Source organism: Corvus brachyrhynchos, unplaced genomic scaffold (genome assembly GCF_000691975.1).
Source record: "Corvus brachyrhynchos isolate BGI_N302 unplaced genomic scaffold, ASM69197v1 scaffold116, whole genome shotgun sequence".
Taxonomy (NCBI): Eukaryota; Metazoa; Chordata; class Aves; order Passeriformes; family Corvidae; genus Corvus; species Corvus brachyrhynchos.
The window spans coordinates 12445488-12546823 of NW_008240221.1; the positions used below are offsets into that span (position 1 = coordinate 12445488).

The 101336-nt window shown below is 42.1% G+C and overlaps 1 protein-coding gene across 2 annotated transcripts; it reads left to right on the forward strand.

The window, feature by feature from the left end:
- Positions 1-20909: 20909 nt before the first annotated feature.
- Positions 20910-92222, forward strand: LOC103622804 (kelch-like protein 29). 2 transcript variants are annotated; one of them, XM_008641808.2, is made up of 9 exons: positions 20910-21277; positions 36131-36330; positions 42852-43111; positions 55651-55849; positions 58516-58698; positions 61480-61660; positions 70183-70376; positions 78493-78637; positions 89898-92222. In XM_008641808.2, exons 1-9 carry the CDS (start codon positions 21141-21143, stop codon positions 90079-90081), a joined length of 1683 nt encoding a protein of 560 aa, XP_008640030.1. In that variant the 5' UTR covers positions 20910-21140; the 3' UTR covers positions 90082-92222. The 2 variants fall into 2 exon arrangements, with proteins under 2 accessions (XP_008640030.1, XP_017600526.1); XM_017745037.1 differs by lacking the exon at positions 78493-78637.
- Positions 92223-101336: the final 9114 nt, after the last annotated feature.

A 101336-nucleotide genomic window follows, 5' to 3' on the forward strand; every position in this document is an offset into this window, starting at 1 on the left:
AAGAAGTTGTTCCTTCCTGAGGTATATGGAGGGCACACAAAGTCTCTGTACTGCAAGGGAGGTTCCCCAGAATGTAGCCATGTGTAGGACGCAGCTGTGTATCACTAACTGCTCATCCTCTGGGAGGTGCATTTGCTGTTCTTGTCACTGGCGCCATTCCTGATACTGATGCTTCTCAGTTTGGTCTGCACCCGGGCACTGATGTGGGGTGTTATCAGCACCTCCTGTGCAGAAAGAGCTTAACCCTCACTTTTTGAAGGTATTGGCTTCATCCTGGGAACGGACAAATCTTGACTCCAGAACCAATAGAGGAAAGAAATATTCTAAATCTTCCGTGTGGAAAGGCACCAGTCACTACAAATTATCTAACTCTGAGAAGCAAACCCCAAAATCACTGATAGTCCTGTGACTCAGTCTCAATCTCTTGTTACAGTCAAGCCCTTCCTAGTCTCCTGCTGATGAAGGCTTCTTGCAGTACAGTGAGGTTCACAAACAGCCTCTCCAATGCTCTTGCCTCATATCCATGCCCTAGTCTCACTCTCCTCATCAATAAATATTCAAATCTTCTCAGAATTATCCCAGATGAGTTGACTGATAGAGCACAGGGGAGAAATTAAAAAATTGATAGCCATATGGTGAGCTGGAAGAGCAGCAAGTCCCTTCAAAGAGGGTGGTGGTATTCATGCATTTGTTTTTAAACAGAAGAGACATGATATCAATAAATTAGAATGATGAGTCGTCTGAAATGCTGACAATATTCAAGTTACAACAGCCTCTGGATGGAGAAGAAGCAGGGAGGAAGGAGAGCTAGGCTGTGATTCTAAGGACCTGTGTTTGAGTATGTATCTTACAATGCTGTAACAGACTGCAGAGAATAGACCAAGCGCAACTGATCCAATGTTCAAAGATGTAAAGTGATGGAAATTTATCTTTTTTATTTAAAGCATAAATAGTAAAGCACCGAAGCATTTCCAGTACTGTGTCCCCCCAAAATAAACCACAGAACCGCTGCATATTTTCCCTTGAGAAAAGGGAGAGAGTACTTGCTTATGATGGCAACACACTTCCTAACATGAGGTTTTGCAAGAAAAATATATCATGTCAAGATACTTTAGAGCTGTCTTGCCTCCTCAATTAAAATAAAAAAAAACCCTGCTTATCATTATACCTATATTCAATCTGTGGGGAAACAGTCCAGAAGGAAGTTTGTATCGCTTCAGCTGGGTACTGAAATCTCTGTAAGCAGCTCCTTACCTCTTTGACATCTCCTCTTAGATGTCTTGTCAGAGCCTCTGCCTCTGACATCTCTTTTCGATGTCTTTTGTAGTTGCTTTAAATGGAACATGGCCAAAAATTAAGTTCTCATCCTTCCATATGTCCCTTTTATTGTTATCAACAGTGCTATTATCATCTCCGTCTCTCAGCAGTCAGCATGTTCATAGTTACACTTCTGAATGTTTTATTTGCCAGAATTTGTCTGGTCAGATCAACAAGGTTTTTGTCACTGCTCTAGAAGTAATTAGGAAGGACAGATTTCTCAGCAAGAGAGAGGCACACAAGTAAATCTAGACCCATGTTAGGATCCGTGAAGGTTACTGCTTAAAGGGATAAGATTTTTAGTAGGGCAGTAGAGCCCAACAGAGGGGAAAACAATATTTCTCTTTGTGCTGTTCTGATTTGCACTGAAACTATTAATAGGCCAGGCTTTTCTCATTTCCTGTATTTTTCCCAGTGTGTTGTCCCTTTCTTCTTCTGCTCCCACCAGATTGAAAGAAAGAGTTATTTGTTGTCTTTAGAAATGTCATTTGTCCTGTATCACAGTATTTGATTTCCTGGCACCTTTTGCTCAGCTCCGTGGTTCACAGTGGGGATAATGTTGTGTCTCAGTGACCCCATCATATTATAGTACAACACTGAAATTCTTTCAGGTGTGCAGGAGAGGGAGAACTGCTAAGAGTTCAATGTTGCACTCTCCCACAAAGAGCACTCTCTATTTCAGCCCATCATCTATTTAACATTTGACAGCCTCCAAAAGGAAGGGAGGGTTATCCATGCACTTAAATGCATCCTGGAAAGGTGAGATTCAGCCTGTATTACCATCAGACAATCTGCAGATCCACCTCATTTGACTAATTTTTGCTAGTATTTTAATAATTTCAAAAACAACCCTTGCAGAAGTCCTACTTTCAACCTGTCCCGTGTTTGAACACAGGCTCCAATATTCAGCCAGAAATCAATCATTCATTGTCTTTAGAGAAGGTTTCGTCCTGACTTTGCTCCTCTGGCCCTGGGACTGGGCTGATGCCATACTGTTTGGGTTTGAGCAGGGACTTGGGACTGAGAGCCGAAGGGATGGTGTCCAGGGAGCTGCAGCCTCAAAAGCAAAATTCCCAGTGAGTTTTTGGGTGCTCCATTCTCAGGTAGTGCTGATGCACTCACTTTCTATGTTACACTAGGGCTTGTGTCCACCTGAGTCCTCAGGCAACTTGAATCTTGTCCTTGGCGATGACACTTCTGCTTGTCCTGGCTGAACTCAGGTATCCTGTTTCTTTTATCTATACCAAGATCACTTGAAGCTCAGCTGCCATTCTCTATTTCATATCTGGAGGGCAACTACCAATGTGATATTTCCAGCTGACTAGTGCAAAATAAGGTTCTTTTCTGCTTTTTTAGAGTCAGAAGCTTCTAAATTACCATCTCTTCCAAACTGCTGCCTCTGCCATGGATTACCTCTCTGACCTTACTTTATTTTAATAATTGCATCAAAAACAAATTCAAATAGCTGTGTCAAGTTTTTCATCAGGACCCCATAGTGCTGTTCTTACTATACTAAGATCATTATAGAGAGACTAAATATTTTTCTTCCATATAACTCCTGTGCACTGATTTGAGAATTTTCATAATTTTACATGTTTCTGCTTTTGAGTTCTTGTGAGTGATATGAGATTAATTATTAAAACCAAATATGAATATAGCATAATTTCAGATGTTTGATAGCTGAAGAAATAATAGCCCAATTTCATTGAAGATACACAATTTTCAAGAAAGTAGCTTAAAATATATTTCTTTATTGACATTTATATTAAAATATGGTAGTTAATTTCTGTTTGTTTCAATTTCTATTAAAAATGCTAATTCAAATAAATTTGAGCTGAGAAAACAGTTTTGAAAACTAGCAGTTAAAAAGAGATCCAGAACCATCACTGAATAGGATATGGGAGAATTAATGCCATCATTCTTAAAGCAGGTCAAAAATGAAAGCCTGAATGAGTATTAGCACCATTCTTTAAAAACATGCAATACAATGTTCATTAAGTTTTGATCAAATGTTTTACAAATGGAGGACGATTCAGATCTTTTTTATAAACTGATTTTATTGTAGGAGCATATTACTATTAGATGATTTGTCTTGCTAGGAAAATACTCTCCTCTTAGTACATGCAGATTAGACTGAGACGTAGCTGAGGAGATTTTGGTTTTCAGTTTCTTAGAGCTATCCAGGATAACTCTCCTCCTGGTTTCACGGGAACAAATGCTAGATGGAGTGTTTGCCATGGAAAGTTTGAGAAGGCTATTATCAAACTCTGAAAAAAAAGATCCTGAACTTCTGCTTTGTAATAACTTTTTAATACAGTATCAGAAAGATGCAAAAGATCTGCCTGGCGACTGACATTTAGCTATTGTGCTCTTTTAAATTAAATGACAGCTCGTACAGGCGTTCCAGGGCTAGGTGTAGAATCCTGTTATTTAAACATTGTCAAAGCTTGGGTTTAATTAACTCTAATTCAGTGTAGTTTCCCCATCCTTGCATATTCTTTCTGTCTTTCTTTCAGTCCCTCTCTGTCTTTTCTTTCTGCTGGCCTTGAAAGGCTTCAGAGCACCTGTCAGGGTTACAGTGGGATTTCAAATGCCTTCATGCCGGTTGCTGGGTGGAAGGGAAAATTATGTCCTGGCAGAGCAGCAGCAAAGCATTTCTTTGTCAGCTGGGAGATTCAGGTTGCAGGGTAAAGCTGGAGTGCTAAGTCCCGAGCTGGCTGGGCCTCTTAGTGTTCCAAATGATGTATAGGTGGTTTCTGAGGCAAACAGAGCCACCCTGCTTTGCTGACCAAAAACGTGGAGACCGCATTTGGACTTTCAGAGCCAGAGTGAACAGGTCATTTGTCAACTTCACCATCAAATGAGGTGGCAGAAGTTGCCCTGTGCCTATCCTAGAAATCACAGAGTCATAGAATGGTTTGGGTTGGAAGGGACCTTAAAGATCATCTCCTTCCAGTGCTCTGCCATGGACAGGGAACCTTCCACTAGACCAGGTTGCTCCAAGCCCCATCCAACCTGTCCTTGGACACTTCCAGGTGTCAACAACCTCCCTGGGCAAGCTGTGCCAGTAAATAATTTTACCAACCTCACCAACCTTCACAGTAAATAATTTCTTCCTAATATCCGATCTAAATCTATCCTCTTTCATCTTAAAGTCATTCTACTTGTCCTAAATGTTGCAGGAAGGGCTGTGGTGCCAGCACGGTCGCAGCTCTGGGATAGCAACATACTGAGGATCACAGCCCAACTGTGACAGCGATGAGTAGCAGCTCCTAAGATAATCAGCCAGTAGCATGTGTGAGGGGGTGGAAAAGCCATCAAGGAGTGGGGTGGCACAAACACATAGACAGATGAAAGTCTTGAGTTGCCTTTTGTTCAGCAGTCATTCAGATTATTATTTTTTGGTAGAAGTAGCTCAGATTGAAGACAACCATTCCTGAATGCTTTTAAAGAAATAAATGGCCTTCTATGCATACCTAGCTCTTGCCTCTTCTTGAAATGCTGCTGCAGTTCCTCGGTCTCTATGGATATATGAATTATTAGTCTATTTCTCCAATGTGATTTTGGATGACAAATATTCCTAGGCCCTGAATGGCAATTTTGTAATGAAAGTTACACTAGAATAGTCCAGGAACCCAAGAGTACCCATTAAGGATTGCTTTTATGTAACCACCATTCAAAAGCAGTCATCCAGCCTTTGGGTGATAACAGTTTTCCACCTCAGTTATGCCCATTTCAACAGCTTAGTTGTCTAAAATAAACCCTAAATTTCCTCCTCTTTCTATTTGAATCCCATTTCCCTCTTTGCATTCAGTTCACATTCATTTTCTTTCATAGCTTTTATGGCTTCAGAAGCCTCTTCAATTTCTCCTGGTGACCTCCCAAATTGTGAAAAGTCACCTGCTGATTTTCCCCCAAACCAGGAGACCTCTTTTTGTCCTAATCAGTTGCCAGCATGTGCGCGTTGTCTTTCATGTCAGTGGCTCCTGTCCCAGATGCTCCCCAGCCACTGGGAGCAATGGGGGCAGCCCTCAGTAATGTCTGCCTTTCAGTAGATGAGCATCAGCCCAGCTGGATCAAAGGAGCTGAAGAATGTGGACAGCTAATCAAAGCTCATCAGCTCCCCTTCGTTTGTACTTAGTAGTGAGAGATGGACAATCCTGGGGAAACCCAGCTGTGCTGAAACAGATGTCCAAGGAAGTGAGAAGACTCCCACACTGGAGCTGCCTGTTTCTGTGTGCAGAAGGAGCCTAGAGATCAAAATTAAGGCCAAATGCCTTTTACACAGCTAAATGTAGATTTGATAAATTTCAGCCCAAAATATGTACCCTCTGCAAAAATATGCAAGTGTGTTTATCACAATTCAACTTTAATTTTGCTGAGGGCTCTCCTGTCCTCTACCTGAGGGACTGGTGAGGAAAGCAATTGCATCCTCAGCCGTCTGCTGCAGTGCTAACAGAGATGGACTGAAATAACTGTCAAAGCTGACACATCAAAGATCTTTCTAGCTTTTCACAGCCTTGAGAAAAAACAACCTGTTCAGATGTTTTCCTTAATTTTTTCCAGATTTTCCAAGAATAGCCCCTTTTTCATTTAAAAAAAAAGAAAAAAATATTTTAATAAAGATAATGCCCTTATTTTTCCATCACTCAAGGACCAGTGTTATTCTTCTTATTAAAAACATTGATCCACGTGGGATACCATTAATACTGGAAAAAAGACAGACTTAACAATATATATTGCCAGTGCATGTATAGTGTATCTGTGAAGTTACAAACTTGAAAATGGGTGTACAAAATACATGTGAAATTGATAAAAGGGCAAAAGATGTGTTACTTTCCAGTCTAGTAGAAATGAGTAGAACATTGTTCTCCTTTGCTGGCTTTTAAGGCACAAAAAGCAATTTGAGATGTGGTCTTGCTTTAGTGCAATTTTAATTCCTCCCACAGTAATGTCAGTGCCTTCTGCATGTATGTGGATGTATACATAACATTTCTATAAAAGAAACTTCATTCAGTTCTGGTTAAAAATGTTTTGTTGCTGCTATTCATGTAAACTCTAAATTTTCTATAGCTTCATGAAAAAAAAGCGTTTAAGGTTTATTGGAGAAGTTTCTACCCAACCCATCATGGCCAATGCTTTGGGCCATGTGTGGTGCTTGGCTATAGGTGCCAGAAAGGTGTCTTAGTGCAGTTGAGTTCAAGGACACTGAAGATAATGGGTCAAACTGTGCTGTACTGTGCCATGAGGCCTTTGTTGTTACAGGTCCTAGTGTAAGCTAGTTACCCCTGTGATCTGCTGGAAGTCATTCCCAGAGGGATGAGTTCCCTTGGGTAAGCTCAAGCACAGCCCCACCAGACAAGCCAGAGCTCGGCCCTGAGCTAGCAATGCCCACACACCACCACGCTGTGTTGGGCTGTGGTTCTGGCATGCCCTGGCTCCTTTGGAAACCCAGTGCTGCTGCCCTGCTCTCCCTTCCGAGGTCTGGAGGTACCCCATGAGGTGATACAGGCCTGTAGAGCACCCCAAGAGGGTGATACAGGCACGAGCTCTGGGGCTGAGTACCTCAAGCATCACATCATTCAGAGTATGAACCACATCCATCTCGGAGGAGGTGAGGGGGCAGTTTGTTTTGTGAACTCAGTGCTTTGATTAATCTATTCAAATATTAACATGCCTGGTGAGGTAGACCAAAATATCCTCTGGATTTATAAATATTCATATACTAACATCTGCCACATCTGCATAGTTATAACTCTGTTTTCATGGGAGGAAAAGTGTCTCTTTGAGGAAGGTCCAAAGTAGCAGAGGGTTTCTCTTGTCATACCTGTCACTTAGCAAGTTGTATAACTTTTAAAGATCTCTTACACTTGCATTATTTTAGAGTTTGCCTGCTCTACGAGGATTTAACTCCAGAATGACTACTATTAATGTTCCTGGATCCCTTTTACTGTGTGTATGTGAGGTAGTATATGTTTTTTACAACATAAAACAGCTTCTTTGATCATTTGCAGGCTGATTTTTGCCACTGGCACGGTGCTGAAACAGCCATGCTTTGCACAGTTAATAGAGTCAGATTTTCCTTGTAGTCTTGACCTCTACCTTTGGCACTTAAAAGCATGCCTTCCATTTTTTTATGGCTTGGCACAAGCCCTCAAAACTCTGTGTCCTTTCTTTTTCTTTTTTTTTTTTTTTCCCTTGCTTTACAGTTTTACTTTGTTTATGGTTATTCTGCTCCAAGATGTCTTTTCTCTAGGTTTAGTCCTGTCTTTGTTCATCTGAATTTTGCCTCTAAGTCTACTTGGCCTTCTTCTTCCAAGAAAAAAAAGAAAATAACCCAAAAATATGATCAGCAGCCTTGTTTGTCAGTAGATTCCATACAAGTCACAGCAGCTGGCTTGCTAGTTATTAAAAAAAAAATTACTTTTCTTTAAAGTTCAGCATACTGGAAATCTTTGTTGCTTCCTAATTTTTTGGCATAGGGAAGGCATTGTTTTGGTGCACCACCAAATAAGTGGGTGCACAGCAGCCATGTTCTCTTTTTGCTTTCAAAAAGAACTTGAAAAGATTGTTTCTCAAGTAGATTCAAACTGAGACATTTATTGAATGTCTTTTTTTCCTTCCAGAAGCTCTATTCAATACTGCACTCCTTTTTAAGGAGTTACATTAATTTTTCTCATTTATAGAATGAATACTAAGAACCACAAAAGAATGGTTTGGGCTGTTTCTTGGGTCCATCAACTACAGAGGAAAGAAAACATAAGAATGACTAGAGTTTGCATTTCCAAACTTCCAAAGTTCTGAACTTTGACTTCTTTTACTTGAATCAGTATTAAAGATTGGTGTGAAAATGATGTTAAATTTGCGTGATTAAGGCAAGAATGGTATAGTCCCCTAAAAAAGGGGACGTCTTGTTTTTATGTGAAGTTGTTGCAGACTATTCCCTGGAGAACAAGCAGAGATTTGAAGCTCTGATGAATGGCTGTTTTACAGAGTAGGTTCTTGTCTTCCTGCTCTATCTTTTTAACCTTTGACATTACTTTGGTTAGTCAAAAGCAGTTTAACACTATTATTTCAAGAGAAATCATTGTTTGTCTCTATGAAAAATTACAGATAGGTTAAATTTTCAAGAGCTGTTAAATCCCAGGCTCAGAAGTTATTTAGGCATTTTGAAAAAAATTAATCTACATTTTCTGGGGATTTTTTGGGTTTTTTTCATTTCTGTGAGTTCTTGCAGACAAGGACCCCAGAGCTGCTGCTTCACCTTCAGTTTTATTTTACATTTGCAGCATTTATGAATCTTTAAATATAAAGTTGCAGCCTACCCAAATTACACTTCAGTTGAGCAATTTGGTGTCCTTAGGAATGCACTGAATTATCTCAATCACATTCTCAATGACATATTACTACCTTTAAAAATTATTGCTAGGAGAAAATCACCAGTGTATAAGAAGGAGCTGAATAAAAGTGTAACAGCTAAAGGAAAAAAGGAAGACTAAACAAAAGCCAAGACAGAAGTTAAGCTGACTAGAAAATTAACATTAAAAATCAGGAAATCAAGAAACAGTGTTTCTTTTGTGGTATTGCACGTGTGTGTCTCTATAACTGTAATTATTATACTGTACAGCCATGGGGACCAAATTCTGCTCTCAGCTGACCAGGTGTGTTGGTTAGAACTGGGAAATACTCAGTGTCACTTAAAAGGGCTTTGTGTCGGTTTAACTCCACAAGACACTGCACAGCCACACAGCTAAAGCAGGCTCTGATTATGGCTAAGTAGGTACCGCCTGATGGAGTATTGACAGTGTCTTCAGTGAAATAAATTGGCCTTGAAACTATTTTTTCCTATAAAATGCCATTTCAATCAGTTTTTTCCAAACCACACTAATTAGAAAAGTCATTTAACCATCATTAAAAAGGTACATATTTCCAGAATTTGTTATGAGAGATGATGTTGTTTCAAAATGTATTTTATATTTGCTATCCAGTTTAATGAAATTTAAATAGCAAGTTGATATGATAGTTCATTAAGATTTAAAATGGTCAAATACACTATTTTCATTTTAGAATGTCATGCTTTAATTATGTTGTTGCTATTTAGTACCATAAAAACGTCCTATTTTCTAGGTCAGTGTTTCATATTTGTGTTATGATTAAAACAGTTTGACATTTTGAATAAAAATATACTAATTCGTTGTATTAATTAAAAATAATGACCTAGAAAAACATTTCCAAACTAACCTAAAGACGTCAGCACACTGAGATGTGACAGTTGTGCCATATTGTCACTATTAATGACATTTTCTACAGCAAAGTAAAAATGTACATACAAATGAAAAAAAAATAAATTAAGAACTATTTTCATTTTTAAAACTCTGTCCGTGAAATCTTTGGTCCACTGAAAGGGTCACAGGTACTTAGAAAGACAAAACCAGCTTTTGAAATATTGACATTTCATGTGAAACATAAAGGGCAGCTTTTGCACAGGTAGATGTTTGTTCTTCTTCAATACATTTTGGCCTTCTGCTGTCAGAGCGGAGAGGGCAAGTACACGAGAGGTGAAACCACAAAGCCCTTGAAGTTTAGCCATAGATTTTTAATGAGTTTGTTCCCAGGGTTGTTAATTTGTACACATGAACTGCTATTGCCATATACTTAATTAGAAGTACCACCATTTTCATTATATATTTATATGTGTGTGTGTGTGTGTGTGTGTGTGAAAATTTATGGTTTGGAGACCTGAGAAAAAATGAATGAAATTATAATAATTACCTCTCCTGAAACTGGTTCAGACACACAGCACACGCTGATTAGAGACACCAGATTCTACTCTGTGTCATAGGGCAAAATATCATCGAAGACAAAGTAAATGATTACTAACTGTTTTGTTCCTGGGGAATGCAAAATGAAAATTCAAAAGGCCACTGACAATAAATGGTGGTCATTTCATTTCCAGTTCTGTATGTTCCTTTTCAGAGCTTTCGTCACTAAGTTTAAGGCTGCCCTTTGTGAGGACCTCAGAGGCTGTCCTCCTCGAACTTGGTTGTAAGTCCTGGTTTTGTGTGTCACAGATCAGTGAAGTAGCTTATGGATGAACATCTATCAATTCCCATCAAGAATCTTCTATCTAAATTAAATCCTGTTATTTTCTGTTTGCCTAAAGCTTTAACGTGTCCCCTCTCCAGAATCCTCATGGTTTCAACAATAGTTTTCAAAGATACCTCCCAGCCCTCCACATTTCTTACATTTAGCTATCTTTAATGCCCGGATTCAAAAGGGGAAACAGTTTATGCTTGCTTGTGTATGTGGCTTTTCAAATCAGTGCAAGTGGCTTTATGGACCCCTGCAAACCTGCAAACTACTCTTGGGCAGCTGTGTTCTAGATATTTCTGTCATTAGCAAGAGAAGCTGCAAGTACCTTAAATTAAAATAGATCTTTGATTTCCCAGAGATGTCCTAGTGGGAAATCTTCAATTCTTTTGTGAAACTTTACAACTTCGTCTTCCCAGTGCAGGCTGGAGCCCTGGTGAGGTTGTCATTTGAACTGGAGCTGTGTTGCAGCCTCTTTTGTTCTCTGCTCGCCTCAGATGCCGGCTCGCTGCCTGGCGTGCCAGAGCGAGCGGGATGACTTGTGGTGACAGCTGTAAAGTTGCGGATGGGAGCAGAGAGAGGAAAAAAGCCCTTGTTCAGTTAGGAGGGGTTTTATATCTCTCTGTTGCCATAACTACACAGAAGGAGAAAAACATGCTTCTTTCATGCTTGTCTAGATTCAAAATTGCCTGTTGTCATCCTTTCATAGGTTCAGCACCTTTGTGGGTTGGTTGTAGTAGCATTTTTGGATTATGAAATGATTGTGAAATTTGTATATTGCCTTCACTGTTGAAATTTTGACTTAATCACCATGTTTTCTGAGGTGTTCCTTTGTTTTCGTTTGTATTTGAAATGTTTTAGCCAAGTCTTATCAACCATCTTCATTATGTGAAAGCCATTCAGCTCTCAAATAGTCTTTACAAGCTTGCTTAATTCTTAGCCCATAAATTTTAATACTCATTAAATAAATCTTTGTCCTTTAATCTCAACAGACTTCTTAAAAGTGCCTCTTTTTTTTTTTTTTTTTTTTTTTTTTTTAAATTCTGAGTTTGGTAAGGCAGCTACTTAAGCACATCCTGATAACTTAATTCTGTATGAATAGAAACAACATTTGCAGTTAAATGGTTTCTTTCATTATCAGCTAGTTATGGCTCATATTCTCTTGCCCTACTGTACAAACCCCCTGCTCAGGGAACATGGATACTAGGAAGTGACTTTACTAGAATTTTTACAAAAATACTTAATAATAACGGAAATACCTTCCAAAAATTTTGCTTAAAAATAAAGGTTTAAAAATCAAGGTCTTACTCTATTACAGGGAAATATGAGTTAGGCAGAAATGAGACGGAAGTTTTCCAAAATATTTCCTGAACGGCTACAACACTGTTAGACTTTGAAAACTTTACAGTGCTTAAAAATGTAGGAAAAAACCCCAAACAATTATAAAGTCTTTCACATCTTCAGGACAGATAGAATCTAGAGATTTGAAATTATTATATGTAGGAAGATGTTCAAAGGAAATCTTGACACAAATTATGGCTTTTTTAACTTAAAATACCATGTTCTTAAAGCTCAGGGGGCCCAAAAAATAGCTTATTTATAATTCTTTCCAAACCTGTAGTCGTTTATGATTCTTAGTTAAATACAGCCCTGTATTGAAGTACTACAATAACTTCTGTAGTCATGAATAGTCATGATTGCAGCCCTCCACACCTGGTGAAGCTACGGAGCAGGGAACCAGTTGCTAACGTGGAGTTGTTGGGTTGCAGAATACCCCAGGGAGGGCCTAGATTTGACAGAGAGCTTTTTCTTTTTCTTTTTTTCTTTTTTTTTTTTTTAATTTTGCGGTATTTGATTACACTTATCTGTTCTGATAGTGTAATGAATCACTAAGACTCATTGTGGGGACACAGTCCATAGCAAAAAGCAGTTCTCTATGATATGAAATGTCCAGTGGACCAAGAAATGCTGTCACAACCATTTAACCCAGTGCATCACACATGCCTGGTACTAAACCATCCATGGAGTACACAGGCCTAAATACTGAGATTTAATACTTTATTGTTTATAGATGATGTATATTATCTTCTGCAAGGGTGAGATTTCAGTGCCCAAGATTTGAGTTGGTTTTATTTGCTTTCATTAGGCATCATGTATGCAGTCTGTGAATGCTAGAAAATATGTGCATTACCACTGGCCAGTAAAAAATGTATTTATTTCAAAGAATTGTGTTAATTACACTTTAATACATTTTATGAAAAACCTAAGCCCTGCCCCTGTAGAAGCTGGGCAGCACTACTTCGTTTACAGTGGGCAGAGGAGCAGCCTCGTTCTTGCTAATTAATGTATGTTAAGTGCTTTGAAGTCTTTGATTGCCAGGTGTTACCCCTTAGAGTTGTGATGTTTGGGGTTTTTCTTTTTGCTGTAATAGATGCAATTTACTCTGGGTACATCACTGATTTATTTTCAGAAACCTGTCTTTTTATATTTTCTTCTTTTGAAACACAAGTCTTTTGTTTGCTGGCTGGTGGTGCAGATGTGCCTGTGGCTGCTGCTGACATACAACTGGCACCAAAACTGGCCAGTGTTTCACCTGTGCTGCCGTGTCAGGAACCTGTTGGTGATCACACCATCAGTTTCACAGATGGGTGCTGCTTGTTCAAAGCCTTCAAAACCCAAAAACATTTAGCTAATGCCTCCCACTACATAAAGAGATCCAAAAGGTCCAAAAGCTGTCTCCTAGTTTTCTGCTACAAGCAATTAGGGTAATACTGAATCCATCCCAAACCACGTAGTAGTAAATATTTTAGCCTTCCCATAAGAGTGGATTGATATTCAGGGCTGCCTGCTGGTAAATAAAACAATCAGAACTAAATTTCCCTTTGAATCTGGGCTATTCTGCATTTCCAGTGCTCACCGATTTTTTTTCTTTTCTCTTTTCTTTCTGCCTGTCTCTTTCATTTTGTCTCCAGAGAAAATTATTGTCTGCCTGGAAATCAAGTTACAGTGCTAACTGACACAGTGGCATGTTATATGTGGAGAGGGGACCAGACTGGCAGTTTGCTGGGATCTCCTGGGCTTTGTTTGCCTTGGCCAACGTAGAACAGGCTGCAGCCAACTTTGTATTTAATCAGGGGTGAATCCTGAAAAAACCCGGATCCTGATATAGAAAGCTACATCTTTATCTCAACATCTCAGTGTGTATTTTTATGTTAGGTCCTTTGGTCTTGCTGCCTGTCCTTACATGGATCACAGTGTGTGTTGGAAAATAAAAGAGACAAAATTGTCACTGTATTCTTTTCTCTTTCTTTGCATCCATATATGTAATATAAACGCAGTTCATTTTCAAACCTGGTCACATATGCTCACTGTGCATTTGTAACCCTGTTTGATTATAAATTAGCAGGCATGGATACCATTGAAGACTTTACCTCATAAATCAAAGCAGCAAAGGCATTCTAGCCCCCAGATTCCCTTTTTTATTATTTTAATGCATAACTGTGGTACCAAAATCTCTCTAAAGTTGCATTTAAAGCATTTTTTTTCTAGAGATTAAGGGTATAGTTAGTCTCTGAATATAATCAGAAAATATGTTGAAATAGTTCTGTGGCCTAATACAGGGAAATATCAACTCTGTAATGTGTGAAGGCAGCCTTGAGGTGCCTCCTAATGTCAGTTCCAGTGATGATAATAGCCTGAAAATTAGTTTCAAAACATGATATAGTGACTTCCCTGAGTTTTTAGTATATTTAGAAAGGTTCCATTTACACATGGAGTTGCAGTTGTCTTCCTCAAATGAGTAATCACCACAGCTAAATTTGTTGATCCTTTCTCATCATAAGGTGAGAAGAATTTGTCTATGTGAACAACAAAAAATTATTTAGCACAACAGGACATCTCATTGCCAACAATCCTTTGAGTAGAATTATCATATACAGCCACATACATGTTATTCAGCATGATTTAAAAATATTTTCCAACTCTCCAGCATCTGTTACTGTTTTCTTTAGCAGCACAGGTGTCTAACAGTGTCAACACAACAAAGATCTAGACAGGTTGGTCTGCACTACAAAGTCCTACTGCCGTGGCTGTATCAGCTTGGAGTATGACAACTTCACACCTTGCATTTCACATTGCTGTGCTGACAAAACCCAGCAGAAGATGACTCTCGTTGCCTTTTGTTCAGGGGCTGGTGTAGCTGTGCCAGTAGTGATACCTCTCCATCAGCATATGCTCCATCTTCGCCAGGGTGTGTAGCTGGGTAGCACAGGCTCGGCAGGGCGCGGCCTCACGGTGCTCCTGCAGTCAGTATTGAGCTTTTCTCAGCTCATTTTATCTGGCTTAATGGCTTAGGAAAGCAAAATATGCAGGAGGTAGCCAGAACCAGTCAAGCATTTTCACATGTGTTTGGTGCGGGATGGTGTCCTGTATGAATAGAGACTGTGAGAGGAGGACTGGGCACACCAGTATCATGCAGACAGTATTTTGCACCTCCATCCCAAGCCTTGAGCAGCCTTGGCTCTTTGCAGTACAGTACAGAGTGAGAGCGCTTCACCATTTGTCTGCCTCCCCCACCTCTCCAATAAAGGATCCTTGCATAGGCAGTCCCTGCTTTCTTACACCCCCTTCTCCTTCTGCTCTTGATAAAGAAGTTCAACTAAAATTGAGATCCAATAAGAAAAAAGAGGTGAAAGTATTTATCTGCAACCGATTAGTTCTCACCTTCTGCAAAAAGAAATGACTGTCTGGTCCCAACTAATTATTTAATCTCCCTTGGAAATCCCTGGGGAGAGACACTACATCCTACCTGTCTAAGCACACAGAACAGGTTGTGTTGTGCCTGAGATGGGCTCCGTCTCTATTCGATTGCAGAGACAGTCCAGGTAACTGAATGTATAATCTTCAGGGTCCAGGAAGGAAACTGAAGATCCCAGGGTAGTATTGGGTATTAAGAAAAAGTTCTTCACCTAGAGGGTGGTCAGGCACTGGAACAGGCTTCCCAGGGCAGTGGTCACAGCATCAAGCCTGACAGAGCTCAAGTGTTCAGACAACACTCTCAGGTACATGGTGTGATTCTTGGGGCTGTCCTGTGCAGGGCTGGGAGCTGGACTCAATGATCTTTGTGGGTCCCTTCCTGAAACATCCTCATCTGTTAATGAATCTCACCAGGCTTCACTCATTTCCCTTTCCCTCTTCCTTTCAGGCCAAAAGAGGTTAAAAGACGTATTTCTTATCCTCAGTCCCAAGTAGAAAGCTGTTCTCCAGAGGTGTGCGCTTGTCTTCACACCACATGGAATATGCTGTAGCTGATTTTTGTATTTGTCCACTGGGAAATAACTAACCCCCATCCTGAACATCATGGGAGACCCTAAGGGATGGATGATGTTCATCCTGGTCTGCCAGGTCAGGGTGTTTGGAGGAGTAGAGAACAGCATCAGCCACTGCAGTGCCGAGTGTGGCTGCTTAACTTCATCAGCCTGGCCTAATGAGGCAGCTGGATATTGAGTTGTTGCCTCTCTGCAGCTGCTTCAAGCCATGTATCAACAGCACAAGGGAACATTCAGCAGGTTCTTGGGGTACTCTCCAGGCTTGGGGGTTCTCTGTGTGTCTGTGGATGTTGTGGTGAGGAGAAGGAGAGACTTGTCAAAGTGGGAAAAATCCTGAGTTCTTGTGTGGTTCACATAGGAAGGGTTCACCATGGTAAACTCCTTCCTGTCATTCACAGCTCTAGTTTGACTCCTACATCTTCTGCCTCATGATTTAGTTTCTTGTATCTACACATGCTCTACCACTATCAAAATAAGCAAGTGTGGGCAGTGCTGGCACTTAATGGTTAAAATTATTGTTTTGCATAACTAGAGCATAACCTTGGGAATTAATCTCCATACCTATTAAGGGAAGAAGGTAATTGGATTTTCCTCCTAGTAACTTTTCTTGGCTTTCCCACATTTTCTGTCCCAATCATGAAAGCATGAGCCTGTGTGAGCAAGCATTGGTCTCTTGCACATTCTTCACAAGAATAATTAGTGATGTTTCATGAGTTACCCTTTGCAGTTTTATAAGAGGTTAGTTTTCCCAAGTAAATTTTTTAAAATACTGTTTGCAAAAATTCTTCTTCTATAATTTATGGCTCATTATATTTTAGCTGTTGCTGCCCCCTTTTAAAGCTTTATCTATTCAGTTTTAAGTAAAGAGTTCTTTACTAAAAATGGAAAGAAACCTGAGAGCTTCCATTGTGCCAGGGGAATGTGCATTAGAGAGGGTCTTTAAGTATCCAGTCTCCACTGTGCTTAAAATACAGAATAAATAAACTTTGGGAATAAGTTCCTTGTTCGTTTTTATTTCTGATCATAAGTAATTTCAAAAAAAATACTCACTATATAATTTCTTTTCCCTTTACTTGATCTACACTATTACAGAGTTGTGCTTGATCCTGTATTGTTCCAAGGCTTGTGGGCTCTTTAGTTTAATTTGTAATTTGTCCATTAATTAAGAGGGAGAAAAAGTGGTGTGATCACTGGAGCTGGGGACCAAGAATCAAAGCTTCTGAGTTCATCCTGGCTCTGTTCCTGACCTGAGGAAAGTCACTTATACCTTCTGACCTATATTATCTCTGGGACTCTCAACATAATTACATTAAATGCCCCCAAGCAATGATACCAATGATGCTGATAATGGCAAGACAGAAAGTGCTGCCTTTCACAAGCTCCACAGAGATGTTCATGTTCAGTTGCAGGTTTCAGGTCAAGTCCCCTTTAGGTTCAGCCACTGCATAGCTCATGTAATTTTGGGGTGTCTATTGTGCAGTTCTTTATGAAGAAAGTACTCAACCAGTCTTTCACTGAGAATGACTTAGCATCAGTAGTGATGAAGGAGACAGAAAGGACTGGCTTGGTTTCTGTCATTCCAGTGTGTGTGTGCACCTGTGGCAAGAAGGGAAAATCCCTTGCACTAGGGTAGAGCACTGGCTGTAATTCACTGAGGAGAAGGAACATCAGTGCTCACACTGCTGAAACCTTGCACTTTAACTGTCCTTGCACTTCATTTTTACTTGGATCTCTTAAAAAAACAAAAAGTCAAATGAGGGGGAAAAAAAAACCCCAAAGAAAATAAAGTCTGCTAGAACAAAGAAACGAGAGGGATAAATAACCAGTAGGAAATTCCCAGCACATCCCTTTTTGAAGGCTTCAGGAAATTCCATTTGTTGGAGGAAATGCTGAAAATTAGGAAGAGCCCAGAAGAGGGACTAGCAGGAGACAGCTGAGGTCATTTTTCACTGCCAGGACTGCACTGTGTTGTTTCTTCTTTTACAACTCATCGGCAGGCATTATTACCTGGTGAAAAAATTTGTTTTGCAACTCATCCTGAGTCCTCATAAATCATTAATGCCTGGCTAAGCACAGTGTGAGCATTACAAATACTCTGAGAATGAGGGCCCTTTCTGATATAACCTTGTGTCCAATACTAATGCCTGCTAGTTATTTAGTAATACAAAGGAGCCTGAGAGAGGAAGATCGATGAATCAATGCAGTCTCCTGACTTCCTTCTCCTCTCCACCTGCCTCTCCTTCTAGTTCAGATACTGAACTGCAAAAATTCAGAACTGTTCATAGTCATCTCTCTGTAGACAGCACTATAACAATTTAAGGGAACAAGGAGGGAATCACGGCCTCCAAATGTCTGTAGGAAAAAGAGGAGTTTCAGTTTCTGATTAGAACTTGTTCTCATTTCTGGGTTTTTATGAGCCAAATTGCACCACTGCTCCAGACCTGTTTTCTGGTTTGCATCCCTTAATGAATGCATGCAGCATAAAGCACATTCAAGTGTGTAAGGAGCATAGATAGAAGCTGTGCCCAGGACTGAGTGTAAATAAAGGGTGCTCAGCAAGTCCAAATAATGAGCCCATTAGCTGGGGGAGCTGTCTGGGGACTTAAGGTTCTCAAACCAGCTCTCACAGTGCTGGAGGCAGCACAGAGAGCACAACATCAACAGGTGCAGTGGCTGAGCTTTGTTTCCTGCTTTTCAGTAATCTTGGCCACAGTCAGGAGTTCAAGGATGGTCTGTACTGTCCTGCTTACCCTGAGCTCACTTCCCAACACCTCCAGCCCATTCAAGAGTATAACTAAAATCTGTTTCCTCTCCTCTCCTCTCCTCTTCTCTCCTCTCCTCTCCTCTCCTCTCCTCTCCTTTCCTGTTCTAAAGCACAGGATTCATCTGTGCAGTTGTTATTCATACAGTTGTGCCCTTTGAACACCATAATAATTGATCATGAGCTCTAAAAGAGGGAGATGGAATGAGGTGAGGTGGAGATTGACCCTTTGTGTAAGCGTAATCTTAGACTTGTATGACTTAGTCATGGATGGAGCCCTTGCCCTGAAAGGCTTCTGCAAGGAAGGTTGTAAAGTCACAGATACAAGAGAAATGGAACTTCAATAGGAACTTAGGAAGAGTGCAGATGGGGGTGAAGGACAGTGGTTGGGTAAGTTTGAAAAGGGGAGAGAGTATCAGAAAGTTTAGAGGAAAGAGTAACAGTCTTTAAGACATGAAATGATAGAAAATTGGTGTGAGGAAAATGGCGTTGCTGTAAATGAAAGTGGGGAAATGGACCAAGACAGAAAAAGGAAAAGATTTGTTCATGTGTGAAAAAGGACAGAAAAATGCTTCCTCCACAAATACATGCAACTGATAAAGCACCTGGTGCTATTCCTGTGAAACCAGAGACCTCAGTCACTTTGGCCCCCAGTCAAGTAGAACACCCCTTTTTCCCAAACCATCCTCCGTCTTTAGCTGAGGCCCGAAGTGTTCATTGTGCAGTGAGACCCCAGGCATCACACCTCCAGCAAAAGCCTGAGACTTCCCTGCACAGGAGTGAACATTCAGATCCCATTTTGGGTTTTTCTCAAAATGTATCATTGTGCTTTACCTCAGCTGAATTTGTTAAAAATAGTCCCTGCTATAGCACCCACAGGACAGAGTGGTTTATTTTCCCCTATTATAGATCTGACAAAAGCCTGCTGTTATTTCTGTGCCCTCTTTAATGATCTGCTTGCTCTCTGGAGAGCACTGACCCATTTCAGCACAGAATAATTAGCCTTTCAGACACTACTGTGTTTCCATTAAATAGACATAAATGTGCAAGGTGACATTTATTTACTTAGGCCTGAAAAATACGCACCACAGATGTTGGGGCTTGGGAGAGCTTCAGTTTCTTTTCATGAAACAGTTGCATATTTGCATGCTTTTGTGTCATTAAACACTAGTGCTTTGCTGAAATGATTCCTGTTGAGCTTCCTTGGGGAATCAGGAGAACCCAGGGATTATTTGGGTCTGTGTTTCACAATAAGACCCTTTGGCAGTGCTTTGGCAGCTCTTGCTCAAGCCTGACAGTAGCTTTGAGCACAGTTAGAGTTACACACCCTTGAGGTCCCTTTTGCTTCATGTAAGGACTCGATGTAAGGAACTGTTGTTGATTTACAGATCTGTCTGAAGAGAAATGTGTTCAGGGTGTTACACTGAGGAAATGAGAACCTTGACCTATTGCAAACATAAAATAAACCCTAAGTCCTTTAGTATTTAAAATCAGGTCTTCTGTCATCTTGATCACCAGCTTCTGAACTGCCAGGCTATTGCCCAGGTGAAAAGTATATTATTCATCTTGATAGCCACTTTGGTCTGCAAAGTTGGAGGGAAGTCTTAGCCTTAAAAGTCCAGGCAGCATATAAAACACATAGGTTGCTTAGTAGTTCGCATCCCCACATGGAGACGTGGCACACTCTCATTTCATACTGTTAGCACCAATAGGCTCTATAAAAGGAGGCATCATGCAAGGTAGGTGCTTTATTGCAGGATGGAAACACTTTCATAGGTTATTTTAATCATTATGATTCTTTCATGATGTGTGAAAGTTGATTGTTGCTGTAAATGAAGCCGTTGAAGGCTAAAAAATAAAAATGCTGTGATGGTAAAAATCCTTGGAGTGCGAAAAATGGGAATTGCTATAAAAGGCAGTAATTTATTCTCTGCATGAGATTCTTCTTTATCATAAGGATGCTTTTAAGCTAATTCTGAAACATATACAATTGTAGTCTATATAGCTGAGGTATATGGCAAGGTGCATTGATAATTTAGCTAATTTTTTATGCACTGTAATTTATATATTATTTTGAACTGCTATTTTATTCTGTTACCAGAGAGGCTTAACACATTTTTACTATGTTAAGGATAAGTTATTTTTGCAGGTCTTGTGGTTTTATTATTTTGACCCATATCCAATTCATATTGCATCATAATACCATTTTTACTAATATTATTCTAGTATGTTCAAAACTTATTTCCATTTGGATAGAAATTCATTAGCTCTTGATTTTGATTATAACAAATTATTTTAACTTTTCTGTGATAATGCATTCTCTGTGTTTCTGATTTGCTAATGCTGAAATATTTTATTTTCATTTTTAACCCTTCCAAATTTAGGAATTGTTTTTGCTTTTTTTTCTATGTATATATATTTCAGTTGTTTAGACCTACTGGTTCCTGCTTTTTTCTTTTTCTTTTTTTTAATATGTTACGTTTGTAACTTCTGACTGTCTGTGTTGAGCCAATCTTACCAACAAAAATATAAATTGTTTCCTGTTTCTCTACTTCTTTACAAAAAAAAAATGAAAAGTAAAAAGTAAAAATAAAAAAACTCTTAATGGGAACCCTGGCACTGTCTGTCTTCTCTGTTCTGCAGAAATGTTGAAGGAGTTGAACCAGCAACGCAGAGCGAAAGAGTTTACAGACCTGAAAATTATTGTTGAAGGCAAAGAGTTTGAAGTCCACCAAAATGTTCTAGCTTCCTGCAGCTTGTATTTCAAGGACCTGATTAAAAGGTTTGCCTTCCTTCCAGCTGTGATCTGCTCTGTTCTTTTGTAGGGCGCATTTGTGTCGCTTTTTTTTCCTCCCCTCTCTTGCAGGTTTATGAAGATTGAATCTCCTGTCACAGAGCCAGTAGCCATTCTTTCCACCTCCTCTGAATGTATTTCCAAACTGAGACTCAGATCCATTTGTTACACATCTGACTCGTACAGTGTAATTATTTCTGATGAGTAGAGGCTGGTTTTGGCCGAAGAAAGTGTTCCACCACTGAGAGATCTAAGATTTAAACTCCACTGCTAATGGTGATTCAGTCCACAACTAAAAACTGCTGCTGTCGATGTTTGCAAGGGACTCTGTCACACACAACAAAAGTCTGTGCTTCAGGCTGCAAAAAGCCATCAGCATTCAGGTGAATGGTGCTGAGACATCATGCAAATAAAGCATTTGGAGTATTGTAATCCCTTCACCCTGAAATCTTTGTTACATGCTTTTGTGTGGCTTTTATGGGCAAAGGGATTGATATTTTTATTATTTGGGGACTTTAAAAAGAAGAAAAGACAACTGATTAATTTCTCTAGAAAAGATTGGAAATAAGATGATTTTCTGGTCAAAATGTAGCTCGGTCTGCATGTTGGACTAACAGTAGCTTTTTCATACAAACACTCCAGCTTAGGGTAGGTACAGGATGTACATTTTCTAAACATCATGTCTCCACCTTCGCATTTTCCCCCCTGTTTCTAGCTGATTGATTCTAAACAGTGCATGATAATCTTTTTTTTTCCATTACATTGATTTTTCAATTTGTATGCTTCATATACTTGTATAGGAGTAAATTGGTACTCTTGTATTATTACTAAGTTAGAGTAGCAAGTAGGGAGAAAAAAACCATGAGGATAACTTTCATTTTTCCCTCAATCATCAGCAAATTAATGCAGCTGCTGATTTTGCCTTGCAGTATTTTCCTGAGCAGACTGAGCCTGGACTGTGCTAAAAAATGGGATTAAAGAACATTTTGCTTGCTTCAAATCCTGTATTTAAATTTTGCCAACTAACACAATAGTGACTGTATTTTATTTCAGGATGGCATATTGGCTGGTATCTCCTTTCAGTGTATTGTGTCCTTTTGCACAAAGCTGGTTCTATAATTATGGATATATATTACATTTCTATGATATAACTGTACTGACTGCCTTATCAATTATTCATAAAAAATATGTTGGCCTAGGAAGCATGTCTTTTCCCCTCTGTAAATCTAATGATAGCTAGCAGTAGCTATGCCAGATCTCTCCTGTCCTTTCTCTTCTGTCTGCTCATTATTATTTAATTGTTAAGGCTACAGTATATGCTTTTCAGGGTGATAAAGAATAGGAAATTTCCTCTACAGGAAAAGAAAAATCTTAGAACCAACTTACAGAAATAAATCACTGACTGTCCAAAGACTGTCATTTGAATTTTGCTGTGAAGACATCTGCTTGTGTGCAGAAGTCACCAGGTAGCATCTATTTCTAGAAGCACACACACTGATGAATCTTGCTGCTTTATTATTTAGTTGTCAAATGCAGATATACTTTAGGTTGAGTACTGCTCTGTTATGAACTTAGTTAAAGCAATAAAAAAAATTAAAACCCTAGATCTTGTGAAAGAAAAAGCCTAGGTTTCAGCATGTATTGGCTTTCAGCTGCCCACATAAGGCTTGAATGCATTACAAGAAAAAAATAGTGCAAGGTTTAGCCTGTTTGCTAAACTCACCACTTTTTGCCTTCTTTCACATCAGCAGCAGCAATAAATAGTCCAGAGGTCGATTTGTGTCCACCATCAGGTCTCTCCATCCCAGTCGTCTTCCATATATAACCTCAATTGCACACATGTAACCTTGATGGAGGCTAATGGAGTTGCACAGGTGTATCCAAGGCAAAAATACCTTTATTACTGATGATGATGCTTGAATAAGAAAAAATTCAGCTTGATGTCAAGTTGAGTTTGCAAAACTGTCAGGTGAGAAAAATAAATATTCACCTGTAAACTGAGCAAATGTGTCTTTGCAAAACAATAAACTCAGGGCTATGGGGTGGAATTTCTAAAGACTTGCTTTTTGTAGGATATTTGCAGTGTAAAGCCTTGTCCTTTCTCAAATCCCGTGGAAGTCAAGGGCTCAGGTTGCAAGAGGCACTCAATTTTTTGTGGGATTGTGCCCTTAATAATACAGAATCATTATAGTTCATAGAGTTAGACTGTTTATAGATACGATACATCTAGAATCCTCTATGATATTTGTTAGCAGCTCCTTTGAGACAGCGCTTAAAGCTTTATGTGATTTATATTGTACTCCTTGTGTTATTACAGAAATCAAAACAAGAAATGGCAGTTTTTCTTAAAGAACAAAAGAGATCTCTTTATATTAAATATAATAGAAAGGCCATTTCAATCACTGCAAGCCGGGGTTAAACCCTAGTGTCATTCCAACCAAAGGCACCAATGTGTCACCAGAAACATCAATAAGAAGATCTATTCATGAAGGTGCTATGTACATCTATTGAACCATGCAGAAATAGAATCTTTCAGAGTATTTACTTTGGTTTATTATTTGCCACAGGCTGGTTATTATTAACCTCATATTCTGCCATTGATTCCACTATGTGTTCAAGTTGGTATCTGATGGTAGAATAGCAAGTAGTGTCTCAAAAGAATAAAAGAGAAATGTTCAAAATCAAATAAGATCAATTATTTCCTTTTCAAAATAAAACCAAAATACAGATAAAAAACATAATAGGACAAGAGTTATTGCTCATCTTGAGGAAGGCTATTTGATGAGAATTAGTCATAGCAGAGAAGAAAATATGTTGTTTTTATTGCACTGATAAAAAGATGATAAGCAGGTTTGATTGTCCAAAACAATTCTAAAGTTATTTACTAAACAAATTTGGTAATGAGAGTGCACTTTGAAATCCCTTTAGTTTCTCAGAAAATGGCTAATCCTGTGCTGAGCATTCTGCTCCTCATCCAGAAAATTCTTCATTCCATGTGTTTTATCTTTCAAATATATGATCCCTTTTGAGCTTGGGTAGTCCAGTCCTGAGCCTGAGCTCAGCACCGTACCAAGCACCTGTTTTGGAAACAAGTTATCCCCATCAGAAGCTGCACAGCACTCAAGCCTAAGCCAGGACTTGGTGTTCATCTCCCTTCCAACAGCAACTGACCACGGAAAAAAATCTCAGCCCTTTTCAGTGCAAAATCATCTGTAAGGGATTGGGTGTATTAGGAACGGCAGGTGTGAAATGTTCCTCATACATACAGGACTGCTGCAGTGTAGGGCTTCAGGAGAACATGGATGATAACAGCAGCTGAACTGGGGCTCTGTTCCCCTAATGGCCACCTTGTATGTTTTGAGTGCACTGCCAACCACATTGACTTCAGCCTGCTCAACTTGGCTACTTATGGAATCAACCATTTCAAAACAAGGGCTTAATTTATGGTACAAACAATGAAGATAAGAACCTTGAAGGCTTCTTGAAGGATCTTTTTCTCCTAATTCAGGTTCCTGTGTGTAGGCAGGTCCCCATGACCAATGAGAGGTGCTTATCTCTCGCATTAGGTAACCAACATTTAGGTCCAAGGTTGGCATCTAAGACGGGCTAGGTCTAACCTCACCTTCTCAACTGTTGCTACAGTCTGCAGAGAGGGAGACAGACCTGTCAAAGAGGCAACTCCTGTCCCCACAAAATAGGTGTCTAAGAGATAAGGTGAAGGAGGAGCCATCCCCCTATACTATAAAAGAGAGGGTGATTTGCATAGACAGTGAACTTATGATGGGTGTTCCATTCCTTCCCTTAGGAGTCCAGCCTAAGCTGGCTGTCTAGACTTCTCTGCAGTTGGGAGGAAAGACAGGAGTTGTCTGCAGGACGATACATCCCACCTTACGATAAATAGCATGAATTGCCTTCTGGAAGTGCTCATTTTTCATGACCCAGAGAAAAAGACCAACCTGAATCATAGTTGACTAAAAGGACATGAATGATTTCTTATGGAAACTAGTGTTTTTCTTAATGGCACATACTTATGCTTATATGTGTACACAGAAAAAAAAGAGACAGATCCAGATCCATCAAAAAACCCATCTCCAAAATGTGCCTCTTGCAGAGCACAGATTTTCTGATTTAAAACATTCTTGGTTTTTGGGGAGGAAAGAAATGAGCTCTGGTTTTGTATCTGCCCTAGAAGAAATGGTGGAAGGCAGGTGGGTGTGGGTGTGTATGTTCTGGGAGGAAGGAACGAATGGAAAATCTCATGAAGAGCCATCTTTTTTATTCCCAGCTGTATTTGGGATAGACAAATGCAGCTGCTGAATAAATGGAATTTCTGATATTTCCGTAACAAAGAAATGTTTCACCAGAACATTTTAATTTGCTGCTTTCTTCTTCTTAACCCAGAGTACTGGAATCTCTACTAAATATGACATTATTAAAAGGAAGCACTTGACATAAAAGTCTCTTCTTGGCCAAAATGCTTGCTTTTATAAGCAAGCTTTTACAAGTAGACTTCTCTCTGGTCATTTACTAAAGATACACAGATCTTGTCCTCCAGCTTTTATCTTTTCAAGATTAGATTTTAATGATGCTTTCTAATCTTTTAAGTCATCTTGGGTGCCTGATTCCACTGGCACAGAGCAGTAAGTCACATGTACAAAGAGATTCTGTCACAAGAAGTAGTATTTTGGATGCATTGTAATCTGGCCGTGCTATGTTCATCCTTCTTTTCCTGCAAAGCAGAGCAAGTGACTTCATGGCCAAATTGCTTTTCCACCATACCTTGCCTTTTTTTCAAGTCTTCAGAGTTTTTGTTTGTTTTGTTGGGTTTTTTTTCTAGAGTGGGGCTGTATATACACTCTGAGGGCTTGAAGGCAGGGCAGGACAAGTAAAGCATTTAGGGTGAGAAGACCAAATTCCTCTTGCTTTACACCTACGCAGAAGACGAGGATGTCATTCTGCGTTTTACACCATTGTGTGGAAAGGGAGCATTTGGATGCACAACAGAGAAACCTGCCACTATCCATCTGAAACAGCCTGACAAAACTGCAAAAGCATTTAGGTGTCTGGAAAACAGACTGTCTGGTTTGTGTTTACGTTCTTAAAAACCCAAAATGAGAAATAGCAGATGAAAGAAAACTCCACTCTTGGTGACCCCTTCATGTTTTCTTGCTTATTAAGAATCCTGCTTTTAACTCTGCGAGAGGAGCAGGCAGCATTTCCACATCTGCACACTTCAGCTCCATTGTAGAACAGAAAGAATGTGGAAACAAACTATAATGTGTAGTTGAAAACAGAGAAACAGAGAGTTAAAGATACGATGTTTGTTTCAGTGCCAGGAGAGCTGCATTGTGCCTAGAGAGAGAGCACCAGGAGTTTCTGTGAAACCATTTAAACCATGAGAACAGGAGGTCGCCTGGGAGTGTAAAATATCCTTCACCCTTTACTGCCAGGGGACAGGTGTAAATTGTGCTGTGGACAAGGTTTCTCTCTTAAACGAGGCAGTGAAAATTGCTATGTGTTGGGCACCAGATCTTGGCATAGGACACAGCTCCCTGCTCTGGGTGGCCCATTTCCGTGAGCGCTACGCTCGCTCTGCCTGCCCCGGCAGCCGTCCGCCCGCCCCTCAGAGCTCCCTGCTGGGCTTCAGATTTCGCAGCTGCCAGACCTTGGAAAACATGTTTTCATCAAGCAAAAATGTATGGTCTTCTACATAAATGAATGGCAGCTTACAAATATTCAGTGGTGTTCTGCACTGCCACAAAACCCACTGCAGGTGTCACAGCCTGGCTGTTTCCAGCCCTGAAGCGTGGCTCTGGATTAGGAGGGTGAGTGGCTTGGGCTGGATGCTGCTCTGAAAGGAGGGGCAGAGCAATGTGCCCTACTCTGAAGAGAAACCCTGGCAAGGAGGACAGAAAAGCTCCTTCTCAAGCCTCAAGGTGCAGCACAGAAATTAAACTGCTGCTGTGTAATGGCAGCAGTTCACAGAGGCACCAAGCAGATCCCTGAACCTCTCACTCTTCTCTCTCATTGACAGCATCTCTCTGTTTACTGTAGCTGGGGCTTCTTGCTCCTGTAATTTCTAGACTCAACCACAAATTCTGCAAATCTTACCCAAGGAATGACAGACTAATCACCTCTCTTGCTCCAGCTGTACCCATCCACAAGCCACGCAGCTGTCATGCAACATCTCATGAAATGCTGGTGCAGGTGACCTATCTGTACCTACTTACATCTCACATCCCTGCCTAGGCTTAACTCTGTTAAATTTAGGGATGAAAGGGAACAGTTACCTAACAAGGTGCAGTTCGAGATAAATGAATCAAAAACAACAGATAAAAAAAACTTCCATGGCATAGAAACAGGAGCCATGTTCTTGAAAACTGTCTTTTTTGGGCCAATTCCAAAAGCCAGTCTTGCTCTAAAACAAGGGTAATCAAATCTCCAACTCCAACTTGCTTGTAGATAGCTCCAGGGATCAATAGTTCACTCCTTTCATTTATATCATCAAGGATTAGCCATTGCTGGATTGGGATAATGAATTTGAATTAATATGACCAGGTTATGATCATATCTGACCGCAGTGCCTCTTTTTGCTTGCACAGTGCTGAGCTTTGCTGTCTGAAATACTCAGAACAGTTCTCTGCAGTGTGGGTGGGCAGGGACTGATGGGGTGAGAAGAGCCACGTGCCCTTTCCTGCCTATACTGTGGCCATAGGTGATGTGCTGTTGTGCCTTTCACTGATGTCTCTGAATCTAAAAATACTGTAGAAAAGCACTAGCAACACCCTGTAGCTGCAGGAGAAAGAACCAGTGCCTGACAGAATTCATTCTAATTACTGAAATGCTGATTGGGATCTTCGGGCACTGCCATAATCATAGTAGTAATAATAAATAATAATCGTGGTTATCATTATTTTATTATTGTTTTCCCTCTAGACATTGCAATGATGAGAAAGAGTCTTGGATAGACTACCTAGATAATTACTTGTATAAATTTCACCACATTCCTAAGAAATAGATTTATTAGCTGCATGCCAGCTCTGTGCTAAGCTGGTTTTTGATAGTGTAATAAATATCATTAAAAGAAATCAGATAGGAGTTGGGTAAGGGTTTGGGCTTTAAGTTTGATGAGAATAAATTTTTTATTCTGTCAACTTACTTTTAATCTTCCTTCCTATACAATCCCCTAGAACCTGCTTGCATTTTTTATTTACCTTTAACAAATAGTAGCTCTCACCCAGGTTGTTTTGCCACTGAATTAGGCTGCCAGAGATACTTGGAACAAGTTAGATCCCACACTATTAATAAGTTGGCCCAGTTTTTTTGCTTCTCCACTAGTACCTTGCGAGATGCAGTTTATTCTCAGTCCCTAGCAAAAGTCTAGGTCATGAAACACTGTTCTTCCAAGGGCACTTGCTATTCACTTCTTCATTCACTTGCCAGTCGTTTAAGCCAGCATCTTCAAACTCGTCATCTTCTTTCTTAAATCTCAGCAGGGAGCCAGATTTGCGCCTCCGACTGTGATCTCCGACACTGTAGCGTTACAGGCTGCCGCTGATCCCGCCTTTAGAAATGGTCCTGGCTGAGCATTTAGATTGTGTTCCATCAGTGAATGGCATTAAGGGTATATAGGAAACGTGGCTCTTTTGTTTGCTTTATTTTATTCTGGCCATGTTGTCCATGAACAAAAGCATTTGCTCTTAATCCCATTGCTCGTCTTGGTTTGTAATGATCATTTCTGTGATGGTGAATTAGCAGGAGCTGCTGGTGCGTGCCCGAGCACACAGCCATTAATTTTCCTGATTTTCTTCTGATAGAGCAGGTGCAAACCAGCATCATTTGACTCTAATAAGTTACACTAGTCTTGCCAGATTTTGTTTGCCTGGAACAAGGAACATTATTTGTATCAACATCCTGATAAAAAGTGAGCAAATGGATTTGTTGGTCAGGTAAATTTTCCTGATGAATTTGCAAGCCTGTGTTTAAACAATGTAATTTATTTAATCTTGTGATTTTACTAGTTCTTTATTGTAATCATACAACAGCACCAATAGAGTACATGTTTTCTTCTCTCATGAGACAGATGGATAGTGACTGAGGCTCAAAGATAATGTTTATCTGCAAGATAGAATAACGAAGGCAGAGATTTGCAAGTTAATACATTTTGAGCTGATAAAACAATTCCAAAGGAGAAGGGATGCTGGGTAGTAATTTTTTTTTTTTTAAATCCTGTTTAATAAAACATTCAGTGCCTTATGACATACGTATTGCAATGATGTTGCTCTACAAATGTCCCTTCCTGTCATCATTTACATGATTGATTACCTTGAAGCTGCATAAACTTGTATAACTCAGTAAATAACCTATTACCTCAGTATGCACGTGTTTCTTGGTGCGTGTCATGGAAATATGTTTTGTATGTTTGGGCATCTATGCTTTTATATCTCATGAACATGTAATTACGATAAATCAAGATATTCAGTACGAAATACGACTTTTCATGTAGAATGCTGTGTCTGATCTGTACGTAGCTGAAGGTTGGCTATAATTTATCAAAGTTTCTTTTTTGCTTCTCCCAAGATGCATAGACATATGGGTTTTGAACCATTAATGACTCTGAAGACCATAAAAAATCAAATAGTGGACAGTTAAGATGCAGCATCATTGCACTCTCTTCTTTGCCTGGAGTTTCAGTGCTTTAAGGATTAAAGTATAAAGTTCCACAATAAACAAGATGTTCAGTCTAAATTGTGTCGACTTGAACAGCAGTTTCTAATGAGCACACAGCTAACAGACTCTTAAGCCTCATGAGAAGCTGTCTACCCCAGTCTGGAGTCCTTTCTTTGGTAATCAAAATAATTTGACAGAGATAAAAAGAGGTAGCTTTTCTTCAGTTAAGTGCTTCATCTTACATGAAAATCTTGGATTTCCTGTTTTCTGGAGTCCTAAATACTGTCCAGGGAACAAAGCAATTTAATTTGATTTTTTTTATTATCCTGTCTATCTTGGTAGAAAATATATTGCTCTCTTATTATGGGAACACAATTACTGTAGGGTAAACATTTATATTCCTAATTATGAAAACAAGCCAGCAAGATCAGGATGTTGAGCTGATAGAGCAAATCCTGGGAGGGTGTTGTGGTGGAGAGGCTAGAAGGCATCTGGGTGACAGGACAGGCCATTGCTTTGGTCCATGCAGGGAGGGACCAGCTCCAAAACAGGGGCTTCAGTTTCCTCAGTCCAGGGTGGAGCTGGAGATCCTGCCTGCTGCTAGCAATCCTGCAGCCTCCCATCAGCTCAAACGTGTGCTATTAGTGGATGAGATTCAGATCCCTGAGTTGTGTGAGACCCTGAGCCATAAATAGTCAAAGACAACAATTTTTTTTTATTACACTACCAAAATGAGCGTGTTTTCCTGTTTCTTAAAGATAGATTCTGAGTGAAATATGAAGAAAATTGAGGTCATATTATGGAGCTAGCTCTTTGCTGCTGTCTTCTGCTGGGGGAAGCAGGTAGTGGCAGTAGGCTCACAGAGGGACCTTGGAGAGGCAAAAGGAAAAAGATGTACTCCAAGTCCCACTTGCCCAGGGAAATATCACAAATAACAATTCTTAATGTGTCTTTATTTTAAAAGATAATCATTTGTTTCAGTGCCCTTTTGGAGCACAAAGCTTAAATATACGTCATACCTCTGAGTCTACGGCACAGTGAGTCATATGGCATCGAATGTAAATGGGTGTCACAAACTGTGTCAGTCCTCCTGTTCCCAACCAGGCAGCCTGGGTGGAAGCTGAACCAACTGTTCCTAGGCAGTAATGTACATTTACATAAAATGTTTCACATTTTTCATGTTTATTCCGTGCAGATGGCTCCATTTTGAACATCCAGAATTTGTTTTGACTTTGCGACTGTAGCTTGTAAACAGAGCATTGGCTGGCATCTGCACCGGGTATAGGTAGCTTTTCGTATTTGATCTAAAATTGAGTGAAGCTGTAGCCAAACCATTAGTCAGTCAAAATAATGTTGCAAGCCAGTTAAAGGCAGCATATCCAAACCATGAGGGAAGGCTGAATGAGAGGCGGTAGCGCTGTCCATAAATTGACAAATTGATGCGCTCGCGGTGTTTCACTTACACAGCTACTTTAGCCAGACTCTAAATGTGGCTTTGCAAATCAAGGCATCTCACTATTAAATGTTTGAACAGAATCACACAGACGTTCTGTTATGGGAATGTGTTGATACAAATAATGCAGGAAAAACACATAGATACACATCTATTTATAACTCAAGATGCAGAAAACTTCAGTTGCATCACTATTAAGCATGAAAGCACTATGGCTGATTCTTGTCTATGTGTATTACATGTTTGGAAATGATTTTCAAGGACAAATGAATACCAAAAAATGTAAATTCCTCTACTTTTTCTTTTGTCAGTTCCACTACTAGATCTTGCAGATGAGGTATTAGGGTTATTTTTCTTGCTATCAGGTATTTAAACATTGTTTCTCTTTCCTATATATTAGCTAACAGAAAGGGACACTGATTCTGATTTGTTATTTGAGAGTGTAATCAAGCCATCTTTTGCTTTAAAGGGTTCCCTGTGCCTTTGTCTTCTCCAGTTGAAGCAATTAAATTGAAGGATAAGTAGCCAGACTGTTCAAAGGCATTGGCTTGATTTCGTTAGACTTAATTATTCCAGACAATGCAGAATATTTTTCAGTAACTCCCCCCTTACCCATTCAGAGTATATCTGTGCTTCCTGCTTATCTGCAGGTTCAGTTCTGCTTGTACATTGCTCAGGTCTATCACCTTGCTGAGAAATACATGATTTGTAAATCTGAAAGAATTCCCCAACAGCTACCATAAAATTAAGCTGTTAAAGAGCTCTTGGAGCTTGTTTAAATGTAGACCTAAACAAATCTCTTTGCTGTTTAGCTCAAGATAAATCTTTTTAAAAGTCCTGTTCTAAATCACTTCCCAATTTTAATGAGTTTATATATCAGCCTTTGCCAGATTTTTACTGTAGCTTTTCTCCAAGATTATAGCCATGATAAAGTAAGGACTAAAATTGTTTATTATATATTACTCTTCAGAAGCAAAACTTTTTCCCCCAGAGGCTATTGGGAGAGCCATTGATTTTCTGCCACAATGTGAAATGTGTGACCTTTATAATATGAGCAATGATTACAAGGCCAATAAAATGACATCATTCTGTTTAAACTTTAGAGTTCGCCAGGCGAATAGCAGAATGTGCCACATTTAATGATGTCCATGGATGATAAGAGTGCATTGGCTGGCTTCAGGTGAGACTGAAACATGAAGGAGGCAGGTTCTCAATCCCCAAAACACCTGATGTTTGTGCCAGGAGTTGGGGAACAGGAGTGTATGTACCAGGTAGAGCTGTGACTTTTCCCAGCCCTTAAGGCAGGAAGTCGGGGCTTTTCTGGTAACAGACTTCTCTAAATGTTTGCATTTACTGATGTCACCAACAAAACTCCTCCTGTTGAGACACAGGATGAGCTATTTGGGGAACAACTCTATATATTGCTACAGATTTTCCCAAATCCACTGCATATGCATTTACAAGACTAAATTCTATTCTTGTAATACAGCTTTAGCCACTTCCTTGCAGTTCCTCTAGAGGAGCCGAGAGAAGACTCTGTCCCAAATAGATGAATTATGCACATCATTATGCACAGGGCATATGATATTCTAATATGTGTGAAAACAAGGAACACAGAAACCTTTAGTCAGGCTTTGAGGGGGATGCTACAACCAAATTCACTGAAATAATTTCATAAAGAAGTCTATGGAATTTCCCTTTTCAGTCACATCAGTCTGTTTCCCCACATTATGGTCTTCTCTTCCTTCAAATGCTTATTTTTGATCCATTAGGACCTGCTTCAGCCAATTCCCTGCCCATTCTCCAGCCTATACCAAGCCAGATCCCTGGTGTGGAAGCCAGGGTAGCTGTGATTTCCCTGTGCAGGCTGTATCCAGGCTGTACTCAGTATTTGATCCAGCCAAACGTGGAGCCAAAGGGCTCGCTGCGTAGAAAGCACAAGCAAAACAGCACAACACATTCAAGGCATTGCAGAGGCAGGAATAGGGATAATTTTCTTTCCCATTTCTGGCTCATTGTGTAATATCAATAATCTCTGTAGCTTTGTATTATACTTGCCGTAAGTGGCTCTAGTGATTGATTAAACACCTTAGCTTTTCTTTGGCATTTAATCAATTGCAGCAGCAGTTTATTGCTCGGTGTATTACAAAGTAAAAGAGATTATTACTTAATTATTGTGAAAAATAGCAGCTTGCAGTTGTTGCTAGCATGGGTACATGTCTGCGCTGACACTGGTGTCACATCATCCTTTCCTTTGTGCCTCCTGGTCTCCGCGCTGGGTGCGATTGTGTGATTCCCAGCGGATCACACGCAGTCCTTCCCGCAGCCAGTGCCAACACAGTGCAATTAGTGGCGTTAAATAAATAATTGCTTGTGGTAGGGCTTCCCACAGTGCAAAGAGCTCGACTCTGTCGCTTGCTGAGTACCTCCTGAGTACGCCTGAAATTTTAGGTGGTGTGTTTATTACCCAGCCCATGTGAAAATGAGCTTACTGTCAGGTACAAACCACTTCTGGGAGCAGTTCAGCAAGAATTGCATCAGTGCCAACAGGTATTTTGACAGCCCAGAGTGCAGCACCAGATGTATGTACAACTGGAGATAAACCAGATACGGGGCATATTATTGGGGTGGGAGTGTGAGAAAGGAAAAAACCCAACATTTTGTCACATCCTCTTGAGGATCTAGGAAATGGCAACTCTTCTGTTTTGCCACCAGAGATTTTCTGCCTCGGATGCAGAATTGAATCCACATGCAAGAGTTCAGAAAGAATACTGTGGTGTGATAAAGCATAAGGATTCAGGGTAGCATACACCTCTGTGCTTGTAGGCGTACAACAAGTGTCATGATCAGTATGTGTTCTTAGCATCTGCATGTGGGATAGGGTCTAACACACCTGTGTTGCTATGCAAAGGGACAGTTCAGTATTCAGAATTTTAAAAATGGGGTTTAATTCCTTGGTTTGCTCCTGACTCTGTGATCATAGGCAAATGATTTTGTCTCCTTGTGCCTCAGTTTCCTCCTGTGAATGGGAATAACCATTGTTCACTACCTTAGAGAAGACTGTGAAATTAGGGACTGCTAGCTGATCCTCCATTGAAGATGAAACCTCTTTAAAGCCTTGATCCTGCAGAGATTCGTATGAATTAAAGCTGTGCCCTTGACTTGACCAGGGCTGGTCAATGGAAGACCAGTGACAAAGCATCCACTGCAAATTTTAAGCATTTTCCCAAATAACTTCAGATGTTGTTGGGGCATGTGGTTGGGGTGTTGTGTGGGAAGAAAACTGAACCTCGTATGTTGTTTATTTTTCTTCTGTGATGGTAGTAGAGGTCTGACCATCGCCTTTGTAGGCAGCTGTGTGAACCCAAGAGGTTGGTAGTGCTCATGGTAGCTTTCACTCACGCTTCAAGCTGGTGTTGCCTGTGAATAGTGATGCTTTGGCCAGTCCTTATCTGTCACGCTGCATTGTGTGCCAGTTTTGTGTCACTCGTGCGATGGCTTTTGCAAGTACTCGAGCAGAATTGGAGCGAGCAGACGTTGACTGTCCAGTGGCAGACACAAAGCTCATGTTTCTTTGAGAAGGTGCTGGATGGTCCTAACCATTAAAAGAGTTTATTTTCTTACTCCAACAGATTTCCCCTCCCCTCCTTGATGTTACCAAATTTATCATCACTTTTGTCTTTCAGGTGTAACCTGTGTTTAGTGTTGCAGACACATCAGCCATGCATTAAGAACTGGGCCCTTACTTTAATTCAGTATTACTTTCTTTTTGTCCAATAATTTCACAAGCACTAATGCACACTTCAAATGCAGGAGATACTTTGATCCCCAAATTGTTCAGCACTTCATGCAGGAAAAACCGTAGGCCACAGTCATGAAACTCCTAGAGGATGGCTGCTGGCTTCCTGTGGCAGAGCTGGTTGTTGTTTTCCCCCCTCTCCCTTCTTTGCTCTAACCATTTTGTCTGTCTAGCTTGTCTTGTATTCAGTTTTCAAAGCAATTGCCATGAAGGGCTTCCTTTTTTTAGTGCCTAAAAGGGAACAATAGATTTTTAGAATAAGCATATATTATATTATATATGGCCATCTGTATACCACAGATATCGAATTGATCATATCTATAATTTAATATAACATACTGAGAAGTTCAGGCTAAATAGGAATTTGTATTTTTTTTTTACTATTTTTTAATGAAAAGGTCTTTAAATGTATCCTTAAGTGCACATGACATCTAAAATTATTCCAGTGCTGGATTCTTGAAAAAGTGGATGACCTTTTCTCTTGAAATTGGAGAGTGGTTTTTCCTTCACGGTTATATTATTCACAGAATATGACATGTTAACCAAGATGTTAAAATGTATTGTTTCCCTTTGAAAGCTAAGCCCATTCCTCATTTTCATTAATGTTGGATCACTCATTTTCCTTTTTCTTTTTTTCCTTTCTTTTCCTTTCCTTTTCTTTTGCAACTGTTTTTGCATGAAAATGCAAAGTAGCAATAAACAGATTTTTTGTAAGACTTGCTTTAAGACTCTTCTCTTTCAGATCCAGTTAAAGTTTTTAAGTTCAGTTATTTTAAATTCATATTCTTCAGTTCCGTAAACAAAAATAATGGAGAAATGTAATGAGGTGCAAAGCGATTTTCTAGCCCTCACTAATCAATAAAAGCCAAAAAAATGGGGATGGTGTAATGTCCATAATTTAATTGTCTGCTGTTACCAGGTCACCACGAGACAGCAGCAGAAGCGGGGAGAAGCTGGAATTGGCCATGTCCAACCTCACTGCGGATGTCCTGGAGTTACTCCTGGAGTTTGTTTATACAGGTTCTTTGATAATAGATTCAGCCAATGCAAAAACCCTACTGGAAGCTGCCAGCAAGTTCCAGTTTCATACTTTCTGTAAAGTCTGCGTTTCATTTCTAGGTAAGAATCACTGCATCTAGTGAGGCTTTAAGATCTTGTGTTAATGTTTGTAAACCTTTGAACAATTCTTAAAAGACAAGGAAGAAACCCAAGATGAAACAGAGTAAAATAAAGTAAAGCATCATTAATTTGATTTGTGATTTGATTTTCAAATGCTGACGTGATGGCCAGTGGAAAATGGTCTAGAGAAGTGTAGCCTGTTGCTTGAGTGGCAACAGCTTTCGTATCTTGGATAACCTGTTTTGTTGAATCTTGTTCTGTACTTGCAATCTTGGTGACATTTTGTTTCCCAGAGGATATACCTGCATAGATACCAGCCTGTAACACACAGGTTGCTTATAACTGTGACAGCATATTTGGGGTTCTACACCAGGCCAGCTTGGTCATACACCAAAAAGAGTTTGGAGGTGGGCTCCAATGGATGAAGAACTCCTGCAAATCTGCAAAAAAATGAAGGACTGCATTGCAATATCTGCAATTTTCTTGCATTTGTGAGAAAGTCCTTTACATGTCCAGTGTTCCAGGTTCAATGTTCATGGGGTTTGTTACTGCATACAGAGCTATGCCCTGATGTCATCCCAAAGGTGGGTGGAAGGAAAGGTTGCTGTGCCCACCCCTGGTAACTGGCATGCCCTGTGTGCATGGGGAGCATTTGTCTCAGTGAGGGTCTACAGAGCAACATCTTCATCAGTGCCTCGGTCCATCCTCTCGTGGCTATGAGAACTTCATTCTTCTTGCCAGAAGCACCGTATCATCCTGCTCCTTTCACTTTCCCTCTGCTTTCCAGCAGGGAGTATTTCAAAACAGTCCAAGATTTCCAGCTCAGCTAAGCTTTACTGGCCTGAACTGGAACCAGACAGACCAGGCACAGCAGAAGAGGAGCCAGAACTGGAGCTCAGCTGAAACACACTGGTTCAAATTCCTGTCTGTACCACAAGCCACTCCTTCACTGTCATAGCTGTAATATCAGTTTATGAGACAGTAATAATTTTAGAATTATTAACACAAATTTATTTAAAAAAAAAAAAACTGATCTTGATATTATATGAGTTACTTCCCAGGTATAAGTACCAGATAACCTTTTTTTGACATCTGATTTCTGCTTGGGCTTCCTCAACTCCCAGCTTGGTGAGGGAGACATCATTTCCTCTGAAGCCCAGATGAGCTGTTCTTCCTGGGAAGTTCTCATTTAAAATTGACATCTACTATTACAGAACGTGGAAGATGAGAGTTTACAAAATGTTGCACTCAAAAAACAAGAACAACAAAAAACCCTCAAATGAGTCCAGTTTACTGCTGTGTTAATTTTCAGTGCTAAGCCAGCCTGCTGGCAAGATGAGTGGTGTGACTAGGCTGGTACAATGCAGGCATCAGTAAAGAATCTCTGGCATTGTATTCTTTCCAACTTTTTATATGCCCCTTATTTCAAAGTCTGTTCTCAAATGGGTGGGTACTGGTGATGTGAAATTTATGCTTTGCAATCCTACCATGTAAACTGTGCGATTTGAATGAGGCTTTGGCTCTGGCATTGCTTGCTCCCAGCTTCCCTTCACTACCTTTTTACAGTGATTAGAACTTGCAGCCTCTCCAGAAACACAGGATGTGTTTAAGTTGTGCTATCACTGAAGATTCAGCCACAAAACCAAAATACACTTATTTCATTGTATCAGTGTGAGAGTTCTCTTTTCTGATAGTTAATATTTTAATTCAGTGAACCATGTTATGATATGAAATAGTAGAGTTGGTTATAAGTTCAGTGATATATGGAGAGTCACTGGAACTTTGTATTCTCATTTGGAGAATTCACGGAGTGTAATTGCTTATTTTTATTTATAACTGTGACTCGATTACGTTACAGAGACAGCAGAGCATTTGCCATCTGAAAAGTTTAAGGAAAAGCATTTTGTCTTCTCTGTGGCTGTGTTTTTATTTTTCACCTCAGCTACCTCTGCTCTACTCAAAGCAAAAATACGGTAAAAATCAGGGGTTTTTTTCCTGCAGCGTTTCTGGAGGGTTCACCAGTATAAACAGTGAATCTTTGCCATCAGTGGCCATGTCAAAATAGGGAGAGAAGGGAAGTTCAAAGTAAAAGCCCCAAATTATTAAGTCTGTTCAGCATAGCACAGCACAATCTCAGATGAAGTTCAGATCATCCTTTTTCAGCCAGGAAGATTCAGGAGGGTCCTGTCTGGTTGATGAACAGCTTTTGTGTCCCTATCCTGGTCCTCTCAGCAGCCTTGGGCAGAGGCACCCCAAATTTTCTTGTACTTTCTGGTGAAAAGATGTAGCAAAATGTGTCAGGAAAGTAGTTTCATTTCAATGGGAGACTTCTTAACCAGCTCTCCTGGGATAATTATAGCCATGTTCTCTCTCTTCCCCGCATGCTGTCTCCTCGGCTTTTGTCTAGACCATGAGAAATGGCAACAGTTTTCTGCTGACTGATGCAACGATGGTCACAGGTTCATGCAGGCACCATATGATAACTGGGCAAATGTTTGCAAACTGGTCAGGATATCATAGGTATTTCCTCCACCCATATGGCTGAAGACTTGAGCCTTTTTTTCTTCTTTTTTTCCATATTTGTTTTACACTATCATCACAGTCATGGCTTGAATTGGGTTTCACACACCACCAGTGTCATGGTTTCAGCCCATGGTGCACGGACACCCATCATAGGAGGAAAATACTCTGAGCTTGTACTCAGCCTGCTGCTGATAAAGTATTCATCCTTAAGCCTAAAGAAGTTGGTGGAACCTGGTAGTTTCATGGAACAGAATAGGAAAGAGCAGGAGCTCTGAATTTTCTTAGTCTCCTGAGCAAAGAGCACAAAATCAATTTGGAAAGAGCATTAGAGGCAGCAGTGAGAAAAACTGAACAATGGACCAGTGATAAGACCTGCATGAGTAGGCACCTGAGGAAAGAAGAGGCGTTTATGGTCCTTATGAATTCAAGAGAAAGTATTATGGGCAATTCTTTTTTCATCCGAGGTGGAGCATTTTGAGCCAGCTGGAGAACTGCACTGCCCAGCACTGGAGAAACTATAATATATAAACTTCATATAAACTATGTATAAACTTAAACTATACCTGGAGATAGGAGAAAGGAAGAAGACTCTCACAGGGGAAGGGAAATCTTTCGGACAGTTCATTAGACAATGAATGCATCCAAAAGTCTTCGACCTATCTCCCATCTTCACATGCATTTTGGCACTAGTAGGAATACCTGAGGAGTAAGTTTCTCATCAGAATGTACACAGAGTACCACAAGGAAGTACACGTTTTGTGCTATTTTTGGTGATATCCAATTCATCATCTAGAAAGCCTCTCTAAGTGAAAATACAGTGCTTAATGCACACAGAGGGAGTGTACAACCACCACTGAGCTTCCACCATACTGTTACCACAATCTCTCTGAGTAATCCTTCCTGCATACCATTTATCTCTGGCTTTATCTCAAGTCTCCCCACTCCCAGAAGTGCAGATGGAGCAGTCTGCCTGGCTGATTGTCTCCTGATGATGCTACACAGGATCCTGTTCCAAAGTCACATCTAACACAGTGGAAAGTACCAGCTGCTGATTGCATTATTGTAACACACATAGCAACAAATATGCTATCCAGCACTGTCTCAAACCAGTGAGAACCTACAAGATTACATCTGATATCCTTAAAGTCCGCTCATGAGTCTGTTAAAAACTGCCCTTGAGCATTGGGAATAGCTTAGCAGTCAGCACTTGTGTTCTGAATGGAGGCAAGGTGAAACTTCACAAAAATGTGTTGTTTACAAGCCCAGTGTCACTGTGGCAAAACAACTATTACTGTAAACATGCCAGTGTCCAAAGGAACTCAGCTCAGGAACAGATGGAACAGAATTGGTCCTTAGCTGTGTTTTTCATGCCAGCATTGAGAAGTACCCCTGGACTGCAGTCATTTGGGATGAGCTATGTTATATAGCAGAAGTCTATGTCTAAGTAGTTATATAGGCTCCCTTTATAGTCAGTGAGGAGTAACAGGCATTGGTAATGCAGGGTTCTGCTCATCCTGAAGTCGTCATCCAAAATATTACCAGATTAATCCAGATTACCAGATTGCTACTTGGAATTGTTTGTTTGTTGGTGTGCAGGGATATTAATGTGAATGCAGAGTTGCACCACAGACAGCTGAAGCCAAGAGACATATGTCTTGCCCCCAAATTTTGAGTCAGAGATGAAAAATGGAGGCATGAGGTGGTGTTTTCATGTTCATAGGATAAAGATCTTCCATATCTCCTATAGCTGTTGTCCCAAGGTCTGTCTTGCTCACCTGCAATGAATCCCTCTAGTTCACATGCCAGCCCTCATCTTAAACAGATGTTGCTGTGCCACCTTGCTGTGATGCTCATCACATAGAAGTGAAGTAAAGAGAAGTGTGTCGCCAGCCTCCTGCACATTCCCTAGTCCCACATCCCACATCTCCCTGGGACCCCTCTCCAGAGGGCCTCACAATAATTCCTGAACCAGACAGGAACATCAGTGGAATTTGCCATGGAGGGGTTTCTCAGGGAAGAGAAGGGAGTAAAGCTCCAAGGCCCAACATGGACCTGCTTGGACCAGTGTACCAGGCTGCATCAGTCTAGCAGTTTTGTTAGAGGTAGAGAAACCTGGCCAGACCTGAAGAAATCAGTTGTGAGCAGTGTTTTTTCTGCCCCACACCACAGGCTCAGCTGGAAATGGTATGGGGATGTCTCCTGATAGAGGCAAACCCAGTCCTCTGAAGAGAAAGACTCTTGAAAGTTTTTACCATCATATGCTGCTTAATGAGTCAAAATTGATTATTCCCTTCATTATTAACCCTGTGAGGATAAGGTGGAACAGTGGCAGATTGTCCTTTGACTTGAGAGTTTGCCAAGAGATGATGAGAGTTTTGGGCTCTGTTAGATGATTATTTTATTCCCAGCTGTATGTACACCATGAAACTGTGCCAGCAGATAGAAGCAAGGAACCTGGAAGAGGTTTTTGGTCTTTTGGGGGTTTCTTGTGGTGGTTTGTTTTTGTTTTTGTTTTTGTTTTTTTTTAAGAAAAAAATTTGGTAATTTTGGGCTTCACAGCTATCAGTTTACAACCTGTCTGTGGGCAGTCTATGAGTGACAAAATCTACTGACAGCAAACAGTGTCGCTGCTGCAGTCAGCTTGAGGAAATGGGCTCCTTGGGGTCAGTACAATCAACCGATGCAAAATGAGATAACCTAGTTTTGAGACTGTTGAATCTGTAAAAGAAAATAAGAAGAGTTGGGAGAGGAAGAAAGCAAAACAAACCCACAAAACTCCTAATCTCATGTCAGGTTTGAAAAAAAAAAAAAGAAAAAGGTGGTTCATAATCCCATTTTATTAAAAGCCACATATAGGTTGTGTTCAGGTTTTCAATCTGATGAAGGCACAAGCTGGGCGTAGGGAAGAATCCCTGAGCATTTCCAGCAGAAGCAATCTGATGAGGGTTTTGTTTGAAGAGATATGGGGCTATTGCAAATTCCTGTCCAGTGCTCTGTCATAGTGCCATATGTGATAGACTTCTCTGACAGCACAGGAGCCTGCCACTGGTACTGATGCCTTTGTGATCTATTGCAGTCTGTCTCTCATTATTATTTTTTTTTTAGTCCTGTATGTTAAAAGAATATATTCTTCTTATTAGTAGTAGCTTGTTTAACAAAAGCTGCGAAGAATCTGAGAGTTCCTCTTATAAATGTCTAAAATTGGTGGGCTTTTCTTCAAAATAGCTGGAAAGGAAAGAAGTACAGTCAAATGTATGGTGCAGCACACTTCTAACACACAGCTACACACTGTGCTGCTGCTTCTGTTTGCTGGGAAGGAGATAATGCTGTCTCCTCTGTGCATGATTTTCTTTGAAACCCACTACACAACGTTTAACAGAAGGCGTTAGTATAATCTGTGTTTTGCATAAGGGATGTCATCACATTCAGCAGCAACAAAGTTCCTTTGAAAAAATAAGAGGGAGGAGGATTTTTTTTTTTTTTCTTTTTTTTTTTCTTGAAGTAGCTTAGTAGCTGAACAGGGCAAAAACTATCATAAAATGACTGCAGCATTCTCAGAAATGTCCTTAGTGCTGTTTGCATTTACTCGTAAGTGTCTGCACTGGCGTTTACATCCTTGCTGTTCCTTAAAGCAACATTGTAGGCGGTAGGAACAGCAGCAGTCGCTTGGCTGGGTTCCCATCCCTTGGGAAGCCCCAGATACTGTTATGTCAGTAGGTTTCCCCAGTGCTTTGTGGAGGCTTACACAAAAAGCAGACTCAGAGAGTGCATTTCTCTCTCCATCCCCAACTCACTTGTTGGACAGACTTTGATTTTTTGTACTTCAAACCCCAATTCCAAATTAACCCAGGGTGCTGCTTCTAGTTAACTCCCTGAAATTAATTAGGGTTGGAGGTTTGTCCGTGACACTTATTTTTCTCACAATCTCAGAACAAATGTGAATCTTGCTTTTAATAATTCTCAATTGCCTTTTTTTGTTTGGTTTTTTCCCTTTTTAGAAAAACAGCTGACTGCTAGCAACTGCTTAGGAATATTAGCCATGGCTGAAGCCATGCAGTGCACTGAACTATACAACATGGCCAAAGCTTATGCCCTGCAAATTTTCCCAGAGGTGGCAAACCAAGAAGAGATCCTTAATATCTCAAAAGATGACTTCATTTCCTACATGTCCAATGACAGCCTGAACACCAAAGCAGAGGAGCTAGTGTATGAAACAGTGATAAAGTGGATTAAGAAGGACGCCGCAATCAGAGCTCAGGTAAAAATAATCTCAGCAGCCTCACTCTGCTCCCTTTCCATGAATGCCTCTTTTAGAATAGAAACCATCTCCATGCAATTTTAAACATACGGGTGTGTGGGAGATGCGATGGGCAGTTCAGATAAAAAAAAGACAAAAGGAATGCAGGCTATGCACAAAATGTATGTAATTTCAAAATCTGATCCCTGTATCTGATCATTTAGAATGAAAATCTCATTTGTGACATGCACAGTACAAAGCTGGGGTCTCCAGTTGTTGACTGCAGGCTCCGTCAGAGATAAATTGGGAAGAATTACAGTTGTGTGAGATGCTGCTTTAAGGGGATGCATTTTAGTAATAGCAGGAAATAAAAAATCTGTCAGAAAATGTGTATTTCTTTTGATGCCACATACTGAATGATATAACTCCAGTTCATAAAATAAAGATTCTGTATCTTTATTGGCTGCTTAGATAATGCCTTGGGTTTTATATATTTATTCAAGTTAGCCTTTCCTCAACCGTATGAGCTATGCAGTCTGCTCTTGCCTAAAGAAACTGAGTCTGTAACTTTGCCTGGCACTGTCTCCAGATAAGCTGGAAGCAATGACTGTTTGGAGGCTGCTGATTGTCCTTGGGACCAGAAGTCATCCCTGGTGATACCTAAAAACCTGCTACTTGCCTTGAGTCAACTCTGTGGTCTGAACCCCAAACCTCTCCATTTGGAGGCCAGTTCTCTGCACAGATCCCATAAGGAGAAAGTTGTTTTCCTCTGTCCCCTTCTTTGGAGGCCAGTTGTTTCTGTTGACCACCAGTCACAGTTTGGGCTGTTTTAAGGTGGACAGTTGCTTATGGACCAGACTGGATCTCAGGGAGACACTTGGCAACGTTGCTGATGCCATCCCACATCATGACAGTCTGTACCTTCTTGACTGAAATGTAAATTCAAGCACCTAAACATGCAGTGGGGTGTTAAATGCATCATTGGATATGATCCAGAGCAGCTACACATCCACACCTTGCCTCCAAAGTAGGAGAAATAGGAATTCCTGCTCTCCCCAGGCTGCTGGATAAGGGCATTAAAGAGAGTGGGGTACTGCATGCCAGGCCAAGCCTTGCTGCCTGTGCTGCTCCACCAGTTGAGCCCCTGGTCCCTGCCAGACCCTGCAGTCCCCAAGGCCTTGCTCCTGCCCTGTGTGCCCAGGAGATGTGGCTCAGCAGGACAAGCCTGGGGACCACCCCGCGTTCTGACCACCTCCTCCATGTGCCAGCAGTGCCACCTGGCATTGCCCAGTGTTATTATTGCCTAAAACATTCACGCAGTATCATGGATTTACTGAAGTGCACCCCTTTTTGGCTCTCACTGGCCTTGAAAAACACAGTTTCACTGAGTCTTTCCCTGAGTGCTTGAAATTTGATGTCTCTGTGCCACTCTGAACTTAGCACCACCTCGGGAACTATTCCCAGGGGCTGGAGTTCAGGAACCCTGTGCCAGGAGCCTGCTTGCCTGGTGCCAGCAGAAGGTGTCACTCACCAGACGGTCTCAAAACAGATTTTAAATATTTCCTTCTGCATGCTGCTGAGGCAATGCTGGGAATTTTTTTTTTTTAAGTGGTGGTCTTTCTTGCTGCCACCACCACCATCCCCACCTCTCTTCCTTCCATGTTGCAGTTGAGGTGCTTTTCTGGGTTTTTTTATTCCCAAGTTTCCTTCCCCTCTGTCCTGGTTCTGCAGTGCTTTTGTAGTTTATGATGGCAGTTTTATTTGCTTCTCCAGATTTCTCTGTGGTGCTTTGGTTTCATGCATTACTTTACAGGAGCTTTTAATTTTTAATTTGTGTTTATCCAGAGATAAGGGTTTTGAATAAGTTACTATTAAAGATAGCAAGAAGAAACTATTTTCCTGCCCAATTCTACCACTAAGCTAGTTTATTTAAATAGTGGCTCTCACTTTTCTTAGTACTCTGTGCACTGCTTGATCTATTATAAAGCTCTCAGTTAAATAGGTACTTATTTTTTAAAAGTAGGAGCTCACACTTGCAATGAAAAGTACCATCTTTACCATAATGAGTCTACATTTTCAGAGCCTGGGAACAAGTAGCTTCCATGGTGGATAGGAAGGAAGATAGACCTAAATAATCTTATTTCTAATGAAGATGATGATGAGTAAGAATTTGTGTATGGTGTGCAGCACGGCCCACCATGCCAAGAGCTGCCCAAGCTCCTGTGAGATGCATAGGCTGCTCAGAGCTTTGGAGAACTGGGCAGCTGTGGCAACACTGAACACAGGATGAACCTTCCTGCAGGAGCTGTGCATGGATATTTTTATTTTATTCAGAGTTTGGAGATAGGTTCTGTGAGCTGCCTTTAGACTCTTTGGGGTGGAGGACACCAGGACTGTTGGGGTCTCTTGGGAGAGTTGATGGATGCCGTGAATTGCAGCAGTCCCATCACTCCAGCTCTACTGCACTCCTCAGGTGACCCGGTCTGGTTTTATTTCTCTCTCCCAGAGGCAGTGCTGGCAGTTAAATCCTTCAGGGCATGGATTTCCAGAGCCCCCACTTTGTTCATGGTCTCCCCATCTCCTTTTACCTTGACAGTTCAGGCTCTACTGTCATGTTATTATTTTCAATAGCTCCAATGGCAGGTGACTAAAATGCCTCTTTGGCAGCTTCTTCCAAGTCCTGCATTGGTGATTCTCCCAAAGGTGGAGGTCTGGCACAAACAGGGAAAGGTCTGTGCTCTTCATCTCACCTTCATGTCCGTCTTCGCTGGCAAAGCCTGGCAGGGGCTCTCTCAGCAGAGACATCCCCAAAGAGGAGTTTCTCTCTGAATCAGCACCCTCTGCCCCCAGGGCAGCTGCAGCTCTCCAGAACTCCTTGTGCTGTAATGGCTTTGTGTCATTCTGCAGTGCCTGAGGACAGTAAATCTCACCCCTTGTGTTCCCCTACTGCAGCCTCATGCCGTGCTCTTACAGCAACTTACCCCTCACTGCCTCCCCTCCTGCCCAATCCCCTGCTGAAAGCTTCTGGGAAGGAGATTTTCAACAGATCCTCCTGTTCCCCTGGAAGGGTGTTGTTTGCTGTCTACCTGCTCTTCTCTGCCTTTCTAAAAGCTTTTCTTCGGGTGTCTGACTGTTTCTGCTTTTGTTAATTCTTTCCCCACCAGGCTGGAGGGCAGTGACAGGGAAGGAAGCAGGATTTTCTTGGAAGGCAAGTTGAAAAGCTGCACTCTGGCTGATGTTTAATTGTGCACATTGTGCTCATATGAGCAGTGCTCATAAAAGTGCTCTGTGGCATTACAAAAGACAGCACCTGAGCCTTGTTACAAAGAGAGAACAGCAGTGCTTTAAGGGTTGCTGATCATCTGCATAAGACAAAGAGGCAGTTCGGAGAGTGACATGTTAAACCAGGATTTGGTAAATAATTGTATCCCCCTAGTGCATTGGAGCAGTGCTCAGCTCATAGGGTAACGTTTATGAAGCTGGTTTAGTGCTGCTGGTAGTGTAGTTTAAAACTGGTCTGACCAGAAGAAGCAGCCTGTGAGGTGAGGTCAGGACTAGCAGGTAATTTCGCGTGCCCCTGGACACAGAGCACCGGTTGTAGGAGTCCTTCGGATTGCTGTCACTGAGTGCAGAGCCTTCATCTGACTGACACATCTGGGAAGGCTGAATCTACTCTTTTTTTCCTATTTATTTCTCTTCATGACTGATGGACGAGATTGTAGGGTTTATCCTAACAGTTATCCCCTTGATAAGCTCATTACAACTCCAGCAAACTCATGCAAAAAATATATTGTATAATGGAGGCTTTGCTGTCTGAAACCAGCAGTCTCAGCTGCCCAAACAAGGAAAGATTTCTGCCAGGCCCCATGCAGTCTTCACCTGAGCACATCCCCCAGCTCTCTACATGGCCTTGGGCAGGTTGTTTCACCTTTTTGCCCCCATTTCTTACACTATAAGCTGGAGGGAAGTGATGCCTCCCATGAGGGCTGTTGGGAAGATCCAGTGGATAACGAGCCGTACTGTCCACAGATACTGACAGCTGCTAAAGCTGCTCAGAGCTGCAGTCATGCCAGTGTCCACATGGGATGGGAAGGATGGCAAGTTGCTGGATGTGTAGCAATTTGCTACCTGCCCAAAGCATAGACATACCAAAGCTCATTGGAAACATTCCCACTTTCTCTTCCAAGTCCAAAACTATATCTGTTTTCTCTGATATAAAAAAAACCTACTACCATGTTTATTAATGACAGAAAACCTGGGAAAACAAGAGTCCCTGTTGTATGAAGATTCCCTCTCACCCTGAGGAGGGACAAGACATGAGGAGAGAGCAAACATTTCAACAAGTTGCCGAGAGAAGTGCCAGAAGAGGGGCAGATACTGCAGTGATGAATGAAGAGGCTCAGCTGAATGACAGCCGCCTTTTGTTGCACTCTGCAACAATATAATCATGTGCCCTTTTTCCAAACCTTTAAAATCATGGTGTCCAGCAGCAATACAAAATGTCTCCACCATAAAGACATTAACAAGCTTTTTATGAACTTGTGTCCTCAGAGGCAGATTTATCTAAACAGCATCTTCATGGTGTCTGAGAACCAGAGATGCGTAGACAAATTTGAGGTAATTTAGAGAAGAGCAACACAAATGATTAAAAGACTGAAGGAACTGATGTGAGAAAAAAAAGATTAAAAGATGTGAATATGCATGACTTGGCCTAATGACAGCTAAAGAGGGATAAATGTCTACAAGTGTTTGAAGCCCCAAGGAGGGGAGTTGCCTGGAAGGATGCATGGGAATAACAACAGTAAGGACCACTGGGATGAATTTGAGACTTGGCAAATTAGTCTAACAATCAGCAAATTAGTCTAACACTAAGCAAGCACAAAGCCCACCTGTAAGCCCTGTATCTGTCAGTGAGGGTAAGGAAAGTGATGGAGAGAAGGAGAAGAGGATTTATGTCAAAAAAGCTACAAATGCCCATGAGCTATATTTTGGCAGTGACAGAGAGTGGCAGTTCAAAGGCAAGATGCTACAGAGGAGAAAGGGTTGGTGACTGTGAGAGAGCAGATGGAAGATCCCTTATTTCTCAGGCACATTTTAAAGAGCCTCCATGCAGAAGAGCAGTTTGCTTCAGGAAAATGGAGAATCTGACAGGTAACAATGACAATTCCAACTCTGCTCTGTGATGACAAGGAGGTAATGATAGAAGCTGATACCCAATACCAGCATGTACAAATTACTTAGTTCATCATAACAAGAAATTAATTGATCAATCAATATACTCAAGGGCATTAAGTTTCAGAAAAGAGTGTTGGAATAAATATGAAAAAGGATGCTTCCAAGGGAGCCTAAGTGAATTAGGCTCTATACCACTCTATAACAGTTCAATTAGGCTTCTTTGAAAAGCCCACACTACCCTGGTGCTTGGAAATCCATTTGTGGGAAGAGCAGACAAATGCAGAAAGATGCCATAATGAAAGTACAAGAAGCTTCAATTTCTCTGAAAGTGAAAAACGCAAGGGATGAGCGGTAACCCCTGTGATTTCCCGGGGATGGGCTGCTCAAAGAGCTCCAATTTGAATGAAGCTTTTGCAGACACTCAGCTCCCATACAGGCTTACAGAGGGAGAAGAAAAGGCAGCAGCAGGGATGGAATCAGTGCAGGAACATGCCCTTAGGAAGAAACTGCATTAAATAAAAAAGAGGATGCAGGTGGCATTAGCAGTTCCTGAAAATCCCTCTCTACTAAACTTTTACGTTTTTTTAAAGGGATACCCTTGACAGAAAATCTACAGAATTATTTCTCTGAAGTTTTAATTGGTTTGAGGAGCTCCCTTGTCTCTCAGTCTGCTCAGTCTCTTCATTTGTGGCTTTTCCAACACATTTTTCAGTTTTTTACAAAATCTTTCTTCGCTGTTGCTGAAGCAACGGCCTTACAAAGACCCACATCCACAAGCAGCTCCTCACAAGTGCTCCCTTGCCTTGTGCTGCATGTGGCCCCAGAATTCAGGACCAAACTCCAGAAACAAAATTATTTTATATTATAGTCAAGAAGCCTTTTGGAGAGTTATGGCACATGGATTCACGTGCCTGTGTGTTGTAGGGGCGGAGGTATGAGTGGTTCTGTGAAGCACCTGAGAAGCTGCAGCTGTGTTGTTGTTGGCAGTGTGCTTTTGGGGTGCATCTGTTTGCTATGTTTGAATAGGTGAGTGCCCATAAGCAAAAGAAACACCACTTACTGCTGATACCCTGTGGGGGAATTTTGAGGGATTATTTCATAGCAGTTAGTCAGCAAGCCAGAGAATGCATGGTAGGAGTGGGGCTTTTTTTAATCCTTAGTATCAGGCAAATTGCAGGTATGATGGATCAATGATTTATCATCCTGTGCATTTAAAAGCCTTTCTTCATATTCCTGCTGGAAATACCGACCCAAGAGCTGCTTTGCAAACAGCTCGGAGAACAGGACAGCCGCTCACTGGTGACATTACAGTGTTTAGTCAGCTGTGCTGCCATAAAGATGTCACGTTGAAACCTGATTGCAGGAAGACAGAGGGGCTGCTCTTTCCTTCTTGCTGGGCATGAGATTTATGCATGTGGCATCCTGCCACTGAGCCACCAGATGAACACAGTGCCTGCAAACCAGATTTTCTGCCACATGTTTATCTCATGATATTAGGAGGCTGTCGGCTGACATGCTACCAAGCCTTTGGGTTTAATCTGAAGGCAGCATTACAATTCCAAGAAGTCAATGTGGGTGATTAGTAAGTACTCCAAATGCAGCAGAAAGCTTAGTTGGGCTTGGATATGACCTTGGGTGTAGGAATGTACAGGAGTTTACTGGAAACACAGTGTGTCTTTGTAATACCCAGGGGTTAGATATATCAAAGCAAGTCTCCTCATTACCAAGTAGAAGGGCAGCACTGGGAAAATCTAGCCAAAAAAAAGCTTATTTCTGAGAACGGCAAATCAGTGTTCCCCAAACCAGCCAGTTCCCTGTTGGGCCTGCATTTGGAGACTCAGAGCTGGCAATAATTTGAATATCAGGTTGGATAATCTGTGGGGTAAGCCTGGTTTGGGCTGGAGATGGTGATCAGGAGGGACCGCTCATGTCTCCTCTCCAGCATGCCAGTATGCATGGCCAGCACGCCACATCTCCAGTCATCACCATCAGCACAGGTCACTGGGCAGTTTGTTACCTGGCCACAGCCAGGTGTTTGTTAATTAGCATGTCCTGTTCTCATTTAAAGGAGTCTAATGCAGTGGGGAACTGGTTCTGCTTCAGATCTGCCCCGATGGCTTCCTCCATCCAAGGAGGTCCTTGCTGTCACACTGGGACAGTGCACGCCATGAGGCAAGTCTGAACCCAGGGTTCCTATGAGACAACATAAATCTCCTTCAAGGCTCTCAGATGAATTAAATATATTCCTACTTCATAATGTTTTGAAAACTATTGTAATTGTGCATAAAGGGCTGAAACAGCAGTTTATTGGAGCAAAACCCTATCGTAATGTGGGTAATCTACCTTCTATATTTATATTTCTAGCTGAAGCCTGTTTCTTTAGGCAGAAAGTACAAAGGGCCCTTTGTAGGGAGAACAGTAAACTAGAGAGACAGATGAATTATAAGGCATAAGGGAAACATTATTTTGACCTCTTTGGGCATTACTTCAAAAATGTTAAAAATCTTGAGAGCTTTCCAGTGGAGCATTTAAGGAGCAGGAAATATGACTCTGTAGCAGTAGACATACTTCCTTTAAAACCTAACTATATATTGTCGTGGCCCAAGTCCTTGCAGGAGTACTATGAGAGTCCTTTTGGAGAATACTTGTGAGGATTTTACTGGATTAGAGATTTGAGAATAAAAAGATTATTTTTAATGTGATAGTGAAGTGGGATTTGTAACTTAGACTGTGAAGATGCCAGAACAAAGCCCACTTGCAAGCAAGCATTCATAATACTGATGTAATCAGTAGGAGAAGAAATGTCATAAAAAAGTTTAGCAAAGTAAATGTTCTCACTCAAACTACCAGTCAGGAATAAAAAAAGCATTAGAGGCTTTTGTAGTCTCATTTGCTAAAGCACTGGCCTGCCTAATGAGATGGGAGTAACTTGTGTGTGAACAGATTATTAGGGAAAGGCCTGAGAGGGTCAACTTCAAGGTACAGTTGGTCATGTTGATCACATATTCCTCTGAGTCAACACTGACCCAATGGTAACACTTAGGCTTCCTCACAGCATGATCACAACCTTCTGAGCACAGCACCGAGGACAAATGGACACAAAAATTCCCGCCAGAGGGTAGAATTAATCACCCTCCAATTTGGATTGACATGTGGTTGTAGACTTCTTAGTGTGCCATGGTCTGAGGCATGGTCTGGGGAACACACTCCATTTCCCAGGAGCTGATGGCTCACAGCTGTGGCCCAGAAGGGGACATTGATATTCTCTGCTTCCCCTGGTGCTCAATGCATCCTCTCAGCTACCTTGCTCTGGGGACTTTTAAGTGTGTTGACTAAATCTCTCTTAATTATAACATGAGTTTACACATGTCTGGCTGACAAGTAAATATTTGGCTTGTATGAACCCATTTAGGTGTCTGAATCTAGAGCTGAATCTCTCCCCAGAAATGTTTAGGTAATTAGAGAAAGATAAGATCTCTTAAGATTTTTCACTCCCTGTTTTATATGAAACACACTTGTGATTGCAGGCTGGTGGAAGATCCTACTTTCTGTTCAGCCACTGAAATCAGTGAAAAATCACTGAAATATGTGCCTTGAAGCAGGGCAGATAGCATCTCTCAAAAATCTCTGCTCTACAGTCCCCAGTGACTGTCCAAAAAGACTTTGCTCATGTGGCAGCAGTGCCCTGGCTCCTGCAGAGTCACCATGGCCATGCACAGGGTATCTGGCAGCATCACCACACACAGCAAGGAGTTTATGGATGAGGTCTTCTGCTGGTGCAAAACCTGAGCAGCTCCCTTCATCCAACAGGAGCTGTGCTGCGGTTCGCATCACCTGAAAAAACAGTCCTGATGGTGTTCAGAAACTTCCTAGCATTTTAAACAATAAATATTTTGATTTTTGCATAATGGTGTCCATTCTCAAGGAGCTGAGACGTGGTCTCCCATGTTTATGAGTTGGTAATTCCTAATTTTAAGCCCAGAAGGGGTAGTAATATTCTCTCCTTCACTCTGGCATGTGATGCAGGCTGTAGAGTAGTCATAAGTGATTCCCAACAAAGACCTGAGAAATATTTCTACTTGTCCAGCCAGCGCCTGCAGCCAAGCAGGGAGAAGAAAACGTCCCCAGGGTTACAGGCACAAAGCACAGCTCCAGGCACCCAAGGTGGATGAGTTTGGCAGTGTGCCCTGTGCATGTATTCTGCTGCTTTAGTGATAACTGGTAACATCAGTAGGTGACGGAGATGTTTCATAGCTGTGTAAGGCACAACGGAAAGACAAGAGAGAATGGAGAGCAAATAACAGATGGTAAGGAGGTTGAAATGCTTTGTGGTGCTTATTGCAGTCTTAAATGAAAAGGATAATAGTAACAGGATATTTAGTACAATCATAGCTAACAGAGCTGGGAAGTCTTCATAAGGGAGAATCCAAAAGAAAAAGGCTGCTGATTGCCTAAATCACTTGAATATTCTTAAATCAGTGAGGCTAAATGAAATTCACCCTTGACTATAGTGCTTAAAAGAGCTGGTGAGAAAAGAGGTTGCTTTATAAAAGCTTCTCCTGTCTTGTGGAGATGCTGCCATGGTTCATACTCCTCAAATCCCTTGATGAAAAACACTGCAATTCTATGTACCCTTAATGCTCTCAGCACCAAGCCCGAGTCGTGACTGTGTGTGGTCATGCACACACACACACACACACACAGAGCCAGCTTTCTGTAGCTGTTTGAGCGAAGGGAAGAATAAGAGTGAAAAGTGACATCAGTTTTGATATGTGACATCAACTTTCAAGCTGATGAAAGGGAGCAACATGTTCTAATTATTATTCCCCTTCAAAATAAGCCACGAGCTCAGACAAAAGAGGAGAGAAAGGAGGGGGGTAATCCAGGAGAGAAAGAGAATCACGTTTTCTCACTTATCTAATTAAAGCAAGGTGGGTGAGCGAGAGGGAGAGCTCACTGTGCTCAGGGAGCAGTGCTGCCCCATTTATTCAGGGAAAGGTGGGAAATGGAGGCGGTAACTCTACTGGGCCCATGGGAATTGTCCCATTCCTGACAGAAAGGAGCCGTTCTCCCAATGCTAATTCACAGGTAGCTTTGGGACATGGTGGGGCCTGTGGAACCCCATGTCCCCATGTAGTGGCACACCTGTTTGTGCTGGTGTTTGGCACTGCTTTGTGTGGTGGCTGCTTCCAGTGCAGACCAGCCTCAGGAGTGTCAGGGGCAGCTCTGGCTTGTCCTACCGCACCAAGGGAAGGTGCTGGCTCCTCTGTACACTCCATATATTTTCCAACTTTATTTAAACTGCCCTTCAGAGACTCGTACTACTTCCTGAGCAGCCTGTAGTGGGAATTAACCTGCCCTGTGGGATTGTCTCGCTCATCCCCAGCATACCCTCTCTCCGCGTTATTCCCCTGTCCCGATGCCACGTTTCGTCTTGGCTCCCTTGTAAGGTTAAACGCCTCCAACCTTCTTAAAAAAAGCACTTCCTGAAGTCAGAGCTTTGCCACCCACTGCCATATGTCCACTGCTTCCTCTCTTATAAGGTAATGACATTAAGATATCTGCAGCCAAGTGCCTGACGTTTGTGGCTCCAGGGAAGGAGCAGCCGTTGTGCCTCCTAGAAGGCACCTCAGAAATGGATTTCAGCAAGGGAGGCGTGTCTTTTTTTATGTTTTGAGGTTGATGAAGTGATCTGAAGCCCTACTTGGCCCTGTGCCACACTAGAGGTAGTAGTGAGGAGTCAGGAACTTACTGCTCACAGGGGTGTTTTTTCCCAGAAGAGAAGCACTGTCACTTTTTGCATCCCTTTTCCATCACCAAACAACTTTTTTATCCCCAAACAATTGCAGGGTGGCCAGGCTTCAGTTCTTCAGGCTGTACCTAGAATTGCCAGCTCCAGTGTTGAGGAGGGCTGATAAGCAGGGGACTGGGAGTCAGCCTGAGACCCTTCAGCTCCTTGGGGCTCCAGATTTGCAGGCATGTGTGGGACTCAGCTCCCCACAGGTTGTTGCATTTTTGCTTTGACAGAGCTCACAGCAGGCTGATGTGGCTCTCCAGTAGGGGAGCAGTGTGAATTTGGAGGAAACATGCTCTGTTTTCCTTCTAAATTAAGCCTGCTTCTTTGGTTTGGGTGGGGAAGGGGGAAGCCCTGGAAGTGCTCACAGGTGCTGCATCCTCCACCTGCTTGGCCAGCCCATTACCCAGTTCAGGCCATATCCTGCACTCCCATCTCACTATGCCCCTGCTCCATTTCCATCCCTGCTCCTGTTCCTGCTGTGACTTGGCTCTCACGCACTGCAGGGACAGGCACACTGCTGAAAAAGAAAATAAGAGCCAAGTGGCTTCTGGAAGACCAGAGGCAGTGTCCCAGTGTTTCTTGGGACCAGCACGGACCTCAGGAATATTTATTTGCATCCTGGCCTCAATCCCAGTTGGGATCTTTGGATGCTGCCGCTGTATGAACATTTATTGCAACAGATGATTATCTTTTCTTGCTGCTCACCCTTAGTTTGCATCCTGTTTGTGTGCCTTGCCTATGGAGTTCTGTGTTTTCCCATTGCTCTGCTTTTCACTGTATTCTCGTGCACTGTTGTGATATCCCCAACTACATATAAAAAGAATAATCTGGGGATGGACTCCTGCTTTTTCGATTGCAGTTTTCTATCTTGGGGTTTTGTTCTCCTTTAAGCCGTGTTTGGTGACAGACAGCTTCATTTGCTCAGGTGTCCTTTACCCTCTGAGGTTTAATGTATTTGTTTTAGAAGATGAAAACTTAGTCAGTATTTCTATAGCTCCCTCTGGAGTCAGACTTCCCTAAAAGCTAGAGCTACATGATTTCTTCACCAACAAATAAACTCTGCTAATTGAAAGATATTTAGCAATTGGTTGACATCATTCAGGCTTTACCACAGCTGTTGAAATCTACCCTATTTACTTACTTTTGTTTCACATTTATAATGCCAGAAAAGACTTGTTTGGAGGTTTTATTACAGTACAACAACCACACTCACATTTCAAAGTTTATTCAGATAACTCAAATGCTTACTCCATATCTCCACTGCACAAGGTGTTACATTCAACCTGACTTCAGAATGAGCTTTTATTTCCAAAAAATTCCTCCATACAGTGCTGTGTAACAGGAGCTGCCACCTTTTAAAGATTATTTTCAGTCTCTGGGACCAAACCCAGCCTGGGCTAGGGAGCTCTGAGAGTTGCATTGTCTCTGTCCCACCCATTCACTAGGCAGGGCTTGTATGCAGCATCCATGACAAGTGTCTTTCCAGGCTGGATGACAGAGGATGGTTTACAGGGAAGGAGATGGAGATGCCAAGTGGCTGAACTCTGACTTGAAGGCTGCATGTGTTACTATTTCTCCCCCCTCACAGTATGCTGCGGAGCTGCTGGCAGTGGTGAGGCTCCCCTTCATCCATCCCAGCTATCTGCTGAATGTTGTTGACAATGAGGAGTTGATAAAGTCTTCGGAGGCTTGCCGGGATCTGGTGAACGAAGCCAAACGTTATCACATGCTGCCCCACGCCCGCCAGGAGATGCAGACACCGAGGACCCGGCCCAGGCTCTCTGCAGGTAAAGCAAAAAGTCCTTCAGCAACACCAGCCCCCTGGTTCCACATTCCCTGGACGTGCCCTGGGATAGGGCACAGACCTTGGCTCCTTCTCTTGGCTCCTTCCCAGAACCTGGTGATATTTCAATTTTCTATTGTTACTTTCCTTAAGCATTTAGGAGCCTCTCCCCATGGGTGGACATGGATGTTCTGATACATGCTCCTGAAATGGGATTTTAAAAGAGCCTAAATTTTAGGAATGGTTATCTTTGTCAGACTGTAACATTCCTCTCTTGTCCTGAAAGTGAGTCCCTCACCCTCTTTGCCTCAGTTTCTCTAGCTGCAGAAATAGGTGAATAATTAATTGTTTGCCACTGAGCCTCTTGTTGGGAGGATCTGTCTAATATTCATCAAACACCTTCACTTCCACAGCCCTTTGTAAATATAATATTTTTATATGGTGAGGCTGGTGTAAATGTAGTATTTTTATACTGATGAGTACCAGCTCAGGCCGTTTAATGCCTCCAGAACAAATGGATCACACATAACATATTCCCTTTTAAAAACCCAGCAGCTGTGAAGAACTGAGTCTTTTTAAGAAGTTTCACACCCATTTTTCCTTTTTGGAAAAATGCGTGGAAAAACCCCAAGTGCCCACCTTGCCAGCCAAGCCCATATTGTGGTGATGTGAGAAATATCCTAAATATCCGCTGAACAGAGAGTGCAAATGCCATGTAGGAAAACTGCATCCAAGAAGGAGTCTGATGAAGCAGGTGAATTGTTTTAACATGCTGCCTGTACTTCTGCCTCCCATAAGTACAACAGAAAGCCAGACAAAACTTTCTGTCACTGCCACTGATGCTAATGTGGCACGGAGATGGCATATCAAACCACGGCATTTGCAGCTTCAGGAGACTGCCTCATCAAGGCACCTTTCAGAAGGACGAAGTGTAGAGGACTTTCAATAACAATCTACCCTAAAAAGTCTTTCATTGAAGATGACTACTGGCGTGATGTTTGAAGGGATTTTTGAGAAGTGCTTATTTTATGTATATAAAATTGTAGACGTAATGTGATCCATTTCCAGAAGCTTGTTGATGAGGGAAAAGTGATTCTCTCAGGGTAAAAGAGGGTGATTATAGTTTTTTAGGTCAGAGTCTAATTATATAGAATCATGTTATTTTGCATATCAACAGCATTCATGGAGGCACAAAGGATCTCTAAACACCCTTTGTGGACTCGCTGCTGTGTGTCACATGCCCTCTCGAGGTCATTGATTATAATCAAGTTATGTCTTGCACAGGTGATTAGATTTTCTGCTACGGCGCAAAAATAATGATCTCTTCTTACTGAGAAATATTTATTTAAAACCGTAGAGCACTTTATCTTAATAACTTTTAAGAGAGTAACCTTGCTTGAATGACACAAATTTATTTTTTGAAAATGCTAATGAGGAATGACGGTAATCCATTACTCTGCAGACGCATTTCTCTCTGCTGCTGCTCCTAATCCCTCTTGCTGGCAGTCTCGCTCCTGCCCCGCACCTGTGCACACTTGTCTCTGGGCTGTCTCTGGGCTGGGAACTGTGACACATCACAGCAATGGCTCCAGCCAGGAGACAGCTCCTGAAATGGTGATTCCTTCCAGCCTGTGGGCTCCTGGTCCTGCTTCTGAGCCTACTTCTCCTGGCAACACATTGCACAGGGGCTTCCAATTGCTGCAGAAGGGTTTTTAACACTTCAGCTAAATGCCATGTCCAAACCATCCCCAGCACTTGACTCCTGGATGGAGCCAGGAAACATCCCAGGGTTACGCTGTGACCCATCTCTGTGGGAATGAGTCTGGAGAGGAGTCTGGAGTAACACAGAGGTCAGATATGACTCAGCTGTGAAGTGGGAATAAAATCTCAGAGATGTGGACTGCAAAAATTTTGCTGCATGAACAGAGAGTTTGGCTTGCTGGACACCTTGCATGTTATGGGCTTGGGGGAGCTGTTCAAGCACAGATAAAGCTCAGTTAATAACTATTAAGGCAGGGGCCATCTCTGTCACGTTTTCTAGCACCTGGTATAGGAAGACCATGATCCATGACTTGAGCACATGTTATCTAGGTCTACAAAATCTGCTTTCTCTGGGAAAAGAAAAAAAAAAAATTTTAATAGAGTGCATGCAGAAAGAGTAATGGGGTGAAGATCCGTAACCCTAGCTTCACTTTCTCCAGACTCCATTAGCTTTTAATGTGAGAAGACTTTCTTTAGATTACAGTCCAAACATGCTTTTCCTGGATAATGACCAAGCTCCAAAGATATCACAATCCTTGACAAAATGCCCATTTTCTTCAATGGAAGAGAAATCTGCTACCTGCAAGTCTCACTCAAAGACTGTTGAAATGAATGGACATCTTTACATGGAACTGCCTTTTTATTTCTGTGCCCCCAAGTTTTGCCCAGATGGCATTCTCCCTCCCTAGTTCTCCCAAGAGTGTTCATAGTGTCATTCCTCACCCACTGCTCCCCCTACACACACATTCCTGTTTTTTCTCACCCTTCATGGTTTGATTGCAGACTGTAAAACAGATTTATATATGATACATTAAAATTTCACTGACTGATGAGTATTTTTGGATGGGTTCCTGCCTGGTTGAGAGATGCCACTTTTTTACAATACTATTTTTCTTGCTTGAATCCTAGGAGTAGCCGAGGTAATAGTTTTAGTTGGGGGTCGCCAGATGATTGGCATGAACCAACGTGCTTTAACAGCAGTCACTTGCTTAAATCCTCAAAACAACAAGTGGTACCCATTGGCCAGCCTGCCCTTCTATGATCGAGAGTTTTTCAGCGTGGTCAGCGCTGGAGACAACATCTATCTCTCAGGTAAGCAGCAGATTCCGTAGAAACAGAACCACAGAAGGGTTTGGGTTGGAAAGGACCTTTAGAGGTCACCTAAACCAAACCCCCTGCCATGGGCAGGGACACCTTCCACTATCCCAGGTTGCTCTAAGCCCCGTCCAGCCTTGCCTTGGACACTTCCAGAGAGGGGGAATCCACAGATTCTCTGGGCAACCTGTGCCAGTGTCTCACCACCCTCAATGTAAGAAATTTCTTTCTTATGTCCAATCTAAATCTACCTTGTTTCAGTTTAAAACTCTTACGTCTGATCCTGTCACTACAGTCCTTGATAAAAAGCCCCTTTCCATCTTTTTTATAAGCCCCCTTTAACTGTTGAAAGGTTATGATAAGGTCTTCCCAGGCCTTTCTCTTCTCCAGGCTGAACAACCCCAAATCTCTCAGCCTGTCTGCATAGGAGAAATGCTCCAGCCCTCTGATCATTTTCATACCCCATCCCTGGACTCAATTCAACAGGTCCATGTCCTTGTGCTGGGGACCCCAGAGCTGAACACTGTACTCAAGGTGGGATCTCATGAGAGCAGAGTAGAGGAGGACAATCACCTCCCTCGACCTGCTGCTCACGCTGCTTTTGATGCAGCCCAGGATACAGTTGACTTTCTGGGCTGTAAGTGCACACTGCTGGATCATTTCCTATTTTTTGTCCACCAGTATTCCCCATTCCTCCTCTACAGGGCTGTTCTCAATCCATTCACCCCCCAGATTTACTGGTCTGGGAAAAAAGTTACAATACAGACAGCCCAGACAAAGCAGGACCTGCCAGAGTTTTACCCAGCTGCTCCTGGGGAGAAAAAAAAAAAAAAAAAGAAGCAGGAGGGATGTTGGGAGAAAGGGATTTCCCTGCTTTTATCATTCTCCACGTCTCTGCAGTGTTAACGTTCTCTCAGAGCAGTCAACAACAATATTTTGCAGTTGCAACGTGAAGAAAATAGGTCTGACAACCATCAAGCATGCAAAGAGGTTTCACTGCCATAGAAACGCAATTCAAAATACTGGCTGTAGTTGAATCTAAATGGTAGGTTATGGAATTTGAGACAGACAGACTGAACTGCTGAATATGTGACCTACACTTAAAGTATTTGCTTACAGGAGCATTCATGTTTCGTACTTGTTGAAACCTCTCTTTTGACAGTAGTCACTAGCCCTATAATCTTCTTAGATTTGATGAAACTGAGACCACACTCCTTAAAAGGCTTTAACTCCCAAAGTATCTGTCGACACCATGCCCTGAGCATCGCAGTATCTGGATTTTTGCAGTCTGTTGGTACTTTTGCTTGGCTGGAGGGGGAAAAGCAATTCCCACCAGACAATGCAAGGATGCTCTGATGGCAGTTGTGTGGAGGCTGGATGATTAAAAGAGGAGGCTGGGCAGGGAGGTGCGGATGTGTGTGATCCAAGGATGTAGTTGGGAGCACAGATGCACCTGGCATCTGTACCAGTAAGGGGTTACAGCTGTTGCCTTTCCCTTGCCGAGCTCTCTCACTGCATTTTCTGCAGTAAATTGCTTCCTGTGGTGTTAAATTCCATTAATACTGCATAGAGACCCTAAGAATTGATTGGAAATTATTTCTTGATGGTTTTTTCCCCCATGCTTGTTTGCCCATGCTTGAGAGCAGCTGGAGCAAAAGTCTTCTGGGGAGGCTTTTGTCAGATGTTGGCTTTTAGTTATTCTTAGCAGAGGTGCTTTCCAATATGTACAGCCATTTTAGGCTGTGCCATACCTGGTAAAAAAAGCTTGGAATCCTAATTTCAAAGCTCATTTCAGCTCTTCCCCTTGAATCTGGCTAAGTGATTGGATGGTATTTGGTGGCTGCAATAAGGAGAGCTGAAAATGTAGCTAAGACTCACTTGATACTTTGTTTTGCTCAAATGTAGAAGACTTAGGAAAAAGGGAAGGGGAACCAAGAGAAGTGAGAATGGCCTTCTGCAAGCTCCAAGTACTGGACCCTGCACTGCATAGCATAGGTTTGGAGAGCAAAATACCGAGGAGGAAGTCTGGTTTTCTCATTAAACCATGGAACTGTGTCTAGTTCATTTTCCTGGCTTCACCACTGACTCCTAGTGTGGTCCCAAATAAATCATTTCACCTCTTTGTGATTCAAAACAGGATAGTAAGACACCCACTAAGTGGCTACCTTGGAAGCTTCAAGCAGAAGTTAAAAAGTGACCAATATAAATATTTCACAAGATCATCTTGAACTGTTTTACAGGACTGGTACAGCTGGTTCTGTCTTTTATCTGCAAATGAAAATAAATAAGAAATTTGTCCCTGAGAATTAGAAATTCAGCCTACAGTGCAAGCACTGGCTTTATTGTGCTGCTTCAATCCATCACTGTATTAAGCATTTTAGATTTCAGGCTGGCCTGTGTCTCACAAGCCAAGATAGACTCAGCCTCCTGACACCTTCTTGCAAGTGTTGCAGTAATTTAATAGACTGGAAGTTATTTATGAACAATGAGAAGGGTCTATCCCCTTATGTATGTGTCTCTCGTAGTCTGACATCTTGATTTCTTCATGTCATCTTATTAAAAAAAACCCAGCCTTTGGGGCGCATGAATAAATGACACAGATATGCATCATCGGAACAGATGCTCACTATTGAGGGTGATTTATTTTAATTAGTCAAATGTCATTTGAAGAGTTTTTACTTTGTAACTGGCTTTGATTGCTGTGTGCAGAGCTGCTGCCATTCCAGGATCTCACGTAACTCTCTCCTTTTCTCTCCCCCGCCCGCCCGTGGGTGCCAGGCGGCATGGAGTCGGGTGTCACGCTGGCTGATGTCTGGTGTTACATGTCCTTGCTCGATAACTGGAACCTCGTGTCCCGCATGACAGTCCCAAGGTGTCGACATAACAGTCTGGTGTACGATGGGAAAATTTATACCATTGGAGGGGTCGGTGTGGCAGGCAACGTTGACCATGTGGAAAGGTAAAAAAAACCCAAAACACGTGCTGTTTGCTGGAGCTTTTCCTTCATGCTATGCTAAAGGACCCTTTGCCTTTTAAAGGACACATCAAATGGACTGTATGTGTTAAAATAAGCTTTTATAACAGCTAAGAAAGTAGGAAAGTGGGCAGGATTAGATTTCATTTAAAAGCTTTAGTGGAAAGCATTGTTTCAAAACCAAAGAGGAAAGTTGCCAGCTTCTCGGTTTGCTCAGGGGAATGAAGAGAGGAATTAAGCTTCTTGGGACATTTTTCCAGGTTATACAATGAATTAATAAACTCCCTTTGAATTTAGTACTGATGAAAGTCTTTACAGACCACAATAGTACTTTTTTTTTTCTTTTAAATCCTAAAAAAGCAACAGCAAAGTAAGTTTCTTGTATGTGTTTTCCTGGTGTAGCACCTCAGCCTTGACCTGACTGGAAGATCCTCCCTTTGGTGGTCTTGGCCTGGGGCTGGAACCTGCCAAGTTCAGAGTAAAACAACCAATAAATGGAAACAGTTTTGAATTCCTGACTGAACAAAGATGGGAGAGAATGGAAATTTCTCCTTTCAAGTAGACTCCAGATGTAATTTTTTTTCATTTTTTTCACATGGAACTTAAAAAAACAGGAAGGAACAAAAGTGCAACAAAAGTATTTCACAAAGTAAAATTCCAAAACCAACTAATTTCTTGTCACCCATGGCATTCAGTAAAGCCATAGATTTTATATGTATATCAATGTTTTCATTAAAAAATAGAATTCACTTTGAAGTGCAGTTTATGAGAATATTCTATTCCAAAAATTTCGATACAGTCTTAGCCCTCCCCAAACACTTAGTTGGGACACATTTTTGGGAAATGTTTTTCCTATGTGTATGTGGCAACCAAAAATTTTTGTCAGTTTTAAATACTGAATTTGAATACTTCTTCAGCAACATTTTGAAGGAGGCATTTTTCAATAAAAGTTGCATTAACAACCAAGACAAATAGGGAGAGGTTACTAGGAAAGATTGCAGGGGAAGAAAAAAACAACACATTTTTCAAAAGGTTAGGAACTGGTGTCGGTGATGATGCTCTCAGCAAATCAGGGAAATGCAGACAGCAAGGAATGAATGATAAATCATAGCAGTGAATGCAACATGTGAACGTTGCTTCCCTCCTTAATCCAGAACATAAGGTGGGCACTGTGCACCGGACTTGCTTTGAAGCAAATCTCACCCTTTCCAGCAGATTTGTTTCTGGTATCACAGGTATTTGTCCCATCATTTAAGTCAGTAAATTTTTGACTAGCAGAACTATTGTGCCGGTTGTGTCATCCCAAGACAACTATTTTTGTGAACACAGGAAGGAGAGAGCCCAGGAAAGAGATGCTGGTTCATTCCATCTCTTGATAAAGATGAACAGCAAAATAATGCTGTTGAGGAGTCTTGATAGTTGCCATTGATTAAATGATCTCTTTTCAGTTTTCCTTGGGCCTGATCTCTGTCTCTGCTCCTATTCTCATCGTCTCTCTTTATCAAAGCATCCAAAATGTTGCTCAGTTGAATGGACCCCAAATCAAGCAGAGTCCCCCCTGCTCCTTCCCTCTCATCTCAGTCACCCCAGCCCTCACCACAGATGAAATTGCAGCCTGCAAATTCACACTTGGCCCCTCGGCAGCCCCTGCTTGGCTCAGTGAGAGCAGCCGTGCTGGTTTTCCATTGTACCGAGCCCACCAAGAGACTTGGATGTGGGAAAGGAGCAGATTTCCTCCCTATCATTTCAGCACACGCTGTCTCAGCCACAATAAGGATGTCTTGTCATGGGGATTTGCTAAACCCGTGGTTATAATTAATCTGCTGTTGTCTATAGAGTGACTTGTGAGGCAGAGTCATGGAAAAAATGCAACATGGTCTCCTTTGGACTGTGCCAGGAAATGAGAGAAGTTTGGGGATGTTTCCTTTTTTATTCTTCGTATTAAAATGGTAGTAAGGGGTGACAGAAGTGAAGCACAGCATGACTGAAGCTTTGTTTTGGAAAGGATGTTTCAGGGTCTGCTGTCAGAAGTGCAGGTGAGGGAAGGCTGACCCTCCTAGCTGTGCTGAGCAAAGTCAGGCCTTTTCACACAGAAGCACTTCACATTTGGACAAGGCAGGGGTCAGGAATTTAAATCGCTGTACCCATTTTTGCAAGCAGTGAGGATTTCTGAATTTGGATTGCAACTTTGGAAGAAACACACTAAAATACAAACTAAAATCACTTTAATTGCTGAGTTGGCTTCTGTCTTATGAGCAGTGAATGCCCACTTCTTGACTCTGCTTTTCTTCCCCCCGCCTCCTCTAGACCTACAAGAAACCAACTTTCTCCCATCGTATTTCTATGTGGGTTGCACATTCCTCTTCAAATACTGTGTTAGTTTGGATGGGACACTGTGATATAGTCTCTCAGTAGGGGGGAAACCTCTCTGTCATTCCAGTAGGTCATAGAAAAGCACTAAATTAAAATAAAGTGGCATGGTCATAGGGTCCATGTCAGGTGATGCCAAAAATTACATTTACCTCTAACGTTATCACTCCTCCCCTGAATGTGGAATTGCAGAAACACGCTCCTGGGTTTGGGGTAGTTTTTCACCTCCTAGGAGGCCTCTGAGATTATAGCCCTGTTATCCCCCAGATGGAGGTGCAGGGGCTTATCCATGCCTGACACACAATGCAGTCCTGGGCTGTGATACCAGTGTAGTGTGAAGGGCAAGGCACTGCACATCCTCCCTCGCTGGACCACCTACCACCTCCCCTGGTGCATATGCAGCTTATCTTTCCCAACCACATTTTGCATTCTGCTTTCTCAGTCAGACCAAGCGTGACCATGCCCAGCTCTGGCCAGGTTCTGACGTGTGTCGTCTGGCATGGTGAAGGACATGTCTCCAGTCCAAAGTGACTTATCCTGACCTCACCAGTTAGCACACCCAGAGCATAAAGTCTACAGGGTGTCTCACCACAGTGGGTCTTTGAAGACAGAGAACATAGCATTTTCTCCCAGTTTCTTTCTTGTTCTCCACCTGTTTTTCGTGGAATTCTTGTAATATTTGATCCTAAATGGTTAAAATCTTACAAAGATGTTTATACAGCATTTTGCTTTTTAAAAACAAATGTCAGACCACCTTAGCTATGCATAATGCCACCTGCCTGCACTTAACACATCTGCTGCACTATGACAAAGCATTAAAGCAAGTAGGGACCACTGGACTCCTAATGATTTATGGCATCAGCTCCTGTGTCCCTCTCTCCATGCTTTTGGTTGTGTCGTTGATGCTGAAGGGTGCAGCCTTACCCAGAAATTCTGGTGCCACTTAAAACAGTGGGTGTTTTCTCATCAAATTTGACAGGGCTGAGATTCTTTACCCTTTATCTGCCATTTGTCTGTAAGGAGGCAGCAAAAATTCCATCTCGATAGATAATATTATGGGACTATCAGTCACAAACAGATGAATAGGAGTCATTCGTTACTCATCTTAAAACAATACCCATGTGCCAGAGGGGCTGAGTTATAAGTCCATTTTGGTGGCTGTGCATGGGTATATGTTCAGGGAAAGTTATGTTTTAGCAATGAGTGTTTAGGGAAATAACAGGGTGGCTGCAGTTCTCCATCAAACCCCTCTGGCAAGGTTCTGTGTGACAGGAAGCAAGTCATTAGGTGTTAGGCGAGAGGGTATTACACTTTCTGTCTTCTTCTGAGATATGAGTTGAGTTGGGAGCTGGCGAAATGAAGTGGATCCACGAACTAGGTCTTTAGATAATGGATGGGCCCTGTAATATATGCAATTTGAGAGCCGAGAAGGCTGCGTATGCTGACAAGACAATGTATGTGACTGGAAGTGTGGAAATGTGGGTGCTTTGTGGTTATTATATGTTTGAAGGACAGAAGAAGATGAATCCCCTTGACCTGACAGTACTTTTACAACAGGGTTATCTAAAATTGGGAGATTACTTTTGTTGGCAGTGCATACTTTGAAGACAGTTGAAAAAAATCAGTGCCAAGAATAAGCTTTATACATTTTAGAAACTGCTTCAGAACCTATTGTTTTACTGAGACATGATCATGTAGGAATTAGGGGTTCTCCCATAAGGAAGGTGGACATTTCTTCACCAAAAGGACTGCCAGGCACTGGAACAGGCAGCCCAGGGGAGCATTGGAGTCACCATCCCTGGAGGTATTTAAAAGTCATGCAGATGTGGTGCTGAGGGACATGGTTTAGTGTTGGGCTTGGCAGTGCCAGGTTAATGGTCGGACTCAGTGATTTTAAAGATGTTATCTTACCTAGACAGAAGAAAATTAAATATATTGCCTTGTCTTAGGATAGTTTCTTAAGCCCATCAGAAGAAAACAAAAGAAGGCAAAAAATAGTAATCCATTACTGTGATTTTAAACATGTGAATCATCAGAAGAACAGTTCAATATGACACTGTACAGCTTTAGTTTAAATAGAAGCTTTCCTGCAAATATAATTAAATAATGGTTAAATAACTGAAGGATTTCTTGCAGACTAACAGAAATGGTCAGTGTGTAAGTGCCTGACCATAATGTAAGGATCTTATAATGTGAATAAATCAAGATACACATAGGGCTGTTTAACCTAGGACGACAGAAATTAAGAGACTGAGGAGAAAAAAAATTACTATTTTCAGGTACTGAAGAGATCAAAAGTCAAGAAGGCAGTGAAGCGAGTGGCACAGCTTGAAATGAACAGTTTTCTGCTGTTAAAACTGAGATGGTAGGGAACGAGCAAGGAAGGAGGTGTTGAATGAAATGAAGGAAGGAAGGGGAAGATGAAGCCCCCAGATGAAATCCTAAGAGGGGGAAGTTGTGGCAACCAGCAAGGTTTTATTTCTGCTTGTGTTCTCTTCAAGGCTAAGCTGTATTTTCTACTGGGTTCAGATCATTTGCCATATCATGGGTATATAAATTATACGTATACATACATATATACATTATATATGCAGATAATGTGCATATACACATATATGAGATACAAAAACATATAAGGTGTATTTTAAGTCAGCAGGTAGTGAGTGCAGCAGGGTCAGATGAGATCCCTGTGCTTGGTGCAAGTGACACGTGAAGTGACAGGTGGGGACACACGTGTCCTGCAGGGCCGGGGACCAGCAGGCTGCTGGGGCAGAGGGAGGAGTGTGAGGGCAAGTGTGTAAAACCACACGTGAGACCATGGTGTGCAAGAACTGCAGACCAGGAATCAGTCGTGGGAAAAGAGATGTCCTTGAAGATTCAAGTTCAGCGAATTGGATGGGCTTGGTAGGCCCACAGCCAAGGACAAGCATGGACACACCAGGAGGGAGCGGTGCAGGAGAGGGAAGAAAAACCTCTGCTTGGCTTGAAGCCAGCTCACATTATGTCTCCATCTACAGCTTCAAACAGGGGATTTGAATGCAAAGCTTGACTAATGGAAAGAGATCAAAGTGATTATTCTTTAAATCAGTTTCCTCCCTGCTGGCCCTTGAGCAGGGCTGGTGTGACAGGCAGCCAGGAGCCCCACGAGCACCAGTGGCCGTGGGGTGATGGCAGTGCCAGAGATGACACAACAGATGGAAAAGCCCTAGGGTAGAGAGGTAAAGCAGGTGTCAGTATTTTCTGTCCTGGAAGGTTACAAAGGTTCACCTTCATTCATTTTTAAACCAATTTAGTTAATCTGGTGCAAATCCTTGTGTGAACACATTAAGAGCTGACTTGAGATAGACCAAAATGATGGAAACATGCCTTGCAGAGACTTAAGGAGCTTAGACTACTTAGTTTATCCCATAGAAGGTGAAGAGTTGACTTTATTATTTTCTGCACGTCCATATGTGAAAGAGAGAGATTTGATAGCAGACAGTTTTATAATCCAGCAGGGAAAAAGAAACAAACTTTCTGGTGGGTGGGAGCTGAAGCAAAACAGGCTAGAAATCAGGTCTACCGTTTTGCAAGGAGGGAGTGAACTGGAGGAATAAATTCCCAGGGGATGGAAGGACGTGGTGGACAGCTATCAGGAAGCCTTGAGGCATCAATTTCTCCTCTTCAGCCTCAGGGCTGGGGTAGATGCTCACTTAAGAGAGTTGCTTCACTGAGCAGCCCGCGTAAAACCCACGTTAGGTGCCCATGCTAAGTGGACTGGGACTTGCTTCTGCCTGCTTTATGGTTCACTGATTTTTTAAACCAAATGACCTTCAAGAAAAGAGTGGGGTTTTAAGCTTCACCTGTATCCAGTAGATTTTCGGCCTTTGGGTCTCAGCAGATGAAGTGAAACTGGTCATTTCTGGTTTCTCAGTGGCAGATGAAGGACAGTAGGAAAAATACCAGCTCTGTCATCATAGAGCATAAACAGAGAGCAGTGAAAGTGAGTGAAAAAGGGAGTCTGTGGGACTCAAGACCTCAGTAAGGAAATTGATCCAGAAAAAGGATGACTGTTTTTGTAATTTGAAGTTTCTCCAGTATTCCTATGGCTGTGGTCCTCAACCACACCCAGCCCCCAGCATATGTGAAGGGTATAACCCCTTCTTCCCAAAAACATAGTAGGACAATCAGAAAGCCACTGTCGGGAACATCTTTGTCTTGAGAGCTGAGCTGTGCCAGGTACTTCTGCCAGCAACAGGGAAGGCAGTTGGCTGCTCACAACCTCCATCTCAGACCACTTTGACTGCCCACATATGTTCCTGGTGCTAATTCAGAGTAGATGGTGTGAGACAAAACCTATCAGTCGACAGGTGGAATTTGTCTTAAAGGAGGAACAAGAGAAGGAACACTAGGTCAGTTCTCAGCTCTGTTGTTTTTCCCATTCCATAACCAATTACAGCCAATGTTTTAACAAGACATCAAGAATTAAATTACCAATTATACCAATTTGCTGAGTTAGCAAAGTATGTCCCAAAAGCAACGTGTGAAACTTTATATTATGTGAAATTTTCATATATCTGCTCGGGTGGATGTGAATGCTGCTCCGAATGCTGTGGGCGAATGCGGGAGATGCAGCATGTGGTGACTTACCTGGAGGAGCTGCTTGTGCAGTCAAAATGCATCTTCAGGCTCAGGTTTGGTACAAGAATCAGCCCAGCAAAGGTGTGTCACCTTGAATGCTTCCAGCACCATGTTGTTTAATCTTGTTATATTTCTTCCCTTTGATCACTTGTTGTAGATGAATTTAATTTCTCTGTAACTAATTTAGAGCATCATACAAGGCAGTTCTCCATGCTCATTATAAGGGACTTTCCTAATTTTTTTTAGTTAGAGTTTGCCTCCCTCTTGCTATTGCTTCAGTTTTATGAGTGTGTTAATTACTTTCAGTTCTATTACTTGGAAGCTCATTAGTGCATTTTTATTAAGCACATTATTTTCTGCTGTTTCTGCCATTTTTATCATTCCTCCCTTTTATTTTCCCCAAGTTTGAGCAGTGAAAATTTGAGGGCCATGTTACAGAGGGAGAATTCCCCTGTTGCCAAATCATATTTTGCAGAAGGGTTCATGTTCATCAATTCATTTCGTGTTTGCATATTGCATATCACTGCCATTAAGAGCAAAAGCTCTGAATGGGTGATGAGGGCTTCTGTTCTGGCAGTCAACAACTCTGAAAAATCACTACACGGGAAACTCCTGTTTGACTGCATCTGTCATTACATGGAAATATAGAAACCTAAAAATCACATTATTCTCCACTGTCTCCAAGACTCATTTTAGAGCAGCTATTTGGATCCCTGCCACATTATCTTTAAAAAAAAAGGGATGCCTGTACTTGTGATATTGTCTAAAATGAATCTTCATCCATGGATTGTTAACTGCACTTCCCTTATGGTCAATGACTTAATTAAATCAGATACTGATGACCTTAAAACTAATTTAGCACTTTCATGCGTACTCTTTTCTGTTTGATTCATGTCAAATACAAAACCAATGGTGAAATCTTACTCCAGCATTAACAGTTGCAGCATCCTGAAATGAAGCACAGTAGCTTGGTTTGCACAATGAAAATTAAATAAAAGCAAGTTATTCTGGCACAAAATGTGCATTGCTGGTCAGTTAACTAGAGTAAAAAGAGCCATCATGTTGCATTATATTGCAGGTGAGATGTGTTCCACAAGCTGAACAACTGAAGTATATTAACAGTTGCTTGCCCACAGTCACTATTGGATATCTCCACACTGATTAGCAAGAATAATCTCATTGTATACTCATTAAAAGAAATTAATCAGTGGAAGACATCTCAACAAAGATGTCCCAAGTTTCTGCACCTTAGACTATAATGAGATTTGAGAGGCATATACAGAAAACAGAACCAGCTTTCTCTGGGCTTCTATCAATGTTTTAAAACCTTAGAGAAAAGCATCCATTACATCATTTACCAAGTGGCTGAATTTGTAAGATGTTAAAAAAAATGCTTTTCCACCTCTGCTTTTCTTCTGCTTGCCAAGCTGCCTTTCTGTGCCCCAGCCTGCTTTCTGTGCCTGTCTGTGCTGCCCAGTGCTGCTCACCTCAGCTCACTGCGCTGCTGTCGTCCCCAGGTACGACACCATCACCAACCAGTGGGAGACCATCGCCCCCCTGCCCAAGGCCGTGCACTCGGCCGCGGCCACCGTGTGTGGGGGCAAGATCTACGTCTTCGGAGGGGTGAACGAAGCCGGCCGAGCCGCGGGGGTCTTGCAGTCCTACATCCCTCAGACCAACTCGTGGAGTTTCATAGAGTCACCGATGATTGGTAAGCCTTGCGTGGTGTCAGAGCAAACCTCTGTGCTACAGGTATCTGAATGCCTTTGCAGAAAGCAAAGGAGTTGTGGGGTCGGGGGGATATCCCTATAACATATTGGCAGGAATGCATGGCTACTATACCAGAGAAGCAGTTGTCTGGATCTCCACTGAAGGTAATTGTCACTCATTAATACAGACTAGTTACCAGCTAGAAGTGAAGAGTTCAAAGCAGAGAAGAAAGGAAAGGTATGAACAATTAGACATTTTAGATTAAAACAATCTCCAAGTGCAGTGAAACTTCATGCTGGCATCATGTGTTGCTTCCGTGTGGGTTCACAGCACTGCTCAAGTAGTGGATCATCACTCATGAGTTTGTTAAAACTCACTCATGAGTTTGTTAAAATGTTCCCACTGTGGGAAGTGACAGGCATTCCGAACTGGGATTTATCAGTGGTGTCCACAGGCATATGTGCTTCGGAGGCTGACATCTTCAAGACGTAATTTATTAAAACTGTGGGTTTTAGTTTATCATGCCCTTGAGCTCACCAAACATAAAGAGCAAGATGAGAAACCAAATTTTCCAATGCACCAGCCAATGTCAGAGGTGATGACTTCCTTCCAAAATTAGAACAGTGCTCAGAAGTTTGCAACTTACTTGCTTTCTGTGGCAATTTGCACCCTGAGTGTTTAGGCTGCTTTTGGAAATGAGATTTAGTGTTCAGCTCAGAGAGGATGCTCCTGCAGGCAACAGCTGACCTGGGTCGTGTGCTCTGCACTGGGCTGTGCCAGCCTTCGGTCTGGCTGCACCCAAGTGGCCAAAAAAACAACTCACACACAATCATTGTAGAGAAGCTGCTTTTGGAGTGGTTTGCCTTCACATCTGAGTTCAGAGAGTCATACAGTGGTTTGGGACCCTTAGAGGTCACGTAACCCAAGCAATAAGCAGGGACGTCTTCCACTAATTCAGTTTGCTCAGAGCCCTGTCCAACTTGACCTTGAAGTTTCCAGGGATGGGGTGTCTACTGTCTGTCTGGGCAACCTGTTCCAGTGTTTCAGCATTCTGAACCTTTTAGTCGTGTTGACACTGTGACCTCATTTTTAAAAAATCATCTTCTTTTTACTGAACCTTAGAGCAATAGGAGTAGCAAGTAAGAAGTTATAGGACAGCTGTAAGGTATTCAGGTAAGGCCTAAGCATATTCAGAAACTTAGAATAAGCTGCTCTTTCTGTTGCAGCTTGTTACAATGATCCCGACCCTTTTGCTGGGGTTCCCTGGTAGATCAGGAGACGAGGAGCTGGCGCTCCGTGGCCGCAGCCTGCCCTGCTGAGGATGCCGGCTGCTCCCATGTGCTCTAACACGACGTGACACGCGCAGGATGCGCAGGAAGCGCCCAGCGGGAGGGCGCTAGCCGGCCAAAGGCGTGCTTATGTAAGACAGCAGCACGAACAACCCCACTGCCTGGCTTTTTCCATCACGTGGCTACAGCTATCACTGCTCCTTTAATCCACTGACTGACAGTATGAGGTTTTCCTGGACTCACAGCATACTGCAAAAACGAGTGCATTATGCAAAGTTGTATTCCTATTCCTTACCATAATAGTGCAAGTGCCACAGGAGCTAAGGAGTCTTCCCCTGGGCTCGTTAGGGTCTAGCAAGCATCAACATCATGTGTGTTTAAAAAAAAATCATCTTAACCATCCCAGAGCTGGGTTCTTCACCCATTGTTCTAATAGTTATTTCTTAATAGTACAAAAATACATGAAAGATACTTGTGAAATTAAAAGATGGTATTTATGGTTTTTTTCATTAGTTAAGCTAAAGGCATAAAATATATAATAAAACAATAAAATATATAATAAAACAAGGAGTTCTTTGTTGGGTAATGTATTATGTGAATTTACTTCAAAATAACTTAAAATAACACAGTCTGAAAAATGGCACCCCAGTGGAGAATGTCTGAGAACGTGAACTGATGTGATGCCTGATCTTCACTACAAGGCAGTGGGAATGTTGGAAATACATTTCAATATTTTCAGCTCTACAAAAACCATAGCATCTCCTGTATTTTTAAAGTATCCTCCCAAGAACTGGATGCAGTGCCAGGTACAGTACAGTCTAAAGGAAAGAGGAAGTAGAAGGAGCCTTTTGCAAAATGGAGCTGGGATCAATCCTGTCATGATCACTGCCAGGGTGCCTCTGACAGCCTCAGAGCCTTTTTGTGTTGATTTGTGAATTCCTAAGGTTTACCTCTGAGCTAAGGCAACTGAGATCTCTGATGGTGAGTTGTTACAAAGTCACCCTAGAGATCAGTGAAACCTGTTTGACCTCAAATAGGACAACAGTTTATTTAAAAATGCCTCCAGCATGCTCAGATTTGCAACAGTAGCTGCAGGTATTGAAAGCAGCCAAGGTCTGTGGAGATTTTTAGATGAGTAGCACCTGTCTCAGTTCACTGTGGTATTTTATGATAGTGAGTTGAATGCAGTGTGGCACACGTTTGAAGCCAGCAGATCCATCTCTTTCAAAGCATCACGTGCCAGCCTAACCCACGGCAACACTGGCATCAATCATGGCTCGTGTTTTGTCCAGTCTGTGAAGGTGAAGCAGGCTGGACACTGACATCCTGCCTGTGCACAGGAGATACAGACTGGGGACTGATAGCAAGTCCACACAGCTCAGCCTTTGCTCTCTTCTGCCTGGATTTCTTCTAGGAATATGCAGTGAATTCACTCCCAGTTCCCATTTATTCTTCATGCTCCAGCTGTCAGGAGGTGTTGGGATGTGGATGCCTGTGAGCAGTAGGTCCGACACCAGGCTCACTGACATGCTGCACATGGATGCTGTGGATGCCTTTGGGCAGGTGTTGGTCACACACATCCACATTTGGGGAGGAGAAGGCCTTTCTCAGTGCCCCATCCTTTGCCCTGTGTCAGTCCTTCCCACCTTGGATGGGGCAGATGTTCCTGCAGCAGTGCAGCCCACAGCTGGAAGTTACTGGGATAATGGAGCCTCACGGGGCTTTCACACTGCGTGTTTTTGGTAAACACCAAAACCTTGCACATCTCCTTCTCATGTTTTTAGATGTAAAAACAAAAGTCCTATATGAGTAAGTGAACCCGGGCTACATACTTGCAGCACCTGCCTTTCCATTTCTGGACAAGCTGTCCTATATGGCTGTGCTAAAAATGTATTCCATGCCCAGCTTCCTGAGCTTTGTCTTATTTAACAAGATGGCCAAAGACATGCTGAAGTCAGGGATTCTAAGTAAGCCTAATTACTTGGTCGCTGCCTTTCAGTTCACGTTGTGTCTTCATGACAGGGCACTAAAATATACCTTTTTTTGATGCTCTAAATAGTTAGTGTGGAATTACAAGGTTTTATTAATGTTTCTGGATTGTAAGAAAACCAGTAGTTAATTACCACCGCTATTAAATTTTAAAATCTGGTGAGAACTAGAGAACAGGGATCTAAGTCCTGTGAGTATTTCTGGTTTCTAGCCCAAGTATCTAGTTCCTCACCATACCATTTACTCCTGCAGTGATTTGTCTGACCAAAGTGAGACAATCACAGACCTAAGAATGCAAGACCTATCTAGAAAACAGCACTAGAAGCATCTGTGCATTTTTACTGCACTGTCCCATGGCTTATTTTGGTTAAAATGCATATTAAGAATTTATTTTTTGACTTTACAAGAAAAATCAGATATATGTCTTGGCCCTCTCCCAAGGCCAATAGTTCGGTATTTGTAGGGGAATATGGCTGGCTTTCACCTGAAAGTCCCAAAGCAATGATTGTTTCCTCTCATTCTTCAGTGTATTTTTCTTCCCATGGCCAGTTCTTAGTGTTTTTCACCCTACTAAGCTTGAATTTTTATCTCACCCTTTTCTCCTCTGTATATGCTATGTCCTTCCTGCAGAATGACTTTTTCCACTCCTCAGTGTGTTTCTCCATCTATTCTCTGCCCTCTGCCATGCAAAATCAGTATTTTTGTGTTGCTGTTTATCCAATGTCCTCCTTTTCACTCCTATCTCTCCTTCATCTCCATGGCTGTTCTTTTTCCAACACTCTTCAGTTCATCAACCTCACGCCCGTAAATTTGATGCTAAAGCTGCCCTGCAGTGGCAGGTGGAGACTCCTGCTTTGGCATGGGCCATGCCCCCCACACATACACAAAATGTGGTGTTTGCAAGTGAGGACACTCGACTTTGGGGTCTCCAAGGAGGGTTTGCTCAAGGGTCAGTGGGGAAGCCATAGGGCTGGGTGGCCAGTTGTGTATTTGGGAGAGATCAGCCTGCAGGAGAGTTCAAGCCTGCAGGGTGACATCCAAGCCCTCACTGTTCATGGCAGCAACTTCATCTGGGCCTCACAAGCTGTGTTAAGGATCAGATCACAGTCCCCTGGTTATCCTATACCGTGCCATTCTTGACACTTGTCTGCCGAGTGTTCAAGGAGAGGAAGAGGCACTTACTATTAAAAGCAGGCTTAGTTTGTATTAACCAGACTCCTTTCTCTAATCTGATCCATCAAGTGCATCAACCTCCCCACTGGGCAGCCACACCTGCCAGGAGACAATTTGGTTGGAGTTCTGCCTGGACTGGTGGCACTCCTGCATTTCTTTCTCCCAGTAAAAACGTTTAACTAACTTGGTTATAACAACCTCATTCCGTATGAAGTGCTGCTGCTGTTCATTGCAGTGGCCCTTCAGTCCCTGACCGAGTGCATTACCGAAGGCAGTGGAAGATCTTTGAGCAATCACAGAAGAGAAAGCAGGACTGTGCTGCTTGGCCATGTAATGTAGGGAGAGATGTGAGAGCCACGGACACATCCCAAGCGCAGTCTGACCTTCCTGAGGGGCACAGCAGCACGTTAAATCATCAACCCCACGTGAAGGACACCTCTGGCTCAAGCACTGTCATGGAGTGCACACTCCTTCCTCCAATGGCCTGTCACAGAATAGAACTACTGGCTTATTTTACTGTAGCAACAGAAAAGGAGAGTGATGTTACCACATTATCCACTTGCAGACATTACCTTTTACCTATTATTTCATTTACATTTATTCTGCCTTCTAATCTCAAGTGTGTTTGCTGACCTCGACAAATCCCATTTAAGATTTTCCAGCCTAAAATGGATTACTATATCCAACAGCCTCCACACTTGAACTTTGGAGAGGAAAGGAGGCTGCTTCTCTGTTTCCATGCTTCCTCTCCCCTCTCCTCCTTTTCTCCGGTATTTCTTTTGAAATACCCAGTGGCCCTGCTGTATCCCACTGAAGCCTCTGACATGTAGAAGCTCATGTTCACACCCAGTAGCATTGTCCACCTCCTCTCCATCCTGCTGCATGAAAAACCAGAAAATGCTTTTGCAAAATTAGGCTCCCCACCAGCTGCCTTGCACTGTGACCATGTTAAGGATTTCAAACAGTGACAGAAATTGGAGACTCCTGAGAGTTTGCATGAGAATACCAAGCCCTGAAAAAGACAACCCCACAGGAATCATGTGGGTTGCACCTGGGATGAAGTAAGGTTAAAGACTGAAGGTAGTCATCCACACCTAAGTATCAGGAATGATGACTTGATGTTCCCAAAATCCTGGTGTCTATGAACAGTTTCTGTCCCCATGGTAACAAAACAAAAATAAAATACACTGTTTCCTCTCTACCTCTCTACCCTCCTCTCTGGAAGGGTGTCCCTCATGTCTTTTTGCCATATCTTCATCAGGAACAAGAGACTTTTCTGTGAACTTCTCCCTTCCTGAAAGAAGCAGCGAATTTTTTTTCTGTTTCTCAGTCTCAGACTTACTTGATACCAATTTATGAAATTATAGCTAAAGACAAAAGCAGTAAAAAGACAACAGATAGGAGATGTATTGAAAAACTGATAAGAATCAAACACAATTACCTCTTAAAAAAGGAAGAAAAAGAATATCAGACTGTCTGCCTATTCAAAAAGGAAAAAAAATGTCACTATAAAAATACCCAAGGGGTTCCCTCTCGTTCTTTAACAAAAAGAAATGTTAAGTCAGTGATTCAGTCCCCTGAGAAGTCACTGTTTCTGCCGTGAGGGAGCCCCAAATAATTTCCCTGTGAGATTTGGGAGCTGAGGGGTTTTTTTGTGCAAGAGTTTCAATCTCTACAAAACTGTGCTAGTCGGAGAAAAAAACCCAAGAAGAAGTGATAATTAAGTATGGAAAATTTCTGATGAGTGTCTTAAGTGGAAAAAATGTCACATATGCAAGTCTGATTTGGAAAGGGATGCGAGCCGGGTTGTTAGGACAGATAAGCCTTTCTGATGAATTATAGTGGCTTAGTGGCACCGTGAAGAAACTGAATACTCCTTGTTCTATTTTCTGGATGAATTAGTTTCTTCCCATCTGTTCCCAAGGATCAGTGACATTTTCCTAATACAGCCGTGTTTTTTGACATATGCCTGTAGATACTCAGCATAGTAGGAACTCAACTTTAACCCATCACATGGGTTCTGTCTGTTTTCCTGCCGGGTGCTGCATCCCTGTAGGTCCCCCTAGGCACGTGCCAGCATGGAGTGGGATGAACTGAGCCAGACTACCCCATGACCATGCTGGGACAGAAGCAGACAGCACAAAACCATTCCTTTCATTCTAGTTTTACCAGTTCAAATGTCAATTAAGGAGATTATCTCTCTTCTGGAGATGTTCATCAGCTTTTGCTTTACTCCTGTCAAATTCAGTCTCTGTTAAATATTTAATGGAATAAGGTAGTTTTACAAGAACCTCAGCGTTACAATGCATCATGCAAGAGGTAAGCAAATCCCAAAATAAAGCTGCCGCATCTGGTTTAAGCCCATCCTTTTCTGTGTTCCTAAAAGGACACAGTCATAATGCTGTAGATGTGGAAGGAACATACTAACCCCTTCAGTGTTATGCACCGGCTGTTATCAGAGATGTAAGAGCACAGTGAAGATGGTATCGCACCTCCTCTCCAGCTTCTGCCCCTGGGTCCGCTTTGGAGGAGGTTGCAGGGGCTTGAAACCAGCAGGACTGTGTCCAGTCTGATTCCCTGTTGGAGGTGCAGGGGGATCAACCTTTCCTGAGCATATGAAAATGCAGATTTTGGAAAGGCTTTAACTTACAGCTGTGAGTAGAGAATTTTTATGTGTCTCCTGACCCCAGGATGGCCTCCCAGGAAACATCACACCCCAAAGGGCTGAGGCTCGTGCTTCTTAGAGAACTGCTTGTGAGGCTTATTTTAACTCAAAGCAATGCATTTTCCCATCTTTTGTTCCTAGACACTGCTGATTGGTTTTGCAGAAATGTTGATTAAAAAAAACTGTATCTCATCAAGACAGACATCATCATGAGAAATTTCAGCCCAACTGGCTCATATTTAATAATGTGCATATGGCATGCTAGCAGCATAAGGGACAAGCCAACTAATTAGATTAGAATTATTTTATTCAATAATTTATGATTAGTTTTACTAATATTTCTAATAATGCCGCAGCTAACAAGAATTTTAAGGCGTCCTCAGAAAATCTGATTGAACTTGACTCAGGATGAGAGAGTTGCTTAATTTCAAACTCCCAACCTCACACAGTTTGTTGCTAAATTACAGGACTGCTTGGAGATACACACACATCTGAAAATAAAAATGCAAGTGAATTTATGAGACAGATAAAGGTGAAAAAGAAATCAGGTCTCACAAGATCTTTTGGAAGTGTGGGTGACCTTCGCACAAGCAAAAGCACAATATAAAAGAGTATCAATTACTGGATATTATTTGGGGGTGTCTCTGTGCTGTGGGTTTCTGCTGTATTTAGCTGCTGCACAGACATGGGAAGCATCTGAGCTAAAACTTGCAGCAATTCAAAATTCTGAACCAATTTGACATCTTAACTTCATATGTAACTGTGGAACTTTCATGGTGACTCCATCCCATTGGGGGATGAAGAAGTGATGAACTTTAGAAGTGCCTTTGAGAACTTTGAGAGAGGAGAACAAAACCAGGAAAGGTTTCCTCATTTTTCTTCCCTAGCCTTGGAGGTTTAGAGAAACGTGACTTATCTATAAATAAGGGGAATGTATAAATAAAAAAACAGTCTCCAAACCTGAGCCTAAAACTGATCTCAGTGTTGCTTTCCATTGACAGATAACAAATATGCTCCTGCAGTCACTCTCAATGGGTTCATCTTTATTCTTGGAGGAGCTTATGCACGAGCAACCACCATCTATGACCCAGAGAAAGGCAATATTAAAGCAGGTCCCAACATGAACCACTCCAGGCAGTTCTGCAGGTGAGAAAAACCATTAAAATGGAATTACCGGTGCCTTAACATTTTCTGTTGATAAATAAGCTACTACAAATGAAGGGGAGAGGGGAAGGGAGGTGTGAACCACTTGGGGGTTTTCCTCATCTCTTTTCTGTACGTGTTCAGGCACACAGCATTTCCCAAAGTGTACATTCAGCAGTCTGTTGTGGTTCACGTCTCCTCACGTTCAGGCACGATGGATCACGGGGAGGGATGTGTGTTGGGCTCCTCCAGTGATTACAGGAATGCTGTTCTCCTCAGTTTGCCATGTGCAACTACAGGATGATAAATACCCTCTGTAGGAGAGACCACCATAATGTGGAACATGTTTTTGCTAACCAGCTAAAAGATCCCTGAATGAAAAAGAATACTGAGTAAGCACCACACACCGATATTAATTACTATTATTTATTAGGTGCTTTTGATTGCTTTTCGGGCTCGCTTCCCTGATCGTGGTCACAAGCTGAACAAATTTCACAAATTGTCTGACAAAAATAAAACTTGGCAGCCATTGCAGGTACTGGCAGCACTTAAAGTCCTTTTAAATAGTTTTACATGGCTGCTACTGAAAGACGGGCTTGTTTTGGGCTGTGCACAGCCAGCCCTTCACAGAGCAGATTTCCATGCTGGGGAAGAGCTGAGCTGTTGATTTCCCTGGAAAAGCCACTGCTGGTCTCCAGACACTGCCACAGGCACCAGGTGAGGGTTTGTTATCCATGTTTGACGCAGCAGCATTCTGAGGCACTGAGCCAAGCCAGGGCAGAGGCGATATGCCAGACAACGTCCTGACAAAACCCTGGCTGGGGAGGGAGGAAGAGCAGCAATGGGGCAGCAGCAGGGCCCACAGCAGACGCACATCTTGCAAATATTCAGCCAACTGCACCTTGCTCCAGGGGTGTCCCTGGCCCCCATGCTACAGTTGGAAAACACCTCCATGTTTTAACTTGGATTTAGCCTTTCACTTCGATGCAGATGAGAAAATGCCTTTTAAGAAATCATGCTCGGTTTTTCTCTTTTTGCTGGTTTTTTTCTCATTTCCACCTTTTTTCCCTTCCTTTTATTAATTTAAGGGGCGCCCTCTCTTGGCTGCTGGAGCTGATACTGCTGTAAGCAAAGGGGTCAGAGCATCAGCTCCAGCCCAGTGGCTGCTGCCCTGTTCCCCTGCTCTAAGGACACATCCTCCCAGTCCCTCCACTCTAGCAGGAGGCGAAGCAGGATGAGGAGTGCCATGGTCAGGCAGCATATAATGATATTTTTCTCCTGAAAACCAGAAATAACAGGTACAATACCGCTCAGGATCAGAGCCCTAAGAAGTAAAATGAAACATCAGGAACTTGGACATTTGATACATTCCTGCATCTTCCCATCCATCATAGAGAGGGATGAGGTGCTCTTTGAACATCTTGGGTTTGTAAAAAGTAACAAACATCTGGTAAATATACAAGAGAAATTGCATGGCTGATTCCAGCTGCTGGCTGAGCACCTCACCTGAAAACTTCCCAGGGTTTCTAACATGAAGGGATGCTTTGCTCTGCACCCTGCAGAACAGAAGGACCAAGGAAAGTGAACTGGTGACCTAAATATTCTCTAGTGCTTAGGCGCCATAATATACTGGCTTTGTTTAAGTAGAATTTGCCATCTGTCTGTAAAAAGTAAATTCAAGCTTTTAGATTGTTTTCTAATGCCTAAAGCAACAGTGGACAGGAAACCTACATTTATATATGGTCACCAAAAAAAAGTAGATATAATTGGAAGCAAAAAAGGCACCATTTCAAAGATTTTGAATGTCCTGGGAAACAGTCAAGGAAAAATATTTCAGCCTAAAGGACTTGTAAAGCCTGTGACAAAACCTAAATAAAGCAGAATGTATGGAAATAGGAAAGATGGGGGCTCAGCAGTTACAAATAGGTTAAAAAACCTGCTGCTGCTACAAGGAGGCTGAGGGAACCAGTGCTGAGGGCTAATAGGGGTAAAAAGAAAGGCACTTTAAATCTTTGGGGATCAGATTTGTAATTTTAATCAGTTATAAAACCACTGCTGATGAGACTGATGAGGTAGCAAAGTAAAATACAGACTGATTGGGTGGGTGTTTCTCATCTGTATTTGGAGGGGAACAAGGAGGTTCAGTTCCATGTTCGGCTGTAAGGGACCGAAAACAGTCACTGTTGGCAGCAAGGAAAGATGGGAACCCTGAAATTATATTCTCAGATCCAGCAACCCAGCTGTCTTAGACACAGGTGTCTTTAGAGATTTCATTGAGAAGCTGATTGAACCACTAATGTTGATTTTTAATAACTTTTCAAGTTGAGGATGGATCAGGGCACTGGCAAAGTATTTCCATATTTTGAAAAGGTGAAAAGGAGAATTTCAGTGCAGCAATTAATTTTGCAAAGTACCAGCATCAAGCTAAGTGGTCTCACTTAGCCTCATGTTGGTCCTCTGCAAAATACCAGAGTGGTTAATTTGGGATTTCATCAACAAATAACTAGATGCTAATAAAATAATGAGCATCAATCAATGCACTTTTCTGGAAAATGAGGCTTGTTAAACCAGCCTGTTGTCATAGAATCATTTAGGTTTGAAAAGACCTTTGGGGTCCTCGAATCCAACCATAAACCTGACACTGCTAAGTTCACCAAAGGTGTTGGGAAGCCTGGTTCTTTGTTTTGGTTTGTAATACAACACGCCTGGCTGCTAAAGACAACTGTGACGCTGTAATATACTGCAATTTCTCCAAGGTATTTGGCTGGCATTATATGGAATTAACAAGGCGCACAGCACAGAGATTGAATCTGCTTCAATGACAGATCTCAAAATGTAGTTGTTAATGAGAAGATATCATTGAGCAAGGCCACTGGTAGCAAGCATTTCTTCTTCTTCAATGCTATTTAATACATCTACCAATAATCCAGGTAATAGAAAATCTCTCCTGATAAAGGCTGCAGGTGGCATAACACTTTCTGGGTACAAAATATTACAGAAGGAGCTATTTTAGCAGTTACCTGAGTATCTGAGTTGTACTGTCTCAAGCTAGCAGTGGTATTTTAAATACAAAGTAAGACATGGAGGAAGCACACTCTTAGCAGCCCAGCTCCCTTGGAAAGCCAGGCTCTCAAAGGAGGACATAAAGGAGATCACTCAGAGCAGCACAACATGAGCTCGCATCACAGTGCTCTGGATAAAAGGTCAGTGCAATATTGGAGATATAAAATGAGCCCTAACACCAAAATGAAAACAAGCTGAAGCTGGGGAGAGTGAGTGCTGCTACATACAGTGCTGGAGAGACGAGTGCAGGTCCTGGGTCCTGCATCAACATGTGGAAATAGCAGCAGAAGTTCAAAGGGAAGCTGCCAAAATGACCCCAGATTGCAAATCAAACCTTTGACATGAAACTCAAGGAGCTTATCAAAAAAAGGCTGAGAGGTGACTTGATCACTGGGAGCAAATGGAGAAGCTTTCAGTCTTGCAGACAAAGGCATAGCAGGTTACAAGGGCTGGAAAGTCAAGTTACACATCTTGGCCTCAAAGTGAAGCACTTTCCCAACAGCAAGGATAATTAAACAGAGAAGCAGCAAGGGAGGGGGTGAACTCACCAACACTCGCTGTTTTTAAGAGGAGATTAGATACGTTTCCAGGAGAGATGCTGCCTGGGGAAATGTCCGTGGCCTGTGTATACACAAGCTCAGATTAACTAAGCACAGAGGTCCCTTCTGACCTTAGCCTGTGAATCTATAAATTCCTCATTCTACTCATTAGCATGGATCACAAAAAAACATGGTTTAAAAGCAGCAACATAAACAACTTAAAAATTAACTGCATGCTATTGATCTCCTCTCACCAGGAATCACTCGATACTGTATTTGCTGGGAAAAATCTTGACCGCATCACTTTTATTTTTATCTGCTTTGTTTCTACATGTTAGTGATGAGGGAGCATGATAGCCTCGAGCAGAGGGAAAAGAAATGTGTGTGACATTCCCTGCCTGTGAAAAATTAAAGGTCCGTTCAAATGGTTTCAATATCAAGTTAAATTACTTTTAATGAAAAATGAAAAATAAATGGTTTGGGTCTCCAACTCACAATCAACAGAAGAGCAAATTGAGGATCATTTTCAGATAAGCCCAGCCTGATGGAAGTCAATAAGAAATTCATGCTCATGTAGAATTAACCCTCTGAAAGATGGTGCTAAATGAAAAAAGAGCTATAATAGGCCTGAAGTGTTTTAAAATTCACTGAGAGGTTAAACACCTTCCACACAACAGGTGAGGGACATACTTGACATTTCCAAAACATCAGGCAAGTGTGAGCTTTTTGCCACACAAACCCCATCTCAGTTTGGCAGCCCCTATTCATTTGCAGGATCTTGAGATGGTGAACAGCAGCCAACAGGAAGGAAAAGCCAGGATGAGATGATCCCACCTCGCTCTGCCAGACACCTCCCTCCAAAAAGACTTGCAGATATCCCTCCCTTTCAGTGTGGCAAGGCCTCCCTTTGCAGGCGGGAGTTCTCCCTTCCTGCAGTGCCCTTCAAGCGTTTATTTTTCCACAAGTGAAAAGAATACCAAATACATTCCTGTGCATGATTAAAAATTCCATATTCTGCTTGCTTAGGATGCAGGCAGCGTGCAAACAGGCTTGTGCTGCAGAGAGCCTCCACGGGGCAACAGCGGCAGCATGGTGGTGCCAGCAATAATTCCAGAGAAGCTAATTTAGTACCAGCAATTCCCAACAGACACCAGAAAAGCATTTTCTTCCTCCTCCCATGACTGCTAACCAGTAAGATTTATTAGATGGTTCTGCTGAATGGAAATCTTTAATAAAACTTTGACTCAGGCTGAACAGCACAAAACCAGGGTCAGTTTGGGGATTATTTTATCCCCCCCTTCCCCCCCACCTCCCCCTGCCTCTTCTTTTCAAGTTAGGCCTTGTTCTTGAACAGCAAAGCATGGTGTCTCCTGTGCTGACCTGCCGGGCGTTGCTGACCTACAACACCAGCTACCGCCTCCCCAGGCTGGCTCATTTCATCCTTGCAAAGTTCATGACAACTCCAGGCACTGAAAGGGGTTGGCCATGTGCTTCCCAAGCCTACAGACAGGAAGGCTGGTGTGTTCAGCCAGCAGCATTTGCAGCTGGAGGTGTTTGTAGTCCAGAAGGTAAAACAAAATCTTCCAGCATATCTGGAAGGAGACATAGGTGTGGGGCCATCCTCCACAGATAGCAGTGAGAACTGCTGCACCAGACTACTGGCAACAACTTCTGTAGGAGCTGATGACATGAAGGATTGTGGTGGGCATTAAAGCATAACAATATAGACAGAGCACTCAGGCCATTACTGATGTGCTGTGGACTTCGGAGTAAAATACTGCTGGTTTTCAGCAAAAGTAACGATGCCACATGATGGTTTTGGATCATTAGCAAGGGAAAGTGCTCGCAGAGCAGGGGAGAATATAACTGGAGCTTGGCCAAAATACCCACACTAATAATCCTGCTCCAAGAAGGGGCATGATATCCTCCTAATTGACCATGACTAATCTGGACCCTCATTTATCCATCTCATTGTAAAGATGACACTTCTGGCAGCATGACACGGCCACCCGAGCTCGAGCCTTCTCTGACATAACCTGGCTGCCAGTGCGGCCGCTCTCGGCGCCGGGGGCTGTCAGCACTGCCACCAAACAGGGGACAGAGCCTTGGCTCCTTGACTGCCACCACCCATGGACACAGTGCCAGCAATGCCTTTTTCTCCAGCACCACAAACTACCATGCAAGTGTCTCAGAAAGGTCCCTGGTTTAAAAGAAAGCTTAAGGGGCACTTGCAGCTCTGCCTGGCACTGCCCAGAGCTACAGCCCGCAGGGGCTGGGACCCTGGAGACTTCCCTGGTCCTAAAGCCAACTCCATCCAGTCAATGAGCATCCTGGAATCACACAATGTCCTGAGCTGGAAGGGATGCACAAGGATCATCAAGTCCAACTCCTGTCCCTGCACAGGACAACCCCAAGAATCCCACTAGCGTAATTCAGTTCCACCTCCAGTAAAGCCCTCCTGAAATCTTAGGGCAGGAAGGAAATTCATCCACTAATAAATGCAGGGATATTTTTTTCTTCTTTTAAGCAGATCCTGTGTCAACCTAACTGATAATACTCAATAATGTTTGTGGAACTGCTCCAAATAAATGAGTGTGTGCTTGTGCATGCGTAGCCAAGAGTGAGCAGAGAGAAGAGCATTGTTTGAGGCCTCAGAAGACACTAAGTTTCAGTCAGTCAAAACAATACACTAATTCAGCTGTTTCAAATCTTTTGCAACCCTGAGAGTTACAAGACAGAATTTTTTAAAATTATTTTTTAACGTTTCCTGATGAGGCTGATGTGATCCTTAGGACTGAGCAATAATAAACAAAACTAACATTCCTTGTAGTCCCGTTGCTTGATGGTATGTCCAGCATATCACTGGAAGAGGGAAGTGCTGGAGCAAGAGCACCCAGGCATTCACCTCTCAAACATACAGAAAAAAAACCAGTGAAATCCTCCACTTCCAAAGCTTACTGCCCATCAGGAGACTTTCATCTTCCCACTCTACTCAGCTCTTGCCAGGCAGCACTTCTGGTTCCCACAGTTCAAAAAAGACAGACAGACTGGAGGGGGTCCAGAGGAAGGTCGTGAAGATGATCAAAGGGCTAGAGGTTTTCAAGGTGTGATTGGACAGGATGCAAGATAATATCATCTAGTGTCCCTTTCCCACAAAAGGTTGGACCACATAGATGATCTTCCAAGGTTCCCTCCTGCCTGGGCTGTTCCATCATTTTTTTGGTTCAGTGATTCAGTTTGTCCATCAAGTCTTTTAACAGGCAGCTGTCAGAGAGGGACCTTCTCTGCCATTTGCTCAGACTGGGCAAGGAGTGAGAGGTGGATAGGCAGGGAAGAGAGGCAAAGGGTGTTTAGATTACACAAGCACACCAGTCATGGACAGCCAGGTCCCCACCAGCCCTTGGCACACCTCAGCCTTATTGGGATTTTCCTGGGAGCGTGATCCAGAGCTTCGTGGACGCCAGCAGATGGATCAGATGACCTGTGGCAGTGTCAGGGGACAGTCACAGCATGACCTTTTGACACTGAGCATTCGGGAAATGAAGGATGCCCAGGCACCTCAGGAGAATCAGTCACAGGACAGGAGAAGCCTCTCTAGTGAGCAGCAGTAATTACCTGCAGAGTAGAAAGCTGGGTCATTCGTTAGTCTGCACAGTGATAATTCGCTGAAACTAAGGTTTTTGGAAGGAGTGGCTGAAGTGATCTGGGTTTGGATACCCATAACCTTCACCCTGGGCATTCTGCTGGAGAGGTGGAGGTCTGGCTGCTCCACAGCCAAGGAAGTCACTGCCCCAAAGCCACCAGAGGATTTGTGTCCCTGCAGCAAGGCTCTGTGCCACAGAGCTTCCTTCCTTCCTTCCCAGGCTCTGACAGCCTGTAATCATTTTATCTCTCAGGATTAATGGCACCAAGCAATAAACTCGTATCCTAATTATTGTAATTCTTTCTTTGTATGTCAGCCTTGGTAACGATGTTTTTACAGCTGATGGGATGGAAGGGAGGGGAGAAACGAAATATTGTCACAGTAATGAAGAAAGAGCAATGAGCATACGCCTTTCCACTCACTTTTCTGAAGGTTTTAGAACCCACTTGAGTTTTCTATTCCCTAAGGTCCCAGAAATTAGTGATGATTGTCCTAATACTGCAAAGTAGCAGCAATCTAGGATTAAATTCCTAATTATCTTAAGCACCTACCTGCCACTTTAGCCCCAGAGATGCCTGAATGTCTCCAAAGTCCCCTGCACATTTAAGTACCCACTGTGTGCTCAGAACTGCCTACTTCTTCATGGCAGGAGCAGCTCACTGCTTTGCTTAACCTCAGGCATGACTCACAAGCTAAGCATTATGCCAGCCTTATCTACGGGAATTGCATACGGAGGGAGCAGAAGCTGCTCTAATCACCATTTAAAATTCATAGTCTTCCAGAGGGTGGAATTCAGCATCCATTTCTTCCCCACTGTATTAGCACCATGATGGGAAGGTACAGGATTGAGCTGCTTGTCCCAGGTGCTGGGCAGGAATTCTTTCCAGGGCTGTAGCCCAGGTTCCAGGGAATAAGGGCAGCACTTGCCCACTCACTGTAACCCCAAATCCAGAGCATGGGCTGGGGAGGAGCCCAGACCCAGATCATTTTGGGAAAGTTTCCTTGGCTGCTCAGCTGCTCTGTGGTGGCAGCAGCTCTGGCTCAGAGTAGTTCCTACTAAACATGCCACAGAGAAGATTTCACTAGAAGGAATGTGGGTGGCTAAGATGTGACACAAGAATTTGTGAAGTACCCACGTCCCTGTTTAGAGACCTAACGTGAGATGCCCGAGGGGATACCGGCACTTAAGGCCAGGTTTCAGCTGTGCAGCAGAGCCAGCAAGGAAGGGCTGGTGGCTGCTTGGCTCCTGTTCCCATGGTCACCTGTAGAGTCTTCCCTCTGGTCATTCCATTCTTCCCATCCAGATCAAAAGCTCCATACCGAGGAATTTCATTGGTTAATGAGCAGTGAGTGGTAGACCAGCTCCATATGTCGGTGGTGACTGAGGACTGGGACCCTCTCTGTGTTGGTGTGAGGTGCTGCTATCTACACCAGCATGTCCACACCAGTAGATTAAAACTAAGGCCATTCATGGGCAGCAGACCTTGATCATCAGCACTGATGGAACCAGCCCCAGACTCTGTGCTCCATACTAATATTTGTTTCAATTGCCCATTATTGATAGTTCTGAAGACAGATCTTTCTTGGGGATCTTTTGGAGTTTGTTTCATTTTTCCCACTTAACCCAAAAAAATTGATAAATTAACCCATTTAATTTTTATTTCTTTTTTGCATGAAGCATTGTTTAGGAGGGCTGTTTTAATTAGTAATCAGCATTTCATTAGAGAACCAAGGTAGCAGAGCTGCTTTGTACCACAGTCCATTTCTGACACTGGACCCTCTTCCACATCCCAAACCATATCCCAAACAAAGAAGCTTCCATCTTCTTCAACTTCACAATCCAGGGGAAAAAAAAAAAAAAGTGAAACAAAACCAGCGACCACTGCCCCAGGGCCTCATCTCTCAACTGCTCATTTCAGCAGCCCCTCCACCACATCAGGAGCCTGGGGTAGGACAATCCTTCCCCCTCCCCTCCTCAGGCCAGATTTTGCAAGCTGTAATTCCCAGCCTGCCTAAATAGTAACTTGTTCCTGTCCAGAAATGGACCTCCCACCCCTCAGCAAATATCCTGAGTCTGAAACTGTGGTTTAATTTGCACATTTGTCTGATTTACTGGGTTGGCCGGTCCTGCCACCTCTGCCTTCTCCTGGCATAGGGACTGAGCCTTGGCAGGAGTTCCTGCCAGGCAGTGCCTCTCTGCCACCAGCTCTGGCTCCTTTGGAGGTGGGCTCCTTCTCTTTCAAAGCCATCTTTCAGGATGACATTTGCTTTACTCAAGTCCTTCCCCATTTCTCCCTGACGTTTGAAAAATAATTACCCGTGGTTCAGTAAGTTCATTAGCAAACTCCCTCAGGACCCTGGGCTATGCATCATCCAACCCTGCTGATTTGTGGATAGGCTCTAATCAAGTGTTTCAAGTCTCTCTCTCTCCTTCCTCCTCCCTTCAGATTAACAGTTATTTTGACAAGATTCTCATTATTTCCTATTTCCTGGCAGTACCCAGGGACTAGGCTTATTTGAGTCCTCACTGTTGTCATTGTGAGTTTATTTTTAACCTCAGGCTCTGCTTCTCCACAAGGACATCAGAGCCTTGTGTTCTTCAGAAGCACGTGGCTTTGTTGGTGCCATTTTAGTCTCAGTTCATCCTGTGTCTTCCAGCGCTCTCTGGCTTTTGCCTTTATCATTTTTTATCTTTCCTCTTCCCCCTACTTCAAAATTAGCCATATGAAATTACTTTGCTTTTACCAAGCCTAGAGGAGCACTACACTTCACCTTCTAGGCCACCTTCTTGGTTGCAATTAATTTCTCATCTTCCCCTCCCTCCTTTTCTCCCTGCTATCCTTTGGCAGGTACATACTCTCCAAGTCTCCATTTTCCTTCCCAACACAATTATTCACCAGCTGCTCTCAGAACACACCTGGCCACCAGAAAAGCCACAGCCAACCCCATCCATCTTAAGAACATCTTTTAAATCAACTTGGAAGGCAAATTTGGGCTTCCTGGCAGATGGAAAACAGAGACACCCCCAGTTTTGGGTTCCCCATCACGCAGTGGGAAGGCAGCATGGGGCACATGGCAGCCTTCTTTTGCTTTTCCCACCCAGATGCCTCTGCCATGCTCTGCCATTTCCAAATGCACATGTGGGAGCCCAGCCCCATCTTCATCAGCCCAAAGCAGTGTCCTGCCCTGTGCACGACTGCTGGAGAGGCCAAGGTGTAAAGTGGAAGGAAGAGGAAGAGATGAGGCTGAGGGGCAATTTCTCTTTCAAATACCTTCCTTACCTCTGCAACTTCCCTCTTACAGGAGCCTATGGACCATGGGATTAGCCCAGCCCCATTATTCTTGATTTACAAGAGATACCTGAAGTCAAACACTTTCACTTTAAGGAAGCAGTAAGGTCTCTTGTCTGCAGCCATTCCCTCAGCTGCACAGCCCCAACTCTCAGATCTGTGTGCCCCAGATCCACTTTCCCATGGACAACTCTGGGAACATGGACAACAAAGTCAGCAGGACCTCCAGGCCCCCATGCCAAGGCATGACTACAGAAAGGGCTGAAGCAACAGAACATATTTTGAAGGTTTTTACCCCGCACCATTTTGCAGCATCCACTGACAATTAAAGGAGTAACTTGAAGCAAGAGCTTATTCCAGCTGAGGTGGTGGGAACCCCAAATTGCTTGGATTGGTTTTGCATGTGCAAAGTATTACAGGGACACACCACCCTGCTGGTTTTGCTGCAGATCCCTTGTGTGGGTTGGAGAAACATCTTACTTGGACTTTCATCTGTTGTTTACATTAGAGACAACAGTTACCTACCTGGTAGGAACACAAAAAGGATTAATTTGGGGGAGAGAAAGGGAGAGGGAAGAGAAGGGCCCACACAGCTTTATACAGATAGGAACAAAAGGTGTATTCATTGTTTACCTCTTGTTACAAAAGATTAGGTTTGTTTTAAGCCTAAAAAGAAAATTGTTCAGTAAGACAACTAACTGAAACTAACTTTTTTTTGAAAAACACAGTGCTGTGGTTCTGGATGGAAAAATCTATGCCACTGGTGGGATCGTCAGCAGCGAAGGACCTGCCCTGGGAAACATGGAAGCCTATGACCCTAAAACAAATACGTGGACACTTCTACCAAATATGCCCTGCCCTGTTTTCCGACACGGCTGCGTAGCAATCAAGAAGTACATTCAGAGCGGCTGATGTTCCCCAGGAGTTGGATGGAGACCTGTTTGTACCTGTTGAAAGCAGGCAAGAGGAATACAATTATTAAAGGAACAAAAGCAGCAAAGCCAGCCAGTGAACATATTGCTCTAAAGTCTTGAATAGTGTCTACATTGAATGTAGAAAAATCATCCTCACCTTTTGGTGAACAAGGAGCAGAGAGCTCCGTGCTATGTAAGATATTGTAACTTAATAATGCAAGGGTGTCACTAGATGTTATAGTGGCACTTGTTCTGGACATCGGCTTTTGGTCAACCCAGGTGCAATAGAATTTCTCATATTTTTTAAGCTGGGGAGGAGAGGAAAAAAATAATCTGCATTTTACTTTAGAGCTCAAGCTTGATTCTTAAAATAACCATGCAGATTAGTTTTACTATTACACTTTAGGCATCAATCTATTTGAAAGGTCAAAGTGTCCTTACCACTTTGATTCCTACATTTGTTTTTAATACATGCTTTTCAATACCAATGACTGGGAGAAATCTTGTGTGACAGATGGCTTACGTTGATGTCAGTCTTCCATCAGATCAAACAAAACTTTCAGTTCTCTAGAGAAGAGCCCAAAAGCAGGGTGAGGTGGGGACTGGGGAGAAGAACAACAGCCATTGGTAATAAATTCCATGTAAAATGATGAAAAAAAAAGGTCTGTTGGGCTGGATGAGTTTCTGCTCCTGGTGATTCTCATGTGGACACGTGTGGCTGTGCCCACAGTGGGGGTGGGGGGCTTCTAAACCTTTTCCTCTGGGTTTCTGCTGATGCACTTGGCAGTGCTCGATTCCCACAGTGCAAAACGGAAACAGTTTGGATTCCAGAGGCGTTCTCCTGATAAACCCACTCTTCACTCCTGGCTGGAATCACAGTAAAACGCACAGCATAGTGTGGGTTTGCCACATGTTTATCCAACACAGAAGATGCTTCCTGGGGCTGCGCACTCATTTTTGGCTCTCAACCAAAATTCCTTACGTTGGGATACACGCCACTATCTTTTATGTAAAGTCTGAGAAGTTTTTTATTTTACTTTATTTTTCAAGTTCCTTCCCTAGGTGTGGAAGCCTTATACTTCTTATTTACAGATTTTAAACACAAATTTAAAGCCCATGGTAGAAAAATGCATAGACTTAAGCCCAGTGTAAGAGACTTCAAATTATTGCTATGTAGAGTTGTAAGTATATGCACAGCACAGGGGTTATATTTTTATATATATTAAAATATTGTCTATCCAGAGAGCATTGTGATGTGGAAATTCTTTATAAATTTATACATAAAAGGAACAAATGGGAGATGGACCGGGTAACATAGAGGGGGCAGGGGAAAGAATCTTAAAATTCACCAGTAGGAAGTAACCCCAAGCTAAGGATTGTCTGATTTCCCTCCAAGTAGAGGAAAAAAAGTTGCCATACTTGCCTTTGCAGACTCAAATCCCAAATGCCATAGCTGTAATTCAAGAAGGAGGGTCCTGTACAGGGTGTGGGTAAGATCTTGCATTCAATATCTAGTTGAATTTCATACCAAATACAGTAGCCTTTTTATACGGAGGGAGGTCTGCCTACAGCTTTGGGGAAATCAATACAGATGGTTAGCTAATCATCTTATTTTATTAATAATCATTTATAAAATAAAATAAAAAGAAATTTGTATCTTGCAGTATTAAAAGAAAATGTGCTCGAGTCAGCTGAGTCAAGCTATAGGGTGACTCAAGCCTCTCATTTTGACAGTGAGGTTCCAGCCTTTGTTATGCAGTTGTTTTATTTATTCTTTAAAGAAAAGAAAAATAATAAGCACAACAAAATTATATACTAGTATGTCATTTAAAGTATTTATGTCAAACAGGGTGCAAGTGTGAACCTAAAGATTGGAGCACAAGTTTCTAACTGCCTGAGGCAGGACTAATTTTAGTGTTGGTGTGTGTCTACCTCCAAAGGAGGTGCTACCTGTCAACAAGACTGAAACACATTCGACATTTCCAATTTAGCTTATTTCTTCATTTCTCACACTGGAACAAAACTGGCTATTTCTGTGAATAATATTAAAAACAGGGTTATCTGTAATGGTATTGTATATAGTTTATGTTTACTGTTAAGTTCTTGTTATATTATAATAAATATATTTATAGATCTAGATTCAGTATCCAGATTGGATTAATTTTGTCATGACTGATCAAGAAAAAACACTGCACAAATGGGGACTTGATGTTTCAAACCCAGCCAGGAATAAAAATTTGTTCATTCCATCCAACTAGTTTCTCTTGCAAATCCAAAAATTTATTGCTAATACTTAAATACTCAGAAGCTTCCAAAGTACTTTCATTCTCATTTCAGAAAAACTTTCTTAGAATTAATTTCAGATTTTATTCAGCAAGAGTGGTTTTTGTTCATCTATTTTCCCAAACGTACTATTAAGTAAAGAACAAAAAGGCTCAAGGTAGTTTAGGAAATTATCTTGAAAAAAAAACAAAAAACAAAACACTGATAAACAGCTTTTTTACTTTATTTTTTCAATGAAAGTAAGAATTTGTGCTGCACTGCTGCTGCGATGTCTAAAAGATGAAAGCTGCATTTGCCCTATGGTCAAAATTCCTTCATATCCAGTGTGGGAGCTCTGTACCTCACTGGATACATCATTCAGAGAGCAATTCCATGCAACCGTTCATGGTTTCTTTGATGTTTCATTAGGGTATCATCTGGTAGTTGTAAAACTGGATCTGGAACAAAGATGAGCCAAATATAACTAGTCTCAAATACCACCACAGTGGAACGTTTCAGCCAGATCTGAGGAGGTAATTTCTGTTCTGCACATTAACAGAAAGAGCCTAACATTTATTGAAATTGTCTCTGGTTCTTACAGAGTATTTAAGAGTCTGAACTGCAGTTTTTAAACATTTTAGTTTAGGCTTAGTGGCTCAGGTTGAACAGCCTGTGAAGATTACTAAAAGCCTTGCAATTCAATATTACAAAACCATGCTGCAATAATCCAGACCAAGTGGGGTGAGTTGCCAACCTTTCATCAAGGCTCTGCAAGGATCTCTCACTCAGCACTAGTCAATAATACTTGGTAGGATGAACAAGACACAGACTATTTACTTTACTTGTATGTGGAAATTATTTTAGTTCCCCTCTGGGAAGTTGGCTGAGTGCTTTTGCCAAATGAATCATGCGTACGTATCTGCTCAGAGATTTTTCTTCTTAAAAGCTTCAAGAAATTCAGGGCACAGGCTGGCTCAGCAGCCTAATGATGATAAAAACTCTTTTGTTCACTGGTGTGACTCTCCCCTGGCTCACCTGGGAAGGACAGTGATCTCCAAATGGGGCTGTTCACTGTGTTCAGGGAATCACCTACCCATGACAATTTACACAAGCCATCCCCCTTTCTCCCCTTGTTTCATCTAGCGGCAAACTCATTGTACTAATAAAGCCTCAGCAACCCCATCTTTTAATTAACTGCAGGTAGGTGTTAAAGCTGAGCTTAGCACAGTGCAACTGGAGCAGCTAATTAAGAGTGTTGGGTACACTCCAGCTTGCCCTTGGAGAAGTCCAGACTAACTGATCGCCAGCACGAGCACCCGCGTTCCGCAGCCACAGGGATTAGCCAGGAGAGCAGCTGCTCCCGCCCGACTCCACCAGCACAAATATGTTTAATCATATTCAGGTACTCAACCACCCTCCCAGCTTCTCGTGAAGTATTTCTCTGAAATAAAGGGAACTGATCCCAAAGCTTTTCTCTGCTGTTTCCAGTGCAAGGGCACGGTCTCAGAACCACACTGCTTCTCTATCCCCACTGAAAAAAGGTGACAGTGTAATGTAATATTGGGTAAAACGACACACAGCATAGGCAGTCAGGACTTGGCAGGCTGCAACCTGTGCCAGGTCTGTAAGAAGACACTGACTCTGTATCTACTTGGACATTTTTAACTTGTCATGCTAATACAAGCCTTTTAAACTGGGTCATACCCTTAAGCTCACCCCTTAATGCCTTCTTACCCATTTTAAGTCAGCTCAAAAACAGGAGCTGAAGCATGCTTTCAGCTGAGGTAGAGGTGCCAGCACGTACAGGAAGGCAGCAGCAAGTTCCCATCATCAGCAAGTGTTCTGGGTTGATAACTTTAGACTGCAAAAAAAGCCAGAAAGAAAATGGTCTGGAGGGAGGCAGATGGATGCATCCCAGGCATGGTGTTCCCATCACTCATTACATTAAGCTGGACAGCAATACCAGAACAGAAACACCGTTTTTCCTCTGAAAAGCCAAGCTGTTTGAGGCATCATTAAACACTCACTGAGGTTAGAATTCATGAGAGCAAGAGCTGCCATCACGGGCTCCTCAGCTGAGCTCTGGAATCCTGGAAACAAAAACCAGAGTGGCAGACTACTGTGAAAAACAACTCTCCCTTTGCTAGTCACCAGTGTTTTTTCTTTTGATAATGCACACTACTTTTAGGAAGTCCTGTTTAGCTAGCAGATTTCTTACAGAGTAATAAATTCCAATTTTCTTTATCTAAACAAATTCTACTTCAGTCGGCAGCAGCTTTACATGCAGAATTGAGTGTTTTGGCTCAGTTACTATCTGGGAAAAGGAAGCTCCAGTCCTGCCATCAAGCTGTATCTGCCTCTGAGTTTTTCATTAGTGGTGGTCTGTATAATGAAAGTTTGAAAGGCTTCCTGCTTTTAATTTCATAATATGTTGGTTTTGAGCAGTGTTCTTTCTTCCTTTAGAGTTCATACATACCCCAGATCCTACACAGCAAGATTCATACTGGCAAAATACATTCAGTATCAAACCTTTGCTGTTGTCCAGCATCAGTGACTTTTTCCCACATTTTTGTGGCTGAAGAGCAGACACCTACCTAAGGTCACCTGTGACAACTCCTACAGATGCATCAGCTTCTCACCTCATTAAAAACAATACATGTTAATAAAAATAACTCTTACAGGTAGAAATGAGCCAACTCCTCTCCACATCTTGGGAACTTAAGCAGTCTCTAATTTCTAATTCAATGTCCCTGTGCTGGTGGACAGCATCCAAATAAGGATCAGGGAATTAAACAGGGAAGGGGACACACCAAATGCTCTAAGAGTATCCTGAGCCTTATGCTCTACCAGAATCACTGTCCCTCTACCACAGAAACAATAATCAGCTCTCACAAAGCAAGCCTAAACTGCCAAGCCCACTGGAATTTTGGTAGCTGTTTCTGATGCCTTTTCCTGGTCTTAAAATCAAGAGTCAAACACGGTGAGAAGGGAAAAGGGGATTTTACCTTGGTGTTTATTTTATGGATCCTTAGGTGCACTACATCCAGGTCAAATGCACATCGCAATGCTCCCCCCCAAAACCCCCTGGTATAACATTGTAGGTTTTACTAATTAGCAGATCTATAAAAAATTCCCCAGTGAGAGGCTTGAATGAGCCCTCCCTCCCCAAGGAACCTTCCCCTGGATGGTTCTATCTTAGTTTACAGAATGTGTTCTGGAGAGGACCTTGGGGTTTGGGGCAGACTGACCCCTAACTACGAAGCTTCTAAAATGTTCAGTCTCCTAGCTGAACAAACCAGTCCAAGAATGTAGGCAAAAAGCACTAAGAATACAGAAGTTGTAAAAAGGTCTAACGGGTATAAAAGAAAAGGCAAAAAATCTTCATGGCATCATTTCCATGAAAAGAGATCATCTTTTAGTAAGTTATATATTTTCATGTCCAGTGAATGCAGTGCTGCATTACTTGTTACATCAAGTTCAATTTTACCTGCTTCAATTTAGGCCCAGCTTTCCTCCAAGTTGCCTGTTTATGTACTTGAACCTTTCAGGCTGAGAAAGCTGAGGCTGTTCAGCCAGGAGAAGGTGGCAAGGACACCTCACAGCAACATTTCAGTAACTGAAGGGGACCTACAGAGAATCCAGAGAGGGACTCGTCATCAGGAACTGTAGTGATAGGATAAGGGAAAATGGGTACAAATTCAAAGAAGGGAGACTTAGGTTAGATATTGGGAAGAAATTCTTTTCTGTGAGGGTGGTGAGACACTGGCACAGGATGCCCAGGGACGTTGTGGATGCCCCAACTCTGGCAGTGTTCAAGGCCAGGTGGCATACAGCCTTGAGCAACCTGGTCTAGAGGGAGGTGTCCCTGCAGGGGGTTGGGACTAGATGTTTAAGGTCCCTTCCAATCCCTAGCATTCTCTGATTCTATGATAAAAAAGCCACACACAGCCTTTCTGGGGAAAATTAGGAGTGGAAATGGGTCAGCTTGGGAATGGCTCATATTTCTGTCTTCTGTTTGGCAAGAGGTAGCCCCTATGGAGATCAGTATGTCCAGATTGCTTACTACCTGGAGAAAATATTACACTTTCCCAACTGGATAAGGGGTTTTGAATTCCAGAGGTAACCTAACAACACTCAGCCATCTCCAGACAGCCCAGAAGTCTCTGCCCTGCTGACATTCATTTTTAATAATCTGTGGGTATTTCAGAGAGTGCTGATAATGTGACAGTTATCAAAGGGCAAGTGAAATGACTGGGTAATTACAGGGCATTCACCTGACATCAAGCCTAAGTAAAAATGGAAAGATGATATCTAACTAAAGTGATCATGAATCAAAGAGGTAACAAGAAATACAATGATTTTCTAGAAAATTGGCTGTATCACACAAAACTGATCTCATTCTCTGACAGGATTACACATTTGATTGATAAGGTAATAGATTTTCAACAGCATGTGACAAAATACTTCAACTTCCTCACTGTACAGTATTCAGACAGCAAATATTAAATAGGCTAAGAAAAGGCAGATTAATTGAGGAATATCTAATCTGCTCAAGTAATTCTCAATTTGGTACTGTGAGAGTGTTTCTAATGGGGGAATCCTCTTCTCCTGAAGTTCTTGAAGGAAAATGTTGACATGTCTCACTAGTCACAGACTTGTGGAAAAGGAGATTAGCCAAGGGAAAGATAATGAGGCCTGAACAAGTCATACGTATATTGCTGGCTCCTCTGGCTGGCTGGGACTCATAAAACTTTTCATAAAGCTAAGCAGGACCTCAGAGAGGTGGGAATGGGGAAGACTGATGTTCAGACTGGAGAACTGCATCATGAAAAGCTGCAAGTCTGAGAAGCAACAAGAGTTCCCAACCCAATTTCATGGTATAAAAGGCTTAAATTGATCTTTGGATGTGCAAAAAAGGGGACAGGGAATAGGAATCAGTGATTTTTGGCTCTATAAATGGCACTGGTGGGACCTATGCTGGAATATCACATCTATTTCCTCCGCGAACAAATGTTTTAGAAAATGTTGAAAAACTGACCTACTGCAGAATAGAGCCGCAAAATTGACTTAAAGGCTGGAGAAAATGCAGTGAGAGCCATAAAAAGCTTATTCTTCAGCAAGAAGAAGATGGAAAGGCTAGTTGATCACAGTGCATTAGTGTCTTCATGGGGGGGAAAAACAGGTATGAACAGTCTACAACATAAAGAGAGGACAAGAAGCACTGCCTGGAAGTTGAAGCTGGACCAAAACGAATGAATGAGGCACGTGTTTCTACTCATGAGTTTAACTACTCCATGAAAAGTTCAGAGAGCAGGGCAGATGTACTCTGCAGACTAAATGCCTTCCCCAAAAACACTGTTAAGCCATTCAGATGTTAGCAGGCCCTGGGCATGCAGGAGATTAAATCATACGTGCCACAGCATCCGATTCAACAAACCAGTGTTTTCTGCTGGCATTATTTCCTGTGAATAAACCCAAATTTTTGTAGCAAATTGCTGAACATTTAAATCATCATTAGATGTCAGCTCATTTCCATTTCCAAAATTTATTCTCATGCACTGAAAAGATTAACAGTGTAAAATTTATGCTCAGCTTGTGCTTTCGTGGCTGTCCTCCGAGTCTTGTGGAAAGGAAGCTTTTTAGTTTTAAAAAAAGCTTTTTGCCTGCTGGACATGCTTTAGATTTTAGAGCAAGACTCTGAAGCAGTCTAACCCCAGTATAAAGGTGAGACATGAATTTTAAACCAGTTAAATCTCCGGTGCTTGATGAAAATGTAGTCTTACATGCTTTTATCTATGATACTTCAAATGTCTATAGAAAACAGTAATTTACTACTGAACTGATGTTAGTAGTCACATGTAACATGTGACTATCCATGTTAACATTTCCTTTACCTCACTAAACCTTTTGTCATGTCACAGAGAATACAGTGAGGATCACTTCAAAACTTAAGCCAAAATTATGTTCATTAGAAACCTAAAACGTATTAGCAATTTGTCCTTCCTTATCACCAAAATCAGGTATCGCTGTTCTTCCAGGCAGCCTCCACACAGAGGGGATTCTACAAGGTGTAACGAAGTCAGCAAGAGAATGCCAGATCTTTATAACAAAACTGTAGCTGGGGCTTTGGAGATGACAAACAGGTTCTTAACTAAAACATTATTTTCTTTTCCTTCTACAGCACAGATATTCCTTCTTAGAAAACTAATTTAGTCCAAATTAAACATATTTTCTAGGATGAATTAATCCTCTATAATCTGTTTCGCTCCCTTTGATGAATAAATACTTCAAAGGGAGTCCTTTTGAAACTTGACCTCAAGTCTTTCCTTCCTCCCAATCCAGAGTCCCAAAGTGGACAGGTCATCTTTAACAAACTCCTACTTTCATGTAGACACAGTCAAGCATCTCTGGGTTATGGCACAAATCAGATTTTACACTGATGCGAAGGGGTTTTCTCATGTCCACACAAAGCCAGGATGACAAAATGGTGAGAGCACTCCCAGCAGCCACCCAGTCCAAGGGACCTGTACATTTCTCACATGTACTCTGCCAAAATCCTGACTGCTGAAAGATGAAAGCAAACCCAGGAAACCAGAGGAGTCCAGCACAGCAGAACCACCCCCGCTTCATCTGTTCGCCAACTCATCCTGGGCGCTGCATCACTGACACCCCACATGTGGAGCCTGAACAACCTCTGCCCCTCAACCTGCCCCACCCCTGTAACTGGATGTGAGGAGCCTTCAAACACCACTTCACATCACCTTTTGCACCTCAATCTTGAAAGCAGCATTATTCCACATCAGCTTTCCAGACCAGCCAACCTCAATGCAAATGGCCAGGTTCACACTAACATTCCACCAAAAATTATGAATCCATTTTAAATCTTAGCAGCTTATCATAGTTTTAAAAGGAAAAGGATTTTTCCTGATATAAAAGTACAGCATAACTCAAATGCAATTCTAAAATAAATGGAATTTCATAGTAGTCACAACCATCTACTGGCAGTGGGTTCAACCAAAATATACTCCCTATGCAAATGCTCACACTGGAAAAAAATGAATCACCTAGAAATGGAATGAGGCTGAATTAATTAGTGCTAAAGTTTATAATCCCTCATTTTTACATAATAGTTACATGACCATAAATGAAGCATAAAAGGAATAGGAAAAAAAAAAACCAAAGTGTTTGCCTTCATTAATCAGTTCATAAGTTTACTGATTTAGCTTGCAGAATTTATTCACATGCAGTGCTGGCTTAAAACCCCATATATTACAAGTCCAAATCCTACCCAAGATCCAGAAGAAAAGGCTCTCATTTTTAATTTATTTAAATAAATTATCTGAAGAGCCTAAGGAGGAAACAGAGAATGTGCAGCACTGCAAATTTAAGAAAATACGGGAAATTGCATTTCAAAAGTACATTCAAGGCAGAAACCAACAGCAGAAGGAAGCAGCATTAAGCAGAGAACACTTGACAAATATGAGTGTTGCACAAGCTTTAGGAACACCCACCCTAACTATTTCTCACTAATTCATGCTTTTGAAGTACCACTTGAAGTTCACTAAGTATCTTTACAAGAATCCTTTTGTCAGTTCCCAAATATTTTGTCTCTTTTGACTGGTTATTTTTACAGCCACTGGACCTGAATCTATTCTCTGTTAATATGGCCATCCCCACTCGTGAAAGACAGAGAGACACAAGACCTGAAGACCTCACTCTGCTTCCTTTATTCAGACTGCAAACCCAAGTGTGGTGCTGGTACCTGCAAGGCCATTCAGGTCAAAACACATCTGCCCATGCTGAGCCCAGGCTCTCACCAATCAACTTCATTATTATACAACAGGTATTAAATTTTGTATCTAATTGTGCTTTCAAAGCTGCATATAAAAGTCAGACATAAAGTTAAGCTACTACTACCCGGTCCTCAACTACTCTTTTGCCCAGGAGCCCTACAGTTCAAGGTACACAGAAAGGAAAAGAGGAGAATGTCCAGGTGTGTTCCGTGTCCTACACCTCAAGGGTTCATCTACAAAAAAACAGAACAAAAAACAAACAACCCAAAGTTTTAAGAACAACTTTGCTAAATATGATAAATAGAAAGGAAAGAGCCTTTGCTTAAAAAAACTCTAATTAGAAGCCATTTCTCTAATGGACAAACACTGAAAGCAGAAGCTGGACCAAACTACTCAAAATAACTGCACAGCAAGATCCCAAAGTGTCACATCTAAACTGCAAAACCAAAGATGTCTGGTAAGGAAAAGACTGTTATCAGCCAGGAGGCAGCATTTCTTTTAAATACATTTTTAAAGGAGCTAAAGCTGTGTTTTCTTGTCATCTTTATTCAAGTATTTCACAGCAGTTATATTACAAATTACAGTAAAATGTTCAAAATTTCCAGAAGTTCAAAAAAATTAAATAACTTACTTCAAACTAACGTAAAATGAAGTCAAAATGCAAAACATCAATTTAAACACAATTATGAATAAAACTATAGAATCCAAAATATACCATAGCTGATGAAGGAAGTCTACTTAATCCACAAAGTAGACACACGTTAATGAAACCAAACAGGACGCCCCAATGTCTAAATAACCCAATGTACAAGATACAAAAGATGCAAGTACAAGCCCAAATTCAAGCTTATGTTGTGATTACAAAATAAAACAAAAACAAAATAAAAGACTATCAGCTGCAGGACCTGCCATTCAGGAGACTGAAGGGAAAACCAGTGCTGACCCACCAACTTATTCGAAAAAAAACAAAAAAAGGAAGACAAGATATTACAAAACCCAGTAATCCTATAAATACATTGGCATATGACGAAATCAAGTAACAATACAGAGGACACAAAACAAAACCAAAAAAAATAATCACAGGTGAGATTCAAGCTTGCAAATACAGTTAACTCCATAGCCATCAACTTCACCCAAGAGCAACTCTATCACTCCAAGACAGCCCCCCACCCCCGGCCCCCAGGGCCACCTCCTCCTC

Bases quoted from the DNA above. Each gene is read 5' to 3' on its own strand.
- LOC103622804 (XM_008641808.2), top strand. From the start codon at position 21,141: ATGTTGAAGGAGTTGAACCAGCAACGCAGAGCGAAAGAGTTTACAGAC. The intron at 55,850-58,515 runs GTAAAGCAAAAA...CTTGAATCCTAG, and splicing joins CCGGCCCAGGCTCTCTGCAG to GAGTAGCCGAGGTAATAGTT. The intron at 78,638-89,897 runs GTGAGAAAAACC...TGAAAAACACAG, and splicing joins CACTCCAGGCAGTTCTGCAG to TGCTGTGGTTCTGGATGGAA.